Here is a 116,118-nt window from a genome sequence, read left to right as displayed (position 1 = left end):
GTTGCCACAGGAGATTAAACGATTTCTCAAACATGCATGAAAGAATCAAAGCAACACTCCACATCATAACATGATGTGAAGCTCAAAAAAGTTTACTTTACATAATTTAAGGTGCACAGCTTCCCTGTTAATGAGTGCAGGATGGAAGAATGGACCAGGAGATGTGTTAGCAGATCAGGGCTTCACCTGCAGAGATGTTCACAAGTCGTTTCTCAAGTGTCTAAAGAGTTTAAAATGAAGAATTTCTCAGACATGTCCTCTGACCTGTACATGCTAAAGCTACATACTCAGAATAAAAAGATACATCCACTTTTTTTTTCACTGTGAAGTTAACTAACATCTTGCATCAGGTCAGTTAGAATTGCCTAATTAATGTTATTTGCTAAACGCTTCAATAATGAGAGAAAATGTCTTCCATATCAAAGGTTTACATGTATTTCTTCAGTATTTGCTCCCTCTGCCTTTGAACTTGGTAAGTTGGGTCAAACATCCTTGTTGAAAATCTAACCAGGCAGCTTTGGCTTCTGGGAAAAATCCCACAGCAGAAAAATCTTGGATCGTGTTGTTATCTTATCTTGTAAAACTGCAACCAAAACTCAGCTAAGCGGACGCTGGCCGACTGGATATTCTCATATGTGGATATTCAAAATTCTTTTATTTAGCTCTGGAAAATCTAGAACAACTTCTGACGAGCTTAGGAACTTTTGGATGAATGGCATGAATACGCCTGGATGTAATTTGAATCGGTAATTTGAGTAGTGTAGCGCATGCTGATTGCTAACACTTATTAACGGACTACGAATATAGCGATGACTCCATCAATGAGCCGATGTGGAGACGAAAGAAAAAGAGGAGAAGCAAACAGCAGCAATGAAGCAGCTGCAAATTAACTTTTAAAATGAGCTTTAATTAGTTCTGCTAATGTAGCCTCACTGAGGCCTCAGTGGGGCCAGAAGCACACATTGATTCTTCCTTAGATAAGAGCTCCCACAGACGGCGCTGCTCAGCCGTGCTTCCCTCGTCTTTGTCTGCCGCATCAGAAGTGTCCCCTCGTGGTCCCCGTCCAATTACGGTCACTGCCAAACTTCACACTCCCATTAGTCTGGTGAGAGAAACCCCAAATTTTATAAAGTGCAATTTACGAAAACAAAATACGACAAATCAACATTTTGGCATTGGACATTTCTGCAGACGTTTGGTGCCAAAATTCTAAAATGCAGACTAAAGAAAGTAATCATTAAGCTATTTGTTTTATCTCTGGAGTCAAGAGGCAGCGGTTTATTCTTCGTCGTGCCCAAGATCTGCAAAAATAAAGATCAGAGAAGGTAAGAATTAATCAGAGCTGATCAGGTATTGGTGCCTGTTGTGTACAGTTTAGATCTATACCTTGTGCTCTGAGTGACGTCATGCTTTATTTATTTTATATTATATTTAGAATTCCTAATTGCACTTTCTGAACCATTCGAAAGGTTTGTTGCTGCTTATTTTTACATGTTTGACCAAGTTTGTGAATGTATTGTGTATAAGTGTGCTGCACCGGTGCAGTTATCATATAATTAAGTCAATCCAGAACCGTCAGCTGATGCTAAACCTCAGATATCTGTATCGACATCAGAAGTGAAAAAAAGTGGAGCGGTGCATCCCAAGCAGAAATAGGTGGTTTAACAAAGTATTTACTGAAGGGGCCATAAAATACACAAAATATGTAAAGTACAAATTAACAGAGAAACTAAATAGAAATAATTTAACAGGTAAAGATCTCAGCTTACATAAACAAGGAAATAAAGTATGAACACAAATGAAACCCAAAACCTAAACAGTCCAATATTGTGACAGTTTTCTATCTAGGGAACCTCAGAATAGCAATATGTTATTCCATTGTCTGGACCAGCAGGGGGCGCTGCGTTGTCATTGACTTTGCAGCAATCCCTCATACCCAGCATGCATACAGTGACAGTTTAGTGTTAGTTTATTATACGAGAACTATTTGTGGGATTTTACAGCCTGTTGAAAACAACAACTACAACCCGACTCAAAGTGTAAAAAAATAATCAGACATAACAGAAGGAGCCCGAACAACACTGTGTGTAGACTCTGCACAACTCAGGAAATGTTGACATAAGGCAACTCTAGTGGGCAAACTCTCATGAATGGCATGACCTTTCATGTTAAGACTCAGTCATTCAAATTCCTGCGGTAAATGTCACCAAATGTCACATCAAGAACAGCAAGCGATGTAAAATGTGATCAAAATAAATAAAAAAAGACTGCACAGTTTCTGTGCAATCTCTCTCAAACTGAGAAAAAAAAAACTCTTAGAAACAAAACTGTCACTTTGTCTGAAACTCTGTAAGTTTGCCAATTAGAGCCCTGTGATGTTGAGAACTGTGGGGAAATGTCGGAGGAATCAATAGCCAGCTAATTTCATGCAGAGCACAGAGTGTGGAGCCAAGCTTGGTGATTATGTTTGAGAACACCGAGGTAAATAAGGGTGTTTACCATGTATTTATACATCTTAAAAACCCACATTCCTGGCTGGGCACACCGCACAATTAAACGCTCGTAATTGAAAGACTTGACAAATAGGCTGTCCGTATTCACGAGCTCAGCAGTGGCTCTGAGTGCGGCGCAACACGGTTGCATTGAGACCATTTTCCTGAGTTCAGAGAGAGTCTTGTAACTTATTTACAGTCGAGTCAGGCCGGCTGCTGCTGCCTCTTCATGGAACATTGGCCGCAGAGCCACGGACGTTTTCACACCGGGCACGCCGGTGGTCACGAAACATGTTTTGATTGACAGTTTTGTCACTCGGCCACATTTCATTTGAACCTCAAAGCAAGAAAGAGCAAAGCATCAGTGTGGTAGGTGGGAGGGGAGGAGGGCAGTTATGAATATGAGCTGACTTCTAGAACAGGTGTTTGATTATGAGGGGTAATATATTTAGAACTATTAATGAATTCAAGTAAAAGACCATGCAAGGGAGGCAATAATGTAACATGGAGGACAGAGGAGGTCAGTACTAGTTGTGCTTCGATTATAAATATGCGCAAAACGTCAATATCAAAAAATATCCCTTCAACTACTTCCTGTCATCTTCTTCTTTGTAGTTTGCGCCAGTGGCAACATCTGGTCGTTGGTCATGTGACTTGTGTGTGAAGTGAAAAAAAAGTGTTTCCATTGTAATGTGCGAGATATTCTAATTTCAATATGGCCAAAGGAAAGAAAAAAAAAAGAAAAAAAGAAAAAACACCTCATCTGAGTGCCAAAACTTATCAAAAAAAAAAAAAGAGAGCTTTTTCTAAATGGACACATTTCCACTGAGCACATTTATTTTATTTTTGATATGTCAAATTTCACAATTGTCTGGTCAATAAAAATGCAGCTAATAAAACAGGTTCAGTAACTTTTCTAAATTGACAATGATGTAATGCAGATAGGCTAAGATTGCTTCTTTACTTTTATTAAGATTTCCATTGATTACAAGACAGACGGACAGATGGACAGATCTGCCTGTCCATCCATCCATCCAGTCTCTCTGAACCTCATTTGCCACCTGTCAAAGTAAATTGCTTTCATGTTATTAGCATGCCATCACTTTCAGCATTTGGAAAATTATTCATTAAGTATTAATGATCAAATCTCCGAGTGCCCATTATTTTCTTGATACCAAATTAGGTTTTATAAATTGCCATCATGCAAAGTGATGGATTGCCACGTTAAAGACATTTGTCATGAAGCTAAAAGACAGAAATAAAGGAGAAATGTACAAATACTCCATCCAGTGTTTCAGATCAAATGTGCACAAACAGCTTCCACACACCCGGCGCCCTGGTGGATCTATTAGAGTCACAAACAACACCATAAATTTGTGGAGCCCAAGAAGTCAGGCAAATACAATGAACCATTGACTGGGAGCTAAAAATCCCTGGGACAACATTTGCATCTCAATAAAAAGCCCCAACACAGCAGGTCAGGCTTTCTGAATGTCTCGGCATGCAAAACATCAAATGACCAAACTGGAGACAAATAATGTTTTGACCAGGACAGAAATTTATGGAGACACAGGCTCATTTACACAGCGCGGTTTCACAAAACAGCGCAGTTCAGATGGCCGTAATTGAAAGCAGACACAATTTTATTGCAAAAATTAGGGCAGAGCTCCAAAAAGGCAAGTTAAAACTCTCCAGGGCAATAAAACAAAAAACAAAACAAAAAAAAACACACACACATGCACACACACTGTGTCCTGCGAAAAAGTCTTAAATTATTACATTTCTTTCTTCTTTTTGGGGTCTTTGTGTTTGGAATTTGCAAGTTCCTCTGTGCATGGATGGATGAACTCTTTCAAAAGGCTCTAGGTTTAGCTTTTTCCAGGTTACCTTTCCTACAGGAAAGGTGCATCTGCAACTATTTTGGGAGACAAGAGATTATGAACCTTGAGGCTGATGTCTGTTTAAAGTTCTCTGCAGTTCAAATATTGTGTTGCTCTTTAAATGTTATTCACTATTAATGTAATACTTGTATTTTCAGTTGTGTGTGGAGACGGAAAAAAAAATCCTCCAGTCAAAAGTAATTTTGGGGTTTTAATCCTCTCAAGGCTGAAGCAGATTTTGAAGGGGCAGTATTATAGAATCATTCTATAGCACAATGAAGTAACTATGTTACCTTCAGTTGTTTTAAAAATGATGTATGTAGAATAGAATTCATAATTTAACCCCTTTGAAATTGGGCATCTGTCTCTTTAAGAACTCCTGCTCTTTCTAAAACTCCGCCTTCAGGAAGTCATCACAACATGGCTCCTCTATTAACCCTTTAACAAGGTTTTTATCAGCGTTTCAGAAGAAGTAGCTCCTACAATGAGCTCAGCTAATGTGCAGTTCCACCAGGTGTTTGCTAATTGCTGCTGGCTAGTCTGAAGGAGCTGAGGGAGTCACATGGGAGGGAAACGACAGGCCTGCGAAGGAGCTGCACCTAGAAAGTGGAGCTAGATCCACCAGGGTGTTTTGCACAGCTGAATGGTTGCCATAGAGATTCAAGGGTTTCTCAAACATGCATGAAGGAATCAAGGCAACATTTCAGGTATGTTTTACATAATACTGCAACTTCAATGCTGCTTCAGAGTGTAACTTCTGCAAAAGAATCAGCAGTTCAATAATTAATCAATATGAGAGTTCAAATGCAGTGAAAGCTGAAGTCTGCATTGGTGAAATGAATTAATACTTTTTACAACTCAACCTTTTCACAGTCTGGAGTCACTTTACTAAGTTGGAGTGAAGCCACAGTGAAAAAAAATATTGCTTTATAGTTCTGTTGCAGAAAATTACAGCTTCTTATTTTTCCAGTGGGAACCTTTTCCTTCATCCTGCAAAATCTTCAGCTAAGCCTGTACAGGCAGTAGAATGTGAAGAAGAATTCAGAAGCCACTCCATCAGTGTCGGCTGACATGATGTACATAAAGCAGCAGCAGTAAGAACACACACCAAACAGCGCAGGGGAAAAATAAAGCTTCAGAGTGACGTACAGCCTAATGACCCGCAGGCATGCTTGAACTTTTCGCTTCAGTTATTTTCTGTCTTGATCATTTCTGTATTGACCATTTTCCTGTGTTGTCATTGTAATTGATCTCTTTTGTCAATTTGGCTGGTCTCTAGTTTCTGTTTATTATTTAAGCATCAGTAACTACAGAAAATATTCTCAAAACTTTGGATATTCTACTAATGTGAAAAAAAGAACAAGGTTTTGCTGTTTCCACTAAATATGAAACGCAATTAAAATCACACGTGAATAAGTTTCTTCATGCGATAAGTTATTAAAAAACATGCTGTGCCATCATCCTCCAACTACTTCCTGTCGTCTTCTTTGTGGTTTGTACCAGTGGCAACATCCGGTTGTTGATCATGTGACTTGTGTGATGCAAAAAAAGTGTTTCCATTTCACTTTTTGCAAAATAAAATAATTTTGATACGGCCAAAGAAAATAAATTAAAAAAAAAAAACTAGCAGGGTGTCCAGTCAGCAAATTTATTTTCAAAATGTCAAATTCTGCAATTATTACAGTCAGTGGAAACGCAGCTAGTTTCAGTCTTTTCCTTTTTGTCACTCCTGTGTCCTTCCCCAGCTGCATCTACTCGCCTGTAATTAGCTTTTCTAGCCCCTTTTGTCATTTCCAACTCTTCCTTAGTATTTAAGCTCTTCAGGTTGCCTTCGGTCTCACAGAGTCCTTCGTTTTATCTCCATCCTACTTCCTGTGCTGACTGTCATCCTGCTGTAAGCTGTAAATAGAGAATCCTTGCTTCACTACATTTCTGCTCTTGGATCCTCCACGACACATAAACGCCTAACAAGAAATCTGACATATTTCACTCATTTTTTAGGCATTTAGCAAATACAAATAGTTGTGGTAATTCCAACCAAAAACAAGAGAATTTTGCTCTGATTTAACTTCAGACAGTGAAGAAAAAAAGAAGTTTTTTTTATTTTTTATTCAAAGTATGCAAACTTCAAAATTAGGAAAAATGTTGACAAAAATGCACACAACTATAATTCAAATCACAATTTAAGTTTTCACATTTTGGGGATGTAGAACAGCTAAAAGCGTTAATCTTTAAATATTTAGGACCGTCCTGGCGAATCGGAGCGAGATTCGATCGTAACTTTGCTGATGGCCAAATCATGACTGAACGAGCGCGCCAGAGATAAAACATGAAAACCCGAGAAGAGGAACGGCCGACTCCTCCGGCTGTACTGAAGGAAAACCATGAGCAAGAGCTGCAGGGGCTTCATTTCAATGCCTGCCACCTCCATTGATTTAAGGCCCAGCATCAGCAGAAGACTCATTTAGGCGAGTCATCTGTCTCGCCTGCCTGGGCCTGCTAAAAGGTTATTTAGCTTCCCGGTGCTTTGGAGCAATAGATAAAGAGCAGGGAAGAACACAGCTGCTGTGTGTTTATGTTACCCATCGATTGCCGTCGCCTGTTTGTGCCAGGCCGGCTTGGATCTGTGTCTTTCTCTGGAGTCAGGGGAGGACAAGTCACACACTGAGAGGTTTTGCAGGGTCTTATTGGTCGGTCGGCATTAAACGAAAACGACGGCACGGTCTGGGTCCTTCTGATGTGAAGGGAAAATAGGTTTTCCAGTTGCAGAACATGATAAATGCAAATTTAAAAAAATGAAATAAGCCATTAATATTAGGAGAAGAGAAACCAGTCCTGAGTATCTGATATTTAATATAGCATGGGATGGTCAAAATGGTGTTTCTAAATTTGTATTTTTATATATATACATAAACATGAGCCAAATAATTATTTATTCATTCAAAGATTCATTATTGCAAAAAAGAAAAACAAAAAGGCCATCTCTTATGTCTTAAAAGGACAGTGTCATTTAAAATCGACTTATTTGAGCTTTACATCATGTTCTAATGTTATTTCCTCTTCAAAAACATAGTTGGAGTGTTGCCTTGATGTATGTTGAGAAATCCTTTAATCTCCATGGCAACCATTCAGCTGTGCAAAACGCCTGGGTGAACCTAGCTCCACCTTTGAGAATGAAGCTCCTCCTCCGAGCTGCACTTTCCAAGCTTCCTCCTCACAGAGCAGCATGAATCCACCCACTGAGCTCCTTCAGACTAGCCAGCAGCAATTAGCAAAAATCCATCAGGTATTAGCAAATACCTGATGGAAGTGTGTAGCTCATTATAGGAGCCACTTCTCAGAGCAACACTGGTAAAAACGTTTTTAAAGGGTTAATAGAGGAGCCATGTTGTGATGACTTCCTGATGCATACATATAGTATTTTTATAACAACAATCAAGTAACATAGTTACTTGATTGTGTTACAAAATGGCACTGAGTCTGGAAAACAAATAACACTGCCCCTTTAAACAAGCTGTTTAAAGGGGCAGTAATATTACTGCCCCTGTTTAAAGGGGCAGTAATAATAAGCCTAATTTAACATAAAGACAACATTGACTATAAGACATGATGAAATTGTTATTGTTTTAAGACGTTACCACAAAGAGATTTTTTTTAAATCAGAGATGGTGAATTTTTCATCCACCTCTCTAAGGATCCTGGACCTCAATTTAAATGGAATCTTCTTTGTAACTCTTAAAAACATACAACAAAAAAATGTCTACAAAACTTTTTAACTTCCAAATTCTGTTGAGAGAACAATTGCCCCAAACAAATGAGCCGCATCATTTATGAATAAAAAGGCTCTTGCTTTCCAGAGAACAACTTGTGTTTACTGTCTTTGAAACACAGATGCTTAACTGTCTTGGCTTAGATGCAATGATGGCGTCTGAGGGGCACAACAAGGATGAATGTTTAATGCTCTCAAACACACACTTATCCTGCATTCCAAAAACAATAGCATGCAGATGTGTGAGTGTGCACACACACGCGCGCGCGCGCTTGTAGCTCTTTATAATCAAACAAGCAGTGCTGCCGGAGCTTTACATCTTTGCTATGGCTGTCACCGAGCCTACGTCAACAGATGGCCCCTGCAGGAGCTCCAACAGACTCATTTACCTCCCTAAACAAAGTTGTTGCCATCGGCTGGCAGACGGCTGACACCACGCCTCTGCTACGCAGCTTAGCGGTCTGGGCGGGACACTGAACTGAGCTTCGGAAAGACGCAGCAGAACAAGCAAAACCAACACCCATCTGTTCTCATCCCCTCTCAGCCGCAGTAAATGGATCCATCATCGTTCCTCCATTCTTCTCGCCTGCTTTCCGTTATTAGGGACATTAGCTTTGCATGTAATTAATTAGTGCTTTAAATAGTGGATTTGTCAAAGTAATGACTTTCATTTAAGATGTTTTTGCCAGTATTGATTAGGCTTACAGTCCGTATACATGTTGAGGTTTATGTAAACTGTTGAATCCTCTTTAGTCACCTTTTAAAGGCGATGTAGTTCTGGCTTTGATGTAGAAGGGTTTATTTATTTAACATGAAGGCAACATTTTACTAAAGTATTCACATCACTTGGAATTTACATACATCTTATGGGGCTGTCAAAATGAATCATTAATCCTGCATTAATTCACATTCTTTTAACGCCGTTAATCTCTTTTTAACGTGGGATTAATTGCATAGGTTTGTGTACTTTGAATGTGATTTCCTTCTGTTTCAGCTGCTTCTCTTTGGGTTTGATGTATCATTTCTTAAAAAAGTCATCTCTGAAAATGGTTCCACTCTCTTCTCCTCTCCTCCTCCTCTGTGCTGCGTTGTCGCTCACAGCACACAAAAAAAACCCCAGAATTATTTTACTGTTGTAGACAAAACAACATTTTACATACCAAAGGATCATTTTGTGTTCATCTTACCGTTCACAACTGAAGCAACACTAAGCTGCTGTACACAAATAGAAAAACATGAACAATGATAAATATAAAAGCATGACAGACATGAGAAATGATCCCATGTTTTGCCTGTTAGATCATATTTTAATAAATAGACAAGCATTTACAACTCATTAACTCAGTCCCTTTTTTATAATGATTAGTCATGGCTAATTCACAGCAAAGTTGTTTTAATCCAATTAAAAATCATCAATCGATAGCCCTAGCTAATGTGTAAATATATATTAGGGTTGTTGTAAAAGATTATCTTAGTAATCAAGTATTCTATCAATTTATTCTGATGATTAATCGAGTAATCGGATAAAAATCTTATAAAATAAAATATTGGTAAATTCTACCATAACAGGAGTCTTATCATTGGACAAACGTTGGCTCAAATTTTCATATTTGTGCATGAACACAATTATTTTTTTGTAGTTTAATTAACCAGCAACAATAGCAGCTCATTTTTATGTTAACCCGGACAAAAATTACACAAAAATCTGAAATTATATTGTATTTAATAATAAAGAGGCAGGCTGACAAAGACACCTCTGAAAAAATGTCTATACCCTTTAGTTTATGTATTCATCTTCAGTTAATTTAATAGATGAACTCTCACTTTGACAGTTAATCCAGGGCAACCAACATCCTTCAGTTATCTATTCAGTCACCTAATAATTTAACAGTCAACCTGCATGTAACGTAGTCAGTATAAATCCAGTTTTATACAGTAAAAGTCAAGGGGTATGAATACTTTTGAAAGGCGGTGATGATGTGTTCACCATAGAAACAGCAGATAAAATGGTGATGAAGAGGAGCACCGAGAACATCAACTTCATCTGAAAAACACAGCGAGGTCAGCGAGTCATTTTGATTGGACCACAGCCCACTTTACTGTTAAAAAACACTTTGACCAAAAATGGCAGACATCATTTATCTGGCCTCCATTCCCAGAAAAGCCTTTTGTTGGGAGAGATTTTTGCGGGAAATCCAGCCGTATCTAGAGACCGTCCTCTCTGACTCTGAATCTCAAATGAAGTGAGTGTATGAGTTAAAAAGGGAGCTGAATGCAAAGCAGCCGCAGGTTTACATTAGATTAACAGCCTACATCCGCGGGTCTGTTCAGCTCAGAGTGCAGCTCTGCTCTGTTTTTCGAGGGCTCAACAGAGAAGTGGGATCACAAAGTAAGCTGGGGGTTTTTTATCCGAGTCTCTGCTGCAGCTCTGCGCCTGCCTGCCTGCACGTGCTTTATTTTTTTCTTCTTCATCCACTCCAGCAGCAGTAGCAGAAGCCTATCTGAAGACAGTTGTTGCATATCAATCGGAGCGCAGGGTGCAGATCCATCACGGAGCCGCAGGCGGGGAACTTCAAGCCTTGTGTTGCCTGCTGCTGCGTCTACAAATCGTGCGGCGGAAATGAATAGTAATGTAATTTTAAGATGAGGAAAGCTCATGTCAGCAAAGTGTGAGGGTAGGAACTCGGGTCAGCTGGTGGAAAAGCCACCGTCTTGTTAGTAAATGATGGCTTTACATGGCAGTGTGGTTCAAGTCAAGATGACTCAGCAGTTTCCAGATTGTTCTGTGGTGTTTGTCTGGTGGATCCCACCACGCCCTCACGTGTCTGTCACAGATTCAAAGTACTGACCGCGTTTCTCTTTTTAAAGTTATTTTTTTTTACCCAGCCTCCCTCAATCCCCAAGGTTCCTGAGCTCTGCTTTCATGTTCAAACATCTGATTCACAAGACAGATATTGATTTATTTTCTCATGAGAGGCGCCAGATGTCCCGGTTTGAAACACGTTGCCACCGTGTTGGTGACTCCCAGTACCAAAACTGGAAATGTTTCCACTTCTTTGTGTCTACATGCGTCATTCAGAGCCCTGCATGGTTTATACCGCACCTCAAATTGGAGCCTTCTCAAGCTAAATAAAGGCCACTTGGTCTTATGTAACCAGAGTGGATGCGTACGATAACACTCGTCTGAGGAGAAGAAAACAGAAGACATGTTGGTATTACCCACGCTGAACAGAACTGGGGCTTGACTTTGTTCCTTGTTTTTTTTTTAGGGGGGTGGGGGGGAATTGGGAGCAGATACATGGTGGAAAAAAAAATTTACTTATAATATGATTACAACCTGATTGCATTGGTTGTACCTCCCCAAAAATATGATGTGGCTAATTTTACTATGAACAAGCAAGAGCTAGCAAGTTCTAACTGGAAGTTTCTCCTTAATAAGGACAGTTTGATCTGCTGGCCTATTGTTTCTATTATTAAAATACTCCTTCAGCTCCATTTGTCTAGATGTTCTACTTATGGTGCGTTCACACCAAACGCGTCCGACGCTTCAAGTTTGACACATGTGCACTTTGAACATTTTACTCTACACCTAGCGTCTCACGCATCAGGTGTGTCAGGTTTACATTCAAAGTCTATGTGGAAGCAGAGGGCACGTCAGACGCATCAAAAATCACTCTAATCGTTTTCCATTGCTGACCAATTCGTCGGACACGTAAAACACTCAAAATGCTCCATATGGCTTGTATTAGACGCTCCACAACGGACCCTTGACGTGCCTCCACATAGACTTTGAATGTAAACCAGATGTCCGAAATGCGTTTGGTGTGAATACACCATTATACCTATCACTTTAATGGTGACACATTTTACTTCCGTTAGGAAACGTCTCTGGGCAATATAAAACATGCTCATTAAATGTTTTTTGTTGCATGAAATCATTCTTAGATGAGATTCTAGTTTGCTCCGTTCTGCCTATGAGCTGTTTTAGGGCGTCTTGTCACTTTAAATCTAAATAAGCTGCTGGCTACGCCCCCAACGTTTACACTCAAACATGAACATAGCTGCAAAAAGTTGCAATATTATACAACCATACATCTTTGAAAAGCAGAAGTGGAGTATCCTACACAACCATTAAGATTCAAGCGTGTGGTTTCTGGAATGCAAGTCAACAACAAAACATTTATCTTTTCCAGCAGCCATTGTACGGCGTATACAGAGGCAAAACCAGCTGACCAAATGCGCTGGAGCTCTGCTTGGGTTGTTAGGCGACAGGGTTGCTGAGTAACGGAGGAGTACCCGCTGATTTGTGACAGTATATTCCAAAGGTTTTTGAAATGGCTCATTTTCCAGACACCGTAAAATATTAACTTACTGTCAAAAACCAGTTGGATGTTTTTGTTTTTTTTTTTGTTGAATGGCTTGGGTTGTTTTTAGAAGCAGTAGGAACCCAAATAGAAGCATAAAAATGTGCAAAATGCAAATTTTGTATAATACGTTCCCTGCAATGCATCTAGCTTCCTTTCAACACATTTTTTCTATTGTTTCACATTAACAGTTTTTACATTTTTCAGTTAAAGTACCTACATTCCTGCCCACTTGAACTAGCAACAGGTAAGACAAGGTGAATCTCCTCAGTCTGTGTAAGTCAGGTGATGGAAGATGAGTTCAGACGATGTGGATAGAAGCTGCCACCCCCCACTGTCTCTCAATGGGAGAAAGTTCGGTTAGTCCAGGAAAACTGCGCACCAGAAAGCACCTTGATGACCTCTCAGCTCTTGGAATAGCCTGCTGTCACCTCGCTGGTAATTACCTGCCACTCAGGGCAGTGGACAGACCCACAAATAGATGGGAGTGGCAGTCAGGGATCCGGCCCAGACAGCGGGGAAAGCAAGAGTGTAGAAAAGACGAGGAGGGCTCAGAGGATGGTAATGAGGCCTGTGAAGCAGACCGGGCTGTCAGAGCAGCAGGGCTGGACTGGAGGCACACACCCATTATCCTCATTTATGGAAGCCAGATTAGGAGCTTTTATCCAGGGGACATCGTTGTCTTCCACCTCAAGACTCTCAATACTCTTGTACACTGATAAGAACTCAAAACAAAGTCCAAAAGCCAGCACGGTCTTGTATCCGACTACTTTTAAAATATCCGTCACTGTCTTTAGTCGCCGAGTTGTTCATGCTCCTCTTAATTTGTCATAACTTTTTATTCATCATCATCAAAGCTTTATGCTTGCTGTAGTGTGTAATTTTCACTGTATTTAACTTTAGGTTTTCTGGCTGCATTCAGTGCAGTGTGTTGAACAGTACAGATTCCAGGAGGGACTGATTGGTTTTTTCATACTTTTGCTTTTCATTTAGCATGGAAGAAACAGAAGAAATCTGGAAATGTATACTGTTTCCCTTTGTTGCTTGATTGAGATTTTAATTAAACAGAGGATACTTGATAGAAACGAGCAGGATGCATTATTTAGTTGAAATCTGAGGATACTTACCAAATCCAACCTTTTTATTCTAAAAGTTAAAGATGGTCTGCAAAACTAGTTTCTGGTACATTAAGTTGGGTTCTTGTGGTTTCCCATCTAACAGATGTATTACAAAGTGTATCATTAGCATTCATCAGAAGCTGTACAATCACTTCTGTCTCAAGATGTTCACAGCTGTTATTTCATAGCTAGCTTAATTCTCCAGAGTTGTAAATATTCTTGGACAAAGAACCATTTCTGGACGATGTACCCTAGGCGGTTTTTAATGAACATATTGTTTATTTTTAAAGGTTTCTGATGCGAATAACTGGGTACTTTTCAGAAGTTAGTATTTACTTTTGTGAAATTTAACAACTACTTGCTGTAAGTTCCAAGAAAATACCCAGTAAGTTTTAGAAAAGTGAATAATTAATTTAATGTATTAATGTTTTTTTTAAAAGATATCAGACATTATTCACTTTTACTCTGCTGAAGCTTATGATTCCCTTATGTTCTTTTTCACTACCTCCTGTAAAGTCTTGCCTTTTTCTCTTTTTATTTCAGCTCCTCTCTCCCAGCTGGAATTTTTCCAACTCTTTTCAAAAGTTGTCACCCCACGTCTTAAAAACTCTGGATCTGATCCCAACATCTCCAATAATCTCTGTCTCCTTTCCAACTTTCCATTTGACACCAAAATTCTTGAAAAAGCTAAAACCGGTTGCCTCCATCCTCATTTAACTAAAAACTGATTCTGTGAACTATTCCAGTCTGGTTTCCACCCCGGTCACAGCCCAGTCTGCTCTCCTGAGAATCACTAATGACCTTCTCAGTTCATCCAACTCAAATCCTTCAGCTTTCACACTTTCCTAGTTAGCTAAGGTGTGCCCCAAAATTCTGTCCTTGTCCCCTTCTTTTTATTACCTGCCTTCTTCCTCTTGGCAATATTTTCCATAAATTCAATATCAGTTTCTATTACTTTGTTGATGATGCTCAGTTCTTCTTAATTGCTTCATCAAACCCCTCACTTTCACCCTCCTTGGTTTCTCCTTCACTCAGGTTAAGAGTCTGGCTGTCATTCTTGACAGTAGTTTGCAATTTCACTCTCACATTGATAAGATTACCAGGTCTAGTTTGTTCGTAACATCAACACTCATTCACAATCCAACGTTCTTCCTCTGCTATCCAGCTCACTGTTCTCTGTCCTCAGCACCAACCCAACTCTGGAACCCTCTACCTCAAGACATCCGCAACATTGACTCTCTTCTTACAGTCAAAAAGCAACTCAAAACTCATCTGCTCAAGTTAGCCTTTTCTTTATAATCTCATTTGTTTTTTGTTTTTTCCTTTTACCTCTTATTTCATTTTTTTGTGCATTCTTGGATTGTTCTTTTCTCTTCCTTGTAAAATGTCCTTGGGTGTCTTGAAAGGTGCTAACAAATAAAATCTATCATTACAACATTTTTGGCCCATGCTAGCTAATTTGCTTCATCAGTCCTTTGTTGGGCTTATGGTCACCTAATAAAAAACAATTTAATGCAAGTTTTAAAAAATGAATGTGAAAGAACACTAATTAAGGGAAGACAATATAAAAAACAACAAAAAAGTCCCTGGTAAACTACATTTCACAAATATTCTTAGAAAGCACTCACTCTACCCTAAAGTTATAAAATGGAACCAGTAAGCCACCACCATTTTCTTAGACTGTGCTCGCTAGACTTTGTGCTGCTACCAAACGTTCTTTGAAGTATTTTGACATCAAAAATCATCTTAATAGTCACAATTAACAAGTGTCAGTCTAGTTGTTTTCAGGAGCATAACATACATTCAAACTAACATGATGTGTGATGACAGAAGGGAGAGGAACTTTATGATCCAGTTTGTGTGATTGCACCAGCAATAAACATGCAGTGATTATAATGAGGCCCAGAGAGGACTGCTAAAGAAAACAGAGCAGCAGTTTGCTACCAGAATGATCATTCTGGGCCTGAGAGCATCCAGGAGAGCAAAAAGGAACGTAGAAATACAAAGAAAAAAAACAAAACTAAACAAAGAAATTTCATTTTGTTTCCAAGCTACATGTGCTTACTTTGAAACAGGCGCTAAAAGCTGAGAAAACACAGAAGGAAAATTAGCAACAGTAAGGTTGATCTCCATCCAGTTCGACACTCATCTTCTATAAATGCCCCGGACTGTCAGACTATTAGGCAAATAACGTGTAAAACAAATGTCAAATCTTTTTCAATTCCCATCACTGCAGTGAGAAGCCATATTTAATTCATAGCTGTACATAAATTATGCAGAGTTCTGTATTAAAAAATGCAGAACTGGCAGTTAAATTGAAACGACAACAAACCTGCAAACTTTTATGATTTTCCTATCAAAGTTTCCTTCCTGAGGGGTGATGGAGGTACCTGTGAATGTCACGCCCCGAGTGAAATGATACAACAAAAGCTTCACGTGGGAATGATGGTACTGGCTTCATTTGGACTTTTGAGCTTTAATTTGCTTTATCTTTCTTTCCCTTTCTTAATCCTTATTGGCAGGAAACCAACAGGATATTGGATATTGTTTCTGCTGGGAACTAGCAAGAGGTAAAGGATGATTCAAAGTGAATTTGAAGAAACAGCAAAGCCCACAGGTTGCATTCAGGGTCTGTTTCTCGGGATTTAAAAGGTGGCGTATATGAATGAACTATGAGAATGCAAGGAATATGGAAGAGAATCTTTTTCAGTTTTATTAGACAGACCTGTATTTAACATTTAGGCTAACACTTAAAGCTGCAGTATGTAACTTTTAGCAAAAATATATTTCTTTTACATATTTGTTAAAACTGTCACCATGTCGTGACGGTCTGCTGTGAAATGAGCTGCTATTGTTGTCTGAAGAAACACTCTGCTCCGGACCAAAAACAACCAATCAGAGGCAGGAGGAGGGTCTTATCGCTGTCAATCAAATCATGTATTGTTAAGAGAGGAAAAATTCTTGAACTTTAAAAGCCCTTTGACTCGTTAAATCCTCTCTTATGCCAGGGTTCAGAAAAATGCTGTGCGCAAAGACTGAGATCACACAGAGATAACAGCATCACAATAATCAGCATTTATTCAAGACAGATGCATACTATGACCAGACAAACACATCACAAAACATCAGAAACCTCAGAGCACAAACACATGAATTTACCTGAGAGAGAAAAAGACAAAAAAAAGACAAAATGGAAACGACAAACAAAAAGCAAAGACGTCTTTGGAGAAGTTGCAAGAGCAAAATCTGAATTTTCTTCTCTGTAGAAAGTTTTATCCTCTTGTGTTTAATTTATTCAAATAAGGCGTACCTGTGCTCATCCAACCAGAAGCTATCTCTGACCCTCTCTCAAGCCAGAAACCCCTGCCGTGTTTACGGCCTTTCACAGATGAGTGTGAAAAGCTGGAACTTCTCCTGTATTGTTTTCCCACACAGACAAAAGGCAGTTCAAACGATCCTAGCAAACCATCTGCTGTAACTACAGGTAAATTAAAGGTCAATAGGCCAGAATACATTACTAATTTCAAAACCACAATTAGGCCATTTGAATCAAGACATGTTAAGTTTTAAAACTAGCTTATTTTAAATTTATTTTCTCAACAGTATGCACTAAATGTGTTAATGACAAACAACTTACAGTTACAGGAAAACAGTTTATCTGCTATCAATGATCATGCTAACTAGCATTAGCATTCACAACAACCTATGCCAGCTGCAGCATAGCAGACAGCCAGGGGAGGAGAGAAAGTGGGAGAAGAGGAGCGCCACACTGAAGGTGATTAACATCGCTAAGCACCGCCTCTTTGCTCTGATTGGTTGTTTCTTGTTAGCACTGGGAGTTTGATTTTTTTTCACAGATTCTCTGTGTCATACCAAACTGCTACAACATGGTGACAGTTTCAACAAGTGTATAAAAAAGTTTCATACTTTAAAGGATCATCCACATGTATTGGGACGCCCGATAAATATGAATAAAAGACCTTAAACGAAACCATACCACACAAGTGAGGCAGTAAAAACATATCCAAGCACCGCTAAGGTGAAAATCACTGTCAGGTTTATTAATATTATGTACATGATATGAGAGCTTACACAATCACACACTCTTCAACAGGTCAGAGTAAAAAGTCAAGTCACCTCTGATTTACAGAGTCCCACACAAGTCTTTATACCAGAGGATGAAATATAAGGGAAACACAGGGAGAGACCTTCTGGCTCCCTTACAGGTGTATCTATCAGAGTAACCTTCAGAGTGTTAGATCAGACAGTAAGTTCATTATGGGAAAGTTAATAAGCATCAAAATAGACATATAACATGACCATTGAATTAATAAAGCCATAAGGTATTTGCCTGTAATAACATTTCCCGACCACAGTCGATATGCGTGAACCTTCATAAATCATAACATCTTCATCTTCATAAATGATTGAGAAAATGGCTCCTCTGGCCTTTGCAAGAGTAAACTCATGTAAACTCAAACTTAGAATGCTTTTTCCACTTAAAAAAAATATAAAAATTTGATCAATTGATAATAATTAGTCTTGCCTGTTGTGTTGAAGGTTGGTTCCCACCTTTCGCGAAAATATCCTAGTTTTTTTTTTTCTAACTAAACGGAACTAAAAACAGTGACTGAACATAAAGTCAAGGAAGGCAAAAGGGAAAATGTTTTTTTCGCCAGAAGTCGAACTAAGATGTTCCACTCATTAGCGGTAATGTAGTAGTTAAACCATTTTTCTTTACACCCTTGTCCCAAGTGGTTTGGAAGGGGTGCTGGTGCCCGTCTCCAGCGAACGTTCTGGGCGAGAGGCGGGGTAGTAGTTAAACCAAAGCATTGATTTACAGCTTACACTCAGTACATACAAAAATGTTACTCATTTATCTTTACTGAAGGTTAAATAATTACTTGATTGCATTATAAAATGGCACTATGTGGCTGGAAAATACATAATGCTGTCCCTTTAAATGAAAAGTGTTGGTCTTCATTGGGTTTTTCAAGATAAAAGCTCCAATCCAACACAGAAGTTATAATTTATTCACACACAAAACCAACCGCTTTACATGACCCGGGACCTAAATCCAGAACAAGAAGAGAGGATCTGATTGGTTGACCTAAAGAGAGAACTCTGAATCTGGATCAGAGGTATGCCGTCCTGTTTACAAAAGCAGTTTGTACAAACTCTTAACAGCAGGGAGGCGAGCCTGATGAATAATTTATTCTTCCTCATCTTCCTCTTCCGTCTCGGCAAGCAAAAAAAAAAAAAAAAAAGCACCACCTTTGAGCCAGCTTTCTGCCAAACGACTCAGAGAACAGCAGAGGTGCAGCGTTCCTCAAACATTTACAATATCAGTCTGCTGAGGAACAGAACCAGTTTAGGTTGACTGAGCCGGAGCCGATTGTCTGCCTGCTGTGATGTTTATGGGGGAGTTTCTTTTACAAAAAAAACAAAAACAAAAAAAACAACTGACATTCATCTGCACATTTATTTGTGTATAGTTAGACATCTGAGGAATTTCATCAGAACCTCCCTGGAACATCCAGAGGATTCTCTTCAAGTCAGAGTGCTGCAGCGATGATGGGAGGAACCTCTGCTGCTCATTCAGATGTTTGCACAGCTAATTAAATACATATCTGGCCATAGATCTCTCTCCACTTTGTAGAAAAACTGTGTAGAGATAAATTGCTCATTAGAAGCCTCCACGTCTTTGAAAACATCCGCTGGTTCAACGTTATGAGCGGCGCCTGTGAGCCTTTGATTAATGAGCTCCTCCCCAGCCGTCTGCTCCCTAATGCAATATGCATGCATTGTGTTGTTTTTTTTCCTTCCCCTTTCGTTTCCTCCCACCACTCTAAATGGACTGATTACACACGCAGCAGAAATGAATAATACGGACTGATTTGGTTCGTTTCATTTGCATGTTTGCACAGCTTTCATTTGAAGCTTCATAAGAAAGTCAGTAAACAGAGGGAGTGAGAATCTGTTTCCACACGGTTTGGTCCTGTCCAAGTCCAAGTGGGTTTTAATGTGGAAATTGAGTCAAGCTGGACTGATTCGGCTGAGCTCCCTTCAAGCTCATTAGAAGTTTTCAATTAGAGGCCGACTGAAGTCCGGAGCACAGGCAGAATCCCAAACTCTCTGGCCTTTTTTAGCCATTCCCTTTGCTTCTGCAACGGGCTTTGAGTGAGAGAACTGCAGTGCAAAATGAAGAACAGCATTCAGTTTGGTTAGCGTCTATATAAAAAATATCTCAGAAATTAACAGTTGTCACGAATAAAGGTTTCCTAAAATAAAACCCCCCAAAATGACTGCTTATATCCAAAATATCTAATTAAATATAACATTTTGGTACGTCTTGATTAAACCTTATTCTCTCAGTAAAGCAAAAAAAAAAAAAAAAAAAAAAAAAAAAAAAAAAAACAAACAAAAAAAAACAGCCTTTTGCTGTTCACAATAATGTCAACAGCACTCCACTCAAATATAAATACATTACAAAATACTAAAAATAATGATATATTTTGCAGCATAAAGTCTCCTCAGTGTTTGTGCGCTCGCACATCAACATGTTCAGACTTTCAACAAAATCAGATTCTTAACCAGGATTTTCTTTGCTGTGTTTGAACAGTAAGTTTATGTTTTTGAGTAGAGAAGAAAAAACATTCCCACAACTGCAATATAAATTATGTATCACTATGAACAATTACAAAATTACATAAGGCGATTTTTAATAAAACTAGTCATTTAGATCAAAACTACTGAGTCAGGGAATTACTTGATTATGGACAAAATAATCAAGTTAATAATTCCTTAATATTGATAAATAAGTACGTGTTCCACTCGCAGATTATATCACTGATAACATGACATTTTTCCACTTACACAAGTGACAGTGGAAATTGTACTTTTTCATCAATTTTAAGGAATTATCGACTTAAAACAAGCTCCTATATATTGCTGAAAAGATCCAACTGTATTAAGATATTTGCACAAGAAACTAGACCAAAAATACGAGGTAATATTTTGTGTTATTGCAGTGCATTGCCTCAGAACATAACTGGCTGATGACACTGAAGTTGGTGTCTGATTAGAGTCCTTCATGGCTGATAATTTTCTGGGCCACTTCATATTCCTTTGAGGAATCTGAATGCATTTGATACTAAAGAGTAAAAATCTCAACTGTGTAGTTCTACGCTGAACAAACAATAAGAACACAGATTGAAGTTTATCAAACCATAATATTATTGATGAAAAAATGTATATCTCAAAAGAAGCAATTCAAAGCTTTCTGACCATCAGAACCATCTTGTAACAAGACTTGAAAATCCTGTGTACAGACTGATCAAACTTCAACCAACCCAATAACTTTACATGTTTTTGTTTGGTTTGGGGAAAATAACCAAACTCTGCCACGTTTTCTCACATATATTGGTAAAACCTCTTGGCAGCACTACATTGTAGATCATGTATTAACTGCACCTGTACAGCATTATACTACACTTTACAGCAGCTCCAAAGATTTCAGAACCTGTCCCAGCAACTGCGCCCACTATCTGCTCCTTGATCCAGTTGCACTGAACCTTGTGCACGATCGTCAAAACGATTTGGGGAAGGTATCTCCAGGCAGAGCCAGCGGGCGAACACCAGCCCCCTTCCTGATCCATTTGTCCCTGGATAATATCATTCGGAAACCCCCACCTGCTCCAGGTGTGCCGTCTCTGACACGAAACGTTTCTAGTAGTTTTGGAAACCCAGCAGAAACCAGGACGCAGACCGAATATGGTTTGTTTGGCGGCGCCGGCTCATCGTCTCATCCCACTCAGTGTCTGACTGACCACAAAGCCTCCTGTCTCATTGGCAGTGGTGTGGAAATCTAACAGATTATGAGGACGGACGTTTTGGGATAGCATGTGGGTGTTTTTATGTTTTTCTTTCCTAACGGAGCCTCTTCTCATAGAACAGATCTCCTCTGGTGGAACACTGAAATGACTGAATGTCTGTTGCAGATTCCTTCAACGCTTCTTCAACTCTGCAGAGGAAACGCCTGCTGCATCTTGACATTCTCTGCTGTGCGTTTTAGAAGCGAACCCGCCCCCCACCTCTCCGTTTCACCCGGCCTTCCCCCTACTGAGAGAAACGAGACGGTTTCTGTAAAACATCTGCCGTCTCCGTGGTCAGGCTCCTGGGTTTTTTTCTCTCCTCCCTTTGAGTTTTTTCTCTCGCTCTTATTTCCAACATTAGCCTTCACGTCTCATTTTCAGACACTTTGATCAGTTTTGTGTGATGCACATCATCATGCGAGTCCTCTCACACAGCCAGAGGCCACCATCATTATTATCAATCAAAACACAGTCTAGAGCATTGCAGTACGCCAACCTCCATCTGCAGCTTTCTTAATTATATGTAAAAGTCCTGCTGGCTTCAAAAGATGTGTCTCTGGATTTTGCAGAGTGTGTGTGTGTGTCACTGACAGCATTCTGGAGCTCCAACTTAAACCTTCAACCTTTATATTCACTTGAACTCTGTCTGTGATTGACCTCTTTCTCGTCCCATTTTGTTCGTCTGATGTCTCCCAGCAGTCTGAGCTTCTCCAGCCCAGCAACATGAGCTTGTTTTGTTCTACTGGTGTTTTTTCTTTCATCTCCTCTCACTAACATCTATAAAATACGTTCACGTAGCCTGTAAACAGGCATCATCATATAAAATTGACTTTTTGAGCTTTACATCATGTTATAATCTCCCGTGGCAACCACACAACTGTTGAAAACACTTGGGTGGACCTAGCTCCGCCTTCCGGGACAGAGCACTTTCAGCCCAACTCCCCCACTCAGCTCCTTCAGACTAGCCAGCAACAATTAGCAAACTGAGCATCTGCTGGAGCTGCTTCTCAGTGAAACGCTGGTAAAAACATTGTTAAAAGGTTAACAGAGGAGCCATGTTGTGATGACTTCCTGAAGGACTGGCTTCATGACTTTCAGAAAAAGCAGGAGTTTTTAAAGAGACAGAGTCCCAATTTCAAGGCATTAAATTGGAAAGTAAAGTTTTTTTTAAGTAATATTTGATATATTTAGTATTTTTATAACAACTGAAGGTAACATAGTTATTTTATTTGTGCTATAAAATGGCACTATGTTGCTGGAAAACACAAATGTGCTGACTTGCATCCATAACCCCAGCTGCTAACAGCAAAGCCAGTATGTGTGATGTAGGAAGTAGCACAGTCTCTTTTCCTCATTTGTGGCTATTAATAAAAGGAGTTGTTTATGGAATAAAACAACTCCTTTGATGTGAGACTAATTAAGAAAGAAATGACGAGTGAAAGAAAACCCTGTGAATTTCATAGAGGGGGATTAGCAGGAGCACTGCAGTTATTATGGCCTTTATCATCTGTTTGCTCTTACACCGCTTCAGCTATTAAGAGTAATCAAACAGGGCCAGCGGGGGGAGCTGGCTCCCTGGTGGGGTATTTCACCCCCCAGCTCCCCAGCGTCTCACCCAAATGTAAAAATTAATCAGTATCAATCTAGGGGAACAAAATACAGGATTTGAAGATGAAAATGACAACACAAAGGTCCAACAAATCCATCATGTATATTTTAAAACAGATTTTGGATCTTTGAGAGAGCAACAATCAGTAATTTTTCATTTTTCTCCTAATATTTTCCAAATAATTGGAAGTATCGGCTGCTTCAAGAGCTCAGGATTGAGCTGACACAGCAGTTCCACTGCAGTCCTCAGAGGTTTTATACCTGTTGTAAAATCTTTGATCGCAGCCCAAACACCCCCCCCCCCAAACCTTCACGAACAGTAGCTCCTGATCATCGTTCTGTTCCAGCTGGATTTTTTTCTAAATGTTTCGTAGCCTTACCAATCTCTCTTAAACATCTCCAGTTGCTTCCCGTCTCGTATTGGTCTGATTTTAAAGATCCCGTTCCTGGTCTGTGGAGCTGCTAATCGCCCGATACTAAATTGCACATTGAAATGCATCCAGTTCATCAACCCAACAGCTTTCTCAGTTACCAGACAGATGGATCCTTTAAATTCCCAAAAGCTGGTTAGAAAATCTGGTGATTTAAATCAGTGCTTATGCACAAAAACAAACAAAATAAAAAACAAAAAACAGTCGCACAACTATTTTTGCATGTAATGTTAGTTCTTTTGCAGAAAGGTTACACTAAGCTGTTTTAATCACATTGAGGAGGGTTTAAATGTATTTTGCACTTGGTTTCAAACTAAAATATCTCCTTGCTGTTTTCACTTATAACAAACAATCTTTCTTTCTGATGTGACATGTAAGACAACTAGAGACTGAGGAAACTGTCAACACGACACAACAGCAGCCAAATAATACGAGTATAATAAGTAGTGCACTCTCTGGGTGACATCTGAAGCTGCAACATGCAACTTTTAGAACCAAATATGTTATTTTTAGCATTTGTTAAAACTGTAAATATGTTGTAACAGTATAATATAGGATAGATAATCTGTGTTCCAGCACTAACTGCAGAAATACACCAGTCATTAAGAAACAACCAATCACAGACAGGAGGAGGGTCTTAATGCTGTCAATCATTCTCATGCTCACTCCCTCCCGCTTGTTCTTTGCTACACTGGTGGTTCCAATACATTAGTGGTAGTGTAGCCTGTCACTAATGCTAATGCTAGTTAGACCCAGGCCTGATTACTGCCAAGCCTGCGGAATCAAGAAAAACCTTAAATGGAACCTATCTGGTACCACTGAAAAGGCAGAAAACAACACTTCACATCCTGGCTACAGAAATTCAAGAACAGAGGAGGAACAAAATCATCAACATTCATCAGTTTGGACACAGTATAAAGTCATTTCTAACACATCAGACCACAATGTCCTTGGTTGTCCCTGCAGTATAAAGCTTAAATAGGCCAGAAAGAATCCCTCAGATAACTCATTCATGACGATATGCAGAAGATTGTTCCGTAATAGCATATTGACTATAAATACTAATATAATGGAATATTGCAACATCCAAAATAAGAATTGTTTTCATTACATGCAGAAAAACATTTGACAAGGTTAATTTGGAATTTTTACTTGTAAATAAATTTGAGTTTGGATAGAGAAAACACACGACTGGATTTCTCAGAGCTTCGATCTTTAAAGAGCAACTAGATATTAGGTTGGATGATGAATTGATTTCTTTTAATGACTATTTAATTTTTGGGAAAATCTGGATGTTTTTTTTTCACCACAAGCCTACCTAAAAAAACAACAACAACAAAAAAAAAAAAAACAAAACAAAAAAAAAACAATAAATAAATAAATAAAAATCAATCCACCAGCTGCAGCTGATCCAGAACGCTGCTGCTGGTGTTCTGATTAAAACCATCAACGCAGTTCTACAGTCCTTATACTGATAGAATAGACTTTAAAATACTATTGTTAGTTTATAAATCACTGAACAGCTTAGCAACACAATACTTTAAAGATCTGCTGCTGTTGTATCAACCTTCCAGACCTCTCAGGTCTTATGGTTCTGGTCTGCATCCAGAACCAGAACCAAACGAGAAGCAGCGTTCAGTTTTTATGCTCTTTTAGACCTAACAGTTTTTGTTTCATTGTTGAGGACCCTCTACACCAGTATTTCCTAACCCTCGTCCTCAATGCTCTCTGCCCTGCATGTTTTAGGTATTCCCTTGCTTCAGACCAGCTGATTTCAATTGATGACTGTTTAACAGATGTTTGTTGAACTGCAATCAGTTGAATCAGGCACATTAAAGCAGGGAAACCTCTAAAACATGTAGGACAGTGTGCCTTGAGGACCAGGGTTGGGAAACACTGCTCTACAAAACCTGTGCTCACTGACTGGGTGCTACAAGGTTTTTTCAAACAGAAAATGTTTGAAAAAGCTGAAAAATCCTTCCATCTTCACAAGGCTGGGAGAATTATTGATCAGAAACATTTGAGAAGATTACCAGAAGGAGCCTGCCTGCAGGAGAAAATTATGAATAAAAGATGGATATTAAAGACTTCTGCACTATGACCTCATGATTCATGAGGTCAGGACATTAAAGCTGCAATATGCAACAAATAATATGATTTTTACATATTTGTTAAAATGCTATGACAGTTAAATATAAGACAGATAATCTGTGAAAAAACTGATCTCGTCCACCTCCTCCCTGAGCTACTACTACAGTCTGAAGTAATGCACCGCACCCGACCCAAAACAACCAATCAGAACCAGGAGGAAGGTCTTAGTGCTGTCAATCAACCTTATGTACTCACTGCTAAATGTCCCAATGGCAGAGAACCAACTCAGCCATTAGCGGATGGCAGATAAGCAGGACAACTGCTTATCTGCCATCAGCGGCGGCTACGCTAACTAGCCTTAGTATTCATGACAGGCTCTGCTGACAGGCAGAAGATGTTTGACAGCAGGGAGCAACAAGGTTTATAGGATTGGGGGTGAATGGCGCGCATACAGATATGATTGACATGCCAAGACCCGCCTCCTGGCTCTGACTGGTTGTAGAAACAACCAAAAATCTAGCTCCTCTGCCTTCTGGGAGAAGAGCTAGATTTTTTTCATAGATTATCTGTCTCCCAAATGGCGATGTTCTAAACAAATACGTAAAAAACTATTTTTTTTTTTTTTTTAAATAAAGCTTTAAGTAGCTCAGCTGAATCACATGTCTAGTTCAGAAGGGTTTGTCAAGCCCAAACTCCACCTGCAGCTCTCAGTTTCTTGCTCAGGAGCCGCATAGTGTCACTGCCAAACGCAGCAGGCAGCATGTAGCCCCAGCTATATACACACACACACACACACACGCACACGTTTGTGTGGCTATCTTTGTGGGGACTTTCCATTGACTTCCATAGCCTAAACCTTACCCTTAACCTAACCATTACATACCTAACCATAACCCCGAACCAAAACTCAATTCACACCTGAAGCCTAAATCTAACTCCTGACCCTAAAACAGTGTTTCTCCTTGTGGGGACCAGGCTACGGTCCCCACAAGGAGCAGTGGGTCCCCACATTGTAGTATGTCAGGAAAATGGTCCCCACAATGTATTACAAACAAACGCGCGCACACACACTTACTAGCTTTCAAACCGGGGGGGAAAAGGGTGCAGACGCATTCATCTGACACTGGATCACTTTGAACCCTACCAAGTCTTGTCCCATTTTAGAACAAACCAGGAACGTAGCGGATGTATCGCTGCAGCGCTCACGCTGCTCTCTGTTGCAGAAAATTGGGCATATAATTACCACTGGAGTGGATTTGCTTACTCATCTCCTCCTCTGCAGATAAATGAAAGCTGCGCACCGCCGCACACCTTGTTCTCATCGGTTCAGCTGAGTGGGACAGGTGGTGCCGGACACTCAGCGGGAAGGGGAGGCTCCTACCTACAGCGCTGGCATCCTCTCCTCTCCTCCGACGTACTTTCACCACCCACGCACAACGGCCCTGCAGATGGGCTCCGGTGTGGCACCAAGCCCGATGCTCCTTTGCAGGCCTCCGCCGCATGCTAACACATTTTGACTGCGAGACATTTAAAACCTGCAGGAACAAGGTCAAAGAAGAGGAAGACAAAAAAACAGGCCAGAAGCTGTGGATCGGTTGTGAATTGAGACAATATTTTGGTGGTTTATAGAAGATTTGAAGATTATCTCTGCTAGATTATGAAACTTTTCATGCCATGTAGGAGGCACTGGAAGTATGACGGGAGGTGTTCAGATCAGATGAGAACAAAATTAAGAGTTATGGTCACAATAAGTGACACCCTGAAGAGGAGGTAGATTCATACTGTGGGGATGATTCTGTTCAGCAGAGACGGGGAATCTGGTTAGAGTTGATGGGGAAATGGATGGAAATAAACAAAGCAGATGGAGGCTGTAAACAGAGGTGGAGGTTCACCTTCCAGCAGGGCAACTACATTCACATCACACTTAGAACCACATGATTCATGTGCTATCACAGCTGACTCTGGAGGAGCAGCTCCTCTTGGTTTCTCACCTTTTGCCTTGTGGTAGTTTTTGATATTAAAGAGGCAGTAGTATGTTTACTCCAGCCACGTAGTGCCATTTTATAGCACGATAAAGTAACTATGTTACACAGGTTTTAAATGTTATAAAATACTAAATCAAATAGGGCTTAAAAGAAAACTGACTTCGTAATTTAACGCATTGAAATTGAGCCTCTGTCTCGTTAACAACTCCTGCTCTTTCTGAAACTCCACTTTCAGGAAGTCATCACAACATGGCTCCTCTATTAACTCTGTAACAAAGTTGTTTTTTAACCAGCATTTCACCGAGAAGTTGCTCATATAATGAGCTCAGCAGATGTGGAGTTCAACCAGATGTTTGCTAATTGCTCCTGGCTAGTCTGAAGGAGCAGAGTGGAGGGAGGGCTGCTCTGTGAGGCAGAAGCTCAGAAACTTGAAAAGTGAGGCTATGAGGTGGAGCTTCGTTCCTGGAGGCTGAGTTAGGTCCACCCAAGGGCTTTGCACAGCTGCATGGTTGCCATGGAGATTAAAGGATTACTAAAACATGAATTAAAGAATCAATGCAACACTGTAGTGATGAGGGAACAACATTATAACATGATGTAAAGATAAAAACATTGATATTGCATAATACTGCCACTTTAAAGCTGAAGAATTTGAAATACCTGAGTAGCAGTGGGAGAGGGGGGATGAGGGTAACAGCTGGTGCAGTCATGCATCTGTGGGGTTGCAGGAACCTCCTGACCTTCTTATCAGGAGGTCAGCATTAATGACCAACATGAACATCAGCTGTCCAAAAGGAACCAAAGGAGATTTAAATGTTCCCGTCATCAACCACTGACTGCAGCTTTATGGCGATTAAACCTTTTCATTACCCATTGATGTGCTGCAACAAAACCTCCCAAACAGGATTAGGCTGAAGTGTGAAACACAACCACTTCTGATGCTACGGTCCTTTTTAGAAAATCTGCTCACAATTAGAGGGGCTGCAGTGCTTTAGGGCAGGATTAGCGAACAAAGAGATGGGAGATACACTGAATGAAGCATCCAAAGCTCTTCCCTTCCCTGAACTTTTTGCCGTGCCATCAGCTCCTGGCAGAGAGCATCCCGTCATCCCTTCCATCCCTCACGCCGTGTTGTTTGTGTCAGGATGAGTTAGTGCTGCTGGGGTGGCAAGCAGACGTGCTTCGTTTGAGCGCCGAGAATGGAGGGAAAAAAGGGGCACATTCATTCATCAACAGGATGCGCAGTGCAATTGTGGCAGCAAGAGTAAAGTAGATAAATGGCTAATCACCTGAAGAAATGAGATGATTCATCTCTTCCTGATATTACGCTCGTTTAAGGACCGCCAGCGGGGATCCATCAGTGTCTGCTACAGAGCAGACTATCTTGTTTGTTACGCTGTGTGAACTCTGAATGTTTACACCCATAAAAATATAAAAAATAAAAAATCTTAATTAAAACACAAAGTGTTTTCAGTGAACATAGAGCAAATATGGGTAAAAACAGGAGTGAAGAGTGAAGGTTGCAGAATTAACCAGTCAAGTGGGATAATTGTAGCTTTTGAGATTAGCAAGGAAGATACCATCATGCTTAACAACCTGGTTGTTCAATGAGTAGATTTTTATTATCCGTGATAAAATATTTGTTTATTGTTCAGCAAAATGAATCTGATTCTGTATACAAACGATGTGTAAAAAGGTTTAGCATTAACCTTTTGTGGCAACATCAAAATCTGAGACTATAGAAAAAAAATTAAACCTTTTATTTGAATTCATTTATTCAGCGTCCCACTTTAAAGTGAGCCAAATTTAGTTAAACACGTTGGCTTAAATATGTTGTCATTTTCCTATCAACTAAAAAAAATGCTCTTTGTGTTAAGTAATAACTCACAATTACTTCAAAAATTGAGTAAGAGCAAAATTGATGAAGAAGCCAACAGGTGGTCGTTACCCTAAAGTTAAAACCAAGCCGTGCTAGCTGGCACCTAAAACTCCGGCTAGTGAGCGAAAGACGCTGGGAGAAACATTAAATGCAGGCAGCTGGAAGCTCTTTAAATGATCAAATTATTTCCACTGCCGCAGGTACCAAATGTGAAACCATGGCCCCTACACCGGACTGAAGATCAGAACCTAAATAGGTTTAACCCGACTGAAGACCGGACAAGACTTACTGTGGTACCAGAGGCAGGCGTCATTCATTGTTTCGTTTATGAAGCTTGCAGCAGCAGCACAAACAGCAACTTCTTCAGGCAACTCTTCCTCCGTCTGGTCCTCCTCATCTTCATTACTCCTTGTGTTTTCTACAGTTTCAGAGCGCTACGGTTCAAATTGAGAAATCTTAAGACGTTACCTACTGCTCTTTTGGCTGGACGAAAACAGCGCGAACAGACCTAGCATACCTCATTTACCCAGAATGCATAGCAGCGCCAACAACATGCCACGTCTCTGACTACTTTAAGTTTATGAAAACCAAATAGCCTACAGTATTTTCATTGCATTATTTTTTTTTACATCTAAAATATTTCTCAAAGTCTACTGCTCATTTTAATTATTTGGCTATTAAAATTAGTCAAATAACCGTGGCTCATTCTAATGATATAAACAATTTTTTTAGTTGCATAATTATTGGTACAAAAACAAGCATTCTTTCATTATTAGGCCTGAGCAGGAAATATATTGACTTTTTGAAGGTCTAACAATATATGAAAACTCACCGAATTTTGTTGGCTTACCAGTCTTGGTAAAAATGACTATAATGCAAAAGTCGCAACAGAAAGAGCTCAACAGAGCCACTTGGCAACTTTCAAAACGCTGTGCTCATTTAGGTTACCTTACTGCAAAGGTCTGAAGTTTGTCACATTTATAGAACTTCCCAGGACCTACAGAAGTCTCCTGCAGCCGTGGGCTGGGGTCAAAGTCCAGGCCCTGTCTATAGACAAGTATACAACAAACAAGACGTCAGCCATGTTGGATTGAACCTTTTTTTTTTTTTTTTGAGTTGTTTTTAAGCTCTGCATTTCATTGAACTTTTCTTGGCTTGAAAATTGGTGAGTTTGGGGATCTAAAGTGATCAAAGTCCTGAGTTTTCCTGCAGGTTGAAGTGGGGTCACACCATGGCCATAGGTTTGGCTGTAATTTCCACATATTTCATCTGATCTGCACCAAACTGAACATTTATTTTTGTTTTTCTTCACATCACAACCAATAAGATTTTTTACATGTCTGATGCTGATCAGCATTTACAGTGGGGTCAAAATCAGTGTTTTCTGGGTGCCAAACTTCTTTTGTCTAGTTCCTGGCTGCCAAATTATTTCATTAATGTTTTCAACCAATTCAGATAGAGAAGCAGCAAAGTCTATCTCTGTAAAGAATTAGAAATGTCTCTACTGTGTCAACAACACATTTCTGAGCCACTGTATGCTGTGCATGTTAACAAAAAGGCATTCTTCTGAAAATAGAAGTTGGCCACTGAACTGAAAATGATGGGAGGAGCAGCAGCAAAAGCTCAGAAACAAACAAGAACGACCTCTGCAAATCCTGCAGAAATACTGACACTAGTTTTAAAGATTACAGGGCTGGTTTGACTGTTTGGAGGTAAAAATGACTAACTGCAGCATCTAGACTTGAAACAAAAGGCCAACTCAGCCAGAACTAAACAGCAGAAATGAGTATATAAATCTAGATTACATCCATTTAGTTTACAAGCAGAGCAGCTGTTTACACAACATGATGCGAGTCTGGGAAGCAACAGTTGCAGTGACCTGCCAACCACAGTAAAGACCCCCGTCTCCCTCTCCCCCCCCACACACATCCATTCATGTGACGGTGTGCAGCCCCCTCAACGCTCCCACACAGTAAACTGTTTCCTGGGCCAGAAACTAGCCATCGCTAGGCAACAGGGGGAAACCTGCAGCACAGGGCTGACTCCGTTGCTGCTCGAACTGAGTGGCATCACTGATGGAAGACAAAAACCCAAAGGTAGAGCTTAAAATTGCACAAATAGGAATTATGGAAATAAATTTGCTTAACAGAAGCACAGCAATTAAAAAAAGGCACATTTTTCATTAAGTATTTGTGCTAGGATGCGGTGGTTTTTCCAGCTGTATTGAAATTGATGTATTTCGCAAAACTCCAATCAAAACACTTTTTTCATATCAGGAGTGATGTGAAAAAAAATTGCTTGTGATCAACAGCTACGACTGGCTGAAACGACAAAGACAATAACAGGTAGTGGTTGGAGGATTAACGACTTATTGCGTGAGCAAAAGTATTCACGTGGGACATTAATTGCATTATTTAATGGAAACACCGCAATTGTGAAATTGTGTTTTCTCCACATTATCGAAATATCGATAGTTTTGTGCACATTTCTCAACAAAAACAGCCCTTTGATGCCTTTGAGAAGCTGGAGTACCCAGGGTAAACCCACAAATGCAGAGGGAGAACATGCAGACTCCAGCAGGCTCTCTGTGAGGTAAATGAGCTTCCAGCTTCCATGTTTGAAAAAGTCCATAACTTGAAACTTCTCCACCTGATTCTTGGTTTTAAAATCATTGCTGTTATTTGTTTTAGATTCACTTCAGCCCAGAAAAATTAGGATAACTGAGGAGCTGAGATGATGACCATCCAGGAGAATTTAACCAAATAGTTTTGCTTTATTGACCATATAAGATGCCTTCACAGAGGTAAACAAAAACAGACAACTGATATGCTTGAAATGAAAAAGAAAAACCCACATTTTATTGCACTTAAGTTATAAGAAAATAAAATTCTAAGTGAATCAAACAAATACACAATCCCTTTCAGGTTTTTTTTGTCTGTTTTTAGTTTGTTTGTTTTTTTTGTTTTGTTTTTTTTGCTGTTTTTTGCCAGGCAGTTTTACATGAACTGAACAAAATAAAAACACCTGCAACAAATCTGATTTCTCAAACCAGATCATAAATTAAAAACAGACGGAGAAAACAACAGGAGGAGATAGAGCGAGATTGTTTTCTTTCTTTCTTTCTTTCTTTCTTTTTTTTTAATATACAGTGTTATACCACTTTCACAGTTCAGCTGGAGCTGTGACTCTGGGAGGTTTTGAGACGACTTGTTTTGGCTACAAGGTGTTTTGTCTGTGTTCGTTTCGGTGGAACACCGAGACGCTCCGCGGCCCGACCTGCCAGCTGATGCCTGATGGTGGTCTCCTCTGTTGCTTCAGACACCTGTGGAGGGGCAAAAGAAAAAAAAAAAAGAAAAAAAAAAAAGTCTCTCACACAGACATATGGGCCATTCTCTCATTCACAAGTTAAAATCAGTACATCTGTTAGTTTGATTTATTTTTTAACCTTTTTTGTTTTTTGAAGCCAGTCCTCCACGCAGCATTTCGACATTTTTCCCAAAGAACAGGCTGGAGAAGCGTTGTCCCGAGGAATGTGATAACAAGCTGCCAGCTAACACACTTTAACACACACACACACACACACACACACACGTTCTCTAACAGTGTTACAATTCCCCCTCGTTTGTGTCTCCTGTCAGTTTCTGTTGGACGCGCTCCCTCCTCGTAGCCTCAAACGCAGAGGCACGTTTGGCTCAAGTTTCAGTGGCAAAAAAAAAAACAAAAAAAAAAAAAAAAAAACCCCCCCCAAAAATGGTGATCACGTCACGTCATGTCGCCTTTCTGGTTTAAGTCCAAACGTACAGAGTCCTGTGAGGAATTTCGCCTGTGGACTAAAACGTCACAGCAAGTAGAAGCTCCATTCTCTGGTTCCGGTTCCTCTAGCAGCATTAGATTCAGTTTGGCCACTCGGGGGGGCGGGGGCAGGGTGGAGTCAGGGGGCGGGGTCAGTGGATAGTAGAGGTGTTTGTCCTCAGCCCTCCAGCTTCTGAGGAAACCCCCCCCAGAGCTGAACAGCACTGACGGTAACAGAGACCGGACCGGATTCTTCCTCTAATACTGAAATTCTGCATGAAGCATAAAACCAACAACAACAAACAACAACAAAAAAAAACAAAAAACCTCTTCAGATCCTGAAATTCACAGTTGTGTTTATGTGGAGAAATCAGAAGTCCAGAAAACCGAGTGCAGAGCGATGAGAACGGAAACGGAGTGACGGAAACGGGCCGGACCACCCCGACGCCCCCCCACCACGTCCAGCAGCTCTTTGGGAGGAACTGTGAGGGGAAGCCAGTCATCATGGCCGTGTGATGACTGTATGCACACGCTCTGATAGGAGGGAGGGGATGGATGGGTGGGGGGGAGTTTTAAAAAATAATATCTCTCTGTACATCTGAAAATCTGTCCGACTCGAGCGAAAGCGGGTTCTCTGTGCGAAGCCGGCCGGTTTCAGGGGAGTTCGCTCTGTTTCTCCCTCCAGATCACCTTCAGCAGGAGTGGCCGGGGGTCAGAGGGGACTGGACTGAGTTTGTCCGTAGCAGGAACTCAAACGGGAGACGCGGACAGCGACGGGTTTTGTGATTGTAGACTCTCTGAGTGTAAATGAAGAGTTTTTGGGTCTCCGGGCTCCCGTCCCCCTCCTCTCTCTCTCTCTCTCTCTCTCTGTGGATCGCTCTCTTCGTCCTTCCACGGCATGTTCCCCTGCACCACTTCCTGTCACTTCATGTCCACGTCAAAGTCCAGCACCAGCAGCTTGGTTTCCTCCGTGCCGTTGCGGCTGCCCACGGCGCACACCAGCTTGGTGTTGGATGCCCGGATGCGCCACACCACGCCGCCGCTGCCGCCGCTCTCCAGGGTCACCAGGTTCCGGATGAACTCGCCCGTCTTCAGGTCCCACAGCTTGACAGTGCCGTCATCAGAGCTGGTGATGACAAAGTTCTTGTTGAACTGGAGGCACGTCACGGCACTCTGGTGCTTGTGGGGACCTGGACCAGACAGACAAAGGACGGTTAGGAGAAGACAGGACCAGGAATTTGTTTGGTGGCGTTTGGGCTTCAGCACACAAACTTCACCAGATGAGAAAAACCAAGAGAAACCGTCAAAAAATACACCAAGAAAACAACAGTAGTTGTGAAAATATGACTTTAAAATACTTCTGTTAGTTTAATAAATCACTGAACTGTTGTATCATCCTTCCAAACCTTCTCAGGTCTCCTGGTTCTGGTTCTGCTCTGCATCTCCAGAACCAGAACCAAATGAGGAGAAGCAGCATTCAGGTTCTATGCACCGCTAATCTGAAACAAACTTCCAGAAAACTGCAAAACAGCTGAAACACTGAGCTCCTATAAATTTATACTAAAACCTGCACAGATGTAATGGCACCAATCAACATGCAATGTTTATTGGTTTTGCAGTTGGTCACCTTATGATGCGTTTATGAATTTTTAAAATGTTTTCATGATGTAAATCACTTTAACTGCCTTGTTGATGAAATGTGATGGAATATTTTTGCAACAGTAGATTTTTAGTTTATTTTGAAACAGTTTGACATCACTTATGATGAATATTCAAAGTGCATGTTTGTCAATGTTTTGCCATCCAATTGGTCTTTCTGAGATGGCAGAGATCCAGCTCCAGAGTTTTGATCCAACTTTTTTGATTTAAATAATTTTCTATCATAACCTTGACCCCCTGCACCTTCCAGTTGCTCTGTGCTTCCTGCCAGAAGACGGGAAGAAATTGAGAAAATATGTACTGAAATATTAAACCTCTTCTGCTCAGTTCTGGTCTGATGCAGCGAGAGAACGGCTCACCGACACCTTCTGGGTTTTTTTCTTCTCATTCTAGTTTTTAGTGACAACTAAAATGAGATTTTCCAGCCCATCACTTACTTCCTCTGAACTTATGAACTGGTAACAGTCATTCCTTCAGCGGGAGGTGGAGCTCGGCTCGGTGTGTCTTGTGGACCATTTAAGTCAGTGTGAAAGCGAACACCTGAAAACTGCGTTTCTGTCATGTTGGACAATTTGTTTCTACAACAAGATCATGTCTGCTGGCCTGAAGAGAACTAGATTAATAAGCCAAGTTATAGTCCCAGTGATCAGAGCCAACGGCTGCGACTGGCATGGTTTCCACTGTCGTTTTGTTTCATATTAGTCTGTCTGGATCAGCGAGGTTTATCACCTCCTATAAAGCTTTACAGGAAAAATGTACTATTTTTTATTATTTTTTTTATCACTGAAGGTCCTGAAAAGTTTAGTTGGAACAGATCAGGAAGACTGAACATGCAATAAAAGCTGCTGCTAATGTAAGGGTGGGTGGATGGATGGAAACACCGATGATATCACTTAGTTTAAAATAATAATGAATTTAAAGGGGCAGTATTATGGGTTTTACAGCCACAAAGTGCCATTATAGCACAATCAAATAACTCTGCAACCTTCAGTTGTTATAATACATTTAATATATATGCATATATCAAGTATGACTTAAAAGACATTTTACTTTATAATTTAACATCTTGAAATTGGGCCTCTGACTCATTCAGACTCCTGCTCTTTCTGAAGCTCTGCCTTCCAGAAGTCATCACAACATGTCTCCTCTATTAACCCTTTAACAACATTTTTACCAGCATTGCACTGAGTAGCAGCTCCTATAATGAGCCCAACAGATGCCGTTCCGCCAGGTGTTTGCTAATTGCTGCTGGCTAGTCTGAAGGAGCTGAGTTGGGGGAGTCATGGAGGAGGGCTGCTCTGTGAGGCATAAGCACAGTAGCTTGGAAACTGCTGCTATAAGGAGGAGTTTCATCCTCGAAGGCGGTGCTAGGTCCATCCAGGTGTTTTGCACAACTTAATGGTTACCATGGAGAATAAAGGATTTCTCAAACATGTATGAAATAATCGAGGCAACACTCCAAGTATGTTTATCAGGAATAAACATACTTGGAATAACGTAATGTATGAGAATAACATAACAGGATGTAAAGCTAAAAAAGTGGATTTTACATAATGCTGCCCCTTTAAAGAATATTTCAGTGTGAGGATGAATTCTCTGGTTTGAGTCCCCTCCCTAAGAACCTATCCCTTAACCCCCACCTGCCCCCACCACCATGCTGGCCTCCTTTCTGACACTACAAAGCAGCTTCATCAGAACCTTCATCATGGTCCAGTGACAGTGAAGACCCTGTTGCTTCACTATGGTCTAATCAGAACACACTAATGACCGGCAGGAATCATCATGACCTCATTATTTGACCTACAAAGATCTGTAGCCCCTTCCTGCTGGAGCCCTCTCCTCCCCCGTCTCGTCTCTCCAGTCTCTCACTGGGGCATCTTTTTGTTCAGATGCTGTTCTGGCATGTGGGGGGCCAGCTCACTGGACTGCAGGCTGCTAATGAGGGCATTTAGAGACGGGGCACCAGTGACAGCCATGGGTATTCAGGAAAAGGACTTTGGTCTTACAGTGAGGCACTAAGTCCTGGTAATGGAGATAAAACTATTCAAATGGACACAAAGGACACAAGGGAACAAGCAGCAAGAGGAAGAAAAGAAGAACCAGGATCTCAACACACAGCAGGAGGATCTGTAACATCACTGATGTAACTCAAATCCTCAAAACGATGCTAGCGCCTGGTTGATCCACATCAACTTCAAAAGTTTTCTTTTCTCAAAAACAAAATGTTAGGTTGCTATGAAACTGGATCTGCATCAGAGGACAACATGGACTGAACACAGCTGGTCCGACTGAAACTGGGGGGAATCGGGTCAGTTTTTCAAGACCATTGAGCCGAGGTCCATGACTACACGGCCGCTCTTCAGTTGTCGTTCTATCGGCATCCAACGTATGATCAAAGTTTTAGGGTGCACTCACACCAGTCAAACTCTCGCTCTTTTGTCTAGAAAGTCCAGTCCGCTTGGTATGGGGAGGTGTGAACTTCATTCAGTTCAAATGAACTCTGGTGCGGTTTGAATGCATGTGTGAACATCAAGCGGAACAGAGACCGCTCCAAAAGCAGGAGGCAGACTATACCGCATGGCATTCTGGGTAAATGCAACACACAAATCTTGTGCTAGTGAAAGAAGTGGCTTCTGGACTTTGACCAAAGGCAAGAGAGAAATCCTACAACTGCTAAAATCTAGCGGCACTCCATTTTTGTTTACATTTTGTGAAGATGGAAGTTGCGCTCATGTCTTCCTCAGAGGTTTTCATGTTGATTCCTTCAGTAGTTCTTGGTGCAGCGCCACCACAGGCGAGGGGGAGAACAGGTTTTCCAAGGGTTTGGTTCATTTGAGTCAGTGCAGTGTGAAAGTGAACTGCAGCAGCTAAAAATGTAACAAATGAGTTTAGCCCCACCATCATTAGCTTTTACACAATATGATGGCTGTTTATTATGCTTCAATATTAGAAGGAGGTGAAGTGTGAAAGGAACAGAAAATATGTCACGGTATCAGTGTTTGCTAGAATATCTATGGCTGTAGAATAAATAGAAAATTTATCACCATCACAATGTTTTTACAAGGTTGTTACTGGACACACTTACAAAATACATTGGCTAAATATATAAAAGCAACACATTTGTACTGGGCATTCAATAACATACAGTCAAGCTCAGAATTATTCATACCCCCGGGATCTTTAGGTTGAAAGTAATCCTTTAATTTTACCAACATGTTTCCAACTGGAAGCAGCGTTGGTGTTTGGCAGCCATGCTCCTCCATTATGTCTGACGGACGTGATGCCAGCATGAATGTGATAGCAGCGGCTGTTTGCTACTGTCTGCATAATGATAACTAATAATCCTTTGACCTAGCAGCCGATCAACAAGCTCACGCTGCTTCCAGAAATCACCTGTGTTTCCCATGGCAACACAGCTCTGATTCTTCTGACCCGAGGTCAGCTGCAGTCCACGTACCGCACCACATGTTTACAACTTGTGTGGTTTTATCAGGAGATGTGAATTATTAAATACTCATCAATAATTTCTGCTGTACATCAAAGTTCTTCACAAAGGTGAGGATGCCCACATTTTCATCAATAATAAAACAATCATCTTCAGGTTCTCCTGAAGTAAACAGCTAAGCAGATGTTTCTACCTCAAGTGAACAAACAGAAGATTTATCAACCCTAAGGGTCAGATAAGTTACTTCCATCCCTGGTGCTTATAATCTTTTATTTGTGCCATCAAAGCTGCAGTATGACACTTTTACAAAAATACTTTTTTTGCCCCATATTTTTGAAAACTGTCACCATGTTGTGATAGTGCAATATGAGAAACATAATCTGTGAAAAATAAAGCTTCTCCACTTCCTCACAGTGCTGCTGTTGCCATCTGAGGAAATACATTGCTCCAGGTCAAAACCAACCAATCAGAGCGAGGAGGAGGGTCTTAGCTTAGGTATTAGGTCAATTAACTTTGTGAACGCACTGCTAAATGAGTTAATGGTGGAAAAATAACTAACCACCACAGAAAAACTGTTTACCGCCATCATTAGAGGCCACAGTAATGATGGCATTGGTAGCATGCTATATTATGGTGAACTAGCTGGAAAGAGCCAGTGGGAGAGGGTGAGGATGAGAGTGATTAACAGCACTAAAACGCTCCTCCTGGCTCTGATTGGCTATTACTGACTGAGTGGTGTATTTATGCAGTTAGTGCTGGAGCTCGATTTTTTTTTCACAGATTACCTGTCTTACGATATGACATGATAATTTTAACAAATATGTAAAAAAAAAAAAAAAAAAAAGGGAGTGAAAGCAGCAGCCATGTGTGTTCACCTTGCAGCGTTTGGAGACACTGGCCCGTCTTGATGTCCCAGATCTTAACAGTGGAGTCTGCGTTGCCTGAGACCAGGATGTTGTCTTTCAGCTCCATGCCGCTGGTGAGGGACTGGTGACCCGTCAGGGTGTGGATGCAGTTCCCCGTCTCCACGTCCCAGACCCTGATGGACGTGTCCAGGGAGCCGCTCACGACGTGGATCCCGTCAAACTGGGAGAATCAAAACGATCGCTTTAAATATATTCAGGCAGGGTAACTGCAGCTGGCAGCTGATTGCAAAAAAAAAAAAAAACATTTAGCTGAAGCGGCGTTCTTGCTTACAAACTTTTGATTAAACTCATTGAAAGGGATTGAATTTTATTGATCTGCCGGAGCTCATCTTTTTTGTCTGTATGTCCAGTAGAAGGAAGAGCAGTTACAGTCTTACAAAGAGGAGGCGACACAAAATCCATCTATTAGAGTAAACAGATTGGTCATTACTCATTGGAGAACATCTTAAAGACAGAAAACCGCTTTCATTTATACAAAATTTAAAAACTACATAGCAAATTAAATCAACATAACTGAGTTCCAAACATGATTGAAGTTCCCCACCAACTTCTTCATAACAAACCAAACTGGTGTCAAATGTTTGTGCTACGTTTATGCAGCAATGTTTTTTGTTTGCAAAATGGATTTTGCAAAAAAAAAAAAAGTTTGCCATTTTGGAATGGATTTTTCCATCTTCCTTAAATTGGGGAAATCATTTTAAAGATTTTTTCCAGAAGTCCTGAAATGTCAACCAATTCTCTTCACATTTCAACTAAATTTGTGTCAACTGCTACATTTTTTTAGCTGCAAAAAATAGAAAAAAAAAATCAATTTTGTTTGATTTTGTTGATGTGTGAGGAGGATATATTTTGATATATTTTGCTGCACAAGCCAGCAAAATGTAGCAGAGTTGATTTGCGGGGCTGGAAACATTTATTGATATATAAATTATTAGTATCTTTAAAATGATAGCAGCACAAACAAATATTTGCACAAACCACCAGTAATGTAGCACATTTACCAGTTGATTTGGTAAATGTCGAGGGCTTGGTCCACTTTTCATGATGTCTGGAAACATTTATTAATCCATCTGAAAACATGGTCTGAGTTTATGGGGTAGGAGTTCAAAAGTTTCTTACTCTTTTTCAAGCATGTTAAGATTATTGTGGTACAAAATAACTTTTGCATTCCTTTTTCATGACTGTTCTTTTATTAAGCTATTATGTTCAAACTAAAATAGATAAATAAAAATGAATAAAAACATATTAAAAGAAGTTTCTAGAGGTCATGAAAGGTCGACCAGCCAGTCCAAATTTGCAAAATTCAACAAAATGTGATGTTAATAAACTGTGCTACATTTGTGTAGCAACAATTTTCATTTCTCCTCTGACATTTTAAAGATCTTAACAAATGTTTCCAGAAGTCACAAAAGATCAACCAGCCTTCCCAAATTCACTTTGGTGAAATTTAAACGGCACACAAAGCGTGAGAAAGACACACGCCACCTAGAGGCGGCTCTTGGAGCTGACTCAGCTCACCTGTAAGGAGTACACTCTGTTGGTGTGGCCCTGCAGCGTGTGGAGGCAGGTCTCCGTCTCTGGGTCCCACACTTTGACCATGAAGTCGTAGGCCCCGCTGACCACCCGCCGTCCGTCGTACTGGACGCAGCGCACCGCTGCCACGTGGCCCATAAGGACGTGTAAACACTGACCCGTCTCGATGTCCCAGACACGAAGCGTGGCGTCACGAGAGCCACTGACCACCCTGCGGATCAACCGCAAACACAGACGTGGCGATTCAGCTTCAGTAGCAAAACTCTGTTTAAATTGCTTCAGAAATATTCAGATTAGATGTTCATGTAGTTCAAGTTCAAAAATAGTAACTTGTTTTATATTGTGATATACATCAATATCAACATATCGTCACCTACCTAAAATATAAAAAACACATTTTTAGGCAAAAAAAAAAAAAAAAAAATCACTTTTGTCAGAAAGTAACTTAGGCCATTATTTTAGGAAGGTGGCAATATGAAAACTTTTATTCTGACAGGATATTATTTTTCCATATCCACCCAGGCTTGATAATGATTTTCTAAGATTCAACATTGTCCATCGGTCATCAGTTAAACAGCGGCAGCATCCTGCAACATTCATGTTCACACTTGAAAGTACAGAATGTGCTCCTTAGTTCAAACGGCCGCCTCGAGCCACGTCTTCACGACAGACGGCAATATGATCGTAGGTTAGGAGGAAGACGGGTTTCAAAGTGTAGAGTCTGGTCGCCGCCCCTCACAGTTTCACCTCGATCAGCCGTGAACTGAACAACGCAGACAAACACCTGCAAACCTTCCGGAGCATCTCGTAAATCGCTTAGATAGAAAATATTACAGCAATAACTACAAAGCTCACACTCTTTATTTAGTCAACGCCTCGCAGTGCTTTAAAAGATGGAAATCACTGACATGTTCTTTCCACCCGGTGAGTAATCAAATACTACACAAAAAAAAAAAAAAAAAAAAAAAAAAAAAACTCGGCTGGCCCCGAGGCAAAAAGAGCACTTCTGAATCTCCAGAGTGCTGCAGCGTGAACAAGTGAGCAGCAGTTCACTTAAGACGCCTCACAGGCTCCGTTTATTCGCTGTGAAAGCGCGAGCTGCCTGTTGCAGAGGCAGGAGAACTGCTACAGGCCTCTGCTCCAGAGCTGTTGTTGCTCTTTCTGCCTGATTGCTCTGCCGGTTGTTCATCACAAGGAACAGGAATAAACGACTACAGGCTCATTTTTTTTTTATTTTTATTTTTTTACAGTTGGCACTAAGCAGGTGTCAACCATGATGAGCTTAGTATGAAGATAAAGACATAATGGCTGCAGGAGTATATTTAGTCTGTGTTTTAATAAATCATACCAAACCAGAAAATCTTATTTATTAAAATATTTGTGAACTAAACATACATTGTTTTGCTCTAGAATGTTACACTGTATGAACTGTAGGGATGCACTGATTATGCTTTTTCACTTCCGATACCGATACAGATATCTGAGGTCCAATATCAATCTGATACAACCCCCTCAAACCCCCCCAAAAAAAACAGTGCTGAATTGACTTAAAACATTTCTTTCCCTTTCTTTTTTTTTTAAACACAGACATAAATGTACTGAAATACTAATTTATTTGATAACTCTGCACCAGTAAAACACACTTGCATACACCAATAGCTTCACAAGTTTGGTCAACACTTAAAGATAACTCTAATTTGTTCAGTCGGTGCTAAATAGATCTGCCCTCATGGATTGGCCACATTGTTACAGAAATCCAACCTAGAATGTGTTTCGATATTGACACCGATACAGATATTAAAATCGGATAGGTGGATTTCTAAAGGACTCAGTTCCTATTAGAAAACGGTAACAGAATGTCTCCTGAAGCACAGCAGTCAGAGGCTGATGGGCAGATCGGCTTCCTACCTTTTCTCGTGTAGGTGCATGCAGCGTACTGTTGAGGTATGCCCGTAGAGGGTGTGGATACATTCTCCCGTCTCTGCATTCCAAACCTTGAGCGTGCGATCGGTGGAGCCGCTGATGATGATGTTGTCTCGCATCTGGGACGACCACACGCCCCCGGTGTGGCCCACCAATGTCCGTAAACACTATGGGGGGTGGGGTGGGGGACACAGAGACAGAGTCATGACTCCTCGCCGCCTTCCGGAGGACTGGCCCCCCGGTCTGCATTTACACACACCAGCATCAGGTTCACAACTGGAAATCTCATTTGGGATTTCATTTGCCGTCGACCTCATGTTGCCTTCGGGGGATGGGAGGGGAAAAAGAAAGAAAAATTCAATTTCTGTGACCCTTTATTGGAAGAAAGGCCTGCTGCACGCCGCTCCTGCTCACGGGCAAAATACCCCGTTCCTCAGCCAGCTGTTAGAATCACTCTGACTTATCTGTTTGAAAGGCAGACAATTCATTGTTGTTGAGAAAGGGGCTGACAACCGTCCTCAATAAAACACGTCCATTCATCCTCATTAGGGATGCCTGATTAGCTATTGATTACAGCAGTTATGGAAATCTTTCTGATCAATTGAATTTGCGTCTCTGCAGTTTGTCCCACGTTTGGGTCGATTTAATTATCCTAAATGCATTAAAGTGAAACTCTGGCAGTGAGGTTTGGGTGGGTGGGGGACAGCAGCTGTGGTTCTCTGAGCGTCAGGCTGAAGCTTGTCGCTCTGCTGTAGAACATGTGACCTCTGACTGCGCCTGATAAGCTCCAGCTGAAGGGAACATCGGTGCAGATAGAGGAGTGAAAATGAAGCGGCAGACTTTCCTTCTCCTGTGAGGGACAGAGGACCTTCACTGACCGCTGTACGCGACCGTAACGTCCAGTTACAATATCTTATCTTGCTTCACTGCACGCACTTTCTACACTTCAAGCAAGCTGCATCCAAACAAACACCTCTCCAACCTTCTTTTTGTTTTGCTTCTTTTATCATAAGTTGCTCACATCAAGCTGAGGTTCTTTGAACCTTTGGCAATGTTATGCTGTTTCCATCTAGATAGAATCATTTTATAGCACTATCAAGTAACTATGTTATTACCCTCAGTTGTTACAAAAATGTTGTATCAAATATGAATTAAAAGAAATTTGACTTTGTAATTTAATGCCTTGAAATTGGGTGTCTGTCTCTTTAAGAAACTCCTGCTCTTTCTGAAACTCCGCCTTCAGGAAGTCATCACAACATCTCTCGCCTGTTAACCCATTAAAAACATTTTTATCCAGAGTTGCACTGAGAAGTAGCTCATATAATGAGCTCAGTAGATGTGAAGTTCAACGAGGAACTGCTAATTGCTGCTGGCTAGTCTGAAGGAGCTGAATGGGAAGGTGGAGCTTTGTCATTGAAGGTTGGGCTAGGTCCATCCAGGCATTCTGGACATCTGAATAGTAGCATTCAGCAAGTCAATTTTACATAATACTGCCCTTTTAAGGAGTTGCTTCGTTTCATTTTTAAGTCACTCTATTAACAAATAACCTATTCAGACAAAGGAAGTCCTAAACTGGAGACATGAACCCGTCTACTGAAGTCCATACATGATAGACAACTCTCTAAAGAGACATTTTTAATCTGGCTCTTTGTTCCCGTCAGTTGGTATCAACTTTGCTCCCCATTTCATTTGTTGAGTCAATACAAAAATGGCCAAAGATACCAGACGTGAGAATGCTGGAATCTAACACACAACCTTCCAACTTAAAGCCAACTATAGCATAACTAAAGCCGTTTTAAAACTGCAGGGTATGAGGAGCGTGTCTGTAGAGCAGTAGACTGCAGACCAGGCCACCTGAACAGAAACACATTTTTTGACAGTTTGGGGTTTGATACTGAGAGGGCTGCACCTTTATGTAATTTGCGGTGGACACATGCGGATGCAGGATTCACCGGGTGAATTAAAGCTTCAGAGGGAAGCTCAGAACAAGAATCCGTGTGATTAGAGCTCCTCAAACACTGCGTGGGAAGAGACTACGTCTGAGATGAACGTCTCAGCAATCCAACGTTAAACAAGCCTCTCCCTGAGAATGAAGGAAGATTAACGTTTTCACTCAAACTGTGAACGCCCACTTTAAAGACGCAGCTGCTGATGCAGATCTACAGAAGAGGGTCAATTGTGTCTCTGCGTTAAATATCAATAAAGAAATGTACTTTTTATGAACGTTGTGGGGAGTATAATAAGGATAAACGAAGCCAAATATATGTTGAGCGAAGATTAACCCTGTAAGACTGTGCTGTAATATTATGTCTCAGTTTTTAAAAAAACGCTATAAATGTTGATTTTTCTTCTGGTTTTTACTCAAATTTAAAGATGGAACTCTATTATTCAGTCTGTAATGCTACCGGATGGGAAATCGGCAATAAGCAGTAAATCAGTTTAATCGCATGATAAATTAAAACGACCTTAATCATTTCCATTTGCATAATTTATTGTTTTTCTTTTTTTCACCAAAATCTGATTGACTAAAGTCTTAGGTCTGGTGTGTTGGTTTTTTTGAAAGACAATTTTGTTTAATAAAACAAAAATAATTTCATTTGCTCTTTCTGTTGTTTTATTTATTTTGCATATTTAAAATGTCTTATAATTGTATTACCGTGTCATTACCATTATAACATAAGAAAATATTCTCACAGCAACAATATTACCGTTTATCGCAATAACTTCTGGGACAATTCATCACCCAGGAAACGTTGTTATCCTGACAGGCCTAACTCTAAATAATGCTTAGAACATATTTTTTGTGCAACCCTTGTACAAAAACTAAATAATTTCATTATATAAGATTACATTTTCAAGAGACATTACAAAAGAAAAGTCTGAAAACACATTTTTGTCTCAAAAATACTTGTAACCAGCTATCAACATGGTTGAACTGTTTTCTTTCCCCGTATGTTTTCTATGTTCAGATGTTCCTGGGTTTTATAACAGCCAGAGGTGAGGAACAAGATTCTACCTATTTACAACCAAACGCCACATCATTCAAAGATTATTGAGGATTAATGTTTCATCTTCATACCAGACAGCCTGAAACAAGAACGACAGGAGAAAGAGGTTAGAAATGTTACGCGTCAGTCTCAGGGGGTGGAAAAGCCTCAAAGCCAAAGTTACAAACACATAAAAGAAACACGCTCTAACACGTGGAAGCTGAATAAATGTTTATTCTGCTCTGCCTCCAGGACACTGAAAGATCCAGAAACGCCAACGAACTGCTAAAGCTGTCTAGGAGACATGTTTCACCTTCACGTCTTATCGTCACATCAAATAAAAGAGTTTATATGTGTCAGTGGGGACGACTAGAGTTAATTATTCCTCCTTATATATTGGGTACAGTCATGAAATGTATAAAATGCTTTGAAAAAAATCCTTATCCAAACAAAGATTAAATGTTTCTTTAAAAACAATCAATAGCAATCAATACTGACATCTGGCTTCCTGTATGCCATTATTTCCAACCATTCTTGCATTAGTTTGGTGTGGAGTGCTTTAGACAGTAATTTAATATTGTGCAATAAAAACATGAGTACGTCCTCTTTCGATATAGAGCAGTAGTCATCACACCTGACTGAGCCTGAGGCTGTGATTGTTCAGTACAGGAAACAGAAAGCTAATGCTAACATAACACCCCTCCCGTTGGATGAGATGCCAGCAGCCTACTGTGTTTTTCAGCTAAAAATGTTTAAAGTTAACAAAAAATGTGAAAATGTAACGTGGTATTTACGTGTTATGAGAAGACATTAGCAACAATACCTAAACAACAAATATAACAAATGTTTCATCCTTTATCCATGACTTGTCACTTTCTTTGCCGGAGTTGTTAGCTTGCAGACCATTAAAGACAGGAAGTGACTACAAAGTTCCAGTGAATTAAAAAAAATAAATAAATACATGTGACCTCAATCTTCCTCTGTGTTCACATACTGACCGTACTATGTTGCCATTGTGCTTCTAACAGTTCTACTTAAGAGACTTTATCCCATCTCTGCTTACTGGTGAATAAAAGAACCTTTAATAAACAGACAAACAACATTTAGCCTGTTGTGGGAGCAAGTGAAGCCCAGTGGGAAACTCTGCTTAGTATGCATTATATTTTCATTGAAGTCAATAACCTGCTCCAAACATTTAAATAAAACAATAATGACTCTGTATAAATTCCCCAGTCTTAAATTATCAGTGATAGCCTCAGAAGAAGCAAGCTGCAACATTTGTCTTGTTGATGGAAAGAACAGGGTAAAGCGCGGACCACTGCAGCTCCCCAGCGGACACGCCCCCTCTTCCCTGGATGCAACATCAGTCCACTGGTCTGCCATCTTAAATCTCCGTGACAGCCGAGCCTGCTGCTGACAGGCACCCCAAGGACAAGCTGTGCTCTGTTAAACACAAGGCAGCCACCTTTGAAGCGCTGAGATGTGTGTGCACCTGTTAGTGTGTGTGGATGGAAGACTGACAGCTCCAGCCCGAGCCCGAGACACGCCGAGACAAAAGGTTCCTCCACTAAAGACAGCATCTTTAAACACCTCCATGGGAACAAGTTAGCAGCAAAACTACTTTCATGAAGACAAATACAAGGCAGTTTTGTTTACCTTGTCTTTTTCCTTTATACTCACAAATATTGAGATAATAAGAGTTAATTTTCTGATTGTCTCTCAGCGTGGGTTCGATTTAGCGTTTCATCCAAAAATATAATCCAAGGAGAGAACAAATGGAGCAAAACAAAACATAAAAATGAGCAGGAATTAGCTGCTCTAATTTGTTGAAAATATGAACATTTAGATCACGTCTCTAACTCGCTCATATTTGATAGGGGCAGGATTTCACATAGATGAGTTTAATAACTATAATATAATATTTAGAGACCTGCTGGGTTGATGGCAGATCAACAGCTCTTGGTTTCCTTCATCACAGGCCAACTCTTCCCCTATCCTGTTTTAATTCAATTGTATTCAAAAAATTAAAAGTTGTTGTAGCTCATTTCAAGAGTTATTGTAGATGGTGATGGAAGAAATGCTAGAGAACAACTTTACTGTTGCTCCTCTGACGTCATATATCAGAAGGACTTTTGTTCGAACCAAATTTATGCTTTAGAAAAATGTGGAGACCAAAAATCAGGCTGGCTGCATTGGTTAAACATGTAAAAATAAACTGCAACAAACCTTTTTTCAAATGATTTAGAAAGTGCAATTAGGAATTCTAAGTATGATGTAAAATAAAGAACACTCAGAGCACAAAGCATAGAATTAGACTAAATAGATTTGCCTTTATGGATTGGGCTTGTTGTCACTGATACCCGATCAAGAATTTTTGTCAATATCAGGACCGATACAGAAACTAATATCAGTGAATTTCTCTTAAACACGCCTGATTGCTCCACAGGTAACACTTGAAGGTGAAACCATATAACGGGTAAAGACTAATAAAGGCTGGCAACAGAGAAGAAGGAGGAATGATGAGAGCTTGGACTCTTATAGGATTTTTACTTTGGTTTTATGAGCATCGACAGACGGTTCACTGAAAGGGTTGACTCAGCCTCACTGACTGTTCTTTTAGAAGCATTGGGGTGGGAGGATGGGAGTGTGAGGGGGCAGTGTGGTCTGACTGCAGCACCCAAACAAACAGATTCCAGCTCGTTTTTCTGCTACAAGCAAACAATGGTGAGGCAGTTCAAACGCTGCAGGCGACGAGCCGGCCAGTCTGAATGAAGGTGGTTCATCCTGCTGCTGCGATTCACTGCACACTCCTTCCCCCAACATGCAGCCGCTGAGCTCGTAACTCAGCAACCTGCCAACTAGACGTTTGGGTTTTAGTGAAGCAGAGCCAAAGCCAGCTCCCTACCCGTCGGATCACCTTGGCGAGATCGACTCAGATCAGCAAATGCTGTGACTGGTGGGTTTATAATTAGCCATGGGCCCAGAGCCAACATTAGCATATGTAAAGGAGAATCTTTACATCCATAAAAAGCATTCCCCTCACCCCCACCATATGCCAAGAATGCCAAAAATCCATAACTGAATGAAAATGCACAGCATAGATACCTATAGGCAAGTTGCATGTTATTATTTACATCTGGAAATGTTGTGCAACGCTGGAGGGAAAAAAGTTAATTCTTTTACTTGCCATCTGTAACCGCGTTGAGGCGGTAGAACAATTCAGTTAACTAAATGAAACATGGAGACGTAGGTATTAATTTGGCGTCACAGCAAAGGGAAAAATAACACAGACAAACCATTGAACAACTAAAAACCACTCGGATTCTTATTTTGTCTTCTTCTCTGTCAACTAAGCTGTAGGTCGCTTTTTTTTTTACTGAACCACAACACTCTCAATTCCACAGCACATCTACATGTTAAAGTTGTCAAAGTCAAGCTAGCACACTTGTCATACTTTCCTCTTCATCTTTTTTTTTTTTATTAAAATTTACACCTGACCTGTGAAATGTCATAATCTTGTATGCAGCAAAGCTCCACACCCTTTTCTCTTTTATACATCACTCATTATATTGACGACTTGACAGCTAGTCATCGTCAGTAAGCAGTGTTTTTGCCCTCCAGCAGAGAGCCGAAGGATGGGATCTAACACGCATGGAGTCGCATTGCAACGCGTCTATAAAGAACAAAGATGGTTCCCGAATATGGATCTAATATTATGAAGAACAAAAACACAAGATATGTTCCATTTGTGTGCTTAGATGATCATTATAGATTATTGGTTAAACAGGAGTCCAACAGGGAGGCATAAACACTGATCTGCAACCTCTCCACACCTCCACCTCCTTTTTAATAAAGCAGCAGCTCAGTGTGACCGCTCCAGCTCCTGCTATGAATACCAACAGTGTGTGCAGGCGGATGCTGTGGAGCAGCGCTGCGAAACGCATCAACGTAAGAAGCCAAAACAGACTGGTGAGGCTCTTCAGGAGAAGATTGGATCTGGATGCAGAGAAAAGTTTTGATCACCAGAGACACTGACAGCCTGCTGCTGTGAGTTCCTCCAGCTGAGACATGTGGTGAACATGCTGCCTTTCAAAACAACACAGGGCAAATCAAATATTTCTGTACATACGGCACTAGGAACAAGCAATCATAAAGTTTTTCATGTTTTTTTGCTGTATTTATTTCTTTTATGCCTGCGTGACTGTGAATCAAATCAACACTGAAAAGCAAACTATTTACTGTGAAAAATTTTGAGAATAAGTTTGATTTATCGTTGTCATTAAAAATTTTAGTTATTGACGGTAAACAAAACAAAACTAAGTATGATGTAAATGTTATTTTTGATATTTTCTCCACCGCTTGTTCCACGAGCAAATCAATAAATATCAGTAAATTTGAGAATCTGTTAATCAGTTACGGTGTGCAGCTTATTGATATAAATCATAATGTTTGGTGGTTTATTGTGTTTTATTCTGTCACCATTAAACAGAAATGCTTTTTTCTAACAGGATTTAATCTGCAACAACAGCAGAGTAAATATTTCTGGAAAGAGGAAAAGTCTCCACTGATCACAGCTGTTATTGAGAATCAGCTTTGATTCTGCATGATGTCACATTCACTGATCATTTCCTCAGAAGAACATCTGGGACTCCAACACCTCACACTTCATCAGCTAAACACACGCTTAGACCTGGGATGATTCAAGCTCATTCCTGACTGTCTTTCTTTTAAATGTGACCTGTAATGCTTCCTCAAACAGGTCATGATAGGTCTAGAGGCTATAAAGAACGTTCATCACGTTTTCTGCACAAAATCATTCCTAGATAATTAAATTTTAGTCTATTTTGAGCTCCTCTCATAATGTTTTAGGGCCTCTGTATCTTTAAATGCAAATAAGTTTTTGCTGGCCACACCTCCCCAACTCAACATTCACACTCGCATATAAAAATGGCTGCAAACAGATGCTCAATTATCTTTGAAAAGCAGAAGTGAAGCCTCCTGAATAACCAACAAGAATGCAGCAAGTGGTTTCTGAATGGTAAGTTTCAGGCAAAAACTGCTGCAAAAATATTTCCATGTATCTTTGCCATAAATTGAAAACCAGCCTGGTGACCACTCTGACTCCAGAAAACCCAGCTCAAGAATAGAAACAGAACTACCTTTCCTGTGATGGCCGACCAGACCTTCAGTGTGTTGTCGTCGGAGCCGCTGACAATGCGGTTGCCGCAGAACTGGAGGCAGGTGATCACATGGTCGTCGTGTCCCTTCAGCACCTTGGGACAGGAGAGACAGGATGAGACAGGATGATGACAAAAGGAGGGCGACAGTGGCGAGAGCCTGCTCCATTCTTATTTCAGTGGAACACTGCAGGCGTGACTTATCACCATTTTCCATCAATTCCAACCCTCAGGCCTCGTTTGAAGCCGTTTTCTTTAACTTAAAGATGTCTGATAACAGATCTTCATCATCATCTAACCACATTGGGAATCAGTAGAGGAAGCTACCTTGGGTGATTTCAGGTCTCCTCTCCTCCAGTTGGTGTCTATCCTGTGCTGCCTGATGTAGGCGCTCTTCCAGGGGCTGTGGGTGAAGCCCGGCTTGGCCACCTTCCTTTTCCGCGGGGGCAGAGGCTCGTCGATACCTGCATGGAGAGAAACACAAGCTCAATGTGCTTCACAGTACAAAATAGCAGCAGTGACTAAGATCTGCACCGCCCTCAGCAGGGTGGTCACTGTGGTCAAACGTCAAGCTCAACACAAATCCTAACAAAAACACTCCGCAACTTTTCTTTGAAGGCAGATATTTCCGTCTAGATAAGAGCAAAGAAGCATGTTTTATTATATTATGACAAATATTTAACTTCCTTAATGAATACATAGTTCCCACATGACGCCACATTTCCTGCATCTGGGTTTCCCGCCACCATTTTGATAGGCGGAAGCAGCTTCCCACTTCAAGAACCGCAATGGTTGGATGTTGTTGGATTCAAGGGTGTAAAAAAAAATGCAATAAAACAGCAGAGAGACGTTTTCATCACATCATCTGAAGCTGAGCAAACTTTGTTACAATAAATTGGGAGTCGACTAGTGGCTGGCTAATATCCAGAGGAAACAAACACAGATCATCTAATACAGCACAGACTCACTCTGATCACTTTATTAGCAGTAAGGATGTTTTCAAATGTTTCTTAAAATAACTTAGTCAATAATGTATAGAACAGGTTGCTGTCAAAATATGTACTTTGTAGACAAACCTGTGGACTAATATGACAAATCTATTTCTATCTACTTCTTCTGGCTGCAACACCTGTGACTGAACAAAGAAAATTACATTCAGAGTCGCTGCTGTACTTCAGCAAACGCAATCTCGGCTTTTGTGACCATATTTATAATCACATTTTTATAGACAGCACCTGCTCATATTAACACTCCTATTGTTTATTATGCGTCACACTTAGCAGGTAGCAGAGAAGGAGGCACATTGTTAATAATCTGATTATTAATGCATCTTTTGATGTTACTGGTGCTCACATTTACAATGTGTAGAGTAGAAAAATATTATTTTGAGACACAGATCAACTATATGAACATTAAATGCAACCACACATGCGGTAATTTTGTATGAATAGAGGAGAATTCAGCCTTCACTTCCAAAAATAAAAAGTTTTAAAGTGTCACTTCCCCGTTTGGTAAAACAGACAAGATAATATTTCATAGAAGTACCATCCCATAATATCTATTACGGGAGGATGAACTTTGATTCAGGTGTGCAGTTGTTTGATCTTACAACAACTGCTTATCTTTAGTGAGACACTGTGTTCTTCCATCTGTCTGTTCATTTGCTGTTGGTCCAAATCAGTGTTACTGAGACAGCAATAAAGGATAAATTCAAAAAAATAATAACCTGCTTGAAATCAAACATGGATATGGAGCATAATAAAACACATTTTTACAGTGTAAACAAGGATCCAGTCTATGACGATGTATTCAGGAGCAGCTCTGTACAATTTCTGCCTGATGGTAATTTTTGCACAGTCATTTCTTTAGTGATCAGCTATAGCGGCCGGGTGGATTGCTACGGGTTACTGGCTCTTTCTGCTCTAATTGTCAGCTCCAGCCTGGCTCCACCATTGTTATTATTAGCTACCCTTACAACTGGAGCTCTGGCTGTTTCACTGCTTCCTGTTTAGTAGCAGATCAGTCTCAGCTGATCGACATTTTCCTGCGTTAACTTACACCATACTGGAACGGAACAGGACCAGAACAGCAGAACGGAACGTTGCGTCACATGAGCGGAACATCAGAACAGAGCGTCACAGAACAGGAAACTGAGTGTAGCAGGACAGGAAACGGGCGGGACATTGCATTGTTTGGAACTTTTCAGCCCGGGAAGCTCATCTAGACAGGTAGCTCAGACAAATCGAGCACCGTCTCTGAGTTCTTTGGGACGCTAATATTTAATCACTAGCTGTTAAGCTTGTGATGTGTGAGAGATCCCCCGACCTTTTTAAGTTGCTCTCTAACATCAGTCTGGTAGAGTTAGCGTGTTGCATTAGCAAGCTAGCATGCAGAACAACGCTTGTGTTCACCTTCTTGGCTAAAGAGATTGACTCATGCCATTTCTGGATGCCCTCAGCTCACTGGGTGATTCTACAGGGAGTGGACGAGCTACGTTTGCAAGTTTACATAAATTTTAATGCATGCTAGTATTTTTGAGTGATTCATTTTCTAGCATCCATTATTCCGACAGTCCCAGTGGGAAGCAGCCAGACTCACCCTCTTCCCTGCATTTCTCTCTCCACAGCAGGTTGTCCTCTGCCAGGATGCGCCAGTAGCGACACGTCTGCGCCGCTTGCAGGAGGTCCTTCGGTTCCAGGAATGAAAGTACGTACAAAGCCAGCTGTTGACGGACCAAGACAATGTTAGAGGGCTGCAAATTCACAACAGAACAGGACAGCAGGCAGAGGGCCAGGCGATACGAGGCGCTCACTTCTTTGGGCAGCAGGGAGATGAAGTCGCGCTGAAACTGCGGCTCGATCACCTGCATCATATGCTTGACCTGTGTGGGCTCACAGCTGTCGATCAGCTCATCCAGCGCTAGCAGCTTCTCCGGGCCGCTCCAGCTCTGCAGACAGCACAAGCAAACGTGGAGACAGGTTTCATTCAGGGGCCAGACACCGGCTGACAACGACACTGGATGCGCTCAGTTTTAGATGACATCATCATTAAAGCATCAATCTGGAAAAGGATGTAGATCACACCTGTCAAACTCAAGGCCCGGGGGCCAAATCTGGTCCGACGTAGTTCTCTATGTGGCACTCTAGACTCCAAATTATATCAATATGTCCCTCCACTGTTTTGCAAATCCACAAAATTCATGCAAAATTCAAATTTTTTTTCCAGATTTTGCTGTAATTTTTTTCTCAAAATTGGCCAAAAACCAGTGTTTAAATGACTGCTGCCTTCATTTTACTTGATGTCAAGCTGTAGTTCATGATGAATACAGTGATAAATAAAAAGTCACATTTCACGTCTTACATTAGCACAAATATTGCAAAAAAAAATAATCTAATATTTCCAAATTAGCACAAGAAAATCTGTGATTTTGATTGCAAGAAAAACCCACAAAAACAATCAAGACATTCTGGATGGACTGAAAAGGTGTTCAATTATTTATTTTTAAGGAACACTTATTGAATTCTCAAACCAACAGATATTTATTGATATTTAAACAGTTCAATGGGTTCTAGCAATAGATTCTGGCACAACTGGCCCTTTAACAACATTCAGATTTTTGATAAGGCCCAAAATTTAAAATGAATTTGACGGCCTAATGTAGATGGAAGATGATGATGAGGTCAAAGTTCATTTTCAGCCAGTAAAGTATGAAGTAGAAGCAAATGGAGCCGACTGACTTCACAGAAGAATTAAAGGCTGACATTTCTATAAACTCACCGTGGTACTGGTGGAATTGGGAAGCCGAATGCAGTTCATCTTCCAGTAAAAAACTCGCAGCTATTTTATTGGATTGTCTATAATATGTAGTTGTTGATATTAAACACTGAGCCAGTTATAGACATTCTGCTGCACAGCGTAACAAGGCTCTATTGAACCAGATAGATGAGCCAAACACACTTTCTCTCTGATCTACTTCTGTAATAACCTCTGGTTTTATTTCGGAACCACATCACTTCTGCAGATATTATTCAGAAAAAAATGAAAAGTGCGAATAGCAGGGCAGCAATACAAGTATTCACACATAGCAGTGCCTTAAAAGCATCGCCTCCACGTCTCTGAGCATGACTGGAGGTGAAAGTGTAAAAAGTGAAGCAAACAGAACACAGTTGTCCATCATCAGCTGCATTTCCATTGACTGTATAATTGCACGATTTGACATTTCAAAAATAAATGGGAACACGCCAATTTGGAAAAAAACTTGTCGATAAAGTTTTGGTGTTTTTTTTAGCCAAATCAAAATCGGTTTATTTTGCAAAACTGTGATGGAAACACTTTTTTCACATCACACGAGTCACGTGAGTCGTGTGATGTGATGTTTCTACTGGCGCAAACCATGAATGAGAAGATGGGAGGAAGTAGTTGGAGGATGATGACACAAAATGTTTTTAAAGCAGCAGTATTGTGTAAAATATAATTTTTTGAGCTTTACATCATATTATAATGTTATTCCCTCATCAAAAACATACATGAAGTGTTGCTTTGATTCTTTCATCTCTATGGCAACCATTCAGCTCTGCAAAACACCTGGGTGGACCTAGCGTTGCATTCAGACTAAGTTCTTCCTCAGAGCTAAAGTTTGCAAGTTTTCACCTCGCCCAGCTCCTTCAGACTAGCGAACAAGATTTAGCAAACACCAGGGAAAACTGCACATCAGCTGAGGTCATTATAGGAGCTACTTCTCAGTGCAACACTGGTATAAACATTGTTAGAGGAGCCATGTTGTGATGATTTCCTGAAGGCGGAGTTTCAGAAGGAGCAGGAGTTTTTAAAGAGACAGAGGCCCAATTTCAAGGTATTAAATTACAAAGTCTATTTTATTTTGAAACATATTTCATTTATGTAGCATGAAGTTAACAGTTACTTGATTGTGCTAATTTCTCGCAATTGCTAAATTGTGTTTTTCCAATGTTGGCAGAATATAGGCTAATTTTTACGCACTTTTGTCATGGAAAGGCAGCAAGTGAGGCGTGGATGTGCTCCAGGTGTCTTGGGTTTTTCCACCAGTGCATCAGTGAAAAAGTTTGACACCATAAAGTTGCTTTGCAGCACCTTCAGCTTCAACATCTCAACCATTTCTTCAGAACAACACTCTGAGGTGTTTGCTGAAGCAGGCAGATGCAGGTCCCCTGCCCTAGAAAAGCTGGGCTCTGACGCTGATTACAGGCGGGGTGGAAAATCTGGCTCTACACCTGTAATTTGGCAACTGAAAGGTTTAGCCGGAGGTGCTGGTTCTCAGGGTAATGAGGGGCTGCAGAGAGCTGCCCACAAACAGCGCTGAGCAACAGATAGTTAACTCTTACATCAACTCCAGCCACTGATCTTCAGCTTCAAACACGAGCTTCTCCTCCTCAGGTCCGTCCTCTCAACCCGAGATTAAAATGATTTTCTCTTCTAAAATTTCTACCTTGTTATAAACTGTCTTTCACAACTGCAGCAAAAATTTGGTGGACTGAAACATGATCAGAGGAACACTAGAATACACTTTTTACCCCCTGCATTTATTAGAGTATTTGTGGGGAACAAAATAGGGAACGGATATATATTTTTGTGATTCTTTGCTAGCTTACAGCCTACGGTATAAAACACGTTGTTTCTTAAATTCACCACAAACCAGTAATAACAGGAAAACACGTCCAGCCTCTACACATGGAACTTCATCTCCCTGTTGCCGTCAGAACAGAAATATTTTTGATGAAATAATGTTTAGAACAAACACAGAGGGGTCACAGGTTCACACAGCTATTAGAAGATAATAAGTCAGAACTCTCTGTGGAAATGAAATCTATGACAAGTCATTACAGCTACAAAATCACCGGGATTATCAGGGCTAATAAGTTTATATTACATCTTATTTCCTTGAGGTCGGAGGTCATTACAGCTCCAGACTAACAAGACAGAAGTAAATTTTTCAATAAAAGGTTTTGGTGCTCGGATGATGTGGTTTTTCGGTTGTATCAACAGGAAGTGGTAGCAGGACGATGGCATGGCATGTTTTTAAAGCCTTATGGGAACAAACTTATGCATGTGTGATTGTAATTGCGTTTAAGCAAAACACTGTAATTGCGAGATTAAAAAAAATTAGGTATTTTATCTACATTTGGTGCACATTTGTGAAATTGAGCTATTAGCTGTTCTACTCCTAACTGCACTGACTGAACAAATTAAAGTTGTTTTTACATGTTTTACCAAGCTTGAAAGCTATAGGTGTATTTAAGTGTGCTGTACTGATGCAAAGTTACCAAATAAATTTTAAATTCAGTGCATTTATGTCTATTTTTTTTTTTTACAAAAAAGAAATGTTTTAAGTCAACTCTGTTTGTCTGTATTGGATCGGTGCCGGCCGATACTAAACCTCAGATATCTGTATCGATATCAGAAGTGAAAAAAATGGATCGATACATCACTATCAGAAACAGAGATAGGTTATCAGATTCAGGTGAAGCTTTAATAAAGAGCTAGCTCTCAACTAACTCATCTTTTCATTGCTGTTCTGTCCAGCAGCTTTGGCTCATCCCAATCCCTCACCACGATGCTCCTGATAATGTGCTGGGCCGACACAACAAGGCAACCAATTATGTGGGAGACTAAAAGCACAGTGATTGGACGAACACCTGCTCTCTGATGGCCCGTCAGAGGTGGCTCACCTGAAATGTTCGGAGCCATTCCTGGAGCCCCGTAGGAGGCTGGATTGAGGTGATTCGTCGTCTCTGCTGGCCCTGGCCGTTGGCCGCTCTGATGTGGCCGAAGGTGGTGGGTGTGGCTGGACACGGGACAATTCCTGTTGGGCTGCAATTTACACACAACAAAGCACCTTTGAAGTCAGCATCGGCCCTCTTATTGCTCCTCTACAGGAAAGGAGCGCATGAACAGGCAGCAGAGGAAGCTCTGCTTTCAGCATCAACAATAAGGAACATATCATGTTTTAAACGTTTAAATACAAATTAAATCTGGACATACACAAAGGTTTCTGCTGAGCTACATTTATTTTCAGTCAGAGATTTCATTTGATCAACTGTGCAAGAGCACATTTCTGTGGCAGGAGGTTTCTACAACCACTGATCCGGGTCCGGACAGCAGGAGAACCTCTCCATGCTTCAGGTTCAGTCAGCTGGCGGGAAAAACTGGAAGCCAGGGGGTCGGTTTCATTATCGATTCATTTTTAATGGCACGGGGAGCCGGTTACAGCGCACCGTTTACGCAGAAGAGGTTGTGTTGGGTTTGAATTTTAAAGCAGCTACATGTGATCTCATGCATTAAAGATCGAGTGCCAGAGGAACAAACGGCAGGCAGGACACTGCGGACGTAACCGGCCTCCCGCTGGAGGACGAACGCAGCTCCCAGAGTTCAGAACACTTGACATTTTCATTGGCACCGTTACACTATGAGGCAGATGGCAAACAAAGGAACGGCCAGGGCCTGGCGACCTCAGGAAAACGGCGGCGAGCAGGATCTCTGAGCATACCTCGGATACTCCGGGCCTTTGCAGGGCTTTTTTCCTGAAGGGAAAGATCGGACCTCTGGGCCATGGTCCAACTTTCTCTTCATCTGAGGAGAAAAGGAGAGAAATAAAGGGAGAACGTTAGAAAACATGACACCACTCAAGTTTATGTTCAGAAAGGAAAAAGATAAATAAATCACACTTCTTTTAAAGAATCAATCAATCAATCAATCAATCAATCAAATTGTATTTGTATAGCACATTTCAGCAGCAGGGCATTTCAAAGTGCTTTACATAATTAAAATAAAAGCAGCATGTGACATTGAATAAACAATGAGAAAGAGAGAGATTTTAAGAAAAAGAAACAGTGAGAAAGAGAAATAAAAAGAAATTAAAGTAAAGATAAAGAGATAAAAAAAAAGAAGGCAGTGTTTACAAGGAATTTACCAACAAACCTTTCCACAAAATGTGAAAACTAAAAACGCTTTTCATTTTGTACCTAATGATGAAGTGACAGACCAACGCAAAGCCTAAATGTGAATTATAATGTGACAATAAACACAATCACCATCATAAATAGTAGCAGCCTCGTTCTGTGGGGTTGATCTGAGACGGGGGTTGCTTTTCAGAGGGATCACAACCACGATAACGCTGCACAGAGCAGCGTTATCGTGGATCCTTCCAACTAGCAGCTGTTAGGCTCTAGAAACTCAGTAAGTGTTCACAGCCCTGCTAGTGTTTGCATGTCTCTGGTGTTTGCAGTTTTTATTTTCGACATATTGTAAATAGCCTATTGTTTTTAAATGCATAAATGTGACGCGCCACAGAGAAAGTGGAAGAAGTCATCAGAGGACGAACAGAGAAGACAAAAATTTCAAGACAAACCATTTTCTGACAAAATAATTATTTTTTTTTTCTTTTTCTACCAAATAAACTAGTCAAAGTTATGAAGAATCCCTCCCATGACACTTTAAACAGCAGTTTGGGAGGTTTTGAAAAGACAAACTTTGTGTTTGAATGCAGTTCGTTTACAGAGTAAATCTGAGCCGTTTCGGGGTGAGGAAGAAACCCACAGCTGATCAACAAACCGGGTTTTATTGGCCATTCACATGCTTCTATTACTAAATTCACAAACTGAGTTGTGGTTATACAATGCGTCGTTATGGCAACTTCTACAACAAGGCAGTCGTTGGTCTCACCTCAGCTTCTGGATCAGAACGGGATGAAACGAAAGAATGCAGCAAAAGCGACTGCATTACATCGCTGCAGTTAGCTGAAGAGGAGGAATGTTTTGGACGGGAGGTGGAGGAGCTGAAATGAAAACTTTGTTTTTTTTGTTTATTTATTTCCATGAGTTTGACATTGTTGGACAAAGCTTGGAGGCCACACTTTCAAAATCTGTAAAGATCTTGAGACGCCCCAGGGAGATTTATTCTGCCGTGCACAAATATTCATGTACATTATGTAGCTTTTTTAAAAATTATTATTCTACTGAGTTGTGCATTCTTAATAAGTGAACAGAATTGTATGCTGCCATCTTGTTCTTAATTTTATTTGTATATTTGTTATTTGTATTTGTACACTTTTATTTTGTGTGTGAACCTACATGCCTCAGTGTTCTGTCGAAGGACTGCTTTTGCAAGTTAGAAACGTTGTCAGCATTAGCTGTTAAACTGAAGACATTCAAACATTAACACCACTGCATAGACACGTGTGTGTGCATTAAATTCACCTACTGGCTACAGAATAAATTCAACATTTTGCTGCACCAAACAGAAACCAGATCTATGGGTAGACCTAACGAGAGTCATCACTGTAAGAAAGCGCACCGTGGTTGGATGTTTCACTGTGTTTGAGTTCCCATCCTGAACATGATAACCACAAGAAAAGGGAACGGTGATCCCTAAGCAACCAGACGAACAATAATTTAAAGAGGCAAACACATTCACGCCCAGATTCCAAGGGTACAGAATGTTCGTTAAATAACCACAGAATACGGCAACTCTCAGGAGGAGGGCACACGCCACATTCTTTGGCTGTGATTCACATCGATGGCTCACAACAAACACCAGAGAGTGGCTTCTTTATCATTCTTCATCACCTGCGTATGAGCGCTGCCTCAGGTCCCCGTTACAACCCACCCGACTGGGCAAACAAAAGCGGCTGTGTGCGGGGCCTGGGCCAGCCAAGTTTCCTTCATCCCAGGCCTGCCACTCCCCCTGGCCAGACTAACCAACACACATGCGAGTGATCTCCCTCCCTTCATCAGCAAGAGGAATTGGTGATCATGTTCCTCTAGTGTCCTGCCACAACGAGACGCAACACGCAACCGTCTGGCTTTACCATAATCATTTTCAATTGGTTTAGCGGAGAAACATGAACCATTTTAAGAACAACTTCATCTTTGAAGCTCAAATATAAATTCATCTCTGCTTAAGAACCACCATCCTTTATATTAGGGCTGTAGTGAGACAATAATCTCACGATACAATACAATACACGATATTCTGCTCATGATACAATATATATTACAATATTCAGCAAACGATACAATTCAATACTGAAAGATTTTAGAGAAACAGAGTGATTTTGGTGACATTTTGTGACTGTTATAGAGTTGGATTTAATTAATTTAACTGAAAACTGATTAAAAGCACCAACCACACAATACCTGGCTCTGGTTGGACATGGACACAGACTTAAATTCAACAGCTGGACAAAATGAATCAAAGAAGTGGTGAGAAAACATGTTTCTTTTAATTGAAACAGTACAAACTGTAGCTTACATGCATTTGTAAAGTAAATAAAGTGCACCAAGTACCTGCTCTGAATAGTTTGATACCTTTTAAACCTTGACACTTAACATCTGAAGGAATCACTCTAAGCCTGATGACCTAATCCCGGCGAAGCAAGCAGTGAGTGAGCAAGGTGACAGTTGGATGGTACGATACTTGCGGAAGAATATCGATTTTTTTCTAGGAAAGAAAATATCGATATATATCGCAAAATCGATATTACACAGCCCTACTTTATATGCCACTTTTATTTTATTGTCACTTTAAAACTACAGCATCTGAACATAAATGAAGGAACTGTGTACTTTTAGTTATTTAGTTACTGTGCTTATTTGTTACCGAACAAATAAGCACAGCTGAACAAGTTTAGAAGTATAAAATAACTTAATTTCCAATGTCCTTGATGAACACAAAATGTTACCAAATGATTGATGACATTTTTTTTTTGAGCAGCTTCTCTTCGTCCTTGACCAAAGCGGATAAGGCCTGGAGAACTCCCATGTCAAAGTGCTAATTTCGTGCTGCGAGTCTGGTGAATTTAAGCCCCTGTGCAATTACTTTTCAAAATAAAAACTCACGTCGCATATCGTCACAATCTCTCCTTTTCTCCAGGATTTTAATTGTTTGCTACAGAAACCATTAAACTGACTTCCTGTTTGCAAACGTCACTCTTTACAAACTTTGTTTAAAGACTGGAAGTGATGGAGCCATGTGACCACAGACAGCACAGGTAGTGCTGCGTCGTCAAGGGACATTAGCATAGCTGACGTTTACAAAGCCAAAAAAAAGAAAGAAAAGAAAAAAAAAACTGTTCTTTTCATTTTTATTTAAAATACCAAAAATACCGACTTGGGCAAGGTGACTTTGGTTATTTTCAACAATTCATCTGTTAATTTTCAAAATTAACCAACAATTCGTGAGTTAATTTTTGGTTTTTCTTCCAGGCCAACTTAGTACATTGTTAGTACACTGGTGGCAAAGCTAGCCATTGTCCACTGTGTCACTTTCAGTTGTTTTGCCACATCCTGTGCAGGAAAACAATCATCTGTGCCAAGTCAGAGCATAATTAGATGATGGCTTATAGAAACCAGAAACCAAAAGCAACCCATGTTTCCCTTTAGAGGCAGACAATGCCGTTTGGATGCAGGTTTATTATTGTGCTATTGTATTCTACTCAGAGAACAGCGCTGGACATTTGACTCCATGCTGTCTGGCTCTACAGTGGCATGATTACACGTCTACCTCCAGATATGTGCTTTTTTTGTTTATCACTATAATTTAGGGAGAAAAAGATTGAGCGTCTGTTTGTGGTTTCAGCTTCCTGGGCTTACAGAAATGTTATGAACACCAAATCTAAATGTAAGATGGTTTTTACCCCCTCTAGAAACTCAAACATGATATATTCAAAGGTATGAATGTTTAAAGAAGCATCCCAAAACAAACATGTATACTAATACATATATATATATATATATATATATATATATATATATATATATATATATATATATATATACACTGCTCAAAAAAACAAAGGGAACACTCAAATAACACATCCTAGATCTGAATGAATGAAATATTCTCATTGAATACTTTGTTCTGTACAAAGTTGAATGTGCTGACAACAAAATCACACAAAAATCATCAATGGAAATCAAATTTATTAACCAATGGATGCCTCGATTTGGAGCCACACACAAAATTAAAGTGAAATGTTCCCTTTATTTTTTTGAGCAGTATATATATATATATATATATATATATATATATATATATATATATATATATATATATATATATATAGGCATCTAGAGTAACATTTTCCACTGGTGCACCCTAATTTCATCACAGCTTTACAGGCTAACTTTTAAATCACTGCTCATAAACGCGATTTTCACTTGAAAATGATCAATTCATCTTCTAAACAAAGTGTTTTTGGAATCCAGTTTTGACAAGCTTAGACCACAACAAATGACAAGAACCCAAACCTGTGTGTAAATGATTACACACAATGTCCTGTGCGTTAAAAGTTTCCTGATCCACTTAATTATTTCAGTCTTTTCTTATTTCTCCTCAAACTTCATCTCATGCATGCAAAAGTGGGGAGTATTACTAGAAAAATTTCCAGTTAATCCATGAAGGGAAATTTACAGAAACATCTCTGGGAGTTTCTAAGCCGGGTCAGGTGTGTAACCTATGTCAGACTTAATTTAAGATGGTGTAATTAGGGTGAGTTATTAGATATCTAGAGTAGCAAATAAGACCCAAAAGCCTTGTTCTTAGAGTGGTGATCTCACTGCATCGGCAGTTTAGTAGCCAAGGAGAGCCTGGGTGTGTGTATGCATGCGGAGGGTGTGTGTTTGTGTGTGGTATTGTTTTGTGTGTGTGTTTCAAAGTGAGACAGGAGAGAAGACGGAAAAAAAAAAAAAAGAGGGCATACTGGTTGGGTTGAGAATATGCGCCTCTGTGAGAAAACCTGAAACTGGACATCAGCACGTGAAAGAAAAAAAGAGTTGTGCTAAAGAGACGGAGAGAACGCAGTGTTTGGAAATCACCGCGACCGAGTCGCTCCTCTTCCCTCCCCCTTTCGTCACCGCTGGGTTCCCTCTCTTCTGCCCGATCCAATAAAGAACCACGGGATGGATACAAAGAGGGTTAACGGCGTTCTCAGAGAAGCAATCACTCTCAGGAATCGTGGGCATTTTCATTAAGGCAGCATGTAGAACAGTTCTGTTCAAAAATAGTTTAAAAAAATAGAGCTGCAACAGCACCCACTCAAATCTAAACTATGATTTTCAAAAACCACAATGGAAATCAAACAGAAGAGAATAAATATTCAAACTAACATCACTGTTAGACACTCCATGTTCAGGGCTTTCCTGAAGGAAAGCAAAGTCTGGCAAAGTTAAGCTTTGAGGTTCTTAGCACACAAAAAAAACTGCTCAAGCAGAAGTACTTTTCAACCCAACATGGGGGAAAAAAGTGGTTCGTTGATAATCACTCATGAAAGTATATGGAAAAGTGGATGGAAAACACAGGAAAAGTGATTGACGTTCCTGTCTTGACACATTTAATAGGAGAACTGATCTAACCTGCTGATCAGATCTGATCTAAGGATTTGCAGTGCACAAAAAAAATCTGGCCGCGATTTCCTTCATGTTGGGAGATCGGTGATCAGCCAAAGCTTCCACATGAAGTCGATATTATCCACTGATCTCATTTACCTCAGCAAAGGTCTAAAAATCAACCACTGTTCTCGTTTGTTCTGCTGCGAGAGGTTTGACTGACACACCCACCGGGTCAAGTCTGCGAGTTCTGACAGTTAGTCACCAACTCTATAGCCAGCTCAGCGACTTTTCAGACAACCCACCCCAAAAAAAAATATCGGTCAAAATAGGTATCAGTGATCAGCCAGAAAACTGCAATCGGTTCACTGCTACTAAGGATCACCATCTCCAGGTGGTTGATTAGAGCTCAGTGAGCAAATATTTTCCGCTATAAAAATCACTTCCTACTATGAGATTTTCGTCTCATAATGATTATTTGGACAAAATGAAAAGTCTCTAAAGAATAGAGCTAGAAATTTAATAGAAATGATCTACTTTATTTAGATCACAGCACGGTTAATTTAATACTTAGCAGCTTGGACGGTGTGTCACCATTTAAATTAGCTCCAGTAACACAGGAAGCATCTTTGAGGAGGTTGTAGTTCAACCCGGTCTGACACAGTGACCCATTATCTGTGCTGTGGAGCCTGAGGCGAGGAGCACCATGTCAGGGAAGAGGCAGAGGCGCGCCGATCACATGCACACATCTCCAGCAGTCACTTCGCTCAGAGGAAGATAAGCAGTGCTGCATAACATCTAATTATGATAACCCTGCAAGCTGGCCTGCAGGCGGACAGGCTGTTTGTCAGCTCCCTGTTTCCAACTTATTATTAAAAAGTCTAATTTTACAAAAGCAGAGCTAGCGGTTCTGTCTGCTGTGTGTCGGTTGGATGTGGCTTGGAAATGTGTCCAGGTGGTTTAAGAAAGGCAGAACAGCAGCTCATGTGCAGAGCTGCTCTCGTGTGTGTGAAAAAAATCTAGATATTTCTCCAGAAATATTGGTGAATAATAATATAATTTAAAAAAAATCCAACCATTATTAGCATTTCTAACATCCTTCTCCAAACCATATGGGAGCAGAGGTTTTAATTCACTACAGCTGAAGTTAAGAGAGACGAAGAAGAGGACAAATCACAGCGATGCAGTGAAGCAGTGACCGGTGCCCGCCGTGCCCCGTGATAACATGAAGGCCCCAGCAGTTAGAGAGCCGCCCCTGGGGAGGAGAGAGGGAGGTGGGGGTCCGTCACACCGCGACTCTTCCTCTGCAGCGGCCGGAGCCGACCATACTCACTTTGTAGAAAATCATCTTTAAAGTGCCGTAGAACCCCATCCTTAGAGCCGGGGTGTGTTTCCTTCCTTTCCTCCTCAGTGACGGTCGGTGAAGTCCAAACGCGCGTGCTGGCGGGGGAGCGAGGGCAGCGACGGACTGTCAGGTAAATCCGCCTCTGGTAAGAACATGCTCGGGCACGTCACCGGACTGGCTCGGCTGCCGCAGATTCCCACGGTGAGGACATCCAGAGGAGAAGGGAAGGAGGAAAGGGGGTTGAAAAGGAGAAAAGGTCCGCCGTGTTGCTTCGATTTAACCGGGAGAGAAGGGGGGTTGGGGGGAAAGCGGTGGGCGAACAATACGATGATCCCGGAGGCTCGCGAGCTGCGACCGAGCAGCCTCTGCGTTCAGGGGAGGGAACAGATGAGAGAGACACACAGAGAGAGGGAGAGAGAGAGAGCGAGAGAGAGAGCGAGAGAGAGACACGGTAGGAAAACCGGGGGGAGGAGAGGACGGAGCGTCAGAGTGCAAAGCAGTGACTCTTCCTCTTCTTCCTCCCTACAGGATGGGATTACAGCCTCCCCGGTGGAGGCGGCAGGAATGGTGCAGTCCTACGTCTCCTCAGCAGCACCGTGTGCGGCGCATCCTCTGCTGATAGGGGGGGTTATGCAGAGCAGAGGAGAGCAGGGGGAGGCTGCAGGGTGGGGTACGGTCTGCTCGCGAGGGCTTCACTTGCTGCGAACCGCAGCGAACACACACCCCCAGCGGCCTCATGGCTCTGCTTCAACCGGTCCGCATCACACCGATGGATCCACATATGAAGATCACGTCTCAAAACATCATCCTCTCAGCCACACCGACAATGCACAACATTATGACCACTGGCAGAGGAAGTGATTAAAGGGGTAGCATTTTGTGTTTTCCAGGCACATTATGCTATAAAATAACTGTAACTGGTAACTGTGTTACCTTAAATTGTTATAAAGATGCTATAAATATCAAATATGACTTGAAAGAAATTTTACTTAGTAATTTTATTCCTTGAAATTGGGCCTCTGTCTCTTTAAAACTCCTCTTTCTGAAGCTCCGCCTTCAGGAAGTCATTACAACACGGCTCCTCTGTTAATATCTTTAACAACGTTTTTACCAGCATTTCACTGAGAAGCAGCTCATATATGAGCTCAACAGTTCCACCAAGTGTTTGCTAATTGCTGCTGGCTAGTCTGAAGGAGCTGAGTGGGGAGCAAGCAGGAAAGTTTGGAAAATGCAGTTAATAGTGTCTCGAAGCTGGAACTCTGTTCCCCTAAGCGTCTTGCACAGCTGAATAGTTGCCACAGGAAATTAAAGGATTCATGAACCAAGAATCAAACCAACACACCATGCATGTTTTTGATGATGGAATAACATTACAACATGATGTAAAGCTCAAAAAAAGTAGACTTTACATAATGATTATGGCGCATGTTTGCGACATCAGCAAATGAATATTTGTGCAGAAATTCTTGGATCAGAAACGGAGAAATGGGGGAAGTTCCAAGAACGTGAGCAAGTTTAACAAGGACCAAACTGCCCTCAGCTGGGTCAGAGCTCCCGGGGAATGTTCCCAGTCTGCTGAGATCACCAACTATCAAAATTAGTCCAAGGATGGAAGATGGCTGAACATATGACAATGAACACTGAGCTTCACAACTGGATCAAGGATCGGTGGATGAAGGGGATCTGGTTTGATGGATCATGTTTTCTCTACAGTCAGCCAATGGCTCCATGGGTCAAATCTGATTGATGTAGTCTGTACTGCCTTCTGTCAGAAGAGCAGTGAGTGAAATTCCAAATGATGATCCATGACTGACTGAAAGACCGTGCACCGCCTGTAGCCCAACGTCAACTACAGCAGCCGAAGGGAAAAATATCGCAACCTGGAGTTGGCAGCTTATATTTATGGCGATGAAAGCTGTCACAAACTTGGACATTTTCTCCCATCAAGCCAACCACCAGTGAGGGGTTTGCTTTGACCTTTATGTAGGAGCATATAAACAGGGAGGAATAAATAAACAAAGTCCACGAAAACATTTACTGTCTATTTCAAGGTTTATTCGCACCAGTAAAGCCCTTTGGTTTGGACCAGCAGCAGACTTTTTTTCTTTCATGCCTGATGGTGAGGTTTAAAAAGATGCAGCCTTCCGAAGCCAAACAGTCATGTGACTTTTTCATGTTCATATTTGATCACACCTTTCATACAACGGTGCAGACCACCTGAGGGACACCCCTCCTACTTCGCTATATGTCACTCCACTACTTGTGGGGGTTCCCCCCTCCCTGCTACCTCTGTTTTAACAAAATGGTCATGGAGAGAGCAGCACATTTTTCTGCAGACATCCTCCTCGGTGAACGACATTACAATTTCCATCCAGAAGTTAACCTAATCATTCACCAGGTGTATTTTAATAGGAGTTATTTAGTGAAGAATCACACAAATATAATCTAACAATTTCTCACCGCGTCAGATAAATGTTCTTCAAAAGTCTCTATGGCTCCTACAGATACTAAAAACCGGATCAGGAAGCGGACTAGTTGAAGTGAAATGTCAGACAGCATTTCAGTATAAAGCACAGCAACAAACTTCTAACTAATCACACCACATTTTGCACAGAGCTCTGTCGAAATAGTTTGACCAGGGCCTGGTGTTGAGTGCAACAAGCGAATGCATGCCTGCAAACAAAATGACACAACTTTCATCAAGCACCTACATCAATGAGAACTGATTTCAGGACTTCATATGAAGTATGTTGGGGTCTTTAAAGGCTTCGATAGGCCGGTCTACCTACCTGCTTAAACTGAATCACATTCAATGTTTCCTTCTTTTGACATTATAAGGCATTGGAATTCATAAAGAATTAGCATGGGAAGGACTTTATCCAGAGGTGATGGAACACAGTTCTCAAGCATCGCTTGCTGACACCAGTAGCTGCTGAGTGACCTGGAGTTGGTGGTTAGAGGTTCACATCTAGCAGCAGTCTAAAATTTGAAATGGGTCACTATTCAACAGACTTTTATTTTGTTAGTGAAGTCCCACCCTTCTTCCATTATGCTTGTGAAATGCTAATTTTCTAGTAGAAGGTGAAGGAATGGATGTCTTTTGAGGGGCACAAAGGTTTAGTGGAACTTCAGTGGTGAAAGAGCTGGGGGAGTCATGAGATGTTGAAGTGTATGAAACAGAGTTTGGGGTCTTTGTGTGTTTTAATGGGGCTCTGATGATGAAGCCCCTCTTGATGGTCAACATCGCTGCAACCTTTACACAGCACTCTGGAATGCTTGGCATGCAAGGGAGGTTGGACTGTGGCCTTTAGATCGGCCGTCATTCTTTATCTACTGGTTAGTGAACCATGTCTGTGTTCTGGGATGTTTTCCATATTTTGCATGGTGTAGGATTAATGCTATTTTTGTGTATTGTTAGTTTTATGGGACTGTAGAAGGAAACCACAGGGCATCTGTATTGTGTGTAAAACTAAATCAAGTTATCTTAAATCAGACAAATTCAGGTGAACATCCTCATTAAACACTTGCTGCAGTATTTGAACAGCCGCAGGTGTATAAATATAAACTTGCTACAGAGCTGTGCAGGGGATAGCTTGTGGGTAAATGCAAATGCCGTCTCATTTGACTGCACACACAAAGACAACGTCAAAGTCAAGGTTTCTGTATTGTGACTTAGAAAGACTAATTAGCTTTGGAGAAAAATGTAAAAATAAAGACCTTTGTATGCTCTCCTGTTGGAGTACTTAGTCAAATATTTGCAGTTTTACTTCCTATCCATAACCCATCAGAATTAGATGAGACTTCCACCACCTTGCCACAGAGGTAAATGTGTAAAATGTGCAGATGTATACTAAAAACCTCGACAGTATTAAATGACTTAAGGATGAATATAGTGTGGATTGTTTGACCAGTGAGTCCTTATGAAGAGCAGATAATTACATACATGTATACTATGCACAATAAACACTGTTACTTAAGTACTTATGCTAACATTTTGCAGGTGTTTAGTCTATATTCCTGAGCAAATAAAAATATATAAATAAATTAAAAGGGCATATAGTGGCATTTTAAAGAACAATCGATTATCTATTTATTATTATGACTTTTTATTTATTTATTTTTTTTTTTTTTACAAATTTTGCTTTGTAATGTAACGCCATGAATTTGGGCCTCTGTCTCTTTAAAACTTTGTAGCTTTCTGAATCTCCACTTTTAGGAAGTCATCACAACATGACTCCTCTATTAACAACATTTCTTTTTATCAGTGTTGCTCTGTGAAGCAGCTCCTACAATGAGCTCAGCAGATGCGCAGTTCCACCAGGTGTTTGCTAATTGCTGCACTTTTTCAGAAGTGCATGTTTCTGACTGTTTCTGCAGTCAGAAACATAATGCTCCACCTAGTCATTAAGTTCAAAGTGAGAAATTTTGGAAGCAGATTATTTAAGCTAAATAATCAATACGCTCTATGGAAACACAGACTAAATATGTTATTGTTAGCCTACCATTAGAACCAAAGATGTAAATTCATTAGACTGCAGCTGGATGCCAATTCAAAAATGAAATTAGAAATGTAAGGTTGTAGAACACATTTGACTGATGGGACTGTCAGCGTCAGAAAACCCCCCACAAATAATGATGCAGTAAATAAACTGTAGACCATGTAAAACTATAAAATAATACATTACTACTACTAACTTTTTAAGCCAATCACTTGAAATAAGACGGAGAATCCAGATTAGTGATGCACAATCCTGATCATTCCTGTTGGGTCTTTCATCGTGACTCCTCCCTCCAAACCCACCTTAAAAATCCTGTCATAAGGTGTCACTGATGTTCTGTGAGAGTCTTTATTTGGATGTAAAATGTGTGCACAGTGGAGATATTTTACCAGAAAAGTAAGTAGGCAGATACAACTTTGTTTTGACATGTTTTACACTACCAGGCCCCCTCATGCTGTCATACGTTGCTGTCTGCTCACCTTCAGCTTAAAAGCATCACCCAGAGACCAGCCCAAATATAGCAGAAAGAAACAAAGCAGGAGACCTGGAGGCTGAAGAATGAAAGGTTTGTACATCAATATTCTTTGAGCCTTTTGACTGTTTTCGAAGTTTTCTTCCAGCACAAAAGAGAAGCAAAGTTTCATTTAATATTTATGCAACAGATATGACTTTTTCACTTCTGTAGAGATGATGGGCAGTTGACTTGAGCAGACGCTCATCTTGCTAAAGCTGCAGTATGGAGCTTTTAATAAAAATATGTTTTTTACATGTCAGTTAAAACCAGGGGTGGACAGTAATGGAGTATGTCTAATTGAGTGCTGTACTTAAAGGGGCAGTATTATATAAAATCAACCTTTTTAAACTTCACACCACATTATAATGTTATTCCCTCATTAAAGGGTTGTCTTGATTATTCCATGCTTTTTTGATAAATCCTTTAATCTCCTGTGGCAACCATTCAGAAGTGCAAAACGCCTGTGTGGACCTAGCACGGACAAAGTTCCCCCTCAGAGCTGCAGTTTCCAAGCTTCTACCTCACAGAGGAGACCCTCCCTGCTACTGCCCCACTCAGCTCCTTCAGACTAGCCAGAAGCAATTAGCAAACACCTGGTGGAACTGTGAAACTGCTGAGCAATGTTGCTGGCAAAAACGCTGCTAAAAGGTTCGTAGAGGAGCCATGTTGTGATGACTTCTTGAAAGCAGTTTCAGAAACATCAGGAGTTTTCAAAGAAACAGAGGCCCAGATTCAAGGTATTATTTTTCAAAGCAAAGTTTGTTTCAAGTCATATTTGCTATATATACAACAATTTTTTATAACAATTGAAGGCAACAGTTACTTGACTGTGCTATAAAATGGCACTATATCCCTGGAAAAGCATAATATTACCCTTGGAGTAGATTTTTTGAGTATCTTCTGACCGCTTTAAGCTTCAGTATTTATTTAGATTGAAGCCTGTTGTGAATGCTAAGCCTAGATATCATGATCACCGATGACAGTGAATAAATTGTTTTCCTGAAACAGTAAGTTGTTTCTCCGCCATTAGCGCACTTTGTAGCACGTACACGAGGTTCACTGACAGTGCTACGGCCCTCCTACTGGCTCTGATTGGTTGTTTCTGACCAGAGTGGTGCATTTCTTCAGACAACAATCGTGGTTCAGGTAGGAGTTGCAGGAGCTTTGTTTTCTTTCACAGACCGTCTGTCTCACACTATACTATTACAACATAGTGACGGTTTTACGCAAAAGAAAACATTTTTTACAAAAGTTTCATACTTCACCTTTAAGGAAACTTGAGGCTCATAAACCCTAGAGCTCCTTATTTTTACCTTATTAAAATTATTACAATGCCACAATCCCAGCTGTTTCCGGCAGCAGAGGACAGCAGTATTATCAACTGCATGCCCCGGTAGTCCTGCCAGGACGGAAGAACAATGACTGGGAGAGCTGATTAAGATGGACACTGCCTCGTTAGCTTCCTCAATGTGGTCATTTTGCAGCAGCAGAAGTAATGAAGTACAAGAAATCAATGACTGGGTTTGAGTGGCTTTTCTGCTAAATGATGCCCTCGGTCATGATGCTGTCAGGCCACAAGCGTCACGCTGAAACAGTAAAGGAGCGGGGTGACGCAGCAGAGGCTCGACGGAGACTAAAAGATGCTTCAGAGAGAAAAGGGTGATCCGCTTCAGCTCACCGCATCTGAGAGAAACCAGGAGAGCGGTCAGAAAGCTTTTCAGGACCACTGGACTCAGACCTGTACCTGCACAACATGGAAATGTCAAAATGGAGGAAATGGAAAATGTTTCACTTAAGTCTGGAAAACTTTGAAACCTTTCTTATTAAATACCATTCTAACAGACTTCAAGGTCAAATAAAATAAATATCCACCTTAAAGTGAAATACTGGAAATGCAAATCTTTCAATATGTAGCGACTCGATTCAGATTTTTAGGGTCCTGATTTGATTCAGAAACCAATTTTCCTCTTCAAATGATGTAGAGATTCTGTTTAAGTGACTGACTTACTGAAGGTGGCACTTCAGAAATAGCCGGAGGTTTTAAAGAGATAGAGGCCTAATTTGTAAGGGTTCAATTACAAAGTCAAATTTCCTTTAAATCATATTTAATATATATAGCATTTTTGTAACAATTGAAAGTAACAGTTACTTGCTCCTCCATTTCACCCTCTCACCTGAAAGGTGGGGTTTGAGCAGTCTGCTCTCATTTAGAAGAAAAGAAAAGATGATTGCAGAGAAGTGTCTGACAAGCCAGATGAAACTCAGCCAGAGCTGGCAGAAACATTTACACAGAAACAAAATGACGTCTTTAATCATCCAGAATTTCCACTCGGCATCCCAGATGAGGCAAAGTGAGCTTATTAGTCACTGTGAGATGTTCCCGTCGTCTCTAGACCCAGATCTGCTTTCAAGGAGCTCGCAGTGTGTTGGGATTAGCATCCGCAGCCCAACTGCTTTTGTATTATTCACTCCTTCTGGTTTTATTCTGTGTACAAGATAATCCACACTTCCAGTTGTTCCCCAGTCCAGCAACAATCTATTGTTAAAAGTATATTTTTTTATTTTTATGAACATACATCAGGGAGATGGTCGCTCATACTGAGCCAGGTTCTGGTTCTGGTGGAGGTTTCTTCCTTAAAGGGAAGTTTTCCCTTTCCACTGTCGCAATATGAGGGATTGCTGAGAAAGGGTTAGCCATTTATTGTATGTTTTATCACTGATCATGAAAATTTCTTTTAACGTTTTGATTCCACATTGCTTCGATAAATTTTAATTATTGATGTCAAAAAAAAAGGATATTATTGGAAACATTTTTACTATTTTCTCCAACGTTTGTTCCACAAGAGGATCAATAAATATCAGTAAGTTTAAAACCGATTACATGCAGTTCCTCTGGCGGTTTAGTGATATAAATGCCTCTTCTTTTTTTTTTTTTTTTAAATAAGTGGCATCATGAAGAAGACGATTACAAATAGAAATGTTTTTGTTTTTTTTGTTTTTTGAGAGAGAGAGAGGCGGATGCGGCACTATTATTGCTCTGCCACGCATTCACATGAAAACATGAAATAGTTCTTCATCATCCCTTTTATTGTTATCACAATAGTATTACAAAATATTGTACTAAAATTTCATAGTCCATATCGCCCACGCCTACAATGCAAGCAATTTAGTGCTGTCACCCCCTGCTGGTCCAGGAGGTGCGACAGACAAACTTTTTCAGCTACTTTGAATAGCGAATGGAGCTTAGAACACTGTTTGATAAATGGATCAATTAGAATAAATGTAATTAAATGATTTTTTTTTTTTTGTATAGTGCCTTGAGACAACATGCGCTATCAATTGGCGCTGTGTAAATAAACTGAAATGAATTTCAGGTTGATACAGTCAAGTACTTCAACTGCAACCGGCAGAAAAGACGACAGGAAGTGGAAGGAGGACCTTGGTGCTGCATGTTTTTAAATGACTTTTTGTGTGAACAAACGTATTTACGTGTGTTTTTAATTATGTTTCTTATCTAACACTACAATTGCAAAATGTATTTGCTGTTCTACTCCTAATTGCATTGACTGAATAAATTAAAGTTACGTTGTTTTTACATGTTTGACCAAGCTTGTCAAAATATTGGTATATTTAAGTGTGCTGTACTGGTGCAGAGTCAGCAAATACATTTGTAATTTAGTACTTTTATGTTTGTCTTTATTAAAAAAAACAAAAAACGTTTAGGTCAGTTCGGCATCATTTTTCTATATGGGATCATAGTGGCTGATACAGTATCGGTGTAGGAAGTGAAAAAACTGGATTGGTGCACCACTTTAAAGAGGCATTACCTAATGATCCAGCTATCTCGCTGGAGGGCTTGGAAACTGATGCATTCAATGTTAAGATATTTTAATTAGAACAAAAGGCACTGGAAGCAGTTTTGACAGAGTATGCTTTGCTCCAATCCTTTCCGTCTCCAACTCATTTAAGTTTGAACAAACTCACAGAGTCCTCCAACACACGCACGCACGCACGCACGCACGCACGCACGCACGCACGCACGCACCACTTCCCTGTTTCCTGACTCCCAGTCGGAGTGGGAGAACCCTCCAGAGGCCGGAGGGTTGTTTGTTTACTGCTTCTGTTTGCTTATGTCTTGAGCTTTAAATAATGCAGAAAGATTGTCAATGTTTCTCCCAAAAGACTGAAACATGTGGGACAGATACTCACTCACTCATACAACTAGCACTGCACAGCAGTTCCTCTGGTATGGGCTGATATTAATATGCCACTGAGTGACTGACTGCTGAGTCTTATTCAGAGCATAAATTAAACATGCAGCTTTTAAAAAGCAGGATAAAGTGCTGTTTAAACAGTGGATACATTCAGATCAGGGATGAGCTGGTTATATCTATGCAAACAAAAGGTTTTAAAAAGTTAAAGCCAAACTGTTTCTACGGTTTAAAAAAAAAATACCAGAAAAAAAAAGTTTAAGTATTTGGGTCAATACAGCTCCTTTGGACTAGCCAGCAGCAATTAGCAAACACTGGAACTATGCATCTGCTGAGCTCATTATAGGAGCCACTTCTCAGAGCAACGCTGGTAAAAATGTTGTTAAAGGGTTAATAGAGGAGTCATGTTGTGATGTCTTCCTGAAGGCTGCATTTCAGAAAGAGCAGGAGTTCTTAAAGAGACAGAGACCCAATTTCAAGGTGTTTACAAAATAACATTTCTTTTAAAGGTATATTTACAATTTTACAATACAATATTTTCTATAATGACTGAAGATAACAGCTACTTGATTGTGCTATAAAATGATACTATGTGACTAGAAAACCCATAATACTGCCCCTTTAAAAGCATCTTTCCAAAATTTGAGGATGATCCTCTATTTACGTTTCCCACTGACAGAAGAAGGTTTTACCAGCCAACTGGTCAACTGGTCAACTTTAATCTTCCCAAGAGTGGATTTAACACTTTCTGCAATGAAACCACAGCATGAGGAGTTACCTGAACAGCAGCAACTTTTCCAGCTGCTCGTCCTGACACACTCCACTTTGGATACAAACAGAAACATGAGTTGGTGTTTGACAGTGGAGATTACGTTTCTCATAGTGGCTAAAATGTATTTTTAATGGGCTTTAGATATGATGAGGTGCAGTGTTTGGTGCAGGACATTCAGGAACTTTCATCTGAGCTCATGATGTTCAACAGAATTCAGGCTAAGGGCCACTTCTAACCTTTAAGGTTTTCAGAAACTGGAATTTGAATGCAACACGTCAAGAACCGGTCTGAAACTCAGGCTTCTCCGTGTTGCTTATTTTATCAACATATAATTTGATTAAAATGTGATTTAAAAAAAAAAATTAGAATGGAGAGCCTTTATCATCACTGCACTGTAACAGTACAACAAAAATTGAAAGATGCCAATAAATGGTACAGATAGGCATTGAATGACATAATTAAAACTCATTACAAATGATATGCAAATTGAAAAAATGTAAGAATAAAAAAATAGACGTTCTGGATGTCACGGCTCTACACCGTCTGCCAGAAGGTAACAGTTTGAACAGGAAATTAACAACGGACCCTGAAATGATTTCGATTTAACATTTTAATGGAGCCTCACCACTAGATGCATGTCTAAACTCTGATATGGGAATGATTACACACCTGACTGACCAGAGCTCCAGGTGCAGGTCAGAAAATTACCAATAAATCGTGTTGGTAAGGACACTACGCACCATGGATTTAATACAAAAAAATAAACCGCAAGAAGTGTAGTACAGTGTTTATTACTGCAACTAATAGTAGCTGGATTTCTATGCTGGGTTTGGTGACGAACCTCTGTCTATATTACACATTTCACTTCATCTTTCTGACTTTTAGAAAAATCTAACTTTTAGGTGTTGGGTTCATGTTCACATGTTTGGATGCAATGTTGCGCATTTCTAATCTTCACACTATGCTGCAGTAAAGGTAATTTTTGGGGCGGTGCATGGCACAGCGGTCAGAGTGGGCACCTGGTATGCTGGCGCTACAGACTTCGACACGGCACATCTCTCCTATAGTACAGCATCCTGAAATGGACTCTATTAAACATTTTAATGGAGTCTCACTACAAGATGTAGTCCAGGAGATGTGTTTGCATGTATTGTCCATAGTAGGGTTAGAATAGTTTTGGGTTTTTCATTATAGTTCAGTTTTATTTCGATGTGATTTTTTTTTGTCAAATTCAGTTCGTTTTGATTAGTTTTTAGAGTGTGATCGATAATTATTTTTAGTTATCACTTAAAAAATGCTCAGTTTTAAATTAGTTTTTATTATAGTAGTAGTTTAAGTTTTTTCACACTTAGGTTCATTTTTAGGTGCAGAATTCAGAAAGGTCAAAATATTGTATTGTGATTATGTATAGATAGATGTACCGATTCACTGGGTAATGAATACTCAACAGAAGATACAATTAAAAAAAAATGTTTTCTCCCAAATTTGCTGTTGCCATTTTGCGGACTAGAATAAGTACCACCATGAGAAGTCTGGAGGACAGTAATTTGCCAACAGCTGGCATAGTTTATTAGCCTTTCACGTCAGTTCGAAAGGCTAATAAGCAGATTCATAAACACAAAAACATAGAATATTATATCTAGAAATTCTGTATATTTTAGTTATTTTCATAAATACATGATACAGTTCCAGTTGGTCAAAGTTTTTTCCCCATTAACTACCGTTTTTATTTACTTCAGTTAACAAAAATGTTCCCTCAATTTCAGTTTTCGTTATTTCACCAGTTTTAGCTGACTATAACAATTTAGGCACAGAAATGACCAGCCTGAATGATTTTTTAATTGGTTCGATTGGTGAAGAAATTGTTTTACAACACCACAGCAACAAAGAGCCGGACCTGTGGTCTGAGCCTTTACAGCTAAATATTTCCCTGCAGTCATAAAGCTAACATTAGCAAAACCGTCACCAGCAGAGATCGTGGATGAGAGGCAGCACTCTTCGCAACCAATTCAGCCTTGACCCCAACAGGTGACCTTTCCGATTTCACAATAGGCGACGCACAATGGGCGCCATGTGCCTGGTGGTTTAATCTGCACAGCCCATCTGCCGTAGCTCCAGCCTGGGAGGGCGGAGGGAGTGGCCGGCGTTCCTCTGAAGCTCCTGGGTGTCTGCCTCTCTGCGTCCTGGGGGACAGCTGTATGGTAATGTGCACAAGAGGCTGGGGACAGCAGCAGTCACTGGGATTGCCAGGCAGACGCAGAACAAGGAAGCCCTTCTCAGTGGGGTAGCCAGAGGCATGAACTTGGCAGATTAGACATTCAGGAAACAAATAATCAGAGGCGGGCACCCTTGATCAGCAGCAGCAGCAGCAGCAGCAGCAGAGACAGCCCAGAGGGAGAAGGAACTAACAAACAGAAAACATCAAACGCATTGGGGCTGAAGGAGTATTTCTCTTTGCTGCAGTCTTTAGAACAAACGAGCCTGACTGAATCTATCTTCAAACTCCTCGATCCACATATGGCTGGACAGAGGCGTCTGATCTGATCTACATCAGACTTCAGATCAGTGGCAGGTGATGTGGATAACTGAAGCACGACCAGCAGACTGAAACACTGAAGGCTGCCAGAAAATAACAGATAAATAATTCAAGGCCAGGCAAGTTGCAGACCTAATCTTCATGTGACGATGACGAAGGGCAGGCAGGGCTGTGGGCAGCCTTGAAGGACCCCGCTAGACTCTGTAAACTGTTGCCAGGCAACAGTCTTCGCTGTGGCTGGCCTTCAGCCTGCAGTGTGTGCTGCTGCCTCTGGCCTTGTCTCAGGAGAAGACTTCCATTCGCCTCTAAAGTCCGCAAACTCCATTTCTTAGGAGCAATGACCAGAATATGAGGCTGGAAATAAACCAGAAACCTGTCGCCGTGTAACATAACAGCTTCACTGCCTCCTTCACTCAGATACCCCATTAATACCCCCACACAGGTGAACGAGACTGAAAATAAGATTTACTTCTTCCTTTCCTGACCCTGCTGCTTAGACATAGACTAGTTACACAGACCACTGCCTCATGGTATTTCAAATTCAAAAGTACTTTATTGATCCCAAAGGGGAATAAAATTTTTAGCTCACTGGTGTCCAGGATTTATTATTAGGGAAGCATCTCACTGTTCTGGTGGGGATGGTGCTGTCCACACAGAAGTTTATGTTGTCACTCATTCAGGGCATTGATGTCCTCTCTATGTGGCTGGCAAAGAGCAATCCAATCAGTTACTTCAAAACAGTCGTCTTCCTAACAGGTAGTCAGGTTTACATTCAGAGCGGAGATAAATAAGATTGTGATCTGATTTCCACAGAGGAGGTCTTGGTTTAGAGACAAATAATGATATTTGCATAAAACAAATGCAAATAGCAGGTGCTGATTAAGAAAAAAGTTCCAGATTTAGATGGAACTGCAAAGACTCCTTGAGTCACAGCAGCAATTGTCTTGCCAGGCGACTACATGGCACTGTGATTTTAGCATGTCATCAAACATGTGATTTGACCCTTCGCTTCCGCCTCCTTTAAAGAGAAACCTGTCTCTGTCTCCCATGAATGAAGTGCTTTTGTAACACATATATTCCTCATCAGGAATTGTGTTAAACTGAACAGGTTAAGTAGCACAATACACCAAAATGCAGAAAAATGCTATCCGCCATTGTCTTTGTTGTTGTCTGCCTGTTCATGTAAAGAATAACTTTGCAGCTGCGTTCTGCACATGTGTGCATTCACACCTGTGGAATACTCGCAACCATCGCAAAATGCAACGGTTTAATCTTTGGAAATCCAGAAAAATGTGAGATTAGCTTTAAGTTTCAGCTTTCAGTTAAGATGGTGACCCTACTATTTTTAGCAATGTAACATAACAGCTGGTCATTGGTTAATCATTATTATAGTGAGACCAAGCAAAAGTGAAGCCGACACTTCCCGAACCTGTACACAGAGTTCAGGTCTGAGCTTCCAAATATGTGTCTTTTCAGGAGTGAGAACGGGAAGATGAACTCTGTAGTTGCTGCTGACTTAGCAGATGCTTCTACCGCTGGCATGTAAGACGGTGAGGGGTTGGAGGGGGGCATGGAACGGCAGTACAATCTGGCCATCAGGCCCTGGCGGTCCCGTGCTAGCCCCGCTCATCACAAATTAAAGAGGCCAGTTGGACTACATCAGCACTTTCTGCTCTATCCAGAGTAGCATGCTGATGTTTGGAGGAGGTGTACATCTCTGTGTGTGCGTGGGAGGATGGGGGGGGGTGTTGGGTGAGATCCTGACCAGATTGGGATGGTGAAGAGTCAACACATGTGGCTTCTGGTATTCTCAAGCAACTTTAATACAAACAGTTCCTTCGACTAGGCCAAGGGTGTCTAAAGTGCGGCGCGTTGGCCATTTGTGGCCCTTCGACACAACTTTGGGCCATCCAGCATAGGTGTGTGATGCAGATGGAGACTTTTTATTTTTAAAACATGGTAAAATTACTACAGATAGAATTTTCTTATAACAGAAAATGATAAGTACAGCACAAAGTATTTGTGTATTTTTACCAAGTTCTTATAACGAGTCAAACCAAGTCTATCCACATGCTTTTACTGAAATGCTGACTTTGCTGCACCCAAATCTGCTTTTTTTTGTCATTTTATTTAACAATGAAAATAGCAGACATCTTGAAAGTGAACCAAATTTTGTTTTTTCAACTAAGAATAGATTTGTTCCATTGAGGCCAAAAGAATTTGAAACTAAATGTCTGTTCATACAGCTAATGTGTAAAGTCCTTTCAGGTCATGGATGTACGATGAGTCTGGATAGCCTGTGCACATGAGAAAGAATAAGGTATGGTTGAAAAACTCAAATATGACACTTCACCTGTTTCTCTAGGAAGACAACTACTCTACTGATCCACACTAGTCCTCTAGTTAGAAAGACGGGCTTAATGAGATAACGAGCCTGACTATGAATGTTGTGTTCTGGTCCGGAAACAAAGCTGAAAAATCTAATGTAGCCATAGACTCCCCTCCTCTGTCATCTATCAAGCTAGCATAACTAAATAAGAACACACACAATCCAGATGGTCTGGGTTTATGTGAGTGTGCGTGTGTGTGCGTGTGTGTGTGTGTGCGTGCGTGCAAAGAAACCAGTTTTATAGATCCCAGAAATGTGTCTTTTTGCTATCAAGGAGAGAATAGTTATTGCAAGTCTATGATTTGCAACCTGTTGGGTTTACTTAGATTAAAACTGTTAAATCTACTTTGAATAATTAATTGATCATAATTGTTGGATAGCTGTTGGATAACTAGGACCCATGTATGTGCAACTGAACTGAAACACGTTTTGTAAAGTGAGACATTTGTTGTGAATTGGCGCAACATAAATAAACTGAATTGAATTGTTGTGAAAACCATAAAATACTGACTGGGTAAACAGTCAGTATTATTACCCTGTTAAGGTAATAATTTAGTCATTCTAAAGATACAGTTTAACTATCAGCAGCTTGTTTGTTAAGCAGCAGACTGCAGGATAGCTACCACATTCAAAGACCCGACTAGAAAACCAATCGGCTTGTTCCTCTCCCAGTGTTTCTCAATAAACAGCAGACCAGTGAAAACATTCTAAGCTTGCTTGATAATTAGCGTTTCTGACGCATATAGTCTTAAGTCTATTTGCATCAAACCCAAAATAATAATGCACTGAAGATGTGCACAAATTCTATAGAAGCAGCTAGGGATGCAAACAATAAACTGACTTATGATTAATTGTCAACAATGTTTTATTCAATTAAATTTAGTTCCAATGGATTAACTAATAACGTCCGCTTAGACATTTCTGTTAGTGTTGTAGTTTGGCCACCATCCAGCAGAGGGCGTGTGTCACTGCTCATCATAAACCAGAAAGCAGTTGATACAGAAACAAAAATGGTGGAGCTATCCCAGAACGAGAAAGAGAAACAGTCCAAACAGAGTCTTTTGTGGGATGCAAAATGAATTTGACGCGGTTCTGTTTAGAAATATAAACACTTGACAGGCACCTTAAGTTTCACCTTAACGCTGATCTAGCTGAGCTGTGTGGTGGAGCAGCGGCAACTTCTCAACCAAAAGTGACTGATATGCTACGAAGACAGAAACATGGAGGGGATCACTCAGAAAAACTGCAACATGATGGGGGGAAAAAAAACATGATGCCAGTAAGTAAAGTTGATTTTGAGGTTCTGTTGTGAGTACTTGAAGCACTTCATGGAGCCACATTTGAACACTCCTTCCAGAGCAACCACAGATACTTCTGCATGAATATCGCTCTGTTCATAGGGAATTTAGTATTTCAAAATAAAATATTGTTTTCATCTTTTATTTTTGTAATCGGCAACCTAAGTGATTCCTGTTTTGTTATATTTTGTAAATATGTCTACGCTTAATAATGCAAGAAAACCACAAATTTCTTTTTATTCAGTCAGTATTTCATACAGCTGACAAAATGTAGCCCTTTATGTTATGGAAAGATGGTCAGCGATCTTGATACAAGAGAAAATGGCCGCTTATCAATACATCAATCGATCAATAACATCGGTCAACTATAGATCAACACATAACTCATTAATCATAATTTGCATCTCCAGAAGCAATAGATCTAGTTAGTCATGTTGGGTTTCCATAACTTAACAAAAAAGTCTATGCAGTTGTTTTGGTTAGAAGTGCGTTATAACAAATGAAGGTTTTATGACTCTTTACCAAATGTTTCAATGGCACAGATGAAAATGTATGTACAGAAAATTAATTTCTTATCACTATGTGCCATATTTAGAAGCATATTCCTCTCTTAAGAACCATTGGCAAATGAAGAGGAAGGTAAAAAAAAGCACTTAAAGAGAGACGGAAAATAATTGAACACCGTCTTGTGCTTAACGCCACGATTCTGCTCAACGGCTGAGGAATATAGAGCGGTGATAACACTCTAGAGAACACTGGAGGGTTTGAAGTACTTCTCTCTCTCTCTCACACACACACACACACACACACACACACACACACACACACACACACACACACCCCCCGTGGTTATTTTCCCTCAGCAAGAAATTTTTTTCCCTCCATGTTGAGATAAAGTGTATTCCTACTCAGAGTCTCATTCAGGTGGTTGGGCGTATAAAACAACAATCCATATGAAAAGCTTTTATGAGGTTCTTCTCCTGCTGTAGGTGGACATGATATGGATCCATCATGGGCCTGGCAGCGGGAACGCACAGCGGATCAGAGTTGTCAGAGAGGCTGCTCCGTCCTCCACAGTGAAAAGTATACAGACATGCATCAGCTGACGCCACATCAGCGTCCTGCATGATGAACCGCCTGGAAACGGGACTTTAATGTTTTAGCTCATCACTCTGATGGCTGATCAGCACAGAAATCATCCCAAGCTGTGTGGCAGACTCTCCGTCTGCCACACAGACAGAGAAAACCCATGACAGTTTTGGGTTTTTCATGATAGTTCAGCTTGATTTCGTTGTGGCTTTTTGCTTGTCTAATTTAGTTAGTTTTAATTAGTTTTTAGAATGTCTTTGCTAGTTTTTTCTTTTTATCATTAGTTAAATATTTAGTTTTATTTTAGTTTTTATGTTAGCACTACTTTTAGTTTTTCCATGCTTTGGTTAATATTTAGGTTCAGTTTGAAAGGCTAATGATGAAGAATATTATATCTACAACTTCAGTATGTTGTAGTTTTACAAACACGTGACATAGGTCCAGATAGTTATAGATTTTCCTCATTAATTAGTGTTTTTATTTGTTTCAGTTAACGAAAATGTTTCCTCAATTTCAGTTTTTGTTGGTTTTAGTTAAATTTAATAACCTTGGTCTGATGTAATTCCTAGGAGGATGCAGGTTGAGTTGAAAATATTCTACCATAATCTAATGCAGGACAGTTTTATTTTGTTATTAAAGTGATGCCATGAGTGAACCGCATTGTTAATTTTTCGAATGAAGCCGAAAAATTAGTTCTGAACAATGTGCCGTAGTATTTGATACACAAATATATCAAGCTTTATTGTTACGTCTTTGTTCTGGGTCGTTTACTGAAGCCAAATAATCTCTTCTAGGATTTTCGCAGTAAAATCCGAGACGCATATTATGCGTCTTATTTACACATTATATGATGTAAATAAGATGCATGAGAAGGGCAACTGTTGCAAAAAACAACAGTGGAGTCAAGATGTAAGAAATGATCACTTATTGGGGACAAAAAATGTCATTTTATTTTAAACAGATTACATTAATTTTGATAAACCTTCATGCTTTGAAGATGAATTTTTAAGATAAATACAACAATGTTTTGGGTCTAAGGGTATCAATGTATCAAACATTTTGAAAGTACATGTGGTAAAATAAATTTATTTTATAATTATAGTTATGGACTGCATTTGTAATTTGTATTTTCTTTTAAAATTTCTTCTAAATATATAAATACTTTGAAATAATATTAATGATGATAATAATATTAATCATGCTGTTAGACTGCATGATTATAGCCGAGCCCCGTCTTTGACTCTGGCCTGCACATTCGCCACAACTCAGCAGAAACATGACTAAATCATGTCAGCTTTATTTGTCAAAGAATATTTTGTTAGAAATATTATTTAGAAATAAATACATCAAACTTCCTCTAAAAGCCGTTTTATGTAAGAGAAACGTCCTGAGGCAATTCACATTAAACAGCTGAATCTTTAAAGAAAACTTTGCTTTTAACAACTTATTTTAATGTACATTTGATTTTTAGTTGTCTGCTTATTATTCTGCTTTTAAGCTAAGTTGTTGCTTCAGTATTTAACAAAAGCTACAGGCCTGTTAGCATTGACCTTGTACAAAAGGATGTTTTTTCGTTTTTGTTGCATACTTACCACTGCGTTAATGTGGGAGATGGAGGAGTGGATCTGGTCCACTAATACGGCGCCGAGTGCTGCAATCACGGCCATGACAATGTCAACGTTTACCAAAGCTCTTAGCCAGGTGTGTCTGCAGACACCAGGACTGCTTTTACTTATTAGCTTAGTAGAGACGAGGATGGATGTTTTTTTTGTTTGTTTGTTTTGTTTGTTTTTTTTAACAGGGGCAGAAGAGGAAATGGCGTGATTTTAAAATCGGCACAAACAACAAGACCAGCGGGAGGGAGGGAGGGAGGGAGGGAGGACGTAGCCGCAGCCAACTAAATTCACACATCAGGCAAAGTGGTGCACAAAAAGCTGAGGCTGAACGTATGGATCCTGGTTGGTTGACACACAAAGGCTCTAAAAGTCATCAGTTTTTAGGTCATGCTGCCCCCTATTGGTCACAGAAATATTCTGAGCTTTTGCGCCTGAGAACAAAATGTGTTTGCAACAAATGTGGTTCAGAATAAAGGATTAGAAAAGAGAAAGGAAACCACAGCATGAGCATTTACAGGAAAACAAAACTTTTTCTTACCTTCATGTTCCCGTCCAACCGGAAGAAAGGAGACATAGAAAAAAAATAAGAGAAAGATTTCAGTTATTAAAAGGTCTTTTTTTTTTTTTCTTTTTTACAGTTTACAGTACAATTCAATGGACTTTTTAAAGGCTGAATTACAGATTATCAGAAATCTCTTTTAGGAGTTTTTAAAGGACCAGTTTTATGTATTTTAGTGCCATTTTATAGCACAGTCAAGTAACCAAGCTACCTTCGGGTCACTTGTCTCTTATCCGCCAGTTTTTTATACATACTTTGTTACCTTTTGTTTATAATCACTTAAACGCTGTAGTTTAAAATTAGCCTAATATAAATGCATTAAGACTTTTTGTAAACTTCTGTTTGGAAGCAACTCCAGCTCCTGTTCTTGGTCTGACTCATCTGAACGAGTCATACAATGAGTCATGTTTCATTGAGTGTTTTTATCATTTGAGCAAATCAAGGCTGCTCCTCTGTCTCCTGGAGAAGACGTCCAGAATGACTCAGCCATGTGTTGTTACGGCAACAATGTCTGCTAGAATCGCTCCAGAATTCCTGTATCTCCGCAGGAACCCCGGAGCAGACGGCTTCTCTCTCTGCTACAGACGGGACAGATGGTCCGCTGCGGTCGGAACCACCTGGAGCTAAACCTGCCCAGGACACACCGTCTCCCCTCATCACCCCCAACAACTCTGGGCCCACTGTGCATCACTGCTGGTTCGTCATAAGTAGGAAATTATTATTTCTTGTAAGTATCTAAGCTGATGCTGCTTTAGTTAAAATGCCAGTTATGCAGTGTCTGCAGTTCTAGGCGCCACATTGAATCCCAGCCATTAAAACTAAGTTTAAGTCTTAGTTTATTTCCATCTTGGAATGCAGCCTATAAATTGACTTACAACTAAATGTTGATTAATGGTTAGTTTGATTAAAATTAGTTCCAATCTATTAAATTATTAACATCCGGTTAGACCTTCTTTCAGTGCTGTAGTTTGGCCACTATCCAGAATAGGGCACCACTGGTCATGTTTAAGTGGAGACAGTTAATACAGAAATAAATATGGCGAGGTCATACCAGAACGAGAAAGAGAAACTGTACAGAGTTCGCTGTGGGATGAAAAGTAGCAATTTATCCGATTATCTTTGGAAATATAAACACTCGACAAGCTCCTTATGTTTCACCTTAATAAGAGCTCATTCAGTCAAGCTGCATGACAGAACTTCTCATTCATAAATTACTGATACGCTACAAAGTTGAGAAAGTGATGACAGAGAAGTGAAAGTGTTAAATCTGGAAAATTGTAACATGGTAGAAAAAAAATATGATGCTAATAAGCAAGGTTGATTTTGAGGGCGGGTGTAAATTAAATCACTTCATGTCCAAGTTTAACAATGTGAGAAAACCAACATTTTCTGTTTATCAAGTCAATATTTGATAAAGCTGACAAAATGAAGTTAACATTTTTTATTTTTTACATTCAGCATATGAAAAATGTATTTCTTTATGTTATGGAAAGACGGTTGGCGAGAGAAAAGTTGGTGGCATCAACTAAGACTCTTTCACTCTTTGGTTCCCTGACAGCAGTGTCGGGTCTTGCCACTGTGCCTCATAACTGCTTAAAAATACACAAGTGTGAATAAAAAGGTTAAGGTGACACCACAAGTTTGGCAGGATTTCAGATATTTAAAACAAAAACACATCAATAGTTGTTGATATTGACCGATATCAATAATGGTTTCATACTTCACAGAATAGTATGAAGCCCTATATTGTGATTAGTTTTTCAGTCATATCATCCAGCCCTATACATATTCGTTTGTTTCAACTTTTGTTCAGAAAAAGTATCACGTATTACTAAATGTCAGTTGTACTTGAAATGTGTATGAAACCATTAAGTTTTAAAATCCAATGTTCTAATGTGGTTCCAGTGAGGTGGAGAGGGATTTCCTGCCAACATTTTATCCCCCTCCAAAAAAACATAGAAAAAAGACATCAGGAGCCAAATTTCAAAAGTAATATAAAACACGTTGGCAGTGCAAAAAAAAAAAAAAACAGATGACTTTCATTTCTGAACCAGCAGCTAATCCTCTGCCAGTCAGGAAGCATTTGTCCTGTTTGAGCCAACAGAGGGCGAGCTAAACGGAGCCACATCACCTGCTGCCCGAGACGCATGCAGGAAACGTTTCTTTAATAATAAATAGGGACAAGGAAGCGTGATTTAACTTTGAATTGTCAGGAATGTCCTCACAGAATAATGTGAAAACTAGAGTGAATAAGCACGAGTTAAATATTTCTACTGTAAATGTTTGTGCTTTTTTGAAACATCGGTGAAATCTGAGTGTTATTAATACTGTTTACCTCGGCAACCATGGTGAAACGTTCTCCAAGCCTTTCTGTGTTGCAGTTGGGACGTGATAAGCCTTCATCTGTTGGACCATATAGTATTTCATTGGTGCTACCTGTACCGACGTGGCTCCTCGTTTCTGACAGATGGATATTTTTGGTCTGAACGCCGTCGCCACCGTCAGACATGGAGGCAGATTACTCCACAGCCAAGGTCATTATGAAGATGAGAACTTGCAAAACATGGACGTTGGGGCCTAAATTACCGCTCGCACCATCCAGGCTGATAAAGAACCAGGTCGGACGGAGAGAATGTGGCCGACAGCTGAAAACAAGTTACAGTTTATCCTAGATTATTTTACCCTCATCTCGAGCAACTTTCTTATTTATCTTAATCCATAAACATATTATTATGAAGAATTTCACCAAAAAATTCTTCATTTTTTGAAGAATTCTTTTTTTCAAAAAAAGTTTTTTTTTTTTCCTTTTTTTTCTGGTAAATAAACTTACCATGGTAAAATGGTAAATTTTGCCATTTAAATAAATTTAAATAATAATGAAATCATATTTCTTACATATTGGTCAAAGCAGCTTTTGCAAACCATTGTTGACAAAGTAAGTCTGATCAAATGGTTTCTTTTACACTTCAACCATTTGAAAGAAAACATTTTGTTGCAGTTTATATTTACATGTTTGACCAACATAGTCAACCTATTGTTTTTGTCAATGTCAGATCATTTTCAACTGGCTCTTCTACTCCTAATTGAACTTACTGGACAAATTAAAGTTGTTTTTAGATGTTTGACCAAGCTTGTGAAGCTATTGGTGTATTTTAGTGTGCTGTTCAGCTGTAGAGTTGGCAAATAAATTTGTAATTCAGTACAAAATGTCTGTGTTTAAAAAGTTTTTTTTTTTTTTTTTAAAGTCAATCCAGAGCTGTTTTTCTGTATTGGATTGGTATTGGTTGATGCCTAACTTCAGATCGATATTGGTACCGGAAGTGAAAAAAGTGGATAGGCGCACCACTACCTCAGTCAAGATTATTTAGCTTAAAATTAAACAAATGTTAGTGTACCTTTAAACTGAAGGTAAAGCCATATTTAAGGTCTGTGACCGATGGAAGAAGCCTCTTCCTCCCTCCTGGGAGCTATCAGAGCCTCCAGGCAGCCTGCAGCAGCTGAGGCAATGACGGCATCCACTATTCACTGCATGTAAAGCACCATATAACACTATAACGATAATGTGCACCATCAAATCATATTTTAACCAGACTTCAGTTCAAAAAAAGTGTCAGCTAGGCCATTATGAGCTGCTTGATGCTGGAATCAGAATAATCAGGACATGAGGAGGAAAATAAACCAGGAGGATGTAAGCGCCTTGACTGATCCTCTACCTCAGCCTGTGCTCCTCCTGGCAACCTGCAGATTAAACACAACTGCTCGGGCGAACCCGGGTCTGGGCCGCCAGTCGACCGGATCCGTGCGTCTCCCCGGAATGGAGCAGCTTCTCAGAATAGCCAATGGCAGATGCCTCTGCTCTGGGTTATTTGCAGCCCAAGGGCAAAGAATCTGCCATCCTGCAGCGCAGCGCTTCTGCTGCTGCTCCACCACAGACCGTTAGCTAAGAACTAAATCTTTAAAATGGCAGAATTATGTATTTTCCAGGCACACAGTGCCGTTTTATAGCACATTCACACAACTATGTTATCTTCAGCTGTTATAGAAATGCTCCATCAAATATGACTTAAAAGATATGACTGTCATTCAACACCTTGAAATTGGTCCTCTTCTCTCTTCAAGAAACTGCTGCTCTTTCTGAAACTCCGCCTTCAGGAAGTCATCCCAACATGGCTCCTCTATTAACCCCTAAGAATGTTTTTATCAGCTCCTATAACAAGCTCAATAAAGGATTTCTCAAACATCCATGAAAGAATCAAAGCAACAGTCCAGGTAAGTTTTTGACAAGGGAATAACATTACACAAAAGTGGCCCTTTAAAAAACATGCTGCACAATGATCCTCCAACAACTTCCTGTCATCTTCTTCATGGTTTGTGACATGTTGATCATGTGTCTCGTGTGATATGAAAAAAGTGTTTCCATTAAAGTTATGCAAGATAAAAAAAATTTGATGCAGCCAAAAAAACATCATTCTATCACCAAAGCTTTTTATCAACAAGGTTTTTGTTTAAATAATAAAATATTTAAAGCAAATAAAAAGTGGCTGGCTTTAGAAAGGAGTTCTAGATCATTTTTTTCATACAGTTTCAGAATATTTCATCTCTTCAATCATCCTTTATCTGCAAAGGAAAGATGCTGAAGCTTAAAGTCAGCTTAAACTTTCAGTAATGAAGAGGATGCTCCATGTCTATTATTTCTAATCATTGCTGACATCTCCATCATGTACTTTATGCATGTTTGAAACATGTTAATATGAACTTCTCACATCAAGCAGTTCATCTGATCTAAACTCTTCACAGCTTCATCCAGACTTCCTTCCAGTGCGTTGCAATGTCTTGCATCACATACGGAAGTCGGGGAAGAAAGAATAAAAACTTGGAAAGACTAATTAGCTTTTCACTCCGTCATGCTCATCATTATGCATCAGGCTATATGTAAACTAAAACTAGCCTTTTAACTAGAACTAGTTAAAAGGCCTGGTTGTTTGTGGAGCAGCAGGATGCCTGCAGGCCAGCTTTGGTTTCTGTACACTCGGGTCCACAGAGAGCGCCGACAGTAAACGCAGCTGCTCCTTCATGCCACACTGCTTAATAAACACGTCTGCAGATTAAAAACTCTGAACCAGGCAGAAACAGCAGCGAGACTGAAAACTTTCACAAGTGCACCTATAAGGTTAACTATAGTAATCGGGGCATGTTAACAGGCTCATGTTGATGCTTTATACTGTATTTTTTGATCAATGGCGGTGCAAAATTTACAAATATATGGTAAATAAGTATAAAACATAACATCATTTTGGAAGTTATCCAGTAAATACTATAAATGGTAACTAAATGGAATTCATATGTAGCTTCTTAAAGGGGCAGCATTATCTATTTTCCAGCCACATAGTGGCATTTTATAGCACAATCAAGAAACTATGTTACTTTCAGTTGTTATAAAATGTTGAATATTTATCAAATAGGACATAATGTGCTCTTTGAGGTGGTAACTCAAAAGTTTGGAAACTGCAGCTTTGAGGAAGAGCTACGTCTGGAACGCAGAGGTAGGTCCACCCAGGTGTTTTGCACAGCTGAATGGTTGCCACGGGAGATTGAAGGATTTCTGAAACGTGCATGAAAGAATCAAGGCAACACTCCAAGTATGCTTTTGATGAGGGAATAACATAATAATATGTTTTAATGATTAAAAAAGTCAATTTTACATAACACTGCCCCTTTAAGGAATTGATTCATCAGATCATCTGACTCCAGGTCCACGTCCAGGTTTGTGTCGTAATATGATGTTACAGCTGGCATGATACAACATACACCAGAGTGTCCACAATGCTTGGACACCACATTTTTTATGGTTTTTCCATAAAACCACTAACTTTGTGTATGTACTACATCTATTTTTTCACTCCATGCTGTTTTTTTTATTTTATTTTATTTTAAGCAGTTATGAGGCTCAGTGGCAAAACCCCCTGAAACTGCTGCTGCGCACCAGTCTGACTCTCCTCGCGAAGCTTTTCACTCCAGTTTGTGACTCGATTGTTACACGGTCCATGCAACATGGACCGTGTAAAACGGCGCTGTGATGTGGGTAACCCTCCACTGGCTTCTAGGTCAAAATAGGTGATGAGATTAATCTGCATGATGTAATACCATGCAAAACTTTTTAGATCAACATTGATAGCGTCTTTTTTTACATTCAAAGTCTATGCAGTGGCACATTGTGTCATGATCCGTGTTTTTCTGTTTAGTTATTTTGGGATTTTCTGTGTTTAGTCCTGTTTCCCTGAGTCTCTGTGTTGTCCTGTCAGCCCTTGATTGTTCCCAGGTGTGTCTCGTTCCCTTGATTACCCCCTGTGTATTTAAGTCCACCTGCTGTCTCTGTCTCTTGTCGGGTCCTTGTCAAACATGTCATAGGTCATTTGTCTGCCTGCAAACAAATGCAAAGTCCTGTGTTGGTTTAGCTCTCTTTTTCAGTCCTTAGCTTTTCAGTTGCTACCGGTAATTAGCTGTGTGCTAACTCTCTGCCATGCTGCCTGTTCTGGACTGTTGAGCTTTCTTCATTAAATCCATCATCATCTTTATCACAATCTGGGTCTCTGCATCTCTTCTCACCACCTCGCAACCACCACACCTGACACATCGAGGGCCATCATCTAGTACGGTGCAATTTGAAGCATTTTGAGCGTTCAACGCTTTGGACATATAGGCCGTCCACTGAAAACAATGGCTAGAGCGATTTTGACCCTCCACATGCCTCCATACAGACCCTGAATGTAAACCAGACGCGCCTAATGTGTGAAGCACTGGGTGTAGAGCAAAATATTAAGCGTCTACATCGAACTTAGTAGTGTTGGACATGTTTTGAATGCGCGTAACGCGTTTGGTGTGAACGCACCACTATGGAAAAGAAAACATTGCTCCTCATTCTGACAGGAGAAAAGAGGGAAAGACAGATGAAGCAAAATAAATGCCGATAAAGACCTGAAACCTGGGCGGAGCTTCAGTTTCCAGCAGAAGAACTCTTAATATGACACCAGAGCGACAGTGGGATGGGTTAAATCAAACCACATTGGTGTGAGAGAAATGCCCAGGTCAGAGGTCAGCAACTCCAGTCTGCTGCTCCAACGCAGCTGAATCAGATGGCTGAGTGACCCTCCTTGGCCTGTCAGCCAGTTTGACCAAAGCCTGGTCATCAACCATCCATCTGATCCAGGTGGAGGTCTGGAGCTGCTGGACTCTCTCATGAAGGGAACTGGACACTGAGAGGAAGCGGCTAAAGAAAGCTCCAGCACACCCACAACACCTGCTCACATGGCAGATGCATTCTGCTGATGGCTCTAGATGCAGACATAGCTGCAGTGGGCACGTCCAGATTGCCTTACCCGACAGGCCTGCAGTTCAGGGAGCAGGGGCGTGTTAAAGTGGCAGTGCAGCTAAAACCTCCAGTCATTAAGGATCTATATCATGGCAGCCATTTCCTTCAACAGCTGGAGCTACATTCCTGTTTCCTGAAGTTCAGACATAGTGGGAATTCTCTCTGTAGCTCTTTAACCTGGAGAAGAGGACCTCTGTCTTAATGAACGGCTGGTTTGAATCAAAAAATCCAAGTCTTAGATGACTTAACCTCAAATAAGATCACTTGAAAAAAGCTCCAGGATTTTAGATTATAGTTTAGCTAAAATAAAAGTTTAAGAATAAAAGTAACATATTTCTAAACCAAATGTGATGAATATAGAAGCTCTATGTTCATAAAAGCAAAAGTTTGAGAGTTTTTACAAATATATAAGTTTCAATTTGATGATGGACAGAATTTTAAACTGTTTGTTTGATGGGTCAGTAGGATGTCCAGAGTAATTCCCGTCTTCTTCTTCCTGGTTTGCGCCAGTGGCAGTTTCCGGTTGTTGATCATGTAATAAGTGTTTCCACTGCAGTTTTGCAAAACAAGCCAATTTCAAGATAACCAAAACTTTTTTTTAATCGAACAAGTTTTTTTTTAATCAATTATTTTTTTCCAAAACTGGCATGACTCCATTAAGCAAATTTATTTTCAAAATGTTAAATTGCGTAATTATATGGTACAGCGATACAAACAAACACATGGAAACAGCTTTTACTTTCTATGACTGTTGTGTGGACTTCAAGCCATTTTGATCCATGAAGCTACCAACCATCAGAGTAGTTTGTTCATCAGCAGGACTTTTGCTGAATAGTGAGAAGTTAATGGCAACTATGATTACCTTAGTTTTGTTCTGAACTTTCTACTTTCTCACAACGTTCCCGCCATTTATGGTAAGTCTAAGCATCTCAGCCCCATAGAAATTACTATGACTGCTTTGAACCTAATATCGATCCCTTATAATTAGATTGTTCTTTTTTTTACCTAATATTTTCCACAGTTGTGTTCAAAGATTTGTGACAAAAAAAAAAGTTATATTGATTGCCTACATGTTTGTTCTTGAAGAAGAAAAAATAAAACTAGGAATGGGGGTTTGTTTCATCCTCGAAGCAATTTTAGAGTTACACTAATGAGTTAGACTGCTCACATTATTTCACTGATAAAGCACACGGGGCGGGGGGGAATGTAGAGATCCTCCAGCAGCAGTAAACAAACTAGGATCTTAAAATGGAAACAGCAGCTCAGGTGTAAAGTTGCAACTCTCGATGTCTTTGACACATTCAGGACTTGAGACCTTAATATTAAATGGAAAAAAAATTTATAGCTAACCATAGATCTGTCTGGCAACTGAACCAATTTTAGCAAATATGCAGTCAAGTGTTCTGAAATATGCAAATTGGTAGAATTAATATATATTTTCATATCACTCAGCGTCACATGCAGTAGACGCACACATTAGAACCAGTTTTTACATCAGACGGCTGTCTTGTGACATCTCTACGAATCACTGTGCATTAATCTAGATGAACATTAAGCTGACTGAATTCAGTAGGAATGTTAAAGAAGACTAAAATAGGCCCTCGGCCCGGTCCTTTCTGCTACACTGTCGTCATCTGCTGGGGGCGGAGCCACAGAGAGCAAACCATAAATGGGAAACGGAAACAGGACAAATCAATGCCCTACCACATTCAGTACCATAATACTGATACAAATCAAGCTGCTGTTCACATCCTATTTATTTTTAAAATTATGAATTATGACTAGAACCTAAAATACTTTGGTAGTTTTGTGTCAAATTTAGCAAAAATGTTTGTCAGATAAGTATTTATCAATCTCTGTGAGCAAAAGAGGTAATTATTCTTTGCTAAGCTGTGGTCAAGAACAGAGAATGTGTTGAATAGACTTCAGCAGATCTCTGCAGTTATTCAGCAGATATTTGTAGCTATTCAGCAAATCAGTGGTTATTTAACAGTTATATGCAGTTATTCACCGTTATTCAGCAAACATCTGCAGTTGTTCAGCATTAATCAGCAGATCTCTTTAGTTATTAACCGTGTAGTTACTCAGCAGACATTTTGAGTCTGCCCGTGAGTGAGCTCTAGCCTCTGCAGTGATCTCTGATATTTTAGGATCAGTGATTAAACTGAAACCAAAGTGCATTCCTCTCTGGTGACGGATGCCACTCACCCGTCTGCGACAGAACGGTAAACCTTGCGCGATGATGTTGATGCTAAAGATCTTGAGTACTTTCTGGGGCGGTAACGATTTGGAGGTAATGTCCTTGGGGTCTGGCAGGTCCAGGGCCTGTCTCTCCTGCGGGACACGTACAGCCTTCTCCTTCTCAGTGGCAGCATTTGGCATCTTTGCCCGAGCACCCGACGATGAGAAACGGGGAATGGGGCAATGCCGCAGCATTGCAGAAAAAACGCAAACCTTCTAGTGGATCATGTCCCAGAAGGAGACAGAAGAACCTTTCCCAGCTCCTCTCGGTATCGTCCAGATATCTCAAAGAGGCGCTTGTTGAGCTTCGACCAGATGAGAAACTCGTCCGGCCGTCTGCCTGGCAGTCTTTAAAGTAGTCTTTGAGGTCAGAGTGTCAGCTTAGCGAGGCGCAGCAGCTGATGTCAGAGTCTGAAAAGAGGATGGGCCCAGTCAGACCCAGCTCTCGTGACCCCTGGGTGCTGGAATGTGCACCGGGACTCGTCTGACACAGCACACGTGTGATCGGGGTGATTCCTCACCAGGGTCGTTCTGTCACCACTCTGACCCCTTCGATCTGGATATCACTGGGGTTCAGTTCCTAAATAGACAGCAGTCAACCAACCCTCATCTGAACCTCACGGGTCGGCCGGAGAGAAGACGTTAGGGGTTTGTTAGAAGCTCAGGATCTCTGTGGAAAGGTGCTGAGGAAGGCTGGTCAGGCTTCAGCAGCAGCTATCAGTAGTTCAAGGTTATTCTGAGCAACCCGGGCACCTGAGCAAGAACGCCTGTTATTTAAAGCTGCAGAAGAACGTCACGCTAAAATACAAAGAAAAGCACGACTTCTTCTTCACTCAGTCTGAAAACAAGAACTTTACTGGTAAAAATATCAACAAATGAAGCCGTTTACTGGGGAAAAGTGGAGCAGAAGTAGGGTGGTGTTGTACTTTACGGGCAGTATGCAGCACAGGTAACCAGAGACTGAAACTCTCTTCTACTCTCACACTATTCCCTGCTGTAACTTGATAACCTAAAATATGCTGACAGACTCTTGTGCACAACTTGAGTTCTCGCGCATGGTCGTTTAACTGTTTCCTTCACATTTTAGTTTGAAATGAGTTGATAGAGAGACTACGGAGATGACTGGTTTCCCTCAGAGTATTACCAGCCTGGCGGGCCACCAGGTTTTACTTGCGCCCCCACCAGGCTAGGCATTGTTTGTTTATTTATTAGAATTTTTTTTTTGTACCCCAGCAACAGGGTTGGCAAAGATGAGCTAAAGAGTCTCTTTGAGAGAAGCGGGTGTAGTGAAATAAGCTCCAGAGTTTCAACAGGAAAGTGAAGGTAAGAAAACACTTGAGTTGTACTCAAAGCCAAGAAAATAAAGTCCTAACCATTAACTACAACCATGCCATGTCTTTCAGATGGACAATGCAAACTACATTTATTACTGTGTTTTTATAGGAAGCAATACTTTTTATTTTATCAGTAAAACCAATAACATGGATCTAGCAACAAAAATAAAACTCAACAATAAAATTCACAAAAATCTAACGAACCAATGTCGCCCTCTGGTGTCAAATACCAGCATAACACCACCCCACTGCAGACAAAGATATCCCACCAACCAAATGTATCTCATTTTTTAGACGTATTTCTATCAACCGAACAAATAAAAGTAATAAATAATATGTGGAAAACCAAAGATACACATATTATCTTTGGTATGTGTAACTTCTCTCAAATACTTGAGAGAAGTTGGGAGGACAGAAACACTCCACAAGTTGCTTATGAGGCCAGAAAGGTTCAGTTTGATACATTCCTGCATTCTCCCACGTACTAGTGGGCAGCAGGGGGTGCACATTCAGTATAGGGGGGTTGTTTATTGTTAAATCAATTCTCTAAATTTAACATTTTTAATAAAAAAAAATAATTTTAAAACCACATCCAGTCGATTGGCAATAAATTTCCACGTACCTATGCTAGCTAGTAACCTAGATAGTATGGGTATCTAGATAGCAGCTAAGCTGCTATCTAGCTAGCAGCTTAGCTAGGTAGCTAGGACCCATGTTAGCTAGGTTACTAGCAGCTAGCATGGTTAGCTAGCTAGGTGCTGGTTAGCTAGCTAGGTAGCTAAGACTCATGTTAGTTAGTAACTAGCTACCTAGCAGTAACTAGTTGAGGCTACCGGCACTGTTGCCTCAACTGTCTTGAGTTAAAGAACAGTGAAGATCTAACTTAAACTATTACCTGACAGAAAATGCCGTGAGAACCAAAATATATAAATATTTTGTACAAATTTTCTCTAAAAAGTAAATAAATTTAAAAAATACATATATTTTATAAACCTAAACAGTCCTGTCAAGACAAAATTTAATACCTGTGATTTACATATTAAAGCCACGAACTTACTTTTTCTCAAATGACTTTAAGACTTTTTAAGGATTTGTGGGCATCCTGGCAGAGAAAAGTCTGTTCCAACCTGGAGGATCCTGATAAGAGCTTCTGGTTCTGGAAACTCCTCCAGTTCGCCTTAAGCTCTGCCCCAGCAGGGACATTAAACACCTTTAACAAATACCTCACACGTCCAATCAAAATGGATATTTTAGCTCTTTTTCTCATTCAGAGTGATTCCTACTGATTGCAGCGTGAAGGCAGCATTAGCCCACTAGATGGAGCTTGAGTTCCATGGTGGGCCAGGTCTAAAAGGACATGAGTCCCTGGACTCTGTCCACTAGAGAAAAATCATTTTGCTAATGCAAATTACAGGATATTAATAAGTAGTTCTATAAATAATTAGGTTTGAACTGATGTCGGTTGGTTTAATTAATTTCTTGGTCATTAACATGCGATTCCCCCCATAAAATGACTATAACTTTATCATTTTCAAATACTGAGTGTTTTTATTCATAAAAATTCCCAATTATTATTACATCTCACCAGATAAGGGCCTATAGCTACTATATAAAGAACAATAAGGGCTGGACAATATGGCTAAACATTTAATAGACTATAAGCGTTTAATATCAATCAATGTCAATTTTTCTCTCGTTTCTGGTTTCAAGTATTTGAAATCCTGCCAAACTAGTGGCTTCCCCTTTCCTGTTTTATCCAGTCTTCACTCAGTGCTGATGTTTTTTATTTTTAAGCAGCTATGAATCACGGTGGTGAAACCTGAAACTTTGTTGATGCTACCAACCTTGCTTAGCTCACCATGAGAGGTTGATCGGCTATAGCCTTTCCTCTGCCTACATCCCCCAGAATGCTGTGTGGTTCTGGTTCAGAGTTCAGTGATTATTCTGTATATTGAATATTCTATAAGATGTATTATCTATTGATATCGATCACATGTCTATCGCGACATACATCGTTAATGATTTATTTATTAAAATTGTGCCCGTCCCCCACACCCCTAAAAAAAAATAATAAAATTTTGGCCCTGGGCTACTGCCACTATTTCAGACTCTGACCAAGTTGACAGCTGGACAGACAGCAGCATGTGGCACTGACCTGAGCGTTTATGCAGGTGAGCAAGGTATGGCGCCAAGATAAACTCTGGGACGTCCCAGCTGACTCCACAGGGGGGCGTGCTCTGGCCTGCAGAGCAGCGGGACAGAACCTGCAGCAGCAGCAGCTTACCTTCTTGCTGGAAGAACTTTGGTGTGGACATCCCGTCTCCTGATTCCTACTAGGGGCGGACACGCTGTTCCTGAGGGAGGGGGAGCGCAGCCCTTCCTCTCCCTCTCCCCCCTCCTCTTCCTCCTCTTCTCTTCCACTCTCCGCTGAATGTTCAAACTCATCGCTGTCTTGGTCCATCTCCTCATCGTCCTCCTCTTCCTCCTCCTCCTCCTCTTCCTCACCCTCCTCCCTCCCATGCTCCTCCCCTCCCTCTGTCCTCCCCTCTGTGTCCTCCTCCTCTTGGTGACTGCTGCTGTTGTTGTTCTCCTCCTCCTCCTCGTCCTCATCCTCCTCCAGGGGGCGCTGTCCTTGGAGCTGCCTCTGCTGGTCCGTCCCCCACTGCCACTGGCTTCCCTTGCCGTCCCCGGTGACTTCGCTCAGCGGCCCTCCTCGGCCCTCCTCCCCCTCACCATGAGGGCCGTTGCTGGCTCCGGACTCGCCGGGTGCCCACGGCTGCTCCCGCTCGCCGTCGGCCTGCGACGCCTCCGGCTGATCGGGATCAGAGAAGAAGAGGGGAAAAAGAAGAGGGGAAAAAAACCAGACAACATTCTCATGAGAAAGTGTTCGTCCCTATTTATGAGGTTGCGTCTCCCGAGACCTCACCCTCTGCCGCAGCTCCTCTTCCTCCACCACTCGGTTAACGTGCTCGTCCTCATCGTCCTCGGCCGCCTGCTGTGGTGCCCGGGTGGTGGAGGAGGCGTTACCTCTCACGGCCTGACCCCCGAGGCCCCGACTGCGCCTGCTGCTGCTGCCCCCCGACAGCAGATCCTGGTTCATTTCCAAAAGCCAGCTTGCTACCTCCTGGACCTTCGCTAGGCTGTCTGAGGAGGGGAAGGGCTTGGCATTCTGCAGGAAACACACAGAAACACAGAGAGTGGGTTCACATTGGATAGATTCCATAGAAACAGTTCAGAGAGAGAATGAGTGGGGTTCAAAGGTCATTCCAAATTCTTCTCCCCGACTGCTGCAATATTACAGATACTGAAATCCTGCATTTGAAACTTGAATTTCTTTAAAACATGAGTCTGTGGAAGCCGGGCTTCAATTGGGGATGCAAACAATTAATACATTTACAATTAACTGTCAATTAATGGTTTAACAGATTAAAATTGGATTGAATAATAACATCTGCTTAGCCTTCGACTGTCTAATAGTGTTGTAGTTTGGCCCCCATCCAGCAGAGGGCGCTACTTCTCCTTCAGAGGCGCCAGCTAATACAGCAATTAAAGTTGGCGGCCATACCAAGACGAAAACCGTAAAGGATGAAAAAGGGTAAAAAGAAGCGGTCCAACCAGAGTCCGTTGTGGGAAGATAACTGCGCTTTTTGCCGTTCTGTTTTGAAATACAAACACTCAAGCTCTTTAAGTTACCAACTTCAGTTAATAGCGCTCAATCAACTGAGCTGCAAGAAGGCGCAGCATTAACTTCTCAACCAAAAATTCATGATCCACTACAAACGCAAAGATAATATGACAGAAAAGTGGAGGGGAAAAAATGTATCATTGGAAAACAACATATCAATAATCAAGGTTGTCGTGAGTTAACTTTAGAGTTAAGTTTTAACATTCCGTCTAACAGAATATCTTTGTGTTTATGGGGAACAGAGATATATAGTGCTTAGAATATTTTATTCTTTTCATTTTTTATTTTTCTATTCAGCAACCTAAGAAGTTCCTGTTTTGTTACTTTATAACTATGACCATTTTTTATTGTGAAAAGCAAAATTTCTGGTTCATTCACTCAGTATTTGATACAGCAGACGCATAGTAATGTTTTCTTTTAAATTCATCATATGTAAAATGTAGAAAATGTATGTTAAGGCAAAACAGTCGGCCCTCAGAGAAAACTCAAGTTTTTTTAAGAAAATTGCCACTCATCAATAAATTGTTAATTTATCAATAAGATCAACCAACTTTAGTTTAACTCAATCATAACTTGCATCCTTAGCTTCAACAGATTGCTCATCTGTGACAGGAATCAAGTTTAGTTCCATTGTAATTGTTGTTAAAGTGTCTATGAGATTCTAAATAAGCATGGAAACCAATAGTGAAAAACCTCTATCTAATCCAGACTGTGAAAAATTAAGACTTAATGTTTACCCACATCCCACTTCACCAGAAAATGGATGAATATTGGAAGGATGCTGGCAACCTTTATCGTCTCCAGTTCACACTAAGAGCTTCGACTTTGAGGAGAGACTCGCAGGTAGCTTTGAAAGGCCTCTCCTCTCTGCCTGTCTGGCCGATAGACCCGGTGCTGCTGCTGCGTGGTGGGAAGCATTAGACCTAGCTCGGATTGCACGGCCCCGTCTCTTGGGACCGCCTAGAAAAGGAAGACTATGAATAGCTGAAATTTCTCTGCCTTTTACTGGAACGACCAGGATTCTGTAGCCAGGCCTTCGCACAGCTGGAACTATGCTTCCTAGTTGCTGCTGCTGCTGCAGATGAACATGCTATGAAACAGGCAAACAACTAAAGTCTGACATCGATCACTAAATAAAGCACATTCCAGAGTTGGCCTTCAAATAACACAGCAGCTAGAAAAACGACACAAATTGTTCTTTTATTGAATCTTAAAGTACTTTAGATTGTTTTAGTGTCGCAGACAGACAGATTAAATAACCACTGTGTTTCTATGAGGAGAGAAAACATCTGCTGGCAAACAGAAAGCAGAATGAAGAGTGAAGAGCTGCTTTGTTCCTAACAGAGATCAATGTTCTGGTACAGTCAGACAGAGGCTTTCTCATTGAAGGAATGGATATTTATCATGTCATTTATCATTTATCGTGATTAATTTCTTACCATAAGAATTTTGCTATATCGTTGTCATGATAATTTCTAAATTGTCTGTATTCTCAGGATTATATTTATCTTTCTCCACTGTTAGTTCAATTAGAGTATCAACAAATACCAATACATCTGAAAATATTTGATCAATATCCATCTGATAGAATGTTCAATAATTTGATTGAACTCCAATGCAGAACTGCACAGCATTCTGGGAATGTAGGGAGAAAAAAGAAAAACTTTAGTCACTCAACCTTTCATAGTTGAGCTATGAAAGGTTGGTGTCATGAACCCACTCAGTCACTCCTTGGTTACCTAGCAACAGCCTGTTGATTAACTTGCACAGCAGCAGTTTCAGGTTTTGCCACTGTGCCTCATAACTGCTTATAAGTAAAAAACAAAGATGTGGATAGAAAACCGGATGAAACAGGAAATGTCACGGTACCAATTTGGCAAGATTTCAGATATTTAAAACAAACAAAAAAAACTAAATAATTATTGACATTGACTGATATGAATGATTGTATCGCGATACGTTTTTCAGCCACATCGACCAGCCCTCGTGACTGCCGTCCTGTATAAGAACATTACAAACGGGAATGTTTTTCCAGAGCAGTATTTGTATTATGTGGGATTATGGTTGCTGTGTCATGAAGTCATAGCCAAACAGCTACCAAAAAAAGAAGTAATAAATAGTTCTTACTGGCACATTTATCATTACAATGCTATATAACCAAATATCGTGATATACTTGGAAGTCCATGTCACTCAAGAAACTAATCAGAAACTTCCAATCTTCCCAGGAATTAGCCACTCCCACATCAAATGCACAACACACTGATTTACACACCATCATAATAAAGAATGCTAATGAATATTTTAGAAAAAATTATGACGTGTTCTATAATCTTTCTTTAACATCTGTCATTAACTGTCCTTTTACATTAATCAGAGGAATTAATTCTAAAAGCTCTGGTTTAAAATTAACATTTTAGAGTAAGGTGAGACTTCATATAAAAATTATTTTTGCCATAATCAGTCAACATTATGTTTCCAAACCTCTTAAACAAAAGTCACAACCTGTCTGCAACTGTGCTTGTGTGAATTTGTTAGCTTGGCTTCACGTCAACTACAGTTTCAAAAGAAAACTGCAGCACAAAGAGTCTGCTTCAGTCTCAGACGAGCCGAGTCAAAAGGCGTTTTTTCAGAGTTCTAAAAGCCCTGGAGGTTTGAAATACAGCAGCACGTCACGGTAGGTGAAGAGAACAGAGTCTGCTAGGTTTTATCAACATTCACTGAAACAGACAGGACGCAAAACACACACGCACACACACACACACACACGCGCACACACGCACGCACACACACACACACACACACACACACACACACACACACACACCAGCTGATGGCAAAAGCAGTCAGTAGTTGTGTTTCCATTACTAATGTGCACAAAACTGTCGATATTCTGATAATGTCAATTTCCAAAAAGAAAAAATAATAATTATTTCACAATTACTGTGTTTACATTAAATAAAATCGGACGTATATGAAATATTTCATATTTTAGCCACAGTGCTCATAATTGCTGGAAGAACTGTTACTGTCTTGATCCAGGCAGTTTCCGCCTCTAATATTAATCCCATTTAATAATGATTGAACAAAGAATCTGGCAGAGAAATTCACCAATCATAAATTACTTCTTGAACATAATATTTAGTGAGATGTTACATTTCACGTGTGAGGCATTCTGTCTCTGTGCATCTTGATTATACATCAGGCCGGCTAGATGGACTGACTGGCCCACATCTGATCTCCATGTTGAGTACAGCTGATGGAGGGAGGTGGAGGCGTCATGTAAGGTGAAGCAAGGAAAGCCTGGCTCCATCAGAACGAATATCGCCATGGCAATTTTTAACAATAATATTGCAACTAAGTAGTTTCCTGATTTGGTGGAGTGCTACTTGTGATTGAACAGCTGACTCACTCATAACCTTGCCATGTTCAGACTGAAAGCACGACTCTGCACTGTAGGTGATATTAACATTCTGAAGAGGCTTTCAAGGTCCCAACCTGAACCTGATGAAGAATCTGGAGTGAGCTGAAGGTGAGGGCGGCTTCACAAACTTGGAACTAATAGCAACAGATAAATTACCAAAAAATACTTGAGGAAACATGGACAAATGTCAACAACTCCAGGGTATCTGCAGGTTTCAGCAAGTCAAATGTAAGATTTTTAATGCCAGCCTGACTGAAATTAAAGACCAAAAACACTAGAATCAGCCGTGATGGTTTGGGTGATCCTGCTGGCTCGTATCTCAGCAACCAACGTCGTCCAGCCAGCTGCTCATACGTTTGCACTTACCCACAATAAACACAAAAAGAGAGCAAGCTAGCCAAGGTATGTTAGCAGCTAGTTGTACACATACCACACAGAAAGCAATAAAGATGCCTGTGTGACTCAAACTGTTGCCTGACAGAAAAGAAAAAAACGACACAAGATTGAATAGTTCGGCCACGACAAAATTTCATACCAGTGATCCAGTGATCTTAGGCCAACTTACATCTTTTTACATTAATTTGAGACATTTTTAGGTTTTAATTTTAGATACATTAATTTAAGACTTCTTGAGGATGAGCGGACACTGAATTATAAGGAAGGATGGACTGTCTTCACGCTAATGCAGGCTACTGCATTGAGAAACAACAGGGATTGATATTCAACACACCATTTATTGTTCAACATGAAATGCATTTTGCTGCATTACTTGTGAGTTAATTTCATAAAACAAATTAAAATTGTTGGAAGAAAATTGCTTATTTAGATTAATCAAAATTGAATGCATAAATAAATGGTCATTAGTGGCTCAACTGAGGAACTTTTATTTTTAATTTACTCAATAACATAGCATAAAGTTTCTAAGCAACCTAAAAGTGACACTACAGGTTGGTAATAACTAGCTTTATTTACTCAGTTACATTTCCTCAAGAAACCTTCTGAGAAAATTTTACATTTTGGAGTAGTTATACTACTAATTTTTTTTACTTTTACTGATTAATTGTATTATAAGGCATCGCTATTCTTACTTGAGTAAAATTCTGGATACTTTATGTAGTGTGAGTAACTTCACTGAATGAAGAAAAAATATGCATGAGATGCAGAAGTAAGACTTCTTGTTTGTGCTCAAGTTTTATTTCTCTAATGTTATTTTCTCCCTGCTGAGCCTGCAGGTACTTCAGCACATTCACTGTGTTTGCATTGCAGACTGTATTAGTTTCAGTGTTTTAATGATGTGAAGTGCTGCCTGCATCTGTTATTTTGTAATCATGTTACTTATTTCTATTTTTCTTTCACTTTAGTCTTTAAAATACCAGATATTAAACATAACTTCACGTTTTTGTCATTTGAGTAATTTCTGGGACAGATACTTCTTTACATTTATCTGAGTACAAAATATATTGAAGTAGATCCAGTAGTTCCGACTTACTCCCCACTTCTGAGTGACACTATTGTCCAGAGCTGGGCAGTAACTAGCTACACTTATGCAGTTACATTTACTTGAGTAACTTTTTTGGAAAAAATTTACTTTTAGGAGTATTTTTACTACGCTGTACTTTTTACTCTTACTTGAGTATAAATTCTGGATTCTCTATCCACTGAAGGAAAAACAAACATGGTTTAACAAATAAAAATAATCAACACCTGCAGTTTTGTTAAAGTTTCATAAGTTTTATACTGAAATAAACTGATTTGGTAAAAAGGTATTTTGCCTGATTTTCTTATTTTGTGTTATTTATATGAATAATTGTCCTTTTGTACTTTGAAATACCAAAATGTCCACTTCACTTTCCATTTTGGTCCATATGATTATGTAATTTTTAAATATTAAATGATTGACAATTTGATCAGTTACTCAGTACTTGAGTATCTTTTTTCTTTTTTAACCAGTATATTTTTACGCTTAGTTGAGTAATTTCTTGGACGGATGCTTTTTACTTTTATTTGCGTAAAAATATGTTAGAGTGGTGCTACTCTTACTTGAGTATAATTTTTGGGTTCTCTACCCACCTCTGAGTGACACTGTCTATAAACAGCTCATCTCTAGAACTGTCACTCATCTGTTTTCTTTAAGTTGTTGCCATGCAACAACTCATCAGCATCCTTTGTGGATTTTCCTGGAAACCAGAACTGGCCTTCTGGTGCAACACAGACAAGCTGCCAGGAAGACAGAAAACGACTAATATCTCTGTGGCTGCTGGCCGTGAACAACCCACCGCAGAGAAGACGGGGAACCCTCAAACGCACCGCCAGGATCAGGACCAACTAAGAAACATCCAGCATGTTGTTATTAGAAAAAGCTTTTCTTCAGCTGGAGTGGGAGGAGGGAGGCAGCAGCAATCATGGTCAACCACAAGCAGACTGAAGGCATCCATTTAAATAAATGGGCAAACTGAAAGGAGGTCCACTGTTGTCAAGGCAGCCAGACAGCCGTTAAATCACCTGCTTCCATTAAAGAATCAATTACAGCTCAGCTCTCCAGGCTGAAAACAAGAAAGGGGAAAAAAAGGACGTTGGCCTTTTAAACTCCCACTTCCTGCTCCGAGCCGTAGCCCCGGCTGCTTGAAGGTGGTTACCTTGGGTGGAGGTGGGCGGCTGGTGGCCAGGCGCTGCAGCTGCTCTGAGGTCTGGCTGCAGGAGAGGAGGTCCGAGCAGCACGCCGAGCGGCCCAGTCTCTTCATCAGGGAGGAGATGATGCTGCAGCCGCAACCGCACATGGACCCACTCATGGGGGGCCAGGCCGCACCGGCGTTGGGGGCCGCGTCGGCTGGGGGGGGCGAGATAGGCTGCGGTACACAGCCGATCCCCGCTCCCCGCCGCCAGGCGACCTCCTCGGAGCTGGAGTGGGACCCGGCTGGTTCTGATCCACAGGTGGCGACTCAGAGACGCTCATAGCACGAACGGTAGCGCTCACGGTCCATCCAAAGTAAAAAAGGACAGGTGGAGAACTAGAGTCCCTGGTGGTCCTGCTTCTTCTCGACTCTACTTCTGCTCGGCTATGGTCCTTGAGCAGCACATGTCTCCTGCTGTTCCCCACCTCCTCGGTTACAAACTCTCCTCCATCCACAACCCGCCCCCTCCTCTGTAGTCAGACTAACTCTCCAGGTTGCAGTCTGCTGCCGGTCCCTGCAGTCTCCCGATCCGCTCCCTCTGCTGCCTGCGACTGCTGTGCAGGGAGGGATGCCAACTCCCCGACACACACACACACACTCGCTCTCTCTCTCACACACACACAGCCCCCCCCCCCAGCTGCAGCAGTAAACCACTCAGACTCAACTCCTCCAACTCGCTGATAAAAAAAAGTGCTTTTCTCCATGTGAAATCTGAGCCGGACGCTCCGTTAATTGAGGAAGGACGGAATACAGCAGGAGATCTGAGCCACTCTGAGCACTACAGGGACCGATAAGCATGGGAGGATACCACAGTGGGGAGTGGGGAGGGGGAGCATATAGCAATAATCTGTCAGCGCTGTGTGAATGCAGTGTAGAACACTTAACGGGAGAGATGCTGAAAAATTCCTAATAACGCAGAGACGTCCACCACTGATGGAAAAGACCAAGAGGCGACGAGAAAATAAATCCTCTGAAATGTGGCAATTAAGATCCATCCGAGTCATTAAGCGGCTAACGGCGCGCATGCTTTGATCCTGGCAGTATATCAGCTATCAAAATGCATTTTCAGTAGTTGCCAGTTAAACATGAGTTTTATAAATGTGTATTTTTAATCCCCACATTACTCTCAGGGGTCAAATTAACTGTTTGGGACAAGGAGGGATGGAGGGGGAATAATGGAAGAAAAATCTCCAGTTAAAGGACTAGCTACAGCTGGCTATTAATAGTACATGAATGTGGCACAAATAGCTGGGAAGTTATTAAGTTTCCTTCTGATTTTTTACAAAAATTTATTTATTTTCTGCTCAAAAATGAGAAAATGGTAAAAATTTTGGGTAATTTTGAGATTCAAGACACAAAAGTTTCTCCTGATTTTTAGAGATGCACCGATACGATTATAGTTTGGGTATCAGTGACTATTTGCCTGATCCACAGGGGCAGATCTACTCAATCTAACTCTATGCTTTGTGGTCTGAGCGACATCATGCTTTATTATTTATTTTACATCATATTTAGAATTTCTCATCACGATTTTTGAACCATCTGAAAGATGATTTGTTGCAGTTTGACCAAGGAAGTCCACCTATTGTTTTGTCAGTTTGGCTGTTCTAATCCAAACTGAACTGACTGAACAAATTAAAGTTGTTTTTCTGACGAAGCTTGTGAAGCTACAGGTGTATATAACTGTGCTGTACTGATGCGAAGTTATTAAATAAATTTGTAATTCAGTCCATTTATGTCTGTACTTTAAAAAAAGAAAAGTTTTAAATCAGTTTGGCACTGTTTATTTGCATCAGATCGGTATTGGTCAGAAGAAAAAAAACTGAAAAAAAAAAAGTGGATCGCTGCATCCCTCGTAAACTTTTATCATATATTTCTTTAAAGTCAAACAGATGGATGGATGCAATACCAAGAAAGGGATATGGAACATATTCTCATACTCATTGTTGTCCATATTTATCTAGACTATTTCATGCTTTAAATGAAAAATCAATCTCTCCATACTCTTATGGCAATAACTCATGTTTTGAATTGTGTTTAGTGTCCTGCTGCGAATAGAGGATGCATGATGCTAACTAATGACAGATGGAACTAGATGTCCAGAAATAACCTCAGCACTTCACTATTAAGGGGGTGGATGTGAGGGTAGGGGGAGGGAGCACTGCATCATCAGACTGAAGGAACAGGGAAGCTGTAAACGCTGCAGATAGACCCTGGACTAACCTGAAATCATGACGGCGCAGAGACATACTGGGCTGTGGGAAGAAGATAAAATAAAACTTGACCTTGCATATCATATCAAGGGTCAACTTCAAAGATAAGATGACACACACAGCAATGGAGTTCAATAATATGAGTAAAAGAAGGAACACAAACGGTGACATATTTATGTATTCAGCCTTTATATACAGTGATTTCATAACGTACAGCTGTCCGTTACATGTGTTTGTACTGTTTCAAAGTTAACTCAGGCAGCAGGGTGGTGTTCACCTTGTTTAAGGATTTCTTTCCACTCAACTCCTGTCTGAAGAAATTATATTTTACTGCTTCTTCAACTGAAGCTGCAGGAATAATCAACATTTATTCTAAGTAATTTTATCACAACAGTCCTTAAAGTTGTCCAACCTTCAACTAAACACTATAAAAAACATCCCCATCTCAAAATGAACAACTCTTATCTTTAATCTGCTTCAGTTCAGACAGATGCTGACACCTGTTCTGTTAAAAGGGCAGCATGCCGCAGCTTCAGATCAACACCCTGTTCTAATCTGAATTTATAAACTCTGCTTACTCTTAACAGCAGGCTGTCTAAACTAACAAACCTAGTTAAGAGCTGACTAGTAAAAGCCACCATGTAGTATGGAAGCACTTCAGAGGGAAAGGCCAACGAGGCCTCATGAAAACACACATCGATTTATATTTGAACAAAATCAATGTTAGAAATGAATTACTGCTCCTTAAAAAGTTGACTTGAACTAGTTCCAACAAATCAACGCCTGAACTTCATGATGATGCTGAAGATCCTAAAATCTATTTACATTCTCTGGATGAAATGCTGTCTTAAAGCAGCAGCATTCTTCTGCCAGGTGGATAATAGATAAGTTCTAGTTTATTATTTCACTATAAATTAATGTTGGAAGTAGAAACTACAAATATAAAAGGTGGAGTGCAGCATCATAATATGACTTAATCTGAATTTAGGTTTATAGCAGACACGTTGAACAGGCAAGATGAGGCGCATGAGGTCGGTGCCGGTCGCACCCCTCCTCACTTGTGTTTGCCTCGCTCGCTGTTGTGGTGCCTGGTCGAGATTTTTAAACTCAGTGCAGAAAAAGACGGACGAACACGCCATATTTTTTCGTTGTTTTTGATTGCCTAAAAGTCATAAAAGCAACAGTTCTTCGTCATTTATGTTTGTTTTACCACGCAGCCAATTTTGATATGCGGCATCACGCATTCTTAGCTGTTTTTAACCATTTTCCACCTCTAAAGTATACTGCCCCCTATCTTTTAGAAGAATACTGCACTAATCTATACGTCAGCTGTAAATGCCTCACCATTTGCGCGGCCCGCGCGCCCTCAAAGCCAACCTCTCAAAGCGCAACTACAATCTCCATGCTATCATAAAACTTGATAGAAGACACCATACAGGCCGCCCATCATCATCTCACTACAACACACCTTTAAAACAGAATGCTCTGATCTTCAGAAATAGTCTACAAAAGGAGCAAATTTTCAATCCGTCATTGCAACACATCCGAGGCTGAATCTTCAGAGTTTTGTTCTTTTCCTGCTCGGGACTTGAAGACAAAGCTGGGTGAAAGGGTGCCTCATTAATTATTTATGAATATTGCTTTTCACTGTGTCAGCTCCCTGCTTCAGTATTGATCCATAAACAGGAGAGTCAATGCACCACAGCACTGGGTCTCACAGGAAGACCAGGAGCAAATCTCACCAGCTGCAGCTAGAGGGCGCAACACCGGCAGCTTTCAGCAGCCCAGCTGCACCAGCACACCAAACAGTAGACGCATTGGGTCAGGACATTAACAAATTAATAAAGGTAAACACCAGAATGGTGTTTAAATAAGGCCCATACTGTAATGAAAACTTTGTTTCACTGTGATCTGTGATGATTCAGGTAGGTAAAGGACTTTGAGCAATAGGGGGGTGCTAATCTGGTGAAGACACTAGAACATTATTATTTTATTTTTGTCTGTTCAAAATTTTAACTTCATTAAGTAGTTTTATTTGATGTACAGCACTTTGGTCAACTATTTGTTGTTTTCAAATGTGCTACTTAAATATCAACTCAAAATTTTGCATTTTCAGTTTAACAAACTTCAAGAAGTTAGTGAGGAGTTAAACTGGTTTTATTAAATAGTTTATAGTTAATGTACTCGGTGCTTAAAACACATCAAATGGATTTTAATTCATTTCCATATTTAAAAAAATCCACCCTGGACACTTAAAAGTGGACGTTACTGTCCCTTTAAGCTGAATATGACCTCTTTAACTATGTATTTAGTTAAGGTCAAATGAGACAGATCTCATCATAGTGCCTGAAATGATAGTAAACATGATGAGTGTGCTGCACTCTAGTGGCCAAAACCATCCACTGACAGGCAGCTAAAAGACTGCCACATTGCAAGCATTCTTGCAATGTGGCATAAGGCTACAATAAAAATTAAATTACTGGAACATTAATAGACCATCATAAGAATGCTGCTCTAAGAGAAGAAGACACCTTCCCCAAACACACAGACTACGCTTGGAAACTCTTAAAGCATCAACTACTCACACATTTCTGAAGATAAAAACTGAACTCAGTTTCTCTGTTACACACACCTACACACACACACACGCGCACACACGCACGCACACACACACACACAGTGTTGAAAGGTATTTAAAGTTCATGCACACAGCATGAGCTTTAAACTTATTAATCTGGAAAGAGTCACTTTTATTTATGAACCACAGAAAAAGTTTCCTGCTGGAAATGCTCTGCAGTAATGCCTTGTTGGACCAGAAAATAAAATGACAATTTATAGCATTTATTTTAAATCTAATGTAGTTCCAGAAGAATTTCCTTTATCACACTAACCAAAACCACAGACATGAAGCTGACTGTAATAAATAAAGGTCCAACAGAACCATTCAGGGATGTTTATTTCTGACATGCAGCTTCAGCAGGTTTTTTTTTCCCAATCCCGCTTTGCCACCAGATCTGTGAAGCTGGAAAACTGTTGTGCTGAATTATTTAGAGGGAATAAGTGGGTCTGATTAGGGAATGACACAGAGGATACCTAAATCTCAGTCACTTTCAACTCTGGCTGCAGAAAGCAGTTTACTCTGTTGGAGAACAACAGCAGTGACTTCTTTCTGCGTCCGTCGAATAAAACATCACATTATGTATGCAAGATATATTTATCTATAGATTGCAAACAGTAAGAAACAGATACAACTGAGGCTATACACAAGACCGTTAACTGGAAACTGCAGGTATTTTCAGATGTTGATTGGGAAAAAGTTTCGACAGCACCGCAAGGACACCGTGGGTCAGCTGTAGTGTTCATGGCAGGCCACTACATGGCGCTGTGATTTTAGCATGTTATCATGCCGAAATGATAACAAGCTAAAATGTTATTATTTTTCGCTAGCATGGGACCCAATGCCCATAATAATTAGGTTCCATGCTAGCAACATGGGTTATGGTAACCTGTTGCCATCTCCCATGAACGAAGTGCTCATCTAAATAAATATATTCCTTATCAGAAATTAAACTGAACAAGTTTAGCACGCTATCTGCCACCGTTTTTGTTGTCATCTACCCGTTCATGCGTAGGATAAACACTGCAGCTGTACACTCTACGCATGTTCACTGTTACATCAGCAAAGTACTTCACACCTCTGCAGGGGGTGTTACAGAAAGATTTCATAAAGTCCTGGTGAACTGAAGGCAATAAAGTGATTCTGATTCAAAAGAGGGGCTCCATGTAAACAGGGGCTAAGAAACGGAAGAAAATGCTACAAAACAAATGAAATTAGGGTGACTGAAATCTCTAGCTTTATATTTCATAATCCGTCTTTCATCAATTATTGTGAAGTGAGATCACAGCAGTTGCTCAAACATATGAAGAGGACAAAGCTTTGTGAAATATGCCAAGTAGAGTGAATATTAAATGTCATCATATTAGAAAGTTCAATCTTGTCTAAAACAGCAGAGAAAAAAAACAGGGATGCAGCAGCTAAATGAAAATCAAGTCCCAAACCGTTGTTGTGAATTATTGAAGCATCGTATCTGATGTCCCCCCTTTTCAGGATCCCATGAGCAGACGGGAGAGTTTTAAGGAGATGACAAGGTTAACATTTTGACACCTGAGTGCCAGTTCACACTTTAAAAATGCAGCAGCAGCCTGAAGAAGACAACGCAGAGCGCTATCACTTTACCTTTAGATTACTAACGTGTGGCTGGAATCAATTATTCAGGAGCTGCACCACACGCCTGGGCTTTAAGGAATACTCCCCCCTATAGCCCCGGTATTACAACTCTGAACACCAAGCACAAAGACAAAACAAACTTAAAATTCTAATATTTGGTGCACCCTGGACAAGGCTTAAAATGACACAATAAAAGCAGGATGCCTCAGAGTGAAAGTCTGTTCATAATGTCTCTGATAACTTCCACTCTGTCTTAGTCAGAAGTGTGAAAGGTCTGCATCCTGCCAGGGAAGCTAACAATGAAGCACAGGGTGGGCTCTTCCGTACATGGAACAGAGGAATCATGTTCTTGTCTCTGGTGAAGAGTCCGTAAGAGACTCTAAACCTCAATAGCTGTGTTTCCATTGACCATATAATTAAATTCGCTTAATGGAAACACAGCAATTGTGAAATTGTTTTGTCGACATTAGTGGAATATTGACAAAGTTTTGTGCACATTCGTAATGGGAGCACAGCTGTTGCCTCTTTCCCAGTCCATTAAATGAAATGATGTCTCGTCTACTGTAGGAGTTGTATGTCTTCTGTTTTTTTTTTTGTCCAAATCTCTTGCTGTTGACCTTAGAAACAAATCAATAAGGGAAAAAGCAGCTTTCAGGGAGACAGAATCATTGAGGACAATACATAAGGAGCTCAAGGTCAAAATTAGAGACAGCGAGAGGTGTACTAGAGGGAGCTGGAGAGCAAACGACAGAAGAACAATATCACCACCTCAATCGTGGACTCTTCTGCTTTTACAAGTTTGTCTTGAACCAAATCAGGAGATGCTGCTGCTCCCGTTACCTCCCATTTCACATGTCTATCTTTAGAAGTCACATGATGGGGCATCTGGAGAGACTGAACCAAAACAAGGATGCAGGTCCAGAGTCCAGATGCTGTCAGCTCAGAGTCCAGAAGGAACTCTGGATGTGGAAGACATCCTGGTTCCAGTACCAACGAAAACTCACCCACCAGTCACTAAGGACTATAGACCTGTTGCCCTGAAGGTCCTGGTGACACTCCTGCTGGTCCAGTAAGGAAACCAGCACATCAGGACCCCCTGCAGTTTGCGTATCGCCATGGAGTTAGAGTTGATGATGCCATCATACACTTGCTTCAACAAACCCACTGTCATCTGGACGAAGCAGGCAGCACGGTGAGGATCATGTTCTTTGATTTCTCCAGAACATCTAATACAACTTAGCCTGATTTGCTCCGTGAGAAACTCCAGAGAACACAGGTGGAGGCCTCAACAATCGACTGGATCTTTGACTACATCACTAACAGACCACAGTTTCTTAGACTGAAGGACTGTGTCAGAAACACAGGGAACTGTACTTTCACCATTCCTTTTCTCTTGTGAGCAGTGGTGAACAGCCAGCGCACTCACTAACTGCATCTAGAAGGTATAAAACATCTCAAATCTGAGAAATAGGGCTGTCACTGACTCTCGGCATTCACACTCTAGTCCAGTTGGTGGTGGTAATGCAACATCAATTGGTCTGACAACTGGCATAAAACACAAGAAGAAGACTGTTAATGCATTGACATTTGCACGTGCTGCGGAAAGAAACTTTCATTTCAACCAACCACCTCGAGTTTAGAGTATCATCTTAACACCACGCACCTATTTGACGGAGCCTCCGCTTCATCCAGTATGTGCCTGACAACCCTCAGCAAATGCAGACAACTGAATAAATCTACCTCTGACAAGCTCACTGCAACTATTGCAGAATGTACTGCCATGGATTGTAGACCCACTGACATAGTCAAGGACATGGGCTTTGCCCATGATTTTCAGTTTTCAGATTTGAAAATGAAAAATCTCAACAGATTCTACAATCCACAGTCAAGAGGCAGAGTACTTATTAAAATTCCTGAACTCTACGAAACAATTAAAGAAGCAAAATTGCAGGGTATGTCACTGTGACAGGAGCTCACTGGACCTTAGTGACTAACACTATCCGGGTGTGATAGTTCATCACTAACACTTGGACATTTTATTCGGTAAGAATCAAAATATTGATCCTTCTTTAGTATTCATATGTGAAAGTATGATGTCATTCACTTTTTAATAAATGGTGCAAGAACCAGAAGAGTTATGGAGTGGCATGATTTATTTTTGGTTTTTATTTCAAAGAATAATTATTGAGAACTAATTTTGTCTTCTAAATAAAATGATTTATAACTCATTTATTAACTGAGGTCATTCATTTTAATAAAATGCAGTTTAAGACTAATAATAATGAATTCACTGCTACACTGAGATTAATTAGATTAAGAATTTGAATCACTTGACAGCCCTACAAATAATTATTTACATCAGGCTGTCTTTGGGCTCAACAAAAACATCTTCTAACTTGTATTAATTATTACCTTATCCAGGGTTGGGTCACGGAAAAACAGCAGGTCCTCTTAATGTCATAACAAATTAAATTAAGGGGGAAGAAAGCAGAGAGGTCAGAGCAGCAAGATAAGGATGATGGGACTTCACAGTCTCTTCCCCAGATGGCAGAGAAAACGCTGTTACTACTTCTTTTGACTGTAAAAGCATTAACAGAGGATCACCATACAACACCTGCAGCAGCATGTAGCCGTGACTCACCGTCACACGTGTGTCAGCTCTTCCTCTGCGTCACAGATAGGAAGTGAACAATGGGCAACGGCTGGCAGCCAAGAAACATGTCTGTTCTTCTCAGCTTAGTCACAATGATAATTTATCTGTCTAAAAACCTATAAAAGTTGCATGAAAAACATAATGAAGGATATTTATTAATTTCTTAAAAATGTATAACTAAAACTGTCGTTCACCGTAAGAATTAATCTCACGGCGAATGAAAATGAGCGTGGTCATTTCCATTTGGACAAATTTTCGTTAAGGAGACTTCATAACCCATTTTAATTATTGTTGTTTTTATCATTTTTGTTTATTTTGGATATTTAAAATGCTTTCCACTTCCAGTGTTAAAGATAAAAAAATAATAATTTCTAAAGAACCTTTAATAAGCCATTATTATTCAGAGGGTTACCCCAATGTATTATGATACTTGCTCATGCACCTCCAAATTTTTAAAAAAAATTTTAAACACAAAAACACGGTGAGTCGCTTTTAGACTGCTCTAGAATCCCTACCACCGGGGTAAGCAGTTTTTCAGGGGGAACTAGGTTAAAATAACATTATTATTAGTTGAAAACTGTCACAAAATAATATTGTTTCTCACAATAATATCTGGGACAATTTATTGTTCAGCAGATTTTGTTATTGTGACATTCATAGCCATTTTTGGATTTATTTAAAAAAAAAAATCATCTGAATGTTGATAAGAACAACAATTTCCTCAGACAGTACACCAGCAAACACTGAAATAAACAGTAAATGTCCTGTACTTGTGTATTGCTTTATCAAGTCCAGAGGACCCCAATCAATCAATCATTCAATCAATCAATCAATCAATCAATCAATCAATCAATCAATCAAATTTTATTTGTATAGCACATTTCAGCAGCAAGGCATTTCAAAGTGCTTTACATAATTAAAATAAAAACAGCATGTGACATTGAAGAAACAGTGGGAAAGAGATTTTGAAAAAGATTAAAAAAGATAAAAACATTAAAACCCGCACCCCGTTTAGGACTTCAGTTAAACGTCGTTTAACTGGGGCTCTAACCCTCTGGGACCCTGTCAAAACACCGTTTGACAAGGACTCCAACCTCTAGGTTTTTAGTTGAAACGCCGTCAACTGGGACTTTAAACCCCGTAGGACTTTAGTTAAACGTCGTTAAACTGGGACGTTTTCC

At 40.4% G+C, this 116,118-nt stretch overlaps 1 protein-coding gene and 1 long non-coding RNA gene across 3 annotated transcripts; both read right to left on the bottom strand.

Annotated features, from left to right (window-relative positions):
- Positions 1–889: 889 nt before the first annotated feature.
- LOC106949040 (uncharacterized) lies at positions 890–30,127 on the bottom strand. The gene is made up of 2 exons (XR_001425309.1): positions 29,781–30,127; positions 890–1,102 (listed from the first exon to the last, which is right to left on the bottom strand). It is a non-coding gene; the product is annotated as an uncharacterized LOC106949040 (long non-coding RNA).
- A 2,709-nt stretch (positions 30,128–32,836) lies between these two features.
- LOC106949049 (F-box/WD repeat-containing protein 7) lies at positions 32,837–95,112 on the bottom strand. 2 transcript variants are annotated; one of them, XM_015035029.1, is made up of 11 exons: positions 94,697–95,112; positions 58,456–58,538; positions 57,638–57,779; positions 53,746–53,880; positions 53,532–53,655; positions 51,261–51,397; positions 50,916–51,029; positions 42,755–42,936; positions 40,832–41,057; positions 39,263–39,473; positions 32,837–34,473 (listed from the first exon to the last, which is right to left on the bottom strand). In XM_015035029.1, exons 1-11 carry the CDS (start codon positions 94,922–94,924, stop codon positions 34,205–34,207), a joined length of 1,851 nt encoding a protein of 616 aa, XP_014890515.1. In that variant the 5' UTR covers positions 94,925–95,112; the 3' UTR covers positions 32,837–34,204. The 2 variants fall into 2 exon arrangements, with proteins under 2 accessions (XP_014890515.1, XP_014890516.1); XM_015035030.1 differs by lacking the exon at positions 94,697–95,112 and adding an exon at positions 65,625–66,231.
- Positions 95,113–116,118: the final 21,006 nt, after the last annotated feature.

Source organism: Poecilia latipinna, unplaced genomic scaffold (genome assembly GCF_001443285.1).
Source record: "Poecilia latipinna isolate Pla-1442-1.1 unplaced genomic scaffold, P_latipinna-1.0 Scaffold321, whole genome shotgun sequence".
Taxonomy (NCBI): Eukaryota; Metazoa; Chordata; class Actinopteri; order Cyprinodontiformes; family Poeciliidae; genus Poecilia; species Poecilia latipinna.
The sequence above is the reverse complement of the archived record's forward strand: the minus strand, read 5'-3'. Positions and strand labels throughout refer to the sequence as shown.

Coding starts and splice junctions, on each gene's coding strand:
- LOC106949049 (XM_015035029.1), bottom strand. CDS start 94,924: ATGCTGCGGCATTGCCCCATTCCCCGTTTCTCATCGTCGGGTGCTCGG. Junction 42,937..50,915: donor GGTCGGCCATCACAGGAAAG/GTAGTTCTGTTT, acceptor CACCCCCCATAG/TGTTTACGGACATTGGTGGG. Junction 41,058..42,754: donor ATGCACCTACACGAGAAAAG/GTAGGAAGCCGA, acceptor GTTGATCCGCAG/GGTGGTCAGTGGCTCTCGTG.